Source organism: Oncorhynchus keta, chromosome 29 (genome assembly GCF_023373465.1).
Source record: "Oncorhynchus keta strain PuntledgeMale-10-30-2019 chromosome 29, Oket_V2, whole genome shotgun sequence".
Lineage (NCBI taxonomy): Eukaryota > Metazoa > Chordata > Actinopteri > Salmoniformes > Salmonidae > Oncorhynchus > Oncorhynchus keta.
Window position 1 is genome coordinate 29,916,459 of NC_068449.1, and position 143,330 is coordinate 30,059,788.

Here is a 143,330-nt window from a genome sequence, read left to right on the forward strand (position 1 = left end):
TTAAGATCCATATTGTTACTCCCCGGTGAAGCCAGTAAAACATTAATTGCATTAGATAAGATCAATAAACGACTCTTAATACAATAAACGGTTCACTCAGACTGTAAAAAACACTTACTTCACTGATGGGCCTTTTTGTATACATAATTTCATGCTAGGTTGCTGCTAACGTTAACTACATTCATTGCCAATGCACTATTTGTTCCAACAGTTGTGAAAGGACTATTACAAAATCCATAAGAACAGTTCCGTTGTTATGTATCACCACTTCATCCAGGCTTAATCATATCAACAATGCTATCATTTTGTAAACTAGAATAGCATACATGGACATTTGCTTACATGCGTTGCTATGGTTACACAGTACCACATGCTGTCAGGAGTTCAGAGCGGTCTGTCTCGAGATAGACCAAAAAAGTACATTTTCTACACTATTAATTGCGACACTTACATTACCAGTCAAAAGTTTGGACACTCATTCAAGGGTTTTTCTTTATTTTTACTATTTTCTACATTGTAGAATAATAGTGAAGACATCACAACTATTTTAGATTCTTCAAAGTAGTCACCCTTTGCCTTGATGCCACTTTGTACACTCTTGGCATTATCTCAACCAGTTTCATGAGGAATGATTTTCCAACAGTCTTGAAGGAGTTCCCACATATGCTGAGCACTTGATGGCTGCTTTTCCTTCACTCTGTTGTCCAACTCATCCCAAACCATCTCAATTGGGTTGAGGTCAGGTGATCTGATACAGCACAATCACTCTCCTTCTTGGTCAAATAGCCAATTGCACAGCCTGGAGGTGTGTTTTGAAAAACAAATGATTGTCCCACTAAGCGCAAACCAGATGGAATGGCGTATCGCTGCAGAATGCTGTGGTAGTTATGTTGGTTAAATGTGCCTTGAATTCTAAATAAATCACCAACAATGTCCAGCAAAGCAACCCCACACGATCTCACCTCCTCCTCCATGCTTCACAGTGGGAACCACACATGCTAAGATCATCCGTTCACCTACTCTGCATCTCACAAAGACATGGCGGTTGAAACCACAAATCTCAAATTTGGAATCATCAGACTAAAGGACAGATTTCAACTGGTCTAATTGCTCGTGTTTCTTGGCCCAAACAAGTCTCTTCTTATTATTGCCGTCCTTTAGTAGTGGTTTCTTTGCAGCATATTCGACCATGAAGGCCTGATTCAGACAATCTCCTCTGAACAGTGTGTATTTGTATTTATTTTTTACTTTTACCCATTTTTCTCTGAAATGTTGTGGTATCAAATTGGTAGTTACAGTCTTGTCTCATCGATCCACTCCCATACGGACTCGGAAGAGGCATGCATCCTCTGAAACACAACCCAGCCAAACCGCATTGCTTCTTGACACAATGCTGCTTAACCCAGTAGCCAAACACCCCAATGTGTCTGAGAAAACACTGTACACCTGGCCCAACTGTGTCAGCGTGCATTGTGCCCGGCCCACCACAGGAGTCACTACAAGAATATTCCTGCTGGCCAAACCCTCCCCTAACCCAGACAATGCTGGGCCAATAATTGACAATTATTGTGCGCCATCCCACGGGTCTCCTGGTCGCGGCTGGCTGCGACGGAGCCTGGACTGGAAATCCCTCGTGGCACAGCTAGCACTGTGATGCAGTGCCTTAGACCACTGCACCACTCAGGAGGCCCTCCCCTCAACAGTTGATGTTGAGATGTGTCTGTTACTTGAACTCTGTAAAGCATTTATTTGGGCTGCAATCTGAGGTGCAGTTAACTCTAATTAACTTATCCTCTGCAGCAGAGGTAGAGTTGAAGTCAGAAGTTTACATACACTTAGGTTGGAGTCATTAAAACTCATTTTTCAACCACTCCACACATTTATTGTTAACAAACTATAGTTTTGGCAAGTCGGTTAGGACATCTACTTTGTGCACGACACAAGTAATGTTTCCAACAATTGTTCTCAGACAGATCATTTAATTTAGAATTCACTGTATCACAATCGTGGGTCAGAAGTTTACATACACTAAGTTGACTGTGCCTTTAAACAGCTTGGAAAATTCCAGAAAATTATGTCATGGCTTTAGAAGCTTCTGATAGGCTAATTGACATCATTTGAGTCAATTGGAGGTGTACCTGTGGATGTATTTCAAGGCCTACCTTCAAACCTCTTTGCTTGACATCATGGGAAAATCAAAAAAAAATTGTAGACCTCCACAAGTCTGGTTCATCCTTGGGAGCAATTTCCAAACGCCGGAAGGTACCACATTCATCTGTACAAACAATAGTACGCAAGTATAAACACCGTGGGACTACGCAGCCGTCATGCCGCTCAGGAAGGAGACGTGTTCTGTCTCCTTCCTTGGTATATTAAGTGTATTTTATGTCATTGTTTTTTACAAGGTTGAGTTTCCTTGGAAACTCCCATCCATACATTATTCCTGCAGCAACGCTTGTTGTTAAGTGTTTCTATTACAAAGTCAGGTAAGACATTTTCTCTTGAAAATGAATATACTGCATTTCTTATACTTAGTGTGTGTGTGTGTGTGTGTTTCTGCGTGCACACTCATTAGTGTAACAAGAGAGTCTCCCATCCCCCTTGTTGTTTACACACAGTTAGCAAGAGACAGACCATTCTTGTTGTTCCTCAAAAAGTACTCCATGTCCCGGGAGTTTCCTACCACGTCTAGTCCACCCAGTCATGTGTCTCAATAGAATCTCTCAAGAGAACATTCCATACAAGGCCTCTCATAATAGGAGATAAAAAACGTGATGGCCTCCCGTACCTAGACCTTTAAAGTCAGATTTAACAGTCTTGTGTCACAGGGAAGTAAACATGACTTATTTCCTTTATTGCAAATCAGGTATTTTTCTGCCACCTTCCTTGTCAAATGATTAGTTGTTTTGTTATACTGGTTATGGTTCAACCATAGTCAAACAGACAGACTCAAAAGCACCATTTATAACTGGTTGTGTCTTTTGTCCTGATCTTGTCGACATTCTGATTGTGCCCACGTTTTTAGACGGGGGTAGACAATCAAAAGGAACATTGTGATCTCATTGTTTAAATGTTCAACTTTCACACCTCCCGAGGTACAGTAGTCAGACGCTCATTGTGTCTGGATATCTTACAAGTGTAGACAGAACTGAACAGAGAATATTTCATCATTATTCGGTTCTCTAAAATCATTGACAGGTGGCACCATTGATTGATAACATAAATGCGTCTTACAATAAATAGGATTTAGAAAGAATAGTTATGAAATAATTTGCATAAAGGAATGAACCAGGAAACCGGGTCACAATGCAGACCCAGTAGATAAGACACATTTTAATACCATATGTAGACACATTTCTGGAAATGTGGGCACAATCAGAATGTAAGAGTAGATCAGGACCCATGTTAGCACCAGGTATACACAGGGCTAGAATGTCAACAAATGGTTCTTCTTCTTTTCTTCCCCCAGTTCAGTTGGGTCCTATCAGAGGTATAAGTCATGTTTTGTCAGTCTATGAAGTCAGATGAACAGTGGTTACCACTAGAGTGCGTATGTTCCTGCCAGTGTGGTCTGGTAACATGGAGATAGTTGCTGTGTTTCTGTTGCTTTGAAGAGAAATGTACCTTGATATGTGTGACTGTGTTTCATCCCCTGTGTTATACAAATAGGAAGATCCCTAGAATACCCTGTGTTGTTCAGAACCGCACAATTTGAACAGTAAAGTAAATTGGCACCCAGGATAAATAAGCAAACACAGGACTTTCCCTTAGAACTGCATTACAATTAGGAAATATTATACACTGCTCAAAAAAAAATAAAGGGAACACTAAAATAACATATCCTAGATCTGAATGAATGAAATATTCTTATTAAATACTTTTTTCTTTACATAGTTGAATGTGCTGACAACAAAATCACACAAATGATCAATGGAAATCAAATGTATCAACCCATGGAGGTCTGGATTTGGAGTCCCACTCAAAATTATAGTGGAAAACCACACTACAGGCTGATCCAACTTTGATGTAATGTCCTTAAAACAAGTAAAAATGAGGCTCAGTAGTGTGTGTGGCCTCCACGTGCCTGTATGACCTCCCTACAACGCCTGGGCATGCTTCTGATGAGGTGGCGGATGGTCTCCTGAGGGATCTCCTCCCAGACCTGGACTAAAGCATCCGCCAACTCCTGGACAGTCTGTGGTGCAACGTGGTGTTGGTGGATGGCGCGAGACATGATGTCCCAGATGTGCTCAATTGGATTCAGGTCTGGGGAACGGGCGGGCCAGTCCATAGCATCAATGCCTTCCTCTTGCAGGAACTGCTGACACACTCCAGCCACATGAGGTCTTGCATTAGGAGGAATCCAGGGCCAACCGCACCAGCATATGGTCTCACAAGGGGTCTGAGGATCTCATCTCGGTACCTAATGGCAGTTAGGCTACCTTTGGGCTGTGCGGCCCCCCCAAAGAAATGCCACCCCACACCATGACTGACCCACCGCCAAACCGTTCATGCTGGAGGATGTTGCAGGCAGCAGAACGTTCTCCACGGTGTCTCCAGACTCTGTCACATCAGTCACGTGCTCAGTGTGAACGTGCTTTCATCTGTGAAGAGCACAGGGCGCCAATGGCGAATTTGCCAATCTTGGTGTTCTCTGGCAAATGTCAAACGTCCGGCACGGTGTTGGGCTGTAAGCACAACCCCCACCTGTGGACATCGGGCCCTCATACCACCCTCATGGAGTCTGTTTCTGACCGTTTGAGCAGACACATGCACATTTGTGGCCTGCTGGAGGTCATTTTGCAGGGCTCCTCCTGCTCATCCTTGCACAAAGGCAGAGGTAGTGGTCCTGCTGCTGGGTTGTTGCCCTCCACGTCTCCTGATGTACTGGCCTGTCTCCTGGTAGCGCCTCCATGCTCTGGACACTACGCTGACAGACACAGCAAAGCTTCTGCCACAGCTCGCATTGATGTTCCATCCTGGATGAGCTGCACTACCTGAGCCACTTGTGTGGGTTGTAGACTCCGTCTCATGCTACCACTAGAGTGAAAGCACCGCCAGCATTCAAAAGTTACCAAAACATCAGCCAGGAAGCATAGGAACTGAGAAGTGGTCGGTCTGTGGTCACCACCTGCAGAACCACTCCTTTATTGGGGGTGTCTTGCTAATTGCCTATAATTTCCACCTGTTGTCTATTCCATTTGCACAACAGCATGTGAAATGTATTGTCAATCAGTGTTGCTTCCTAAGTGGACAGTTTGATTTCACAGAAGTGTGATTGACTTGGAGTTACATTGTGTTGTTTAAGTGTTCCCTTTATTTTTGAACTATATATATATATATATATATATATATCTCATTGCAAAGGGACAAAATATTTAAAAATAAAAACATTTTGATAGGTCTACTCAGCCAGTAGGCTACTAGCCGAATAGATCATAGCCTATAATCTTCATGCACAAAATCACATTTTGTATTCTTGACACAATTTATTTTCATGAGTGAATGTATATGTTTTGTTTTTCACTTAGGCTATTCTTTGCTTTTATGTAGGATTATGCAAAAATATCCAATCCCCTTTGCAGTGTTCTACCATAAACCTAATCTGTTGGCCACAAGTATGAAAATGCAGAATTGAAATATGTGGGGCCCAAATTTCCCCATGGAGACCGTTTGGAGTCCTGCGTACCCGCCTGGAAATCCCCCACCCTGTGTTGACTCCTCCCCCTCCGGCACTACTGATAATTTAACGCTGGTGTATGTCAAGATCCGAATTACTACCAGCACTGCAGCCAGTGTCAACAATGGACCTTCATCGAGCTAGTATCCTCAACCACATGGATTATAACACTGATGCTCGACATTCTAAGGATAGGAAAGTGCAATCTATCAACGAAGAGCGGCTGGACAGCGGCCTTGACTCTCTCAAAGACGAGGAATATGAAGTTGTCGCCAGTGAGCTCGAGTGTCTTCGTGTGGATTGTTCCTCACCGCAGAGAGACGAATGCGGCAATGAACCCTGGAAGGAACACGTTTTAGAGGACGGAGACACGTATGTTGAGATACTTTAATCAAATCAATACATTCAAGTTTTGTTTCGAGTTAAATCGACTTATTTCTCGGTTACATAATAAGCTCATTTTTGTAGTCGACTAATTATAGCGCAATTATGGTTGTCTTCCTGTGTGCAAAAGTTGCATTTGCAATGTAAACAATGCACAAGGAAGGTATTGGGGAGAGTGATTATGGCCATTGTGGGCTTTACGTAAACAAACCTTTCAGAACGGAATGTACTATGGCTGGGGGTCAAAGTAGGCGGCGCTCACACTCCGCTGGTCTGGAAAGTCCCGGGCCTCGTGCCAGAAACCAGATACGCTGCAACGTGCGCCAGTGCCTCAAGCCACCACTAGTAGAAATAGCTTGAGGGAAAGGTGTGACGACTGAAGTGCTGCCTGTTTTTCATTCTACGTTTTAACCTTATGTCGTATTCATGAATCATGTTCACTTATTTTTGAGTAGTCTGAGCAGTTAATAATTCCCCCTTTTATTCTAATCAGGCTTCTCCACCTTGCCATTATCCATGAAGCCAAGGACTGTGCAAGGAAGTTGATAGAGCTGTCCTGCAATGAGCCTTTCCTCAATCAACAGAACTACCAGAGACAGGTACATACAGTTAACCTGCACAAGTACAGTAAATGCTTAGATAGAATACATGGTGTGTGTATGAGAGGGAATGAAGTAGATGCACAAATACAATAAAAGGTGTGTGTGCGAGAGATCGAGAGTGGGGCAGCGAGAGACTCGTACTTCCAGTTCCTAACCATACCCGTCCTGCTCCCCTATACAGACTCCGCTCCATCTGGCTGTGATCACAGAGCAGGCTGAGATAGTGGAGCGTCTGCTGAGGGCTGGCTGTGACCCAATGCTAGTGGACGACAGTGGCAATACAGCCCTCCACATCGCCTGTAGGAAGGGCTCTCTCACCTGCTTCAGTGTCCTCACCCAGACCCAGGGCTGCTCTACCCAGCTCCCAGCCATCATGGCCACACCAAACTACAGTGGTAAGATACTGAAAAACAGTTTATTTTCTGTTACTTATTTCAGCTTGTGGGGAACCTGTGGCCATTACTGGAACTAAACGATTACACAAATGTTTAACAACAATGTTACTGTAGTAATTACACAGGTATAAGATCAACTTAATGTAAAGTATTATTACCCTGTTCTCTGACCATTGGTCTTTCTCTGTTTCAGGTCAGAACTGTTTGCATCTGGTCTCTATCCATGGCTTCCTCTCACTTGTGGAGAGCCTTGTTGCTCTCGGAGCTGACATCGATGCACAGGTGGGCTATGCAGCAAGTTAGCCTTTTTTCAACCCCACCCTCACAATAGTCCATTTGATTATGTCATTCACATTTCCTAAAAAAGCACCCAAATGCTGTGCATTTCCCATTAACTTATTTGGCACTTGTTTGGCATTCCAGGAGCAGTGTAATGGCCGCAGCCCTCTCCACCTGGCTGTGGACCTACAGAACCTGGACTTGGTACGGCTCCTGGTCAGTAACGGGGCTAACGTCAACAGCCTGACCTATGGAGGTCACACGCCGTACCACTTGACCTACGGTCGCCAGAACGCCGCCATCCAAAGGGAACTGTATGAGCTGACGGCTCAGGAGTTGAGAGAACTGCCAGACAGTGAGTCTGAAGACAGTGAGGAAGAGGGGCAGTCTGATGAGGAAGAGGTGAGTGTGACTGAACTGATGTATGTGGACTGTAGGTAGGTGTGTGTGAGGCATCTCTACTGTGTGTGATTGCTTATGCAGCGTAGGGTTTTTCCATGTTCTCTGTTGAAACGGCTGTGAAAACGGTTCAGCATATCTAACTGTACGTCATGAGTGAACCTAGCAGATTGGATGTTTTAGATTAGTCATAAACTTTGGCTCTAATCCACCTTCTTTCCTTTCGCAGGTAACATGTTGGTATGATGACATTCAATGGAATATGCACAAGTAGGAAGTCGACCAAAGAACCTGTAGAGAACAGTAGTACAGACCGGGAGAAGCTCTGCTGCCCACAGGCTCTAGCTATGGTACAGTGGCATGCCCAGCAGTGGTACCAACCTCAGAGGTTGAGGATGGCAGAAGGCTGGGGTACACCCTAGGACTGACATAGTGATGATGGACAGTGTGAACCAATGAGAAGATGCCAATAAATAATGGTCTTTATGGCTCTCTGGTAGATACTCATTATCACAAAGCTTACATCCAACCAACGATGTAATAGCATCAGCATGTATTATATTGTAAATGGCTGTGAATACAAATACATATTTTTTTTTATAACTGTAAATGTATAAAGTTTGACATTACTGTAAATGTTATCCATTGCGTGTGGAAAGGTAAAGCAAACCACAAACTCCAGTAAATTAAAACATGACATTTAACTTCGCCTTGATTTCTGGTGTTTTTCCATCAGTGTGGGAGATAGTGATGAAAAAAAAATAGCTTTTTTATTTTTCCAGTACTTGAAAGTGCAGGCAACATGCCCAATGGACTATTTAGAATGTGACCATCTCTGAGACTGAATTATTTAATTATGTTAAATATATCAAACAGATCCTGAAAGGTCAGTGTTCAAGACACACATTATTATGAAGATATAATGGCAAACCACAAATGCCTGAACAGAATAAGGGACTGAAGTGTAAGGATGCTGGTGATCAGGCTTCAGAATGAGTCGCAGGCAGGAAGAGCCATAACATATATATCCATAGACTTGTAGAGGTCTGTATCTATATTATTATTATAGCGGAGTAAAATGGAATTTCCTGTAAGGGAAGGGCCAAGATGGGCAGCGTTGAAAATTCCGCTGGGGAGTCATAGTTCCCAGACATGGTATTCCAGACATGAGGAACTTAACGGAATTCCTCTCTTACAATTAGTCAGAAGGGATACTCCAATGTAATTATGGTCACGTGATGAGGAAGATACAGCATAACTAACTGCGTGCTAGAAATCTGATACTAGTGCCAGTGTGGTTGTACAAGCTAAAATTCTCACGGGATTCTACCATAGAGCTACTAGTGTTGATACTACAAAGATGAGTCATTTTGCCCCCGTCGTTCTACTTTTCAGTGGTATATTCTCAAAGAAACCTCTGCAAGTAAAGGCAAATGATTTAGTCATAGCATACTCCCTCAAAGCCCTAAGTGAGCAGGAAACACAGAGGGGCAGTCAGGCAATTCAGAAAAGCGCCCCAATGGGGGTTAAGAGGGACTTGTATGACTCAGCATGACATGGAGAAATGACAAAGCCTTCGGATGGAAAATCCGGACTGTCTTCATGAAGGGGAATATACAGTATTCAGACCCCTTCCACTTTTTCAACATTGTTGTTACAGCCTAAAATGTTTAAAATGTTTTCCCTCAATCTACACACAATACTCCATAATGACAAAGAGAGAACAAGTTTTTAGAAATGTTTGCAAATGTATTAAAAATAAAATACCTTCTTTACTTTATTTCCCCTTTATTTAACCAGTTAGGCCAGTTGAGAACAACCACAACCTGGCCAAGATAAAGCAAAGCAGTGCGACAGAGTTCCACATGGGATAAACAAATGTACAGTTAAAAACACAATAGAAAAATCTATATACAGTGGGTGCGGTGCAAATGTAGTACGATTAGGGGGGTAAGGCAATAAATAGGCCATAGTGGCAAAATAATTACATTTTAGCAATTAAACGCTGTGTGATAGATGTGCAAGTATAGATACTGGGGTGCAAAGGAGCAAAAAAAATAATAATATGAGGATGAGGTAGTTGGGTGGGCTATTAACAGATGGGCTGTGTGCAGGTGCAATGATCAGTAAGCTGCTCTGACAGCTGATGCTTAAAGTTAGTGAGGGAGATATAAGACTCAAGCTTCAGTGATTTTTGCAATTTGTTCCAGTCATTGGCAGCAGAGAACTGGAAGGAAAGGCGGCCAAACGAGGAGTTGGCTTTGGGGATGACCAGTGAAATATACCTGCTGGAGGGCGTGCTACGGGTGGGTGCTGCTATGGTTAACAGTGAGCTGAGATAAGGCGGGGCTTTATTTAGCAAAGACTTATAGATGACCTGGAGCCAGTGGGTTTGGCGATGAATATGAAGCGAGGGCCAGCCAACGAGAGCATACAGGTCACAGTGGTGGGTGGTATATGGGGCTTTGGTGACAAAACGGATGACACCGTGATAGACTACATTCAATTTGCTGAGTAGAGTGCTGGAGGCTATTTTGTAAATTACATCACCGAAGTTAAGGATCGGTAGGATAGTCAGTTTTACGAGGGTATGTTTGGCAACGTGAGTGAAAGAGGCTTTGTTGAGAAATACGAAGCTGATTCTAGATGTAATTTTGGATAGGAGATGCTTAATGTGAGTCTGGAAGGAGAGTTTACAGTCTAACCAGACACCTAGGTATTTGTAGTTGTCCACATATTCTAAGTCAGAACCATCCAGAGTAGTGATGCTAGATGGGCGGACGGGGTCGGGCAGCGATCGGTTGAAGAACATGCATTAAGTTTTACTTGCATTTAAGAGCAGTTGGAGGCCACGGAAGGAGTGTTGTATGGCATTGAAGCTCGTCTGGAGTTTTGTTAACAGTGTCCAAAGAAGGGCCAGAAGTATACAGAATGGTGTCGTCTGCGTAGAGGTGGATCAGAGAATCCCCAGAAGCAAGAGTGACATCATTGATGTCTACAGAGAAAAGATATTGAGCTCAGGTGCATCCTTATTCCATTGATTATCCTTGAGATGTTTCTACAACTTGATTGGAGTCCACCTGTGGTAAATCCAATTGATTGGAGATGATTAAGAAAGGCATACACCTGTCTACATAAGATCCTAGAGTTGACCGTGCATGTCTGAGCAAAATCCAAGCCATGAGGTCAAACGAATTGTCCGTAGAGCTCAGAGACAGGATTGCATCGAGGCACAGATCTGGGGAAGGGTACCAAAAATGTCTGCAGCATTGAAGGTCCCCAATAACAGAGTGGCCTCCATCATTCTTAAATGGAAGAAGTTTGGAACCACCAAGACTCTTTCTAGAGCTGGCTGCCCAGCCAAACTGAGCAATCGGGGGAGAAGAGCCTTAGTCAGGGAGGTGACCAGGAACCCAATGGTCACTGTGACAGTCTCAATGTCCTTGAGTGGCCCAGCCCAAACCCGGACTTGAACCCAATCGAACATCTTTGGAGAGACCCATCCAACCTGACAGAGCTTGATCTGCAGAGAAGAATGGGAGAAACTCCCAAAATACAGGTGTGCTAAACTTGTAGCATCACACCCAATAAGACTCAAGGCTGTAATCGCTGCAACAAAGTACTGATTAAAGGGTCTGAATACATACAGAAATGTGATATTGTAGTTGGTTTTCTTAATACATTTGCAAAAAATTCTAAACCTGTTTTTGATATTGTCATTATGGGGTATTGTGTGTAGATTGAGGGGGGCTATTGAATACATTTTAGAATAAGGCTGTAACGTAACAAAATGTGGAAAGAGTAGAGTTCTGAATACTTTCCGAATACACTGTATCTTACATTAGTTATCTTTTGTTGGTCTTTCGTGCCAGCCTTCAGCTACCCTCAACGCATCCCATCTATATCTGAAGACCATCCAGTCACATCCTTCAGCTACCCTCAATCCCTCCCATCTACAGTTGAAGTCGGAGATTTACATACACTTAGGTTGGAGTCATTAAAACTAGTTTTTTCAACCACTCCACACATTTTAGTTTTGGCAAGTCGGTTAGGACATCTACTTTGTGCATGACACATTTTCCCAACAATTCTTTGCAGATTATTTCACTTATAATTAACTGTATCACAATTCCAGTGGGTCAGAAGTTTACATACAGTAAGTTGACTGTGTCTTTATACAGCTTGGAAAATTTTAAAAAATGATGTCATGGCTTTAGAAGCTTCTGATAGGCTAATTGACATAATTTGAGTCAATTGGAGGTGTACCTGTGGATGTATTGCAATGTCTACATTCAAATTCGGTGCCTCTTTGCTTGACATCATGGGAAAATCAAAAGAAATCAGCCAAGACCTCAGAAAAAAATAATTGTAGACCTCCACAAGTCTGGTTCATCCTTGGGAGCAATTTCTAAACGCCTGAAGGTACCACGTTCATCTGTACAAACAATAGTACGCAACTATAAACACCATGGGACCATGCGGCCATCATACCAATCAGGAAGGAGGCGCGTTCTGTCTCCGAGAGATGAACGTACTTTGGTGCGAAAAGTGAAAATCAATCGCAGAACAATAGCAAAGGACATTGTGAAGATGCTGGGAGAAACGGGTACAAAATTATTTATATCCACAGTAAAACGAGTCCTATATCGACATAACCTGAAAGGCCACTCAGCAAGGAAGAAGCCACTGCTCCAAAACCGCCATAAAAAAAAATCAAGATTACGGTTTGCAACTGCACATGGGGACAAAGATCGTGCTTTTTGGAGAAATGTCCTTTGGTCTGATGAAACAAAAATATAACTGTTTGGCCATAATGACCATCGTTATGTTTGGAGGAAAAAGGGGGAGGCTTGCAACTCAAAGAACCTCATACCAAACGTGAAGCACGGGGGTGGCAGCATCATGTTGTGGGGGTGCTTTGCTGCAGGAGGGACTGGTGCACTTCACAAAATAGATGGCATCATGAGGTAGGAAAATGATGTGGATATATTGAAGCAACATCTCAAGACATCAGTCAGGAAGTTAAAGCTTGGTTGCAAATGGGTCTTCCAAATGGACAATTACCCCAAGCATACTTCCAAAGTTGTGGCAAAATGGCTTAAGGCCAACAAAGTCAAGGTATTGGAGTGGCCATCACAAAGCCCTGACCTCAATCCTATAGAAAATTTGTGGGCAGAACTGAAAAAGCTTGTGCTGGCAAGGAGGCCTAGAAAACTGACTCAGTTACACCAGCTCTGTCAGGAGGAATGGGCCAAAATTCACCCAACTTATTGTGGGAAGCTTGTGGAAGTTTCCACAAAATGTTTGACCCAAGTTAAACAATTTAAAGGCAATGTTACCAAATACTAATTGAGTGTATGTAAACTTCTGACCCACTGGGAATGTGATGAAAGAAATAAAAGCTGAAATAAATCACTCTCTCAACTATTATTCTAACATTTCACATTCTTAAAATAAAGTGGTGATCCTAACTGACCTAAGATAATTTTTACTCTGATTAAATGTCAGGAACTGTGAAAACCAAATGCATTTAAACTCAGTTTAAGGTGTATGTTAACTTCCGACTTCAACAGTATATACGAATAGATTGCATTTGGATTACTGAAAGTGTTATTTGGGTTAACTGGACTCGTTCTGACATTTGATTTATTATTTGTGTCCTTGTTTGACATTTTTGCTGTACTGATAGGAGCTAGTAGCAATCAATTAATTATAATATTCTTGTGTTGTTGCATCACTAATGTATTGAGCTGGTGAGTATCTCTCATGCTTAATACTAGTGGCCCACAATTTATTCCAGAAGAGCTGAAACCACTTGTGTCGGTTAGTAAGTTTAATTGAACCTTTATTTAACTAGGCAAGTCAGATAAGAACAAATTCTTATTTACAATGACGGCCTGCCCTGGCCAAACCCGACGCTGAGCCAATTGTATCGAACCAGGGTCAGTAGTGAAGCCTCTAGCACTGAGATGCAGTGCCTTAGACAGCTGTGTCACTCTGGAGTATAAGTAAGTAACAGAGGAGTTTCAGAGATTTCTATAGTCAGCATTAGGCTTTGGATATATGCACCATATCTATATGGGAAAATAAACTATATGGGAAAATAATCTCAAAAACATGTACTGAACAGCGTAAATGTACAGCAAGTCAGAGCTTTTGTTCTGAAGATCTGTGGTAGTGCTCATTTCTCTAGGGTAGTCTCCCCTCTAGTTTGGAACACAAGGAAACACTCAATCTCACTCTGACTGGGACACAAGGTGGACATCAATTTCAGTCTCTGTCAGGATCCTGCAAAGATATATATATATAACTCAGCAAAAAAATAAACTTCTTCTCACTGTCAACTGTGTTTATTTTCAGCAAACTGAACATGTGTAAATATTTGTTTGAACATAAGTTTCAACAACAGACACAAACTGAACAAGTTCCACAGACGTGACTAACAGCAATTTAATAATATGTCACTGAACAAAGGGGGGGGGGTCAAAAGTAACAGTCAGTATCTGGTGTGGCCACCAGCTGCATTAAGTACTGAAGACTGTCTTGCAGGAAATCAAGCAGTATGGCTGGTAGCATCGTCATGCAGAAGGGTAATGTCAGGATGAGCCTGCAGGAAGGGAGGAGGATGTCTTCCCCGTAACACACAACTTTTCTTAAATATATACAGTACCAGTCAAAAGTTTGGACACACCTACTCATTCAAGGGTTTTACTTTATTTCTACTATTTTCTACATTATTGAAAAATAGTGAAGGAATCAAAACTATGAAATAACACAAATGGAATCATGTAGTAAACAAAAATAAGTGTTTAAACAAATCAAAATATATTTTATATTTTACTTTTTTCAAAGTAGCCACCCTTTGCCTGAACGACAGTCCATCATTACTTTAAGACATGAAGGTCAGTCAATACGGAACATTTCAAGAACTTTGAAAGTTTCTTCAAGCGCAGTCGCAAAAACCATCAAGCGCTATGATGAAACTGTCTCTCATGAGGACCACCACAGGAAAGGAAGACCCAGAGTTACCTCTGCTGCAGAGGAAAAGTTCATTAGAGTTACCAGCCTCAGAAATTTCAGCCCAAATAAATGCTTCACCGAGTTCACCGACACCAATAAAAAGACACTTGCCAAGAAACACGAGCAACGGACATTAGACCGGTGGAAATCTGTCCAAATGTGAGATTTTTGGTTTCATCTGCTGTGCCTTTGTGAGATTTAGATTAGGTATATGGTTGATTTTCGCATATGTAGTTCCCACCATGAAGCATGGAGGAGGTGTGATGGTGCTTTGCTGGTGACACTGTCAGTGATTTATTTAGAATTCAAGAGACACAACCAGCATGTATACCACAGAACTCTGCAGCAAAACACCATCCCATCTGGTTTGCACTTAGTAGAACAATAATTTATTTCTCAACAGTACAATGACCCAACACACCTTCAGGTTGTGTAAGGGTTATATGACCAAGGAGAGTGATGGAGTGCTGCATCAGATGAACTGTCCTCCACAATCATCTGACCTCAACCCAATTGAGATGGTTTGGGATGAGTTGGACCCCAGAATTAAGGAAAAGCAGCCAACAAGTGCTCAGGATGTGAGGACTCCTTTAAGACTGTTTTTAAAGCATTCCAGGTGAAGCTGGTTGAGAGAATGCCAAGAGTGTGCGGCGCTGTCAACAAGGCAAAGGGTGACTACTTTGAAGAATCTAAAATATATTTAGATTTGTTTAACAATTACAATTAACAATTACTACATGATTCCATAGTTTTGATGTCTTATTATTCTACAATGTAGAAAATAGTAAAAATAAAGAAAAACCCTGGAATGAGTGGGTGTGTCCAAACTTCTGACATGTACTGTATATCTTGAAACTTCTCAGCTACACTGGTGTTTTTTTTTGACAATTGTGTAACACTTACAGAAACCAAGAGGTCTCATCTCAGCATTCTGTGTGTACACCTGAGAGATGTAAGCCATCCTCTTACACAGCATATCCACTGGGATCTCATAACCGTACAACTTGCAGTTGGCTGCCTCGTAACGAGCCCTCTGGACTTGGGACTTGCTGTCAGCTGAACTCAAATGAATCGGTCACGATTACAGTCATTATTACATACATTAACTAATGCCTTTCATAAGGTTCATATTTAGTGTGTAGTGGATATTTCAACATTAACATGTTTCTTACCCGTCATTCCAAAATGACACAGCCAATGTTTTCTGTGATTCTGAATAAGTGTGTGACTGTGGATGGTATCAACAAGCTTGTCCTATGGGAGAGATTGAAGAGTACATCTGATGACTGCATATAACATCACATAGGCATATTGATAACTGAGTACTGAAAGAGTCATAAAGGGTGTTCTTACTGGAATTCTGTGTGATGACAACTGCACAGTCTTGCCCTCTGATAGCTACTATGGTAAGGCCACCTTGGTTGATAGCCTTGAATGCATATTCTGGGAAAATAAACAGAACAGGGGAAAATTATGCATCACTCCAGACTTTTGTTAAGGTGAGAGATCAACAGCTTCAAAGCTGTCACTGCATGTCATGATGAAGGCTATTCACCACATTGACGGGCTCAGACCATGAACGCATCTGTGCCAAGACACTCAACAAATGACAACTCATTACTGGATAGCTAGTTGCTACTAAGTTAGCCTCCCATGGCCATGGTGTAACGGTCTACTTCTGTCAAATAACTTGACAGGAATTGCTAGTTGTAAAAGTTAGCTTACTATAGTAACTGTTTCAAAAACAGCATGAAGGCTGGCAGATTTGAATGTGATCAGCTTGCAAAGTTAGCTAGGTTTATCCATTCACTGACATTGTAAAGCAGCTAGTTAAGCTTTAATATGTTTTAACTGAGCTAACGTTAGCTATGGCCAGGTTAGATAACATTAACGTTAGCTACCTACTATAGTTGGCTACAATAATGACTGGGCAAGTTGGTATTTTAATTTCTTCATAACTATCCCATACTAACCGACTTTGTTAGTCTGCTCTCCGGAGAGAAGATGGTAATATATCGGTCAAATCCTGCACTCGACCCTCGGGACATTGTGTTGGCAAAGAAGTAAATTTGTATAAAAGTTGTAAACTGAAAAAAGAACTGTCTGAGGAAAAAAAACATGCAAGATAATGACCCCGGAATTGGTTTAAGGAACAGTAGTTGATGTCCGGGTCAATCCAACAAACGTTGTTTTAAGACACCTCTTGGTTTACTGAATGCATTTTGAAAAAAAAATATTCGAGGACTACAAGAAAAGTACAAAGCTTTTTTTCAGTCTTTTATTCTTTTTCACATGCTATAGTTTCATTGACGAACACTGTATTGACAGGTCTGTGAAGATCAACCAGTTCTAAGTGGGTCCTTATTTTGCCTTGGTGAGACACAGCCACTTCTGTGGAACTTCATAAGTGCATCTCTGTGCCCCATTCTCATCATAGGGGATGTGCCAGGAGCCTCCATTTGTCTGGACAATGGTGTCATAACTTAATATCCTCTGGAAAAAATGTACAGAACACAAGAATTGTAATAAACATACACAGGCCATATTTAAAAAAAAATCAATATGCCTTTTAGGTCCTCATGTAGACAACAGATACTATGCATTGATGTGTAATAAATAAGCAAGCTCTATCTCCCTGTTACTCTCACCTGGAATCGTACTCTCTTTCCCGGGGTGTAGCTGCTCAGCACCAGCTGGTGGCCTCTCTGCCACTTGAAGAAGAGGCGTCGGGTGGCACCGTCTGGCAGGCAGGCCTTGTGGTCCCTCATCAGGTCCCGGCTAACAAAGTTGCAGTGGTTCCCAGAGTGCAGTGTGGCATACAGCAGGAAAGGGTCATCCTCAGAACTGACAAACAACCAGAGGTGTCAACATCCAAACAAACCCAAAGAATACACATTGGTTACTTTACCCAATGTATTGCACAAAAACATATATTTTCCTTTAGTTATTCTCAATGAGATAAAGTCTCTTTTGCAAGAGTGACCTGTACTCTTATAATATGGATATGAATGATCTACCAGAAAGCTATGGTTTGAAAGACACATAGGGCTGAACTCACATGTTGTCAGTGAAGAAGCAGTGGGCCTTCTGCTGGACCAAGCTCATGTCATGTCTGTCCCAGCTGCGTGAGGGCCGCTGCATATGCTTCCTCCCCAGGACCAGGATGACCAGGCCCTGGCGCTCAAGCTCCGACACCACCTCCAGGAGCTGCATAGAAACACCAACACGATTAGTCATCATCACATACAGTGCATTCGGAAAGTATTCAGATGCCTTGACTTTATCCACATTTTGTTACGTTACAGCCTTTTTCTAAAATGAATTAAATATATTTTTTCCCCCCTCATCAATCTACACACAATACTCCATAATGACAAATTGAAAACAGGTTTTTAGACATTTTTCAAAAATGTATTAAAACTAAAATATAGAAATACCTTACTTACATAAGTATTCAGACCCTTTGCGATTACACTTGAAAAATAGCTCAGGTGCATCCTGTTTCCATCGATCATCCTTGAGGATGTTTCTACACCTTAATTTGAGTCCACCTGTGGTAAATTCAATTGATAGGACATGAAAAGGCACACATATATAAGGTCCCACAGTTGACAGTGTGTCAGAGCAGAAACCAAGCCATGAGGTCGAAGGAAATGTCCGTAGGGCTCCGAGACAGGATTGTGTCGAGGCACAGATCTGGGGAAGGGTACCAAAACATTACTGCAGGTCCCCAAGAACACAGTGGCCTCCATCATTCTTAAATGGAAGAAGTTTGGAACCAACAAGACTCTTCCTAGAGCTGGCCGCACAGCCAAATGGAGCAATCGGGGGAGAAATCCCTTGGTCAGGAAGGTGACCAAGAACCTGATTGTCACTCTGACAGAGTTCTATAATTCCTCTGTGGAGATGGGAGAACCTTCCAGAAGGATAACCATTTCTGCAGCACTCCACCAATCAGGCCTTCATGGTAGAGTGGCCAGACGGAAGCCACTCCTCAGTAAAAGGCACATGACAACCCGCTTGGAGTTTGGCAAAAGGCACCTAAAGACTCTCAAGACCATGAGAAACAAGTTTCTCTGGACTGATGAAACCAAGATGGCCTGAAACCTGGCACCATCCCTACAGTGGTGGTGGCAGCATCATAATGTGGGGATGTTTTTCAGTGGCAAGGACTGGGAGACCTGTCAAGATTGAGGCAAAGATGAACGGAGCAAAGGACAGAGAGATCCTTGATGAAAACCTGCTCCAGAGCGCTCAGGACCTCAGACTGGGGTAAGGTTCACCTTCCAAAAAAGAAAATGATCCTAAGCACACAGAGAAGACAACACAGGAGTGGCTTCGGGACTAGTCTCTGAAAGTCCTTGAGTGGCCCAGCCAGATCCCGGACTTGAACCCAATCGAACATCTCTGGAGAGACCTGAAAATAGCTGTGCAACAATGCTCCCCATCCAACCTGACAGAGCTTGAGAGGATCTGCAGAGAAGGGGAGAAACTCCCCAACTGTGTGTGCCAAGCTTGTAGTGTCATACCCAAGAAGACTCAAGGCTGTAATCACTGCCAAAGGTGCTTCAACAAAGTACTGAGTAAAGGGTCTGAATACTTAAGTAAATGTGTTATTTTATATAAATTTGCTCCAATTTCTTAACACTTTTTGCTTTGTCATTATGGAATATTGTGTGTAGATTGATGAGGGACAAAAACAATTTAATCCATTTTAGAATAAGGCTATAACGTAAGAAAATGTGGGGGAAAAAATCAAGGTGTCTGAATACTTTCCGAAGGCACTGTATATGGCGTCATATGGGTGAGCAGTTTGAAGCCTTCAACGTTATGAACAGAGTTCCCCATGGTGGCAGTGGGGTTATGGTATGGGAAGGCATAAGCTACGGACAACGAACACAATTGCATTTTATCGATGTCAATTTGAATTCAAAGATACCACAACAAGATCCTGAGGCCCATTGTCGTGCCATTCATCCGGCCCCACCAACTCATGTTTCAGCATGATAATGCACAGCCACATGTCGCAAGGATCTGTAAACAATTCCTGTAAGCTGAAAATGTCTCAGTTCTTCCATGGCCTGCATATGGGATGCTTTTGATCGACGTGTACGACAGCGTGTTCCAGTTCCCGACAATATCCAGCAACATCGTACAGCCATTAAAAGGGAAAGGGTGATACCTAGCCAGTTGTACAACTGAATGCCTTCAAATGAAATGTGTCTTCTGCATTTAACACAACCCCTCTGAATCTGAGAGGTGCGGGGTCTGCCTTAATCGACATCCACACCAGATATTGACAGGTTTCTGATCCACGCCCGTGACAGCCGTGCCACGAGCCACACAATAAAACCCCCTGCCTAACAAATATCCCTTTCATTTTATGTCCTCATTTTGCACTATATACTGTATATGGCGATACATATAATATATTATATACAGTGGGGCAAAAAAGTATTTAGTCAGCCACCAATTGTGCAAGTTCTCCCACTTAAAAAGATAAGAGAGGCCTGTCATTTTCATCATAGGTACACCATGACAGACAAAATGAGAAAAAAAAATCCAGAAAATCACATTGTAGGATTTTTTATGAACTTATTTGCAAATTATGGTGGAAAATAATGATTTGGTCACCTTCAAACAAGCAAGATTTCTGGGTCTCACAGACCTGTAACTTCTTCTTTAAGAGGCTCCTCTGTCCTCCACTCGTTACCTGTCTTAATGGCACCTGTTTGTACTTGTTATTAGTATAAAAGACACCTGTCCACAACCTCAAACAGTCACACTCCAAACTCCACTATGGCCAAGACCAAAGAGCTGTCAAAGGACACCAGAAACAAAATTGTAGACCTGCACCAGACTGGGTAGACTGAATCTGCAATAGGTAAGCAGCTTGATTTGAAGAAATCAACTGTGGGAGCACCCCAGTATCTCTACCTGCACATTCATCTTCTGCTGATCTACCATTCCAATGTTTAATTGCTATATTGTAATTACTTCGCCACCATGGCCTATTTATTTCCTTAACTTACCCCATTTGCACTCACTGTATATATACTTTTTGTTTTATTTTGTTCTACTGTATTATTGACTGTATGTTTTGTTTATTCCATCTGTATTTGTATGTGTCGAATTGCTACGCTTTCTCTTGGGCCAGGTCGCACAGCGATGCGGTAGAGAGCTCGATTTGGCCTTTGCGTGCCTACCGAGGCTCCGCAATTGCGTCACACCATCCACACGGTCTCCGACCACATTTTTGGATCAAACATAAATAGGCTTTTACAGCCTCATGTCTGCAGCATGGGATGCCGCGGTGTTCTGGTAAAGGAGGCCCAAACGGAATCTCAGGCTTAAAATAGGGTTCCGGTGGGGCGTTGGGAAATGACAACACTCTGTTCAGTTTAAAATAGTGAAGTACAGTTATACATTGATATCGTGTACTGTTATTGTTAAAATAATTATTGTATTTAAAAACATGATCTAAACGTTATATCATTCTTGTTATAATGTAAACTTGATGGTTTGCAGACTCCCCTTGGACCAGGGAATGGAACTGGCCACTCTCCTTATAGTCTGCCTTCAGGTAGTTGATTTTTGGTTTGTGTACGTTCTGTTCGTGTACGTTCTGTTCCTGCACGTTGGATCAAAGTTATTTTTTAAGTTAAGACTGTATAGGACAGTCCGTTTTTCATTTCAAATAACGTATCCCTTTGTATATTTTAAAGCACTTTGGTTTATTTCCTTGACATAATTTGTATTTTCTAAGTTTTGAGAAATAAAACCTTTGTCAGTGGTGTGTATTAATGGATGCCAGGGAAGCCATGCTTCCCTAAAAAATGTGCCAATAAAAAATGAAAATAAAAATGTATCTCTATGTATTTCATAATTTTTCTTCAATTCGCAAGAGGCTTAATGTATCTCACCGGAGAAAGCATCCGAGCGAGCCAAACAGTGCCCCACTGTCTCTGTGTAGGCCATCTATCTGATGCGGTCTGGTCCAACTTAGTATAACCTTGTTGCTCCCAGTAGCATTGAATGGGATGCAAGGGAAGCCAGTGAGCATTTGTCCTCCCTTGTTAAAAAAAAGTATAAAAAATGATCAAATCAGCATTGAGCTAAACTGAGCGAGCTCAACTGTGAATGGTCCTGGCACACCAAAAAAAGTGACAAGGGAAGCCAGCTTGGATTTTGGCGTCACTCCTATCAAATCGCATTGAGAGCATACGCCATTGAAATAAACCATTTTAATTGTTGCATCATGTTGTGTTGTTGTCCTCCGGTGACCAGCTAGCTAGCTAAAATTGGCCCTTTCCTAAATTAGCCATGGATGTTGATAGGGATTTGGACTTGTGATTTTACTTAATTCTCCAAACTGGCCAATGATTATAACTGCTATTCTGATCCAGCCATTAATTCATACATTGTTGTGCCCCTGGCCTGAGAGGATGGAAGTTCAATATGTAGCTAGATGTAGAAGGCTAATGTTAACTAGCTAACATTGCCCATGAATCTAAGTTAGGCTAGCGAGCAAGCATTTTAACCAGGTAGCCTAGGACAACAAAAATAAAAGTGTGTACCTAATGACCGTTTCGTCAACGTTAAAATACACACACACACACACATGTTCACACACAGAAATCAGAACCATGGGCAGCCACATCATATTTAGCTTACGTTGATTGGACTAAATTGTTTTTGGTACCTTTTAGTTATTACTGTATTAGATGAAGCAGAGGTGATTTGATGATGTTGAAATGTTGAAGTTGAAATGGAGCTGGAATAGTGGAGGCAGCTCCTGTTTTCTTTGAGACTTGAGGTAACTCTCTGTGGTTCTAAATCAATAGTTGTTTAGTGGTCCAAAAATGTCGGAAACATTAACTTGCTTGACCAAGCTGTAGGTCATGTAACGGTCTGTTACATGCAATATGCTTTGAGGACTAAACCAGACAGAGGTTGCTTTCCGGTTTTGTGACAAAATAAAAGGTATGGTTGAATTTATTCTGCCACTGTGTCTTCTTATTGTCTGCCTTTAGGCATATTAATTAACAGGTTATAGAGCAAACAACGCAATTATCACAACACATATGTTATAATATGCTATTTTTTCTGGCTTCCCCAGTGAATTTACCCACACACCGCTACTGACCCTAATATTGTTTGCACCCTAATAAGTTGTCTCTCGTTGCCTGCTTGGTCATCCCGGACAGCCCTTACATTTTTTTAAGGTATCTGTGGCCAATGATGCATATCTGTATTCGCAGTTCATGTGAAATACTGATTTCCTTATATGAACTGTACCTCAGTAAAATCTTTGAAATTGTTGCATGTTGCATTTATATTTTTGTTCAGTATAATAATAGTTTCACACACATGCAAAAACTCTGACTATGTCCGTTTGTATGTCTGTCTGATGTGGTTGAGAATGCAGACGAGTGGGTTGGGGAGATGTGACCTTTAGCTGATAACTAGGACAGAAGTCAGCACCACAAATACACAAATACTGATTTTAGTCATATTACAATGGAAGAGAAATCCCCTCAATAAGGCATCAGAGTCTGTATGTGTGCTGAAACAAAGCTACATGTGCTGCATTTATAGAAATACAGAACTGCTGTATTTGAAAGCTGGGAGCAGGTTATTCATATCTACTCTAGGCAGTAAGTGCCAAGAGGCCACAGTCCCCCCTGCTCCTCACTAATGCTCAGCTCACCTGTCAGAGAAACAAGAGGCTAAACAGCTGTGGGGAGGCGGAGGGATTATTCACACTGTGTGTGTGTTTGTGTATGCATGGCAGACTGCTGGCCAGACTGTGGTGACTAAGGGTTCTGCTTACAGAGCACAGATATAATACTCTGTGGGTTTCTTCGGCTATGAGCCCATGGTTAAATAAATATACACAGCACTAAAAATATACCCATCTTTCCCACATGAAAAAGTGTTGTCATTTATTAACAGCCTCCCATAGCCCCATGCAGCCGTGACAAAGCCATCTCCTCTGTGTCTCAAGTGGGAGAAGCACATGGGTAACTTATGTGGGCTGGCATTACAACTTATTCATTTCATTGGAATTCAAGACGGATATTTGGCTCTTTCCGAGGGGTCTATACATGCTGGCGTGGCTGTGCACTATATCATCCCCTAGTAGCAACCGGGTAGAGGGTGCAGACATACCGTACATCCTGTCCAGAATGACTTAATTGTACTGAGTTACAAATACAAGATAGGCACCCTTTATATTCCGTTACTAGGAATTCGTAATATTGACAGTGATTCCAGCCTTAGTCATCAGTGGGGGAAAAAGTCATTTTCTCCCACTGATTCAACCCAAGTCTGAGACGTTCGAGAGTATTTGCTTTCATGATGATGACTGATGCCCGACCACTCAAGTGGTAAAAAAGTTCAGATTTAGGAAACATCCCCTGCATTGGAATATTGCTTTTGATTGATGCTGACTGTGGTTTGGTTAGTGTGGAAGACTGAGTAAAGACGAACAGTGAGTCAGTATGAACCTAAACACACTGAAATGGAAGTGGTAACACCAGCTGTGCATTTGCACTATGTTCTAATAGCTACTGTATATAGGTTGCAGTCTAATTGCACTGCAGAAGGCACATCACTAGTAGTGCTGGGAAATTGCCAGTGACCTTACGATATTATCACTTTACTTACGCGCCGATACGATATGTATTGGGATTCTCACAATGCTATATAAACTCAGCAAAAACCGAAACGCCCTCTCACTGTCAACTGCGTTAATTTTCAGCAAACTTAACATGTGTAAATATTTGTATGAACATAAGATTCAACAACTGAGTCATAAACTGAACAAGTTCCACAGACATGTGACTGACATAAATTGAATAATGTGTCCCTGAACAAAGGGGGGGTCAAATTCAAAAGTAACAGTCAGTATCTGGTGTGGCCACCAGCTGCATTAAGTATTGCAGTGCATCTCCTCCTCATGGACTGCACCAGATTTGTCAGTTCTTGCTGTGAGATGTTACCCCACTCTTCCACCAAGGCACTGGCAAGTTCCTGGGCATTTCTTGGGGGAATGGCCCTAACCCTCACCCTCCGATCCAACAGGTCCCAGATGTGCACAATGTGATTGAGATCCGGGCTCTTTGCTGGCCATGGCAGAACACTGACATTCCTGTCTTGCAGGAAATCACACACAGAACGAGCAGTATGGCTGGTGGCATTGTCATGCTGGAGGGTCATGTCAAGAAGAGCCTGCAAGAAGGGTACCACATGAGGGAGGAGGATGTGTTCCCTGTAACACACAGCGTTGAGATTGCCTACAATGACAACAAGCTCAGTCCGATGATGCTGTGACACACCGCCCCAGACCATGACGGACCTTCACCTCCAAATTGATCCCGCTCCAGAGTACAGGCCTCGATGTAACGCTCATTCCTCAGACGATAAAAGCAAATCCGACCATCATCCCTGGTGAGACAAAACCGCGACTCATCAGTGAATATAACTTTTTGCCAGTCCTGTCTGGTCCAGCGACGGTGGGTTTGTGCCCATAGGCGACGTTGTTGCCATTGATGTCTGGTGAGGACCTGCCTTACAATAGGCCTACAAGCCCTCAGTCCAGCCTCTCTCAGCCTATTGCGGACAGTCTGAGCACTGATGGAGGGATTATGTGTTCCTGATGTAACTCGGGCAGTTGTTGTTGCCATCCAGTACCTGTCCTGCAGGTGTGATGTTTGGATGTACCGATCCTGTGCAGGTGTTGTTACACGTGGTCTGCCACTGCAAGGACGATCAGCTGTTCGTCCTATCTCCCTGTAGCGCTTAGGCGTCTCAGAGTATGGACATTAAAATGTATTGCCCTGGCCATATCTGCAGTCCTCATGCCTCCTTGAAGCATGCCTAAGGCACGTTCACGCAGATGAGCAGGGACCCTGGGCATCTTTCTTTTGGTGTTTTTCAGAGTCAGTAGAAAGGCCTCTTTAGTGTCCATAACTCTGACCTTAATTGCCTACCGTCTGTAAGCTGTAAGTGTCTTGACGACTGTTCCACAGGTGCATGTTCATTCATTGTTTATGGTTCACTGAACAAGCACGGGAAACGGTGTTTAAACCCTTCACAATGAAGATCTGTGAAGTTATTTGGATTTTTACGAATTGTCTTTGAAAGACAGGGTCCTGAAAAAGGGACGTTTTTTTCTTCTTCTGAGACATATATATATATATATATACAGTATATCACAAAAGTGAGTACAATACACCCCTCACATTTTTTTTTTAAATATTTGAGTATATCTTTTCATGTGACAACACTGATGAAATGACACTTTTCTACAACGTAAAGTAGTGAGTGTACAGATTGTATAACAGCATAAATTTGCTGTCCCCTCAAAATAACTCAACACACAGCCATTAATGTCTAATCCGCTGGAAACAGAAGTGAGTACACCCCTAAGTGAAAATGTCCAAATTGGGCCCAATTAGCCATTTTCCCTCCCCGGTGTCATGTGACTCGTTAGTGTTTACAAGGTCTCAGGTGTGAATGGGGAGCAGGTGTGTGGACAGGTTCCACTCAGAACAGGCCTCGCCATGGTCGACCAAAGAAGTTGAGTGCACGTGCTCAGCGTCATATCCAGAGGTTGTCTTTGGGAAATAGACGTATGAGTGCTGCCAGCATTGCTGCAGAGGTTGAAGGGGTGGGGGGGTCAGCCTGTCAGTGCTCAGACCATACGCCGTACACTGCATCAAATTGGTCTGCATGGCTGTCGTCCCAGAAGGAAGCCTCTTCTAAGGATAATGCACAAGAAAGCCCACAAACAGTTTGCTGAAGACGAGCAGACTAAGGACATGGATTACTGGAACCATGTCCTGTGGTCTGATGAGACCAAGATAAACTTATTTGGTTCAGATGGTGTCAAGCGTGTGTGGCGGCAACCAGGTGAGGAGTACAAAGACAAGTGTGTCTTGCCTACAGTCAAGCATGGTGGTGGGAGTGGTCTGGGGCTGCATGAGTGCTGCCGGCACTGGGGAGCTACAGTTCATTGAGGGAACCATGAATGCCAACATGTACTGTGACATACTGAAGCAGAGCATGATCCCCTCCCTTCGGAGACTGGGCCGCAGGGCAGTATTCCAACATGATAACGACCCCAAACACACCCCCATGACGACCACTGTCTTGCTAAAGAAGCTGAGGGTAAAGGTGATGGACTGGCCAAGCATGTCTCCAGACGTAAACCCTATTGAGCATCTGTGGGGCATCCTCAAACGGAAGGTGGAGGAGTGCAAGGTCTCTAACATCCACCAGCTCCATGATGTCGTCATGGAGGAGTGGAAGAGGACTCCAGTGGCAATCTGTGAAGCTGTGGTGAACTCCATGCCCAAGTGGGTTAAGGCAGTGCTGGACATGATGGTGGCCACACAAAATATTGACACTTTGGGCCCAATTTGAACATTTTCACTTTTGTTGCCAGCGGTTTATACATGAATGGCTGTCTGTTGAGTTATTTTGAGGGGACAGCAAATGTACACTGTTATACAAGCTGTACACTCACTACTTTACATTGTAGCAAAGTGTCATTTATTCAGTGCTGTCACATGAAAAGATATACTCAAATATTTACAAAAATGTGAGGGGTGTACTCACTTTTGTGATATACTGTGTGTGTGTATGTAGATAGATATATAGATAGATAGATAGATAGATAGTGATTCGGGACAGTGATTATGTTGTGATTTAATGTTCAAAACATATTGCTCACCATATGTCTGCTGCAGAGGGACAATAGAGAGCCATGATAAACGGAATTTTGATCAGTCAATAAAATGAAAGTGCTGAAAACTGAGGACGGCTCACCTCTCACAGTTCTGGGCGACTTTAACCTCCCCACGTCTACCTTTGACTCATTCCTCTCTGCCTCCTTCTTTCCACTCCTCTCCTCTTTTGACCTCACCCTCTCACCTTCCCCCCCTACTCACAAGGCAGGCAATACGCTTGACCTCATCTTTACTAGATGCTGTTCTTCCACTAACCTCATTGCAACTCCCCTCCAAGTCTCCGACCACTACCTTGTATCCTTTTCCCTCTCGCTCTCATCCAACACTTTCCACACTGCCCCTACTCGGATGGTATCGCGCCGTCCCAACCTTCGCTCTCTCTCCCCCGCTACTCTCTCCTCTTCCATCCTATCATCTCTTCCCTCTGCTCAAACCTTCTCCAACCTATCTCCTGATTCTGCCTCCTCAACCCTCCTCTCCTCCCTTTCTGCATCCTTTGACTCTCTATGTCCCCTATCCTCCAGGCCGGCTCGGTCCTCCCCTTCCGCTCCGTGGCTCGACGACTCATTGCGAGCTCACAGAACAGGGCTCCGGGCAGCCGAGCGGAAATGGAGGAAAACTCGCCTCCCTGCGGACCTGGCATCCTTTCACTCCCTCCTCTCTACATTTTCCTCCTCTGTCTCTGCTGCTAAAGCCACTTTCTACCACTCTAAATTCCAAGCATCTGCCTCTAACCCTAGGAAGCTCTTTGCCACCTTCTCCTCCCTCCTGAATCCTCCTCCCTCCTGAATCCTCCCCCCCCCCCCCTCCCTCTCTGCAGATGACTTCGTCAACCATTTTGAAAAGAAGGTCGACGACATCCGATCCTCGTTTGCTAAGTCAAACGACACCGCTGGTTCTGCTCACACTGCCCTACCCTGTGCTCTGACCTCTTTCTCCCCTCTCTCTCCAGATGAAATCTTGCGTCTTGTGACGGCCGGCCGCCCAACAACCTGCCCGCTTGACCCTATCCCCTCCTCTCTTCTCCAGACCGAGCGAGAGAAAGAGAGGGCCGAGCGAGAGAGAGAGAGGGCCGAGCGAGAGGGCCGAGAGAGAGGGCCGAGAGAGGTGGGTGGGGGCTATATGAGCTTTAGTCAAAACCAGACACAAATCAGCCATAGTGGAGGTCAGTGAATGTTCTAATTGTGGTCTGCAACAAACACAATCAAACAGTATACATGTCCTCACCAATTTGCCAGAAGGCCTCTGACAATAAATACCTTTCAACATCACACACTGGTGTCCACCACAAACCTAGCGACTAGACACCACAAACATGGCAGACTAAATTCCACTCCATGGGGACTTCCTTCACCATTGAACGGAGTTTGGTCCACTACAACAAACCCAGCTTCCGGCATTTGATTGCGCCACTAAATCTCTCGAACGCTCTTAAAACAAGTGTGTTGTAATTGAATGAACGCTGGAATTAAATATCAACAAAGAAATGCCTCAAGACACCTTTAAGCCATCTCTGTGGCAGTGGAAGTTTAACTTTTCAGGACACAAATGTGTCCAAAAGATATTAGCATATTGAAAGTACATGTTTGAAAAGGCAGAGTTGCATATCATCAGGGTTGGGGAGTAACGGATGACATGTAGTCCGTTACATGGAAGTGATTACAAAAAAACGAACGGTCATCCATTTCCAGCAAAAATATTGTAATCTGGTTACAGACACTTTTGAAAAACTAGATTACTTTAATGATTACTTTTAAATTCAGAAAGGATGTTTGCGGAAAACAAAATCTTTGACACTTCTCTCCAGATGAAATCTCGCGTCTTGTGACGGCCGGCCACCCAACAACCTGCCCGCTTGACCCTATCCCCTCCTCTCTTCTCCAGACCATTTCCGGAGACCTTCTCCCTTACCTCACCTCGCTCATCAACTCATCCCTGACCGCTGGCTACGTCCCTTCCGTCTTCAAGAGAGCGAGAGTTGCACCCCTTCTGAAAAAACCTACACTCGATCCCTCCGATGTCATCAACTACAGACCAGTATCCCTTCATTCTTTTCTCTCCAAAACTCTTGAACGTGCCGTCCTTGGCCAGCTCTCCCGCTATCTCTCTCAGAATGACCTTCTTGATCCAAATCAGTCAGGTTTCAAGACTAGTCATTCAACTGAGACTGCTCTTCTCTGTATCACGGAGGCGCTCCGCACTGCTAAAGCTAACTCTCTCTCCTCTGCTCTCATCCTTCTAGACCTATTGGCTGCCTTCGATACTGTGAACCATCAGATCCTCCTCTCCACCCTCTCCGAGTTGGGCATCTCCGGCGCGGCCCACGCTTGGTTGCGTCCTACCTGACAGGTCGCTCCTACCAGGTGGCGTGGCGAGAATCTGTCTCCTCACCACGCGCTCTCACCACTGGTGTCCCCCAGGGCTCTGTTCTAGGCCCTCTCCTATTCTCGCTATACACCAAGTCACTTGGCTCTGTCATAACCTCACATGGTCTCTCCTATCATTGCTATGCAGACGACACACAATTAATGTTCTCCTTTCCCCCTTCTGATGACCAGGTGGCGAATCGCATCTCTGCATGTCTGGCAGACATATCAGTGTGGATGACGGATCACCACCTCAAGCTGAACCTCGGCAAGACGGAGCTGCTCTTCCTCCCGGGGAAGGACTGCCCGTTCCATGATCTCGCCATCACGGTTGACAACTCCATTGTGTCCTCCTCCGAGAGCGCTAAGAACCTTGGCGTGATCCTGGACAACACCCTGTCGTTCTCAACTAACATCAAGGCGGTGGCCCGTTCCTGTAGGTTCATGCTCTACAACATCCGCAGAGTACGACCCTGCCTCACACAGGAAGCGGCGCAGGTCCTAATCCAGGCACTTGTCATCTCCCGTCTGGATTACTGCAACTCACTGTTGGCTGGGCTCCTGCCTGTGCCATTAAACCCCTACAACTCATCCAGAACGCCGCAGCCCGTCTGGTGTTCAACCTTCCCAAGTTCTCTCCACGTCACCCCGCTCCTCCGCTCTCTCCACTGGCTTCCAGTTGAAGCTCGCATCCGCTACAAGACCATGGTGCTTGCCTACGGAGCTGTGAGGGGAACGGCACCTCAGTACCTCCAGGCTCTGATCAGGCCCTACACCCAAACAAGGGCACTGCGTTCATCCACCTCTGGCCTGCTCGCCTCCCTACCACTGAGGAAGTACAGTTCCCGCTCAGCCCAGTCAAAACTGTTCGCTGCTCTGGCCCCCAATGGTGGAACAAACTCCCCACGACGCCAGGACAGCGGAGTCAATCACCACCTTCCGGAGACACCTGAAACCCCACCTCTTTAAGGAATACCTAGGATAGGATAAAGTAATCCTTCTCACCCCCCTTAAAAGATTTAGATGCACTATTGTAAAGTGGCTGTTCCACTGGATGTCATAAGGTGAATGCACCAATTTGTAAGTCGCTCTGGATAAGAGCGTCTGCTAAATGACTTAAATGTAAATGTAAATGAAAACGAATTGGCTCCTTATTTAAAAAGAAGAAAATAAGCTATGAAGGAAAAATACTGGAGTTTTGGTGCAGATACAGCCAACTTCCGCTAAAATGATATTGAGATATTGTCAGAACAGTACAATATATCATCAAAAAGAATATCCCCGTCGGCCTCCCGAGTGTCGCAGTGGTCTAAGGCACTGCATCGCAGTTGCTGGCTGTGCCACTAGAGATCCTGGTTCGAGTCCAGGCTCTGTCGGAGCAGGCCACGACCGGGAGACCCATGGAGCGGCACACAATTGGCCCAGCGTCGTCTGGGAGGGTTTGACTGGGAGAGATGTCCTTGTACCACCGCGCTCTAGCGACTCCTGCGGCGAGCCAGGCGCATGCACGCTGACACGGTCGCCGGGATTACGGTGTTTCCTCCGACACATTGGTGTGGCTGGCTTAAGCGGGCATTTTGTCAAGAAGCAGTGCGGCTGGGTTGGGTCGTGTTTCAGCAATCAGACAAGACTAACTACCAACTGGATACCACAGAATTGGGGAGAAAAAGGGGTAAAAATAAATAAAATATTATCCCAAAACGTAACTATCGTCCCCCCCATCACTAATCAATAGCACAACACCACATCCTTAAATGTCAGATCAATGGTGCCAACTCAGAACATTTCATAACATTGTTGTTCTGGACTCACATTCGCAGAGAACTCACCGTCTGAGACTGGTTCCCTTTGATGCCAATGTTGGCCACATTGAGTCCATCTATGACCACGTCAAAGGCCGGCTTCCGCTTGACAAAGTTCTTGAAGCTCTCCAGCTCCTAGGAGAGGGAGAAACACTTGGTTACCCAAGCTTCAGGTTTACATATGTGGTTAAATGTTTTATGCTTCCATTTGAAATGTTTGTGCATGTCAAGTCCCTATTATATTTAATATTTTTTAAATGAAATGTCTCACAGCTATCAGATGATCCATGAGGGGGTGGGAAATTCACATACTAATTCACACACAAAAAAAACTTGAAAGTCTTGAGCACCAGCTGGTCTGTACAGAACAAGGAGGAACTTCAGTAGCAGGGCAAGATAAATCAAATATGGCATGGTCAATATTTACTTAACTCGACAGCCAGGACTTCCCTCTCGCTCTTGTTTTTCTTTCATTGTTTCCGTTTCAATGGGAACCTGGACTGGCCTCAGATATAAATCTGGCAATACACAGTACAGCGCAGAATTTCTGGATAGGCCACATGTCAACCCAGGCCACACCTCCACCTGTCTGTCTGTCTGTCTGTCTGTCTATCATGTACATTCTACACTGCATGTATGCATAGGTCTCTCATGTTGCTGTCACTGCTGCTTAGTACATAGGAAATAGAGATCCACTGACACATGAACGTTATGAGTGGAAATACTTTTTTTAGATTGTGACATACATGGTCAGTCTTGTTGCATTCTCAGGAAACATGGTGTATATATATTAGCATCTATTTGTGATGAAAGAAATGGAAGAAAAACAGATTGCGACATACATAAAAATATATTTTTTAAATTCATTTCATCACATATAGATGCTAATATATTCACCATGTTTCCTGAGAATGCAACAAGACAGACCAACTACAGCCTACAAACCAACACATAATGTGGTATAAGTGTCCATTATCCAATACTGTAGCCCATGGAACAGGCCAGTACTTTCACTTCTTTGTCTCTGCTAGCAAAGAGCCTGAAAAATCCCCTGACACAACCCCAATACAATACTAAAGTCCACCGGAACAACAGTAAAGTACTGTATACCCCTGAGAAAAATAATACAAAAAAAAACTGTAGCAAATTTAGCTAAAGCTTTTGACTTTGTAAGCAACAGCATCACAATGAGACATCTATATGGGACGGAAAGAGGAATAATATTTGGGGAATCCCTGTGGTGCAGAAGGGAGAACGAGTTCTGCAACTAAAGGACATTAAGTATTGAAGAGACATTCAGGCCCTGTTTCAGGCCATAGACATTCTAATACATCATTAGGCCTCTGGGATAAAGGCAGGATGTTAACATCTCGTTAACCAATAGTCTGGGGAAGAGCTTACTTTCCCCTTTACTTCACCTCTACCTTATTAACACAGCTTGTTGTGTTGCTATCTGCTCCCCTGCAGCACTAGCAGTTGTCATGGCAAGTTGGGACTGGAAGAACTGGGAATTCCCAGAGGTTGTAAGGTCACGTGACTTGTGCTGAGATGTTGTTTTTGATGGAGTCAGAGACAATGGATCTCCACTCTAGTTCCATTGTGGAGGGAATGGGTTTAGCTGAGCATAGCATGGCAACCACCCAGTTACACTTGATAGGAGGCACCTTTGCATCTCTCCAGAGTTTCTCCCTGGTAGAGAGAGAATATTTCATATTTGATGGCTCTTCTTCATTGTTCTTGCATAACTGAGTTTTCCACATGGAAAAAGGAGACAATGCTGAGAAACAATTTTATCAACTGCTCATCTGCAATACTGTCTGGAACCAATAAAATGTCTAAATCACCAAGGAACCTACACTACCATTCAAAAGTTTGGGGTCACTTAGAAATGTCCTTGTTTTTGAAAGAAAACTATTTTTTTGTATATTAAAACAACATCAAATTGATCAGAAATACAGTGTAGACATTGTTGATGTTGTAAATGACTATTGTAGCTGGAAACGGCTGATTTTTAATGGAATATCTACATAGGCGTACAAAGGCCCATTATCAGCAACCATTACTCCTGTGTTCCAATGGCACATTGTGTTAGCTAATCCAAGTTTATCATTTTAAAAGGCTAATTGATCATTAGAAAACCCTTTTGCAATTATTTTAGCACAGCTGAAAACTGGCATTATTTAGACTAGTTGAGTATCTAGAGCATCAGCATTTGTGGGCCAGAAACAAAGACGTTCCTTCTGAACCTCATCAGTCTATTCTTGTTCTGAGATATTAAGGCTATTCCATGCGAGAAATTGCCAAGAAACTGAAGATCTCGTACAATGCTGTGTACTACTCCCTTCACAGAACAGTGCAAACGGGCTCTAACCAGAATAGAAAGGGGCCCTGGTGCACAACTGAGCAAGAGGACAAGTACGAGTTCGAGACGCTCGAGCGCGATGAGCCAAACCCTCCCCTAACCCGGACGACGCGGGGCCAATTGTGCGCCGCCCTATGGGGCTCCCGGTCACGGGATCCAACCCCAGGCTGTAGTGTCGCCTCAGTACTGTGACTTCACAGACATGTTCAATCTCTCCTTGTCCTAGTCTGTAATCTCAACATGCTTCAAACTGATCACCATTGTCCCAGTTCCCAAGAATTCCAAGGTAACCTGCCTAAAATACTGTAATCATCCTGGCACTCACATCTGTAATTATGAAGTGCTTTGAAAGGCTGGTCATGACACACATCAACACCATCATCCCAGACACCATGGACCCAGTCCAATTCGCATACCACCCCAATAGATTGACAGATGACGCAAAATGTCAATTCACACTGCCCTCTCCCACCTGGACAAGAGGGGAAAAAACTATGTGAGAATGTTGTTCAGACGACAGCTCAGCGTTTAACACCATAGTCCCCTCCAAACCCATCACCAAGTTGGGGACCTTGGGACTGAACACCTTCCTCGGCAACTGGACTGCCTAACGGGCCGGCCCAAGGTGGTGAGAGTAGGCAACAACACTTCTGCCACGCTGACTCTCAACATGGGGGGCCCTCAGGGGTGTGTGCTTAGTCCACTCCTGTACTCCCTGTTCACCCAAGACTGTGTGGCCACGCACAACTACAACATCATCAAATTCGCTGGCAACACAGCGGTGGTCGGCCTGATCACCGATGTCGATTAGACAGCCTACAGGGAGGTCAGAGACATAGCAGTGTGGTGCCAGGACACCAACCTCTCCCTCAACACTAGTAAGACCAAGGAGAACAGGACTACAGGAGAAAGAGGGGAGAGCACGCCCCCATCCACATCGATCGGGCTGTAGTGGAGCAGGTCGTGAGCTTCACGTTCCTTGGCCTCCACATCATTAAGGACATAACATGGCCCACTCACACCTGCACAGTAAGGTGACCACATGTCCCAGATTGTGCAGGACAGTCTTACATTTTCGTCCTTGGTCCCGTGTCCCACAATCATGTCCCACATTTAATCAACAAATTCAAACACTACTAATTTAGAAAAAAAAGGTTAAGGGGGGTCACACAGACAGACTACATTGTCCAGCAAAATCATCCTGTTGTCCCGCATTTGGGTATTTTAAATGTGGTCAGCTTCTACCCCATGCCATAAGACTGTTAAATAGTTAATCAAATGGTTACCCGGACTATCTGCCCGGACCCTACTGTCTCTATGCAAACTCACAAGACTATATATATATACACACTATATACACACACTACACTGACACTTTCATACAAAATGCAAACACATACACTACATAAGCACACAAACAGACACAAAACAAAACACACAAACATACACATACAAGAGTTCAATCTTGGTTTCATCAGACCAGAGAATCTTGTTTTTCATGGTCTGAGAGTCCTTTAGGTGCCTTTTGGCAAACTCCAAGCAGGCTGTCATGTTCCTTTTACTGAGGAGAGGCTTCAGGCTGGCCACTCTATCAAAAAGGCCTGATTGGTGGAGTGCTGCAGAGATGATTGTCCTTCTGGAAGGTTCTTGGGGACCTTCAATGCTGCAGAAATGTTTAGGTACCCTTCCCCAGATCTGTTCCTCAACGCAAACCTGTCTCAAGAGATCTAAGGACAATTCCTTCGATCTCATGGCTTGGTTTTTGCTCTGACATGCACTGTTTTAAAAACCTGTTTTCGCTTTGTCATTATGTGGTATTGCGTGTAGATTGATGAGGAAAAATGGTATTTAATCAATTTTAGAATAAGGTTGTAACGTAACAAAATGTGGAAAAGGGGAATTCTGAATACTTCCGAATGCAATGTATCTATCTGAAATACCTCATACAAGCAATAATTTCATGGTAAATTCTATACTCGTTGTATGTAGCACGTGACCACTAACATTTGCATTGATATCTTAATAGCATTAGGCTATACAGTGACATTCCACGTAACTGTATTCAATCCAACCTCCCAAAACAAAAATTGTAGATAAAAATACATGTGGCTGTTCCACCGGTCTGTCATCTCCCTCTAGTCTAAAGCGCGAGGAACAGGTTGTTATGTTATGTTCTATGGCTGGTTCTAGATTCTAAAACCCTGCAAGCCAGGATGTTCCCTGTCAACCTGCTGCAAAATGTTGACCTTTATATCCTGGATAGTTACAGAACAACAATAATATCTTACTTCTCAGTGCAAGACTATGTTATGCTTATTATAGGAATTCACCTCTGAAAGTATTAATTGGGACAGACAGAGAAATAGGCTAATATAAAACAGTGCTGCACCACAAACAAAACATAACAAGTGGGTTCTAATTTTTAACTTGAATCATAGACAAAATAATTTAATTAAAAGATGGTACCGTTGCTTTTCTATTTATTCTAAATGCATTTTTCTTGCACTCTTTCATGTGATAGACTATACAATGAAGTTGAACCTTGCAAAGAAAACACCAATGCTGCATAGGAGCAAAGCTCCAGCCCCAGGACTGAGGGCGTTAGTTTCGGCGCACGCACACACAAACGCACATATACACACACAGGGACTTTCCAGGGTCACTCATGTGAGAGCCTGTTGAGGGTTGAAATGTGAAACTCTTTTGTGCAGCTTATATGACTTCAGCAGGCCAAAAAAATGTCCAAGCTATGCCCAGATATAAACAAAACTAATGTTACCTAAAGCAACAAAGAGGGATTACAGCTCAGAACACGGACTTAATGTATTACAGTTCATCCTGACATGCAATCGAGTAATCAAAAGAAAATTGAATTTCCCCAAAAAACTGCCATGAAATAGCCTATCACTTTATTATACAATATACACTGAGTGTACAAAACATTAGGAACACCTGCCCTTTCCATGACGTACTGACCAGGTGAATCCAGAGGAAAGCTATATGATCCCTTATTGAAGTCACTTGTTAAATCCACTTCAATCAGTGTAGATGAAGGGGGGAGACAGATTAAAGAAGGATTTTTAAGCCTTGAGACATGGATTGTGTATGTGTTCCATTCAGATGGTGAATGGACAAGACAAAAGATTTAAGAGTCTTTGAACGGGGTATGGTAGTAGGTGCCAGGTGCTGCTGGGTTTTTCACACTCAACAGTTTCCTGTCTGCATCAAGAATGGTCCACTATCCAAAGGGATATCCAGCCAACTTGACAACAACTGTGGGAAGTATTAGAGTCAACATGGGCCAGCATCCCTGTGGAACACTTGACACCTTGTAGAGTCCATGACCCCACAAAGTAAATCTGTTCTGAGGGCAAAAGGGGGTGCAACTCAATATTAGGAAGGTGTTCCTAATGCTTTGTACATCTGTACAAAAATTATATTTCCCATGAAACAGTCTCTATAAAGGATAGTTCCCATTGCGCTAACACTAGCGAGCATTGGCTTGTGAAACTACCTCTAACTTCCTTCCTACTCGACAGAGACACAAAACATTAATCCACAAGTTTATTTGACTCTGGGAAAGTAGATACAGGGCCACATTGCCAAAATCCCAAAGTATCCCTTTAAGCCAAAACAGATTTAACACAGTAGTTCTCAGTGGTGGAAAAAGTACCCAATTGTCATACTTGAGCAAAAGTAAAGATATCTCAATAGAAAATGACTCAAGTAGAAGTGAGTCACCCAGTACAATACTACTTGAGGAAAAGTCTAAAAGTACTGCACAACAACAACACTTTCTGTGGCAAACAGAAGCAGAAGGATCTCTGCATCCCATTTAATGAGTGCAACAGAGGCGGTTTGGTGATCCATGCATGTGATGAGCAACCTTGCCTGAAACCGGTATCAGCTTGACTGATGCGCTTTCTAACCCAGGTATCCTCTGTGCCCGACAATGCAACTTTTCAGGTCTCAGACAAGTTACTCATCACACAAACATGGTCACTGATCTGCCTGTGTTACACTTCAACCCCTTTTGACCTACTCTTTGAAGAGACCCATCCAAGCCACAGGACCAATGCCTAAGCTTTAGCTCAACAGGCTAACACAGTCAGAAACATGTTAACCTTATAATGACTACCCTTGCCGGAGACTTAAAACGTACACGTCTAACACAAGCTAACACATGTCAAACTAACACGTCTTCAGGTCTCAGGCAAGGTTCTCATCACATAAGCATGGATCACCAAACCACGCTCTTTTGATGAGTAACCTTGCTGGATCTAGTGTAGCAGATAGGGAGCTGTGAAACTCACTCCTCACTCTGCGCAATTAAAGAAGGCCTCTCCATATGAGCTGAATCACGGGGAAGCAGTACTCGCTACGCAGTCAACACCTTTACAATGGTGCCACTGGACTTGGATCAACAGATGCGCTGGTTCAACAACTGGGGTCGCTGTGGAGTGAGTTTAGGGGGTGAATGTAGCAGATCGGGATCTGTGAAACACACTCATAGGCCTGAAGTGTCGCCACCTTGTGCAGTTGAAGAAGGCCTTTTTAAATATCTTGGTTGGTTGGAACACTTCAGGAGGGCGGTCAAGTATGTTTGCAAGGCAGACGTCCTGTGTTCGAGTCTCAGTATGAGCTGAAATCAGGGGGATGCGGTACTCGTTAGGCAAGCAATGTGTCATCCTTTACATTAAACTCATGAACGGATGCCTATAGGGTTTAGCTAAGTGGGCTAACACACAGAGCAGGGTAATATGGGTATAAATCCATATTGTGATAAACTGCCTCAATTGATGCAATAACGATTAAATAGAACAATATGTTCGTAACAATGTGCAACTGTTTTGTTTGTTATTATCCTTTAAACTACTACTACTACTAGTTTGATGGTTGTGGCCATCAATTGTCCCATTAAGAATCAGCCATATCAGCAAACGTATTTAATTTCAAACTTTACATTTCTATGGTATGGGCTACTTACCGTAATGAACGATATCAGCTAAATGCATGCAATAAGTGAAAGATATGGACGGTGTCCCAGCTCTACTAACAAAGTCTTGTGACATGCAAGAGCCCTGGTTCAAACCCAGTCAGTCACAAGAACCAGATTAAATAGGGAGTGGAACAGCTATCCTTAGAAGGGCTATGACAGGGCTATTCAACTATATTCTACTGTGGGCCAAATTGTTGACACTCCTAACACGGCCTGTGATCATCATAGCAGGAAACAGAAGGCACGTCCACGTTCCAGAAAGTCTTTACTTTCAGGAATGGGGTTATAATAGCTTAGAGACAAATTCACAGCAACGCACAGTATTATACAGAGCCAAGATCGCATGAAACTCCCTTCCATCTCCAATTACTCAAGCAAACACTTTTCTTTTTTTTAACAACATCTCATGGAACGGCAGGGACTGTGAGGGGACACACACTCACACACAAACAAGTACATGCACACACACACGTTTTTGTTGTTGTTGTATTGTTGTGGTTGTATTGTTTGTATATAGCTGTATTTTACATTTATGTGACTGTTCTTTGTTACTTGTCATGTTTCCTGTTTTTTGTGTACCCCAGGAAGAATAGCTGCTGCCTCTGCAAAAGCTAATGGGGATTCAAATAAACAAATACTTGTATGTTTCCTACCATGCATCTGAAGAGTTCTTATTGATGAAACATAAATGACCACATATAGGACAATGACAAATGGAGGTAAACTAGTTACAGTACACTTATTTTGACCTGAGAAGAGCCTACAAGCAGCTATCTTGATGATAGCTGCTTGTAGGCTCTTCTCAGGTCAAAATAAGTGTACTGTAACTAGTTTACAATGAGGTGAAACGAGTCTTCACCAGTAAAGGGTCAAATGTATTTTGTCACTTACATATTGACCAGCCTTTACCAATGTTTGAAATGTGTGGTTGTGCTGACTGACTCTAAGAGCGGGCTCAGTGCCGATGCAGAGAGAGAGACGGGGAGATACATGTTCTGCAACTGGAAATCCCCATCATCTCATCTAATTGTGGGACAGGCCTGATCCCTTGGAGGACGACTTGCTATTTTAAGCAGTAGACCCCCAAGCTCATACAACTGGCCCTCATGCAGCAAAATATCTTGTTTAATTCAGGAGATAAACCCCTAAACAACAGCAAACCCTAAGAGTAAAGCAAGATCAGCCCTGAACAACACTGAATCATGAAACACTGCATTTAATGGCTGAAAAGTTTGACCAATACTTAAAAAATCTAGCCCCAAAACATCCAGAACCAAAATAATAGTTAAATCCAAAATAAAACTTTGCCATAGGTTTTTCATATTTCTTGTGCAATTCACAATGTGTGCATGTGGAGAAACCTGCAGTGCTTGTCGTTGAATTCACATGTGCAGATTTAGTTTGATACGACACTAGCACTGTCTAGTGGCCATTGTACGCAACTATTTTCTGCTGTCGAACTACACAACTTCACAAATATAAACGCAACATGTAAAGTGTCGGTCCCATGTTTCATGAGCTGAAATAGAAGATCCCAGAAATGTTCCATAAGCACAAAAAGCTTATTTATCTCAAATTTTGTTCACAAATTTGTTAACATCCCTGTTATTGAGCATTTCTCATTTGCCAAGATAAGCCACCCACCTGACAAGTGTGCAGTGGTGGAAAAAGTACCAAATTGTCATACTTGAGTAAAAGTAAAGATACCTTAATAGAAAATGACTCAAGTAAAAGTGAAAAAGTCACCCAGTAAAATACTACTCGAGTAAAAGTCTAAAAGTATCTGGTTTTAAATATACTTAAATAACAGAAGTAAATGATATTGCAAAAATATACGAAAAATATACTAAAGTAAACATACAAGTGTAAATCCTTTCAAATTCCTTAAATTAAGGAAACCAGACTGCACAATTTTCTAGTTTTTAAAATGTATGGATAGACAGGGGCACACTCCAACAGTCGAACATAATTTACAAACAAAGCAGTCCTCCAGATCAGAGGCAGTATGGATGACTAGGGATGTTCTCTTGATAAGTGTGTGAATTTCACCATTTTCCTGTGCTGCAAAGCATTCAAAATGTAACAAGTACTTTTGGGTGTCAGGGAAAATGTATGGCGTAAAAAGTACATAATTTTGTTTCGGAATGTAGTGAAGTAAAATTCGTCAAAAATATGAATAGTGAAGTCAAATACAGATATCCCAGAAAACTACTTAAGTATTACTTTAAAGTATTTTTACTTAAGTACTTTACACCACTGCAAGTGTGGCATATCAAGAAGCTCATTAAATGGCACAATCATTACACAGGTGTATCTTGTGCTGGGGACAATAAAAGGCCACTCTAAAATGTGCAGTTTTGCCACACAACACAATGCCACATATGTCTCAAGTTTTGAGGGAGCGTGAAATTGGCATGCTGACTGCAGGAATGTCCACCTGAGCTGTTGCCAGATAACTGATTGTTAATTTCTCTACCATAAGCCGCCTCCAACATAATTTTAGAGAATTTGGCAGTATGTCCAACTGGCTTCACAACCGCAGACGGTGTGTATGGTATCGTGTGGGCAAGCGGTTTGCTGATGTCAAAGTTGTGTCAGCAGAGTGTCCATGGTGGTGGTGGGGTTATGGTATGGGCAGATATGAACTACGGACAACGAATACAATTGCATTTTATCGATGGCAATTTGAATTCAGAGATACCGTGACGAGATCCTGAGGCCCATTATCATGCCATTCATTCGCAGCCATCACCTCATGTTTCAGCATGATAATGCTGAATAGTTTCAATAGTTTCGCACAGCCATTGAGGAGGAGTGGGACAACATTCCACAGGCCACAATCAACAGCCTGATCAACTCTATGTGAAGAGATATATTGCACTGCATGAGGCAAATGGAGGTCACACCAGATCCTGACTGGTTATCTGATCCACACCCTCACCTTTTTTTAAGGTAGCTGTGACCAACAGATGCATATCTGTATTCCCAGTCAAATCCATAGATTCGGGCCAAATGTATTTATTTCAATTGACTGATTTCCTTATATGAACTGTAACTCAGTAAAATCTTTGAAATTGCTGCATGTTGCGTATATATTACAACCAACTGTACTCAAAAGGATTGGCTGACCAATTACATAAAGCTGACCTGTAGTGTAGACAATTTGCATAATGTGTGTGGACACTATCAATGCAGAGATAGAGGACAAGAGGGAGACAAACTAAGAAAAAGAGGTTCCCAAACCTCTGGAGTGGTCTTATTGAAGACGTCTCTGCCTTGGATCACGTCCTCCATCACCCTGTCTTTGAGCTGGGCGTACTCCTCCCGACTCAGCTGGATGGACTCCAGCTCTGCCTGGCAGCTCCGACACACTCCCCTGGTTAAAAAGGCAAAGGTAACAGGGTCAGAGGTTAATAAAGAATTTCAATTTTCCAGCCATCTAGGTTTCGAATAGAAGTAGAAGAATTATAGAAGAAGTAGTGTATGAAGTGCTGATTCAAACTCTGAATTCATTAGGTCTAATGGTTTAATGAAGAAAATGAAAATAATGTTTATGTTGTTACCTGGGGTCTACGGTGGACCAGCTTCCAATCCACTTCTGTTCTGGAAGACTGGCAGGAGAAGATATCATAATCAAACCAAAATAGGCACAGCCCATGCTTTGTCCCAATAACATTGTGTGATTGTAGGGGTATTCAGTAACCTATATTCAGGACTTACCTCTCAAACCAAGCTTTGATATCTTTAGCCAGAGTCTCCTCGGGATAGATTTGGTTGTCCCTCATATGGAGCAGGATGGATTGCAGCCCGTCCTCGTGGCCCTGATGAGAGAGACCACACTGGAACAGGGCCTGCCATGTCTCCTGGTTGGGAATGAGGCCCTTCTCCATCAGCTCAGCATACAGGGCCCAGGCAGTGTCACCATCACCATGCAGCACCGCCCCAGCGATGGTATCGCCGTAGTTACGCGGTGATGGCGTGATGGCCCTCTTGATGTTCTCCAGGATGGTCAGCGCCTCCTTCCAGCGTTCTGTCCTGCTGAAGCCCTTTATGAAAAGGCTGGAGGCTCCAGTGTCTAATGTCCTGAACCGGCTCCTCATGATATCATACATGTCAAACACCTCAGAGTGATGGCCGCTGCCGACACACAGGGTGAGGTACCGCAGTAGCAGCTCGTAAGACAGTGTACCGGTATCCATGGCAACATAGGCCAGCAGGGACTTGGCCACGTTGATGTCTGTCCCATCGGCAAGCATTGATGACATCATCCGGACGTCAAAGCGATCAGGATTCGGTGAAGTCAATTTTAGGCTCTTCCATTCTGAGGCAGTGAGAGGGTGGTCTGGGGGTTTCACTCTCTTGTTCTTTCTGGGGAAGTCTGGTTCCTCCTCAGCCCTCTTCTTTTGGTATTCAGCAGTTCTCTTGGCTGTCCCAGAAGCAAACACTGACTTGGGAAAAGGGAGCCTCTCTCTGATATTGAATTCTCTCTGTCTGTCCTCTTTCCTGTTGTTACCTGCATGTCTACTCCCTCCTTTAGTGCATAAAAGCCTGGAACTAACTGATAGCTTGCTAATCACATTATTCAGGGGAGTAAAGCCAGCTGGATTAAAGAGTGGGCTAATGTATTTCAGACATATTCTTGTTTTTAATATCAGGAGGGAGCTCATAGTTAGTAACAATATACTACACCTGTACACTGTCAGATGTGATGTCTCATGTCTGTGTTAAACAAAAAAAACAGTCAAGTGAAGTCAGGGATACTTTAAGAAATTAGGTTCAAACTAATTAGCTAGCTAGAGACTTTAATTGACATTGCCTATAAACAAACAACCAGCATGCCAGTTTTATTCTTTTGATAAGGAGTCGGGAGACCCAATATCTACATGCACTTGTTTTGGATGATAATTTGGCTAAATAAATGTAGCTAAATAACACTTTACGGAGTATTCACCTGCAGAAGAAGGCATGTCTGTGATCAGAAAGTCGCATTTGATGACGCCACAATCGTGAGACATTGGAGTTCAGAGGTCACGTCGAAGCCGACCAATCCCAAGCGAGCTACGATTGTTTAGACATTTTAGACGCTGGAGTTATCATAACTTTGGTTAGCTAGTTTTCATGTTATTACGAATAAACAGAAGTAAAATGTCAAACGATAAGGTAGTGCACTGGAAAGAGCTTTTGAAAAGAGGATTGGCATCCTCCATTAATGGTTTGCTGCATCCATATATTGGTTTTGTTTATTTAACTAGCTAGCTAGGCAAATTTCATAGAAACCTGAATATCTAGTTAACGTTACTTATTTATGTTTGAGTAAGAAGTAGCTATCCAGCTAGATAACTAACTACCGGTAGCCACACTAGCCAACTACCCACGTATTTCAATGATTGAACATTCACACAGCCTTATAAAGTTCTGTTCACATGAGAGGACTGAGGAAAAGAAAGTAGACGAGACAATACTTTTCACAGAGTAAGAAGCACAGAGAACTACAAGAACATTCCACTCTTCTACTACAGAGCAAGCAATTGCATTTTCTGACAATTTTATTTTATTTTACCTTTATTTAACCTTTATTTAACCAGGCAAGTCAGTTAAGAACACATTCTTATTTTCAATGACAGCCTGGGAACAGTGGATTAACTGTCTGTTCAGGGGCAGAACGACAGAACCTAACATTTGAACTCAACCATTTTTAACAGCTTCATAGCCTACAATAATTATGATATTATTCACGTGTGTCAACGGATCCACTTTTGTATCATTAGCCTGCTTCTGTTTGACTTTTTTGAGGGGCTGAAAGGATCATGTTTAATGAAGTATTTTATCTTGTGATCCATATGTCTTCCTGCAGAGGATGAAGTTCTGCAGAAACTGTGAGAGGAGTCCAGAGCCATATTTCAGAGCTTGGAGCTTCTCAACAAATGAGGAGTTACAGGTGAGACTAACATCTGGCAGAATCAAACAAATGTTATTAAAATAGAACGCTTTACAAGCACTGGAAAAGTGCATAAGTCTATTCAAGTAATCAAACCTAATTATTTTACCTAAATCTTCTTTCTGTTATAGATCATGTGGTTTCTGCTCGACAAACACCAAGTGTCACCCATGACAGGAGAGGAGGCAATGATAAGCTATGACTGTTGTCTGAAGTTTGAAGACAAAGCAGGAGTAAAGTGCAAGTGAGTACTCTGCATATTAGTCATTTTGGTGCCACAAAGTTGTGTTAATCTTGAGCAGAATTACCTCTGTGTACATTCACATTAGCCCAAAAGCATGTTTTTAGCTGGTGTTAAAAGGCAACATGAATACCGTGATGAGACATGGTGTATTTGTAAGCTAGGTGTTTATTCAACATGATGTAAAGGCTGTTGAGTATCATTTCATTCTTAAACAGAAGATGTAGTTCATAGGCCTTTCGCTCTGCCACTCTGCTTCAAAATAATTAACTACAACTAAAGGGAATTCAACAGCTTTTACTTCACGTTGCAGAGCGTTTAGAGCAGGCCTGGGCAATTCCAGTCCTTGGGGGCCTGATTGGTGTCACACTTTTCCCCCCATCCCTAGCAAACACAGCTAGGGCTGAGTCTCCATGACATGGCCGGACAGGGATACCTCTGCGAGTCTGTAAGCACTCTCACTACTACTATACTTTCAGACCAAAAGCTTGTGTTGGTGGCTCCTTACTGAAATAGGGATATCCCTTCCCTCCTTACTTTCTCATGATTCCAATTGAGGTTGCCCATTTGCGCCTTTCAGAGTTGTGAAAGATGATATGTACTATGACCTTGAAGCAGGAACCACCCTCTTGTGAAGCATCTCTGGTTACAGTAATGTTTTTCTTCACTGTGACATCATGTTTTTCTCAGTGACCCTTTTACCTTTTGGATAACCTTTCTGTATTGCTGTCTTTTCCAGCAAAGAGACAAATGTTACAACTTTTTGGGTGTAAATTGTCCAAGTAGCCCCAGATTCGTGCACCTCCATCACTTGGTTGCGTAGTTGCCATTGTTATCAACATTTTACAGACACTGCAGCCATGTTGATGCCCAAAAGTAGAATGGGAGCTAATGAATATTTGCCTAGATTACATTAGTGATTTAGAAATAAGATGAGATGACATTGCTAAAGTAGAAAAAAACTTTGTCACCATCATCATGTTGTTAAATTTACTTTAGACAGATGGCAATGTTGTCATTAACTAGCAAAGTTCCTCAAAAATAGCTTGCAATGCTAACGGTAGTGCGCTAAAAATGCAGTGGTCTCCCCGCAATCCTAGCTAGCTAGCTAACGTTATACTGCAAATAAAGTCAATCTGGCGACATCAAAATGATGACCAAAGGTTTTCCTAGTAATAATTTGCCTTCTTTTAGAAATGTAATTGTGTTTTCAAAGTTTAGTAATGCATTAGACCAAATCTTCATCATCGCCCATTGAGGATGCATTGAGTAGAATGTTCAGTTGGCCATCAGTCCTAAAACAAATGTTCAAAATGATATTGTGACAATGTGCAACCCATAAATAGGTTGAACACCAGGCTGTTTGGAATTTAGGTTGGATTGAGTTGGTATGTGTGTTGTCTTGTTATGTGACAGGAAGTGGAGAACTACATGTGTGATCCCCACACTCCCTAAGCTGGATGGCCTGGAGACGTCCTTCTATTCTTTCTGTGTCTGCACCGCTGTCCGCAAGTTCTTCTTCTTCCTGGATTCTTTACGGACTGGTTAGTTAACGATAACTAACCAGAAACACTAGTTAAATGTGCAGACTTATACATGTATAAGAGACGCTGAGGTTTTGAATTCCTATCTGTAAGATTCCGATGATTGATCTTCATGCCTACAACTTGTTTACCTGTGCCCACTCTTAAAAACAAACATCTTGCTCCATTTATTTATGTTAATTTCCAGGGGAAATTAAGATTCAAGACATCTTGGCCTGCAGTTTTTTTGGATGTTCTACTTAAGCTGAGAGATGAGGAGCTTTCCAAGGTGAGCCAGGAATCCAACTGGTTCTCTGCACCCTCTGCTCTTCAAGTTTATTGTAAGCAGCAGCTATTTGATTTCAACATTTTGCCTAATAGACATCGGACTAATCTGAAGCCGGTAATACCTGAATGTTAAAATAAAAAAAGGTACTCTACATGTCTTTGTTCTGTCTTGGTAAGATGGTCGATCCTCTGTTTCCTCTTGCAGGTCAATACCTGAATTTGGACAAGGACCACAACGGCATGCTCAGTAAGGAGGAGCTGTCTCGCTACGGCACTGGCACTCTGACCAGCGTCTTTCTGGACTGCATGTACCTGGAGTGCCTTATCTACGACGGAGAAATTGTAAAAACCTTATCTGCTTGGTGTCTTCCCTTGGGAGTTTTTTTTGTTAACCTACCGCTGACTTTTTTAAAGGACATTCTACTCAAATTCATGACTAGAATTCCTTTGAAACTCATCTCAAAATTGAGGACAGTTTAATTTTATGTCTTGATCTCAATGACATCATAGCCAATTCTATATTAACTCCAAAAAGGTTTTTGCTAGCGTAACATTACTGTATTTTAGCTAACAATTATTACATACAGTACATCTACTAATAGGGTTGGCTACACTTCCAGGATTACAAGCTAGCTAGCGAGTTACCTTGGAGATTTCTGACAATCATGAGAATCTGAGGAAGATGTGTAACTTGTCACTCTTACCTTAAAATTATTATTTATTTTTATACATGTTTTGGAGTGGTGGCAACGATATAGCAGCCGCTGCTAAATGAATATAGGGGAAACACTGGACCTGATTTAATACTAAATCTGGTCTTGACTTTGTGTGTATCTCTCCCAGGAATATAAGACGTACGTGGACTTTGTTCTGGCTCTGGATAACAGGAAGAAGCCTGCAGCGCTGCAGTACATCTTCAAGCTGCTGGACATGGGGAACAATGGCTACCTCAATGTCTTCGCTCTCAATTACTTCTTCAGGGTGAGATGGACACATGCCACATTGGACCAGAGATAATAGAAGTCAATGGAGACGGCAGACAGCGGGACCTTGCTATCCTGCTCACTGTATGAAAAGTGTTGTCATCTATTATGTAAAACATAAAAAAATCCACCAGGCCATTCAGGAGTTGATGAAAATCCATGGGCAGGAGACGATATTCTTCCAGGATGTCAAGGTAAATAGACTTTGCCCCCTGTTACCATATTCACCATGGATGAAGTAACTGAAGTGTACTACTGGTTACTGTAAAATCAGCTGGAAGTATCTGGAAATAAGTCTCATCCAGAAATGTTGGGGAGGGATTAGGTGGTGGTTGTCAAGGATTTGTATGGAGTTAACCATAAGCCATGGTGCTCAGTAGGTGTTCAGTGCTGCTGCTTTTCTTTCCCCAAGATCTAATCTGAGTTTGCTGATATAATATTTAATGCTAGCTAGGTTTCCCTCCAATTGGTGACAGATTTTCATGTCGAATATACAAAAATGTGCATAAAGAAAATGTTTATTTTCCTACCAGTGGTGTGTTTCCACCAAACAGACTTCAGTGCATGAGAGAGTACACAAAATGTACTTTTTGTGTAAATTTTCATGTACTGAATACAAATCTAAAGTTCAATGTGTTTCCATCGCACTTTCAACTCTACCAAGAGTTTTGTTACAGAAATTGTAGGAAATGTGCCTTCTCTGGTCTTGGAACATGCGGCTCTAGCCAAAAGCTCGCAGACACAGTGTCGGTAGGCTGTGTGTGTCGGCATTTTTAATGCTGCGGGAGGAAGCACATGGTCATTCAGACAACTTTGGGATGAGGATATTTTTTTGGTCCTGCAAATTATTTGGAAACTGTCTGCTTTGTAGGCATTATCCTGCCTATTGTATTAAAAGCACCTCTTTGCGGCATTATTCACACACAGAATTTGCCGCTTAAATTTCAGTAGCCTACCTCTCCTCTCCCAGTTGGGTGTGTGAGATCAAGAGTGCCTGGTACGTGTGGTCTAAATAGAGTACCCCAGTATGAGTCATAATACCCATAAAACCTAGCGGTCAAACAGGGAAATGGTTCCAATTGTTTTTCCATCATTCATTTTCCCATAGGGGATTTTAGAAATGATTGAAATAAGGGCTGTGTTTCATGTCGTGACGTTTTGATAACTGTAAATCTCTCTAGGACAAGGTGACTTTTATCAATATATTCACCTGTATTTACCCCCCCCAACAATGAAATGCTAGTGTGGCTATCATTTACATTTACATTAAGAACTACAAATTCCATGATGATCTGGATGAGACTGCCGAATAGAGGCAAAAGTAAGAATCTCTGGATTAACTATCTAATGCTAGTTTAATGTAGTAATGAATAAATTGTCAAAATTTCTTTGAAATTTACAATTCTGTGAACTGTCTTGTGCAAGTTTAAAATTGACACTACCTATTAGCAAAGGTGCCAGCTTGAGATAACATACTGGAGCTTGCAGGGATTTGTGGTCTTGCATGATGTCCACTTTGATGCTAATTAGTATTTTCAAATCTGAGATTAAATAGAACCGAATATATTATATTGAGAGAGTTACACGGTTATCAAAACTTCACACCAGAGTTAGCCTACACAAAACACAGCCCTTAATTTAAGTCTTTCTAAAATACCCAATGGGAAAAGTGAATGGTGGAAAAATGATTGGAAACATTTCTCTGTTTGACCGCAAGGTTTTATGGGTATTATGACACCTCCACCGTGGGGCTCTATGAAATAAGTAAATTCACTTAAATATGAATAGGTTATAGTTCAGTGTCTGTAAATGAATATTGATAATGGAAAGAAGTGGAGGGCGCTCAACTAACTTGAGTCGAGCTGCAATCAAAACAATTGGTCGCTATTGAAAAGGTCAACACAGTTATTGGCTACCATGGTGAGCGAGCATTGCACCTTTTTTATTTTCAATAAATATTGATTACCCATTTAATTGTCTTTGCATGCAAATTGTCCTCCTAAAAGGTAGGCTATATCCCATATGCAAAACAACTGTTGCTCAAAAGAAAGATCAAGTGTTCACTCTCATCATTCTTGCTGCTTCAAGTTCAGTAGATAGGTGTAAGATCAGGTGCGTGTGTGGTTTAAAATAGTAGGCTAGCCTATGCATGGGCGGAGAAGCATGGGGCAGTTATTTTTCCAAGGAAATTAACTTCTTAAATATGAATAGGCTATAGTTTACAACATTGCCTAGAAATACACATTGGTCACCCATATTTGTTTGTCTGAAAATCGTCTCACTCTTAAAAAGCAGGCTATCAAACGTAGCTCAAGAGAAAGTGCAAGTGTCTGCTCTCGCTCCAAACTCTGCTCTCTTCAAACTACATCTAGCCTATTGGCTGATATAGCCCATTAATGCCAGATGTCCACCAGATACATATGCATTTTGTTTTGCCGAATGTCTAGGCCGCATTTTCCATACTGAGACACGTGCTTCGGTTTTCAAGTAGCTAAAAGCTAGCTACACTGAACAAAAATATAAACGCAACTTTAAACGATTTTACAGAGGTTACAGTTCATATAAAGAAGTCAGTTAATTGACTTAAATTCATTAAGCTCTAATCTATGGATTTCACATGACTGGGCAGGGGCACAGCCATGGGTAGGCCTGGGAAGGCATAGACCCACCCACTTGGGCCAATTAGAATGAGATTTTTGCCACAAAAGGGCATTATTGCAGACAGAAATACTCACAATTACCACGGTTCGGTTCGGGACCAGTTCTTGCGGTAGTGGGTGGGAGTTGGACAGCAAGCAAGTGATCAGTCTCGTGCAGACCTCTACATCAAGGTCATCACTGTTCACTATCACCACCCTGTGAAGTTTGTATGAATTTACTCCCATTACTGTGGATGAAAATGTAGCTAGGTTTCCATCCATTTGGCGACAGATTTTCATGCAAATGGCCTATTCTACATCCGCATAAAAACAATATGTGCATTTTCCTACCAGAAGCTATCCAATTGGTGACAGATTTTCATGCAAATATTGTTTTTAAATGAGCATAAAAACAATATGCACATTTTCCCACCTGAGTTTCCATCAAATTGACATGTTGCAGATAAAAGACAGTGTGTGATGACAGTGCACATAAAAAATAATTTTGGGGTTAAATTCCCAGGTATCAAATAGAAAATACAAGTAAAATGGGTTTCCATCGCATTTAACTCAACTGATGGTTTTGTCAACAACATAAAATTGCGTTGTATAGCGAATGTGCCCACTCTGGTCTTGGCACGTGGGCTCTAGCCAACAGCTCAGATACAGTGCAGGTAGCCTAATACATGATGATATTATTATGGACAAAAATATTTGCATTTTTCAAACAGCAGCCAAGCATCGATGATCACCAGAATAAGACTCACAATATTTGAAAGGAGCATCACATCTCTTCGCCATGCACTTTCACCACCCTGTGAAGTTCATCATTTTTTAAATGCTGATATTGATGCTCATTTCCAATAAATATCGAGGGTCATGGTCTGGTGACATGATGATTGATGCTTGACTGCTGTTTGACAAATATAAATAATCTCGCTCTTATCCATAATAGTCTCATGTAGACGAGCCTACCAGCACAGTTTCTGCGAGCTGTTGGCTAGAGTGCAAGTGTCAAGATGAGAGTAGTCATATTTGCTTGTTTGTGACAACTATCGATAGAGCTGAAAATGCGATGGAAACACATTTTACTTTAGTTTTTTATTCGGTACATGAAAACTTAAGCAAAAAAAAAAAAAAAAAAAAAATTTTGTTTGCACTACATCATCACACACACGTTTTATCTTCAAGTCAGTTTGGTGAAAACACCACTGGTGAAAATGTGCATATTCTCTTTATGCTGATTTTAGAATATTCCCATGAAAATCTCTAGCTAATTGGATGGAAAGATGGCTACTGATGTGTCATGCAATTAAATCTTATGGTTCCCTGACAACCTTTTACAGACCCAACCTGCATTCTCATTTGTACTCGTTGGGTTTTGAATGTTTTTAATAATGATTTGAATAATTAATTCAATAATAAGTCATTTTAAAACAATTTGCAATGTTGTGCCTTCAGGATGATATCTTTGACATGGTGAAGCCAAAGGATCCGTGCAGGATCTAGTGAACAGCAGTCAATGAGAGACACAAAAACCAGCATCCTCATTGATTTCAATGGCTTCTGGACTTTTGAAAACAGAAAAGTTCTGGTTGCTAATGACAGCGACAACGCTGACCTTGAAAATACACAAATCTTCTGTCAAACTGGGAAGGACTGCAAGACCAACATTAAAAGGATATACAATGCACTCGGAAAGTATTCCTACCCCTTGCTTTTTCCACGTTTTGTTACGTTACAGCCTTATTCTAAAATGTATTAAACAAACATGTTTCATCGATCTACAACACAATACCCCATAATTAAAAAGCAAAAACATTTTTTTAGACATTTTAGAAAATGTATTAAAAATAAAATAAGTATTCAGACCCTTTCCTATTTGACTCGAAATTGAGCTCAGGTGCATCCTGTTTCTATTGATCATCCTTGAGCTGTTTCTACTACTTGATTAGAGTCCACCTGTGGTAAATTCAATTGATTGGACATGATTTGGAAAGACACACACCTGTCTATGTTCTACAGTCTAAGTTCTACAGTGGACCATGTATGTCAGAGCAAAAACCAAGCCACGAGGTCAAAGGAATTGTCCATAGAGCTCCGAGACAGGATTGTGCCGAGGCACAGATCTGAGGAAGGGTACATTTCTACAGCATTGAAGCTCCCCAAGAACACGTTGCCCTCCAACATTCTTAAGTGGAAGAAGTTTGGAACCACCAACTCTTCCTAGAGCAGGCCGCCCGGCCAAACTGAGCAATGGGGGAGAAGGGCCTTGGTCAGGGAGGTGATCAAGAACCCAATGGCCACACTGACAGAGCTTCAGAGATCCTCTGTGGAGATGGGAGAACCAGAAGGACAACCATCGCTGCAGCACTCAACCAATCTGGCCTTTATGGTAGAGTGGCCAGATGGAAGCCACTCCTCAGTAAAAGGCACATGGCCGCTAGCATTGAGTTTGCCAAAAGGCACCAAGATTGAACTCTTTGGCCTGAATGTCACATCTGGAGGAAACCTGGCACAATCCCTATGGTGAAGTGTGGTGGCAGCATCATGCTGTGGGCAAGTTTTTCAGCTGCAGGGAATGGGAGACTAATCAGGATCGAGGGAAAGCTGAACGGAGCAAAGTATAGAGCTCCTTAATGAAAATCTGCTCCAGAGCACTCAGGACCTCTGACTGAGGCGAAGGTTCACCTTCCAACAGGACAACGACCCTAAGCACACAGCCGAGTCAATGTAGGAGGGGCTTTGGGACAAGTCTCTGAATGTTCTTGAGTGGCCCAGCCAGAGCCCGATCTAACATCTCTGGAGAGACCTGAAAATAGTTGTGCAGCGATGCTCCCCATCCAACCTGTCAGAGCTTGAGAGGATCTGCAGAGAAAAATGGGAGGAACTCCCCAAATAAGGGTGTGCTAAGCTTGTAGCGTCATACCCAAGAAGACTTGACTGCAATCGCTGCCAAAGGTGTTTTAACAAAGTACTGAGTAAAGTTGTTTTTGTGTTTTTTTCATTTGATACATTTGTAAACATTTCTAAATATCTGTTTTTGCTTTGTTATTATGGGGTATTGTGTGTAGATTGAGGAATGCAATTTTTTTTTTTTATAATAATCCATTTCAGAATAAGGTAACGTAAAAAAAAAAAAGTGGGAAAGTCAAGGGGCCTGAATACTTCCCAACTGTACTGTATGTTAGTTGATTCTTGACACACACTCCTGTGGACTTGGCAAGACAGTTAAATGTTTAATGTACAGTTCATATAGAAAATACTATATTTTACTCAAATTATTATAAAAAGTTTTCAAATGAAACCGGTTTCCATTAATAAATTAGAACATTTGTTTTTCAGTATGTTGGACTCTTAAGATTTTCTTTCCTTGTGTGTACATAGTACAGTAGAGTGGGAAAATAAAGTTTAGCATCTGTCTTAAAAGTGTCTCTTGGCATTTCAAACTCTTTGGGCAATTTTACACACGGTAAAAAGTAGTTATCTTGACAATACTGCGTTCCAAAAGAGAGTAGCCAATTTTAACATGTTTGGCTTTACAATAGGCATCCCTCTCAAGCCCTGTACACTGAGAAGGGACAATAGCAGATAAGGTCAGCTCTAGCAGAGATAGTGAGCTCCAAAAGTATTGGAACAGTGACACGTTTTTGTTTTGGCTATGTACTCCAGCACTTTTGATGCAGACTGTCAGCTTTAATTTGAAGGTATTTTCATCCATATGACCAGTTTAGAAATGACAGCACTTTTTGTAGATGGTCTCCCCCCCCATTTTAGGGGCCCAAAATTGTCAAAAGTTTTTTTGTCCCATATTCTTAGCACACAATGATTACATCAAGCGTATGACTCTACAAACTCGTTGGAGTCATTTGCTGTTTTGTGTGTGTTTCACTGTATCATTTAAAATTCAAAGTGCTGGAGTAGAGCCAAAACAACAAATGGTCACTGTCCCAATACCTTTGGAGCTCACTGTATTTCTAAATATATAGCCCTGGACAACAGTAATGTCTAAAGTCTTTGCACAGATGCCAATGAGCAACGTGTGAAGTTATTACATTAAAGGCCTGGGGACATATTCTAACAGTAACATGTTTGTGGGCATCCTGAAATGAAAATAGATTTTCATGGTTGGCCATGAATATAAATAATTTTCCATTCAAATAAATCTGTACTATTCCATAACATTGTGCACATCTGGAATGGTTTTAGAAAAAGGTAACTTATCTTGCTGAAAATAACTTACTGTATAACAATGTTATTATGTACCTAAAAAAATAAATCAAAGAGATTTCTTAAACCTGGAAATAGCTAACCAGCATCAGATATCATCCGTGTGCTCATTCATTGTCACTGACAGCAATGTTCATTGCACACAAAAGTTCATGCATATTTACAACGCAGCAACTAAAAAAATATATATATTATTATTTTTTACATTTGTGACTTACATAGAACATGATCATTTAGGCAAAGATAAGAAAACTACACTATAGAAAAAAAATGTTGAGGATACATCAAATCAATATGATAAAAATAAGAATTCTATGTTATAGCAACAAAAAAAGGCTGAGGAGGCTACATCGTGAAATGAGAAAAATGGAAACACCTATTTAATTGAACTGTTAGGTGGGGATGGGGGCAGGACATCGGTTGGCATCAGGTGTGGGATCTTGATCCAGCTCGAAGCTGACGTTGACAAAGGAGGCTTTGCCCTCCGGCTGCTCCATGGCTGGCTGCTGGATCTCCTGGTTGTGCTCTTCTTCAAAATGACGTTCTGCCTCCTCAGACAGCCGGTTCTCCTCCTCCTCCTCATCCTCCTGTCAGTCACATCATGAATGAGAAGCAAGAATATTACAAACTACATCATGGAGTAGTAACAAAGTAGTAGTAATGAAGCATTCCAAGGTCTGTAAATAGATGCTTTCCACAAAGACAAGACAACAACTTACCTCCTTTTTCATTCTGTAGTACTCGTCAATAGCATACTGGTACTTGGGTGAGGTAATTCCGAACAATGAGGCCATTCTCTCCCCAAGATAGTCACAAACTGAAAGTAAAAAGCACAAGGCACAGTATTACTAACACACAGAATATTCAATACATTATCTTTAGAGTGTAGTATACAAAATCCCACATTTACCTGAAATAGTGGAGGTTGCCACTCTCCACATGTAAAACCAAAAGTATGGACCCCAATTCAACTTGGACTGTATCAAAAACATGACACAATAAGAAAACAAAGTTAACAAAATGTGGGAATTATTAATTATATTCAAGTGCATGTCATGGAGTAAAGTCCAGAGAAACCAACCGGGTCAGCTGAGGTCTTAACAGAGATGGAAACTTGCACTTCCTCATCTTCATCTGTGCTGTATTCCTCCATGGTTTCGCCACTGGCAAAGTAAATCGTTCTACGGGGCACCTTCTGCTTTTTCATCCGCATGTCTCCCAGCTCCACACTCTCAAACTCCTTCACCATATTGGAGCTCTGTCAATCATAACAACAGTTCATTCTCCAGACGTGTTTGGTTACATACAGCTGGTAGAAACATACTTTTACTATCATAATTTAACTATTAGAAAGAATAGCAGCTACATTATGGTTGTTGACATTTGTCACACATTTGAATGAAAACATTCCAACGCAGCATGTTTATTCAAGCAGTTTCTGTGAGTGTTTAATTCGTACCGCAGCAAACGACAGAGTGCTCGTGGTTGTTACTATGGTAGCTAGCTACGCATGTCGTATAAATGTACAATTGTGAACGAATTCCTGTTCGAGACAGCTTGCTACTAGCTAGATAGCTACTAGCCAGCTGCTGAGGCTAACGTTACAGTACAATGAAGTAGCTAGCTAGCTAAAATAAAACACACACACACAATCGTTTTTTTGTTGGCTAAGCTCACGAGAACAGGTATAACATTTGAATAATCACACCTTTTCAGTGTCCATAGCTTGCCCCAAAGAGATGATGACATTAGAGAGATACAGCGACGCCGTTTTTATGCCGCGTTCAAATCAACTCGGTAGTGTCCTACTTCCAACATCAGAGACATCAAGACAACTGAACTAGGAAAAAAATGTAACTCCGACTGGAAAACATGTTGAACGGTAATCCAACTCTAAATTCACATGTGGACTCGGGCCTCTTCCTTGAGCTCCCACTTTCCGACCTGAAGATCACAGATGTCATGATATATCCTCGTTTTTTTTTTTTCGAGATCCCAGTTATTTTGAACGCACCATTATTAGCTCAGAGATCACACTTCACTGCTTCTCTTTGAACGCACCATTATTAGCTCAGAGATCACACTTCACTGCCTCTCTCCTCTGCGGGGCTATCAGGAGTTGCCACAAAATCAGAAGGCTCGCCTATTCGACCAATCAGAATAGAGAATGTGATGACGCATTTGCGGGCTCAGACAGATCACGGTAATTCAAGGGTTTTTAAACTTTGTTAGCCTGGGGCCCAAATGAGAAATTCGGTGTTTTCCTGTGACTCAAGCTTAGTTATGTATAGCTGCATTTTTTCCTATTTGCCTAAAAAATGCAATATAGACAAAAACAAATATACTTTCATGTTTATTTCCCCCCATTAAAAACACGTATCTAGGTTGAAACTGTTGCTGTTAAAATACAATAAATAATTTCATTCTGAACTGGAATAAACAGATTGATCACATCCCACAGATGTATAACAGAACACACACACAGGCTTTTTGATCGTGCATCCCTAAGTAACAGCACAGATGGAAAAATTCTGGCCTACTGTACATCTTACTGTATAAATTATTGTTGATAGAAAGTCTAGGTTGGAACTGTTGCTGTTAAAATACATATTTTTTTATTCTGAACTGAACTGGGTTGATCACATCACACAGATGTAGACCAGAAAACACACAATCCTAATGAGAGGTGTGTGGCTGGTTGAAGTTTTCAACAAGCAGGTCTATTCTGGGCTCAGTTTTTGATAGTGCAACACTGAGGTCATGCTCAGCATTTCTGTACTTGAGAACCCTGACTTGCATAGGTATGTGGTGCCAAACTGGATAAGAACATCTACTGCTTTCTCAGTCAAGCAGGAGACTGCTACCTGCTGCAGATGAGCAACCCAGAAATGTGTGAGTATTTGCCTCAAAAAGCATATTGCTCCAATCAGTTTATTCCAGTTCAGAATAAAAACGTATTACTTGTATTTTAACAGCAACAGTTCCAATCTAGACTTGTTTCCAATAATTATTTCTACAGTAAAATTTTACAGTATTCCTAATTTAAAAAAAAAATCTTCATCTGTACCGTTTCTTTGGGTTGCACTATCAGTCGCTAGTTAGCTTGCTTTGGCTAACGTTAGCTATTAGCTGTGTAAAGTTACAAGGCCAGGAGATAGTACTCCCTTATTTCTGCATATCATCACCTGTTATAAAATGACAACAATGCCTTGCTAGCTTACTTTCCACTTTCGAAGCACTGTTTCCTGAAGCATTCTGCCCTGTTCTGAAAGAAGTCACTGGGTTTACAGTCGTGTCGTTTTATTAACTTGTTCGTTATGAGACTCATTTCTAAGCACTTCCCCACACAAAATCCACCATGCGGGTCAAGTGACGGGCACTAACTACACCTGGGATTCTTGTCGCAAAGGATTCCTTTCGCAAGGTTTACCTCAATTTCCATTTACAACTGATAGAGGAATTCTAAATTCCTGTATGTTTTATAGCCAAAACCAAATTCGCACTCGTTTCTAATTCATTAATGAGGTGTAAATTCATTAATTATGCATGAAGTAGATCGAGACCAGTCTTAAAAGCCAGGTAAGAGCGTTTAATTCCAGAGAGTACTAACCACATACACAGATTTCCACAGGTTATAAACTGAAAATGACATAATCAGTTTCCCACGATAGCCCGTTTTTTTTAGGTCCGGAGATGCTTTCTACTCCCCTTATAAACCAGACATTCCAATCTGTCTAAAAGATATACTTTTCTCCCACTAATGGAACATAACCCAAACATTCTTATCTGGAACATAACCCAAACATTCTTATTTTGTCTGAAAAGCTATATCATCTCTTCCCCTTAAACTTCCCAAGAGGCACAGACAATTAATTCATTCTGCTTACATTTTCAGTAACAGCTTAACCAAGAACTCATACTTTTCATACCATAACATAATAGTATTAGAATAAATGGTTCTAATCAATAATGTATACATAATTAATCATTTCAACTATAATTTCCTCTATCACAACCTAGAGATAACTCCCTTAAAACAGGTGCCCTACCCCTACTCCAGTGTTTGAAGCATGATACTTCGGGTGACTCGATTCTTGTGAGGCCCACTGCCCTGTTCCTAAGACATAATCAGGGACAAGCCCACGCCTGGTCACAACACCATGATTCCTGCCTCGACTTGATTGGTTATTTTTTCCCATTCCATCAGTTTACAGATAAGACATTTTTGGATGCAACCAAATATGTGTATATGGCATTCAATCAAATACCCCTGAATGTGATGAAGGTATCTGCTATCGGATATTGTTCTTGAAAATAAATTCCTTTTACATTTCTACAGCATTGGCTGTGCTAGTTAGGTCAATAATATGGTATCCTGCACTATAACGGTAAAGAGAGTGTGCAAAGAGAAAACGAGGTGGTCTTGTCGTTGGCAGAGAATTCAATAAAATGTCCCCTTATGTTGGGGACTCAACTGCAGTAAAAGTTCCCCCCCTTGCGCACTTGAGAGGTATGGCAAAAATAAGTAATTGGGCCAAACCACTACTGCAAATGGTTTGATAAAATAACTATATTTGCAGATGACAATTAAATGAACAACATATTCTACAGAAAATGAAAGTATATCAAACATATGAATATATAAGTTAAACATAAATTATGATCAAACATAAGAATATGTAACTTAAACATAAATGATGTCGGCCTGTTTTCAAAAAGTGGAACGTTGCGGAGGATTGTTTTCATCCCCACGTAGTCATAAGTGGTATGATCCAATAGTATTGAACGCAAATCTGCTGGATGTTTAGTTTTACCGAGAGCGAGTACCGGAACTGGACTGTTGTCGCACAATCTTACAACGGTTATATGTACACTTTCTGTCCGCGATTAATACAGTAGCTTAGTGGTCTGCGCCATGGCTTTGTACGGGTGTGTCGGAGCCATGGCTTTACCTAGCGAGCTTATCGTCCATATATTTTCATTCTTGTCCGATCGTGACAAGCTTCGGGCCTCGTCCGTGTGCTCTCGCTGGAGGGAGTGTCTGTTTTACCCATCGCTTTGGACGGAGCTGAAGTTGCGTGTCGGAGGTGGTGCAAACTGGGGAGGTTCTGGCTCCGAACAGACCCCAAGATTAGAATTTCTCATGAGGAAGTTTGGCGCCTTCGTGCGCGAGCTACATCTCGAGGTTGCCCCTGTGGACGGATATCTAAGCCCACTGAGCGGAGTTGAGGGCAGGATAGAACCTGTAGAACGCGACCCTCAATTGCTTGATCGCTGGAAAGACGCAAGGATCACCTATTTGGAACAGGTGTTGTGTGTGCTCAGATGTATTCGAAACAACAGGTAGTTGGATAGTTACTACAATTATTCAATACTTGTTTAAAGTAAATGGAGTCAGCAATTCCATTACGTGTCAATTTGAGTGTTTGTTGGGTCGTAGTCGGCTAACGTGAAGTAGCTAGCCTAGCTATAAACAAACTATCATTACGTAATCGGGTCATGTCGTTACTCTACCGATTTCTGCTTAACGTTATACTGCTTGTGTGGTTTACAGTCTGTTTTAGCTACAATCTAACTACTTGGAGAAGGCATGTCAGTTAGAAATCTGTTTTTATGCTTGTTGCGCAAAGAATGTTGCAAGGAGTTTTTTTTAAATGACATTTGAACAACATTGCAGCAGTGGTGGTCATGCCCAGGGAAACTAGCTAGGCTCAACCATTGAGGTCAACAATGACATTGGCAGCATGCTGTCATTCAGGTTTGGATGGGCTTCTTTCTAAATGTAATCCGTAACTAGTTACCTGTCCAAAATAGTAATATAGTAACTTATGGCTTGCCCAAACTCTAACGTTAACTGATTACATTAAGTTACTTTTAGATTACTTCCCCTTAAGAGGCATAAGAAGAATGCAAAAATGTATGTTACCAATTGAACGATATCTATTGCAGGATAAATCAATGTTAAAGTTTACTTAGCTGGCCTTATATGGATGCTACATTTTACTTTATGGGTTGGTTATGTTTTCTACTACATATAATAATAATACGATGAAATTATATCTTTACATTAGTAACCGAAGTCTATCAGAATTCCAGTCATTCCAATAAATGCTATACTACGTGATCTTCAAGAATAGGACTTGGAGGTATAGATTAGCCAAATTGTTTTACTTGAGCATAACCCCAAAACTAAGGATTTATTAGCCATCCCTATTGTTGTTTATGATTTTGTTGTCATGAAATGTAGCCACTCTCAGATTAATAGACAAAGCTATTGATGCAAGGACTGACCATCCATGATATAAAATTTGTTTTATCCAGTGTTTGTTTACATTTCCAATCTTTACAAACATTGGTGAAAAACAAGCTTATATTTTGGGTTCTCATGGAGTGTGACAGATGAACTAAGCTCATGATGCATTTAAATTATATTCTTCAATAATCAATGGATATACACTACTGGTAAAAAGTTGTAACACCTACTCATTCAATGTTTTTTATTTTTACTATGTTCTATATTGTAGAATAATAGTGAAGACCTCTAAACTATGAAATAACACATATGGAATCATGTAGTAACCAAAAGTGTTAAACAAATCAAAATATATTTGAGATTCTTCAAAGCAGCCACCCTTAGCCTTGATGACAGCTTTGCATACTCTTGGCATTCTCTCAACCAGCTTCACCTGGAATGCTTTTACAACAGTCTTTAAGGAGTTCCCACATGTGCTGAGAACTTGTTGGCTGATTTTCCTTCACTCTGCGGTCCGACTCATCCCAAACCATCTCAATTTGGTTGAGGTTGGGGGATTGTGGAAGCCAGGTCATCTGATGCAGCACTAAATCACTCTCCTCCTTGAGCCTCCTATTTAGCCCTTACACAGCCTGGAGGTATGTTGGGTCATTGTCCTGTTGAAAAACAAATGATAGTCCCACTAAGCCAAAACCAGATGGGATGGCGTATCGCTACAGAATGCTGTGGTATCCATGCTGGTTAAGTGTGCCTTGAATTCTACATAAAACATTGACAGTATCACCAGCAAGCACCCCCACACCATCACACCACTTCCTCCATGCTTTACATTGGGAAATACACATGCAGAGATCTGTTCAACCACACTGCATCTCACAAAGACACGGCAGTTAGAACCAACAATATCCAATTTGGACTTCAGAGCAAAGGACAAATTTCCACCAGTCTAATGTCCATTGCGTGTGTTTCTTGGCCCAAACAAGTCTCTTCTTAGTCAGGATGCTCTTGATGGTGCAGCTGTAGAACCATTATAGTGCTGGATGGTTTTTGCGACTGCACTTGAAGAAACTTTCAAAGTTCCTGAAATGTTCCGTATTGACAGACCTTCATGTCTTAAATTAATGATGGACTGTCGTTTCGCTCTGCTTATTTGAGCTGTTCTTGCCATAATATGGACTTGGTCTTTTACCAAATAGGGCTATCTTCTGTATAACCCCCCCATACTGTGTCACAACGCATTAAGAAGGAAAGAAATTCCACAAATGAACTTTTAAGAAGGCACACCTGTTAATTGAAATGCAGTCCAGGTTGACTTCCTCATGAAGTTGTTTGAGAGAATGCAAAGCTGTCAAGGTAAAGGGTGACAACTTCGAATAATCTCAAATATAAAATATATTTTGATTTGGTTAACACTCTCCTGGTTTCTACTAGGGATGCACGATATATTGGTAAGCATATCGGAATCGGGCCGACATTAGCTAAAAAATGCCAACATCGGCATTGGCCTGATGTCTAGTTTAACGCCGATGTGCAAAACCGATGTCAAAGCTGACGTGCATACCTATATAACATAGGTGGATGACGTAATGACGCCACGAACAATACAGCGTTACATGTGCAACACAGCATTCCTAACCTAGCCCACAATGTCTGTGTGGATTTATTTTGAAGTTTCAAAGGAAGATAACAGAAAGGCCATATGCAACGTTTGTGCTGCTATTATTTCCCGAGGACGGGAGAAAGTGAAATCGTTCAATACCACAAACCTAATTAGTCATTTGAAAGTGCATCACCCCGAAACATTAAGCAGTTACTTAGAACAAAAGTAGGGGAAAAAAACTAAGCACACACTTCCAACAACTAAACAAGTTCAAGTCCAGCAGTCATTTGAAAGAGTAAGAACATTTCAGCGAGACAACTCAAATCAAAATCCATTAACGCCAAGATGCTGGAATTCATTGCCCTTGACAATCAACCGTTCTCTGTCGTAGATGATGTTTGCATTCGCCGACTGGTCGAGCACTTCGAGCCCCAGTGCACACTACCAAGTAGGCGCTATTTTTCAGATGTTGCCCTACTGGAGTTAGTTTTGTTGAAACGCACATCCATGAGCTACTTGCTATGGGCATCACTGCTATTAGCTTCACGACTGACAGTTGGACCAGCTATGTTAGCCCCATGAGCGCGCTTAGTCTGACAGCACAGTGGGTCGACAAGGATTTCGTATTGAGGAAAGCTGTATTGCATGCTCAAGAATATGCTGGTTCTCATACCGCTGCTGCCATTTCAATGGCATTTGAGAACATGTTTGAAACTTGGAAACATGAACACACTCCTAGCGCCATTTGAACAACTGACTCAAGACATAAGCTCATCAACTGCATCTGCAGCAGACGTGATACCCTCTGTCATGGCATTGAAATGCCTGCTCAACAAAACTGCCAACACAGACCGTGGGGTTAAAACTTGCAAAAGTACTCTACTAGAGGCTGTGAACAAGCTCTTCGGTGGCAGTCTCTCTGAGCCTCTTTACTGTGTCACACCCTGCTCGATGCTAGGTACAAGGACCGCCACCTCGATGCAGACAAGAAACAGGGTTTACGTGAAATGTTAGACACAGCTGGACAAGATGGAAACGGACGTGGTGACAGTGCGCACCGAGAAAGAGAGGCCACGGACAGACGGAGTTGAAACTTCACTGCTTGACATGTATGATGAAATCCTGGAGAATAAAACGACTGAACAAATTAACAACGAAATGGCCCAGCAATAAATGAAATAAATAGGTTTAGATTAGAGGTCAACCGACTATGGTTTTTCAGCGCCGATCCCGATTATTGGAGGACCAAAAAAGCTGATACCGATTACATCAATAAAATCAATTTAGCCAATTAATGAAACTTATTTTATTATTATTATTTTTTTTTTTCATATAAGTGTGGTGCAGGTATTTACAACTGCGCGAACGTTGAAAAGCATGCATTTGGTTTTACTAAAAGCGTTTAAGAGATTAACAGTTGGAGGTCACACGGAAGAAAATTAAATTAAATATAAACAGTATGTGGGATTGTATGGCATTGAAGCTCGTTTGGAGTTTAGATAGCACAGTGTCCAAGGAAGGGCCAGAAATGTATACAGAATGGTGTGTCTGCGTAGAGGTGGATCAGGACCTGAATGGGTCTGGCCAAATATGTAGCGCAGCAAGAGCAACATCATTGATATATACAGAGAAAAGAGTCGGCCTGAGAATTGAACCCTGTGGCACCCCCATAGAGACTGCCAGAGGACCGGACAACATGCCATCCGATTTGACACACTGAACTCTGTCTGCAAAGTAGTTGGTTAACCAGGCAAGGCAGTCATTAGAAAAACCGAGGCTACTGAGTCTGCCGATTAAAAATATGGTGATTGACAGAGTTGCAAGCCTTGGCCAGGTCGATGAAGACGGCTGCACAGTACTGTCTTTTATCGATGGCGGTTATGATAGTGTTGGAGAAGAAAGTAAAAGTGCAATATGTGCTATGTGCTATGTAAGAAACCAGCAACACAACAACAACAACCACCATCGAAGCAGCGTTACCCATGCAGAGCAAGGGGAACAACTACTAGAAGGCTCAGAGCGAGTGACGTTTGAAACACTATTAGCGCGCGCTAACAAGCTAGCCATTTGACTTCGGTTACAACAGCCTCATCTCGGGAGTTGATAGGCTTTGAAGTCATAAACAGCTCAATACTTGACGCACAACGAAGAGCTGCTGGCAAAACTCACGAAAGTGCTGTTTGAATTAATGTTTACGCGCCTGCTTACATTTACATTACATTTAAGTCATTTAGCAGACGCTCTTATCCAGAGCGACTTACAAATTGGTGCATTCACCTTATGACATCCAGTGGAACAGCCACTTTACAATAGTGCATCTAAATCTTTTTAGGGGGTGAGAAGGATTGCTTTATCCTATCCTAGGTATTCCTTAAAGAAGTGGGGTTTCAGGTGTCTCCGGAAGGTGGTGATTGACTCCGCTGTCCTGGCGTCGTGAGGGAGTTTGTTCCACCATTGGGGAGCCAGAGCAGCGAACAGTTTTGACTGGGCTGAGCGGGAACTGTACTTCCTCAGTGGTAGGGAGGCGAGCAGGCCAGAGGTGGATGAACGCAGTGCCCTTGTTTGGGTGTAGGGCCTGATCAGAGCCTGGAGGTACTGAGGTGCCGTTCCCCTCACAGCTCCGTAGGCAAGCACCATGGTCTTGTAGCGGATGCGAGCTTCAACTGGAAGCCAGTGGAGAGAGCAGAGGAGCGGGGTGACGTGAGAGAACTTGGGAAGGTTGAACACCAGACGGGCTGCGGCGTTCTGGATGAGTTGTAGGGGTTTAATGGCACAGGCAGGGAGCCCAGCCAACAGCGAGTTGCAATAATCCAGACGGGAGATGACAAGTGCCTGGATTAGGACCTGCGCCGCTTTCTGTGTGAGGCAGGGTCGTACTCTGCGGATGTTGTAGAGCATGAACCTACAGGAACGGGCCACCGCCTTGATGTTAGTTGAGAACGACAGGGTGTTGTCCAGGATCACGCCAAGGTTCTTAGCGCTCTGGGAGGAGGACACAATGGAGTTGTCAACCGTGATGGCGAGATCATGGAACGGGCAGTCCTTCCCCGGGAGGAAGAGCAGCTCCGTCTTGCCGAGGTTCAGCTTGAGGTGGTGATCCGTCATCCACACTGATATGTCTGCCAGACATGCAGAGATGCGATTCGCCACCTGGTCATCAGAAGGGGGAAAGGAGAAGATTAATTGTGTGTCGTCTGCATAGCAATGATAGGAGAGACCATGTGAGGTTATGACAGAGCCAAGTGACTTGGTGTATAGCGAGAATAGGAGAGGGCCTAGAACAGAGCCCCGGGGAGAGCGCGTGGTGAGGAGACAGATTCTCGCCACGCCACCTGGTAGGAGCGACCTGTCAGGTAAGACGCAATCCAAGCGTGGGCCGCGCCGGAGATGCCCAACTCGGAGAGGGTGGAGAGGAGGATCTGATGGTTCACAGTATCGAAGGCAGCCGATAGGTCTAGAAGGATGAGAGCAGAGGAGAGAGAGTTAGCTTTAGCAGTGCGGAGCGCCTCCGTGATACAGAGAAGAGCAGTCTCAGTTCAATGACTAGTCTTGAAACCTGACTGATTTGGATCAAGAAGGTCATTCTGAGAGAGATAGCGGGAGAGCTGGCCAAGGACGGCACGTTCAAGAGTTTTGGAGAGAAAAGAAAGAAGGGATACTGGTCTGTAGTTGATGACATCGGAGGGATCGAGTGTAGGTTTTTTCAGAAGGGGTGCAACTCTCGCTCTCTTGAAGACGGAAGGGACGTAGCCAGCGGTCAGGGATGAGTTGATGAGCGAGGTGAGGTAAGGGAGAAGGTCTCCGGAAATGGTCTGGAGAAGAGAGGAGGGGATAGGGTCAAGCGGGCAGGTTGTTGGGTGGCCGGCCGTCACAAGACGCAGATTTCATCTGGAGAGAGAAGTGTCAAAGATTTTGTTTTCCCGCAAACATCCTTTCTGAATTTAAAAGTAATCATTAAAGTAATCTAGTTTTTCAAAAGTGTCTGTAACCAGATTACAATATTTTTGCTGGAAATGGATGACCGTTCGTTTTTTTGTAATCACTTCCATGTAACGGACTACATGTCATCCGTTACTCCCCAACCCTGGTGATATGCAACTCTGCCTTTTCAAGCATTTCAATATGCTAATATCTTTTGGACACATTTGTGTGCTGAAAAGTTAAACTTCCACTGCCACAGTGATGGCTTAAAGGTGTCTTGAGGCATTTCTTTGTTGATATTTAATTCCAGCGTTCATTCAATTACAACACACTTGTTTTAAGAGCGTTCGAGAGATTTAGTGGCCCAATCAAATGCCGGAAGCTGGGTTTGTTGTAGTGGACCAAACTCCGTTCAATGGTGAAGGAAGTCCCCATGGAGTGGAATTTAGTCTGCCATGTTTGTGGTGTCTAGTCGCTAGGTTTGTGGTGGACACCAGTGTGTGATGTTGAAAGGTATTTATTGTCAGAGGCCTTCTGGCAAATTGGTGAGGACATGTATACTGTTTGATTGTGTTTGTTGCAGACCACAATTAGAACATTCACTGACCTCCACTATGGCTGATTTGTGTCTGGTTTTGACTAAAGCTCATATAGCCCCCACCCACCTCTCTCGGCCCTCTCTCTCGGCCCTCTCGCTCGGCCCTCTCGCTCGGCCCTCTCGCTCGGCCCTCTCGCTCGGCCCTCTCTCTCTCTCGCTCGGCCCTCTCTCTCTCTCGCTCGGCCCTCTCTCTCTCGCTCGGCCCTCTCTCTCTCTCGCTCGGCCCTCTCTTTCTCTCGCTCGGCCCTCTCTCTCTCTCGCTCGGCCCTCTCTCTCTCTCTCTTCTCTCTCGGCTCTCTCTCTCTCTCTCTCTTTCGGCTCTCTCTCTCTCTCTTGGCTCTCTCTCTCTCTCTCTCGCTCTCTCTCTCTCTCTCTCGGCTCTCTCTCTCTTTCGGCTCTCTCTCTCTCTCTCCGCTCTCTCTCTCTCTCTCTCCTCTCTCTCTCGGCCCTCTCTTCTCTCTCTCTCTCTCTCGGCTCTCTCTCTCTCTCGGCTCTCCTCTCTCTCTCGGCCCTCTCTCTCTCTCTCTCTCTCGGCTCTCCTCTCTCTCTCGGCCCTCTCTCTCTGCCCTCTCTTTCGGCCCTCTCTCTCTCTCGGCCCTCACTCTCTCTCTCGGCCCCCTCTCAGAAATCTCCAGAAGCTGAGTCTGTATGGGGATACCTGCATTCTTCAGGATGAGGGCATTCTGGACAGTGCCCATCTACAGCAGGTTGACCCAGGAGGCAAGAAAATCAAAGAGTGAGTAGCTTTTAGGCAAGGCTACATCTTGCCCAGGGTGACAAAAGGGCATACAGCAGGACTCTACACTTACTTTTCTTACAAGGAACATGTCTAAATTGAAAAATGTCGTCACGCATAAAGACATTTTAGGGACACAATGAAAATTATTTGAATTAATAAAGCTAGGATCCTGATTTTTCTTCGAGGTCGCACAGCAAAATACTTAGGTGCACAATCATTCAAAATCACAGTACAAACAGTTCCCTTAAGGTAAAGCACCTTTAGTAAATCCGCTTTCTCTGTGAGAACTTCCCATGTCTGGAATGCACTGCCATCAGACACACATAACTGCACCACATATCACACTTTCACAAAATGCATGAAGACATGGCTAAATGTCAATCAGATTTGTGAACATAATCCCTTGCTGTGTATTGCCGCTTTCCATGTTGTCTGTAGCTTGTGAGGTGTGGAAACACTTAGTTGCTTTTATGAATTTTGTCTTGCCGCTTTTTGTTCTATGTTGCTCTGTCTGTATGCTATGTCTTGCTTGTACTATGGTGTACTGCGTGTGCTCACTGCTCAATGATTGTCTATATTGTAATTGTTTTTAATAACCTGCCCAGGGACTGCAGTTGAAAATTAGCCGGCTGGCTTAAACCGGCACTTTTACTGAAACGTTGATTAATGTGCACTGTCCCTGTAAAAGTAAAATACACTCAAACTGTCCTCTGTTGAAATTCTGCCTCATATAATTACATAGAACACAAATAGGTAATTTACTGCCCATACAGTTTTTAAAAAATCTATTCATTGTTAGTGAGTAGGTCTTTATTTGCAGAAATGGAACAGAGAAAAAATGTCTAAAGTTTTCAAACTTTCTTTCTGTGTTTTCCTCTGGGCCGGGGTAGGATCCAACAGCTGTTACTGGAGGTTCTGTCTAACAGCAGGAAGATAAAGTGGCTGTCCTCCGCCTTCATGCTGGGCGTGGTGACCCCATGCTCCCTGGCCTCTCTGTCCAACCCCAGCGCAGGCTCCCTGGAGCACCTCGGCTTGCTGGACAACCAGCTGCCTTGCCTGGTCTCACCTGTGGAGCTGGAGCGGCTGGTCCACCTGCGTTCCCTGGCCCTCGACTTCTGTGACTTCACCTCTGAGTTGAGCCACCTACTGGCTGGAGGAGACCGTGCTCCTCTACACCGCCTCTCCCTGATGCTCAACGGCGCTGCTCTGGAGGCTAAGCCACTCGATGGCACCGCCAGTGAGGACGACTGGAAGGCCATGGTCCAACGCAGTGCTAACCTGCGGGTTTACGTGATGGCACTGGATGTGTGCAGCCAGGACCTGCTGAGGGTGCTAAAACCAAGCCTGCCCCTGGAGAGAATCCACCTGGACAGCTACTCCACCTTGGTCACAGACGGAACCCTGGAGCTCATTGCCCAGCAGTACAACAAGACCCTGAGCCACTTTGTCCTGATGAGGGATGACACCGGCTTCCCTGACCTTGGCATCAACCGAAACGAGGACCCACTGGTCCTACTGGCCTGGCGCTGTGTACACCTCTCTGTATTGGTCATCCACGGTGAGCCTGGCCCAGATGTTAGCATTACATAGCTCACCACTCTTTTAGTGTAGCCTAACATTTGAATGGCAATGATTGATTTCCAGTGGCATGGGTTCTACAAGATGTTCTGATAGAAATATTTATTACTGGTTATTTCTGGGAGTACTGTTATGTGGGGAGTACTGTTATGTGCTATGAGACTCGAAATTGAGCTCCGCTTTCAACTGTGGGACCTTTTATATAAACAGGTGTATGACAAAGGGTCTGAATACTTACGTAAATAAGGTATTTCGTTGTTGTTTTTTTTGGTGGGGGGACATTTCAAAGAACCTGTTTTCGCTTTGTCTTTTTGGGGTATTGTGAGTAGATTCCCGAGAAAATGTTTTTATTTAATATATTTTAGAATACGACTAACGTAACGGGGGATAAAGTCAAGGGCACTGTAAATAGGCTACTGCATGAATCAATCATTTATTAAGTCATGTCATCACAGTCATTCATGATTTGAAATGCAATCAAGCATTTAAGTTAAGAATTTTCAATTGAGTCTCTGGTCCATTTATCATTTATTTTGTGTAGTTTACATTGTTCCAAATGGTCAGAGAAATGATATTGAAATCTAACAGCACCTGTTTGGCACACATAATATGCACGCAGCACTTGCTCCTTACCTCATTTTTCTTGATCTTTAGTATTTTCCACAAGTAGTCAAATTTATTCCACACATCTGACTTCCCCTTTACCAGTAAGCAACAAGTAAACATTATCCCGTTTCGAGTTTACTTGTCAGTAATCTGCATCCAATTTGCTATTAGGGTGTTCAGAGTTTCTAACCAATTTATTGATGTTATGATATGCTGTAGGTAAGGCCGTATTGGTTACGTAGAGAGAGCAAGGGTTGAGGGAATAAGGAATATTTTTCCTAATCAAATTAGGGATTTCGGTAACACAATTTTTCAGTCACAAATGACAAATTATGTTGCAGCTTCTGCAACACGGACAGCGCGATACACACTGTTGATGTTCTGTGGTGTCGAGGCAGCAGTGAGGAGAGCGAGACAACGGGAACCAGTCAGTCACTCGCTGTCTTTTTTATTTGAATACACCGTGCAGCATGTCTGAGCCAGGTCCGGTACAATCAAATCAATTGCGGTCAAACTCCCTCTAGTCCTTTTGTCTTTTAATTATTTCAACAAATGGTTTGCTTAAAGCATCCGACAAGCTCAGTGCATATAGCATGCATTGATATGATTAAAACTCATAGGATCTGTCAGTATATGGAAAAATACATTTTTTTAAACTAACCTATTGATTGGTTGAAAGAACAGTATCTTGGTCGACTAATACATTTTAGGGAACAGCCCTAATGTCTGGTGTGTGTGTGTGTGTGTGTTGTAGAGGTCATATTGGCAGCATGTTGATATGTATAGCACAAATGAAATGGAGTTGTTTTACATTCAGTATCCAGTATGTTCTTTCTACAGTGGCGTTCAATGTGATTCTCCTCTGTCTGAACACCACAGGCTACACTGTGTGGTCCCACAACCTGGTGGCCATTTCCCGTCTGCGTGGCTCCAGCCTCAAGGTCCTGGCTGTGTCCGAGGAGAGCATTGACTTCGACCCGGACCAGAGGGTCTTCATGGAGGGTGACCCCGTCCACAACCTGGTGAAGGAGGTGTCGCTGGGCCTGGGGCGTGTCTGGCACCCTTCTCTGGACTCCAACCTGGTCCTCAGCGAGCCCACCCAGCACTTCCACAGGGAGATGCAGAGCTTCAGCTTGGGCATGTAGGCTAGTGCTGCAGCCGCCAGACCGGGCAGCCATCTGGGTCGTGTTCATTAGACATCAAACAAAAGAAAACCAGACCTAAACAGGAGGGACCCCACTTCACCAATAAGCAATGCAAATGTTCTGTTACTAAACGTTTTCCATTGAATGACCTAATGAACACAACCCTGGTCTGGTCTTGCCTGCTGCACATGCTCAGTGTTTGTCTTGGGACCTATAAGGTGATTAGAGGATCATCTCATTTACATACTTTGTCTTTTATGTTTATTTTCTTCTCTGTAGCATCCTTTGTGACGTGTTTATCAGTATTAGCTCTATATATTTATCTATCTATATATATCCTGCTTATGATTAGGAGAGTATAGTCAAATAATTGTTTAGTAGCTAAATGAGAGGTTGGTGTTGCAAGGGGGCTTTTCTACACAGCTAGCTTAGTTAGTTGTATTGCAAGTTTTATTTTTTGCTTTGTGTTTTGTCTATCAGTTAATCCACATTGGCTTTTTGCAATGATGGAATCCTGTGTACTTGTTTGTGCACATTTTTTTAAACGGGAGATTAGTCTAGTAGTCTTCCGGCAGAGGGAGGGACCGTGCTGCTGGAGTGTGTGGTTAGGGCCCCCCACTCAGCCCAGCAAGATCCTGTCTGCTCTTTACTTTTGTGTTTTGGAGATGATATTGTTGCTATGTTACGGGACTAAGATCCTGCTGGTTCTTCTCAACCCAGAGGTGGGATATGATAGGTTTCCACACTGACACTGAGTTTCCTACGTTCTGCTGCAGTGCTTAAGTCAGGGGTTAGCGTTGCGAGTCGTACGCTGCAGTTTGCTCTCAGAAGAATCCTGTCTCAGGTGGGCAAAACATGATTCTATAGTCTGTCAGTCTAATGCAGTTTTCTTCACATTTGCCTTGGAAAAGCCCTTGTTTTCTAGTATCAGTAGTTTTTGCCATCCAATCTGCCCCTTTTTTACCATGGGGTAAACAAACTTAGTCGTACATTTGTTTTAAGATTAAGGTGTTTAAAGAATGGCAAAAAGCTACTCCTTGCACATGTTTCTCTTGTTCACAGCTATGTTCGCTGACTCCAGGGCCACAGTGTTTCACCAGCTGAACATTGGATGGAGGGAAGCATTTGCTTGCTTGTTCCAAATCTCAGGATTTTTTTTCACTTTCAGTAAATTTGTCCATTTGAAGGCTTTCTTTTAATAAAAGCTTTCTGTTGATCTGCGGGCCAGTGTGCGTGGTGGTGTGACTGAATACTGGATACTAATACTGTGGAAAGAGCTCTTCCAACACTACGCGGTTTTATTTTTCTAGACGCGCCTTCTCGTGTCCTCTTAACTTTTAAAAAGGTTAACATCCTCGATGTGCGTCAAATACTTTTAATGGTGTTTTCTATCGTGTATTTGACGTTTTAGAGCTCAGAGTAGTAGAGGGAATCTGAGGTTGATTGCTCAGTGGTAGAATGTAAATATGAAGCTAACAACCTTAATGTGTAAAGTTGTCTGCTATCCAGAATTCCCCTTATATATCTTTTTTTGTTGCTTGTAAAGCTTCGGGAGCCAGTCTTGACTGATAACGCAGTAGTGTGTGGGGCTTGGAATAGGTGACCTGTGGTTGTTTTGTGCTGCTGAGATGTTGGCGCATTCCGGAAAAGAGGAGTGTAGGTTTCTCTTGATCTTGTGTGATTTGTGAAGCTGTCGGTCGGCTATTACTTTTTGTTGTGTTCCTCCGTGCCCATAACTTTCGTTGGTACTACCAAAGCCAGCCATTTTAGTCAAGGAAGAGAAACGCAGTATGCAGAGTTCTGTATATTGAGGAAAAAATATGTTTGCTTAGAAACAGCTGGCATCGGATGGCAAGGTGTGTGTGTGTGTGTGTGATCCATGATTCAAACAATGTAACGATCAGCCTATGGGATCCACTACTAACCTGTTTAGTTGTGGCAGTAAGATATGAGCCTGCATGCAAGGTTCCACTTGGGTTAAACTTAGTCTATTGACGGTTGATGCATGAGAAGTGATAAAGGAATATTGAAATGATATACATGTTAACAGAGGGATTCTTACGTTTTTTTGTTTGTTTTTAGTACCACACCAAAGAGGATGTAGATAATATTCTATATTTGGAGTTAACTTGTTTGTGCTGAACAGGGGTAGTGTAAGACCTTTTTAGAGGATGACAAATGCCAGTCAATTGTTACAATGTGTAAAACATCCTGATGCTGTGCCTAAATCCAGTGTAGCTTTCGCTCAGTTTTTTTTTGTGTGTGTTCGTTTCTAGTTCACCATTCATTGTCTAGTACAGCATTTGACTACCGTTAAAGCATATTTTATTTCCGCATTGTTTTTTTTTAATGGTGTGTGTGTGTGTGTGTGTGTGTGTGTGTGTGTATAAAGTTTCTGAAGTGCATACATCAAAGAATTAGCTGTATGGTGTGCTTGAAGCAAAGCATGGGGTACCTCTTTCTCAACAGTGAGCAGGAAACTGCCTTTTTCAGGGTTACTCTCAGTTGAGGAGAGGTGTTCCATGCCTAAAAAATAAATGATGAAAGTTAGGAAGACTCTTTTTTCCAACAAGTCACTGGATTAAACAAAACGGTCTGTCAGCGTGTCTGCATCAGCTGCCAAAGATAACTGTGTGAAACGACCCTTATGAAGTGCCCACGTGCTGGCATAGGGAAGGGCCAATGGCTGATCAGCCAAAATGTACTACTATGACTGCTCCTCCACAAATACTACTAGAAATATACCTACTGAATATGGGGTGAAGATGGACCACGTGGTGCACAGCTGTGCTGTGGCTTGATCAACAACAGAGCTCTCGCTCACCAGTTTCATTGTGAAAAGTGAATGTCATTTAAGTATAGATAAAATCAAGTTTTGTTGATTCTTTCAGCCCTGTATGCTGCTATCAGACGTGTAAGGAACATTCCACTGGGGAGTTAAAAACCAACAGATTTAAAAAAAAATTTTTTTAGGGTCAATTGGAGTAAATTAGAGTAAATGATGCAAAATTGGTATTTTGCTGTGTGAAGTCCTATAGAAGTGGTTGTGTAGCCCAGTCTCACTCTGCATGTTAACAGGCATAGCAGTGGAGGTATTTTCTTTTCTTTTTATACTCTGGAGAAACACACCATTTGGGTTATTACAGCTTACAAATAAATTGGTTCCCTTTTTTTTCTCTTTACATTTTTTATGCTATCACAATCCACATCTCTTGTTGAAAAGGAGGAACCTATATAGCGACAGTGAGCTGCTTGAGGGCAGGTCCATCTGAGAGTTAACTGTTACCTGTAGAACCTCATTGTGCTGCAGAAGCTACAGCTAAATGACCTCATACCAGCCTTATTATGAGCGTAAACGCTTGACGTCAAGAGACCTGAGTGAGGAGAATTCTGTTTTGTTTTATTCCATTATTAAAAACCTGCACCACTATCATACCACAAGTTCACTGTTATGGGGGTCAGGAGGGAGGTGAGCTTAAACATGTCACATCTCTTAACGGCTGGCTTGCGTTACAGCCAAGTCAAACGCATATAATCCAGTGGCTTTTATCTTTCTGTCACTTACAAATGGAAATAACAATGTGTTTTAAGATCTTGATTCTTTGGAAGCCAAACTCTGTTTCAAAGGCTACTGTGGGTTACAGACATGGTCTCTATGAGACTGGTCAGCAGGCCCCAGTTTTAAGTGGTATGAATGTTGTGCATTTGTTTAAAATCAGGATATTTTATTGCAAAATAAGTCATGCATTACAAGAGGCCACCATGGGGCACTAGCAGTGCGAACACCTCGGCTGTGTCCTTATAAGCTTTCGGGAAAGAAAATAACTGCGTATTTGTATATATCAATACATAATGTATACTCTTATGCAACATATGTCTGGGTTCTATTTATGAACATTTGTAAGCTTTAAGATGGTTTTACCATTTTTGATAAATGTTGAAATATTTGGACAGGTGTGTTCTGTCAACTTTGTCTCAAGTGAGCGCATAGCATTGGATATGTACAGTACATCTGCAAATGGGAACTCCACTGGTGCTGGTGTGACAATGGCAAGTGTAGAGAATTTTGATTTGAAAAAGTGATGCAAGATTAAAGGAAAAAGCCTAAGTGACATTGTGTAAACCAGCTGAATGTTGATGGTTCTTTTTAAACCAGTGAATAAAAGCATTCAACACAAACATGGTCTTTGTTATTCATGGAGGCTTAATTTGAATTACAATAATCCTGTGCTGATCCTAGTTTATGGCAGTGCTTTACCTTTGGTGTAATTTTACTTCCCATTAACCCGGTGTACAGTTGAAGTCGGAGGTTTACATACACGTAGGTTGGAGTCGTTAACTCTTTATTTTTTTACCACTCCACAAATGAACTATAGTTTCGGCAATTCGGTTAGGACATCAACTTTGCATGACAAGTAATTTTCCCAAATATTGTTTGACATTTCACTTATAATTCACTGTATCACAATTCTAGTGGGTCTGAAGTTTACATACACTAAGTTGACTGTGCCTTTAAACAGCTTGGAAATGTTCAGAAAATTGTCATGGCTTTAGAAGCTTCTGATAAATGTCAATTGGAGGTGTAGCCGTGGCTGTAGTTCAAGGTCTACCTTCAAACTCAGTGCCTCTGCTTGACATCATGGGATCATCAAAAGAAATCAGCCAAGATTGTAGATCTCCACAAGTCTGGTTCATCTTTGGGAGCAATTTCTAAACGCCTGAAGGTACCACGTTCAGCATGCATGTATAAACACCACGGTACCACAGCTGTCATACCGCTCAGGGAGGAAACGCGTTCTGTCCCCTAGAGATGAACGTACTTTGGTGCGAAAAGTGCAAATCAATCCCAGAACAACAGCAAAGGACCATGTGAAGATACTGGAAGAAACCGCTACAAAAGTGTCTATATCGACATAACCTGAAAGGCCGCTCAGCAAGGAAGAAGCCACGGTTCCAAAACCACCATTAAAAAAGCCAGACTATGGATTGAAACCGCACATGGGGACAAATATACTTTTTGGAGAAATGTCCTCTGGTCTGATGAAACAAAAATAGAACTGTTTGGCCATAATGACCATCGTTATGTTTGGAGGAAAAAGGGGGAGGCTTGCAACCCGATAAACACCATCCCAACTGTGAAGCACGGGGTTGGTAGCATGTTGTGGGGGTGTTTTGCTGCAGGAGGGACTGGTGCACTTCAAAATAGATGGCATCATGAGAAAGGAAAATTATGTGGATATATTGAAAAAAAAACATCCCAAGACATCAGTCAGGAAGTTGGTCGCAAATGGGTCTTCAAATGGACAATGACCCCAAGCATACTTCCAAAGTTCTGGCAAAATGGCTTAAGGACAAAGTCAAGGTATTGGGGTGGCCATCAAAGCCCTGACCTCAATCCCATAGAAGATTTGTGGGCAGACCTGAAAAAGCTTGTGTGAGCAAGGAGGCCGACAAACCTGACTCAGTCACACCAACTCTGTCAGGAGGAATGGGACAAAATTCACCCAACTTATTGTGGGAAGCTTGTGGAAGGTTACCTGAAACATTTGACCCAAGTTAAACAATTGAAAGGCAATGCTACCAAATACTAATTGAGTGTATGTAAACTGACCCACAGGGTCAGAAATAAAAGCCTAAATAAATCTCTATTCTGACATTTCACATTCTTAAAATAAAGTGGTGATCCTAATTGACCTAAGACAGGGAATCTTTTACCAGGAATTGTGAAAAACTGAGTTTAAATGTATTTGGCCAAGGTGGATGTAAACTTCAACTACATGTCAGAGCTAGACATTGTGTCATGGCACAGCTGATACGAGGTCCTTTTCAGGTCATGTAAGGGTTAGTTCTACCTGAAGAAGACCAATATGGCATGCCATTTGTAAAGATGACTTGAGCAGAAAAGTGAGCTGCCATTCATTTATTCTATAATTTGTGATTCCATCCTTATCCCCTAAATCATTTGATCTATGAAAATGTAAGACAACTAAACACTTGAGCATAATTTATTAGACTTTCACAATATCTCATATTCCCTCAAGGCTAACACTACTGTAATTTCTTGACATTTAATGATCAAACTATGGACGGTCAAGAACTCCCAGCGAAAAAGTAATGAACATCTTTCAGGTCAATTGACAGAAAATGTGAATGGACTAAGGGTGGTATACACACACTTCCCTTCTCACAATATATACACATGGCAAGAATGCAAGGGAGAAATTAGGGGCTTATTTCAAAGTAAAATGAAAAAGGCTTTGACATTGCAAGAAAACACAGCCTTCTCAAATTTGCCCAAGTCACAACTCAGAAAAAGGCAGTCTCACAGGCAGTTCACCATCAGCAGATTCACATAACTATGGAACTTCTTCAAAAAGACACTGCATTCAACACATAGCAACAGTGATCACTCAGTAGTTCCAGTTCATGGTGGTATTGTATTCTCTCAACAGTCCTAATAAGCCACTAATCAATTTGTGTGTGTGTGCGAGACAGTGGGGAAACAATTCCACTGTCGGCCTCTAAAAAAGGGAAAGACAGTCAAATGACAATTGGTTACACTTCATGAAACAATCCTTTAAGCATACCCTAAGTCGCTCACTACCAGCACAACAGGAAGTGAAGTGCCACACAGGAAGCAGGCGGAGAGAGAGTTTCTCCCTCATAGGGAGGAGGAGAGATGGCTCAGATGACATCGTGTGGAGAAGGGGACTGGTCAGGAGGCTGTTCGCTGTCTGGTGGGGAGGGCCTTGGAGGGGGTCCAGGGGGAAAACTGTCTGGGTGGGGCCTCATGGGAGCGTAGCCCATATGCAGCAGAGGTGGAAATCGCCCAAACATTCCCGGGGGAGGTGGTCCTCGCACTTCAGAGGAAAACAAGGGGGAAAGCTTTACGTATAGTCAGTCTAACAGTATACATGCAGAGTCATTAAACCTGCAAGATGTAGTGAATGTGGTATAAAATTACATTCCTCATCTCCCACCCATAGCTTGTTAATAGAACCAAATTACATAAAAACCTTCAGTTATAAATGCATTATAAGTACAAAGCACATATGAGCCTTTAATATGTAAGGGATACAGAGAATAATACTTACTGCCCATGGGTGGCCCTGCTGGACCTCGTGGGGGGAAGAAGTCTGGGGGTCCGTAAGGGCCTGGGGGGCCTCTGCGTGCAAAGTAAGGGTCCATGGGGGGGAGGGGACCCATACCAGGGGGTCCTAAGGGAGGAGGCCCCATCCTCAGATCTCCAGGTGCTGACATGTGGGACTGCGGAAACATTTTAAATATAGATGTAGGATCTTAATTTGATCCCCCTTTTGCAGGAACAATTACAGGGGAAAAAAAAATATACTAATAATTTTACTTTGTCAGGGTCTGAATAGTCAAATAAAAGGGCAATTTCAAAATGTGGTAGAATGTGTAGAATTGCAGAAAATCTGTGAAACTGCTCATTTTTCTCTCCACCCTATGGCAAATAAGTAGAATAGCAGCAAAGCGCTGTTTTTCTCTTTTGGGGGGCCAGCTCTGACTGAATGTGTGGGTTTAAATGTGGGTACGTAGACCCATGAGCCACTGCGGCCATGATGGCAAACTCAGATTTTTTGTAATCCCACACCCCTGTCAAAGTTAACCATCCCTGTAGTAGAACATTTTATGATCCCCAATGGGAAATTGGTTTTACAGCAAAATATGCACCTATGGACAGAGAGACAGTACATGAATGAGCCAATGTATTGTTAATATAAGGGTTAGAATACTTACATCCCTTTCATTTTCACCAGGGCCCATGCTGTTTTCCATAAATGTTGAGTCTGCAAGAACACAAAGAGAAAAAAAACACAGTAAGAACCTAGCTATATCCACTTCAGTCTTTGGTGGGTTTATTTCATTCCAGCCTTAAGAACTTGATGAAAACAGGGTTCATTCATGCTCTTTAATGCTATCAGCTCAACTCTGTCAAAACAAGGGAGTTTCCACATTGGACACAGTGTTCTGATTAATATGTATTGCTTGAAAAAGTAATGCATGACATTTTATGGATTACTTTGTGTGGAAAGTAACGTGTTATTACTTTGAGTTACTTTCATGAAAGAAACAAAATCTCAAACTCAGTTTGTTTGACTGTCAGAGGGAGCCGCGCACGCTCTACCAAAGACAGGCTACTTACTAACTCAAGTTTGATCACAATTTTCTCCTTTCATCTATGGCGCTGCTTTCCTGTGATAGTCTACAAAAGCTGTGCTATCATATGGGCTGCTTACACACTGCATTCAGAAAGTATTCAGACCCCTTGACTTTTTCCACATTGTTACCTTAGTATTATTCTAAAAAATATATATTTTTCCCTTATCTACACACAATAACAAAGCAAAAAACAGTTTTTTAGAAATGCTTGTCAAAACTAAAGATCTTGTGGAAATGTGATATTTCAGTATTTTTCAGACTCTTTACTCTACTTTGTTGAGGCACCTTCCGCAGCGATTACAGCCTCCAGTCTTCTTGGGTATGATGCTACAAGCTTTGCAAACCTATATTTGGAGTTTCTCCCCTTCTCTGCAGATCCTCTCAAGCTCTGTCAGGTTGGATGGGGAGTGTCGCTACACAGCTATTTTCAGGTCTCTCCAGAGATGCTTGATCGGGTTCAAGTCTGGGCTCTGGCTCAAGGACATTTAGAGACTTGTACCGAAGCCACTCCTGCAATGTCTTGGCTGTGTGCGTAGGGTCGTTGTCCTCTCTAAGCAAGGCCCTTCTCCCTCGATTGTGCAGTTTAGCCGGGCGACCAGTTCTAGGAAGAGTCTTGTTGGTTACAAACTTATTCTATTTAAGAATGATGCCACTATGTTCTTGGGGAACTTCAATGCTGCAGACATTTTTTGGTACCCTTCCCCAGATCTGTTACCGTTCTTGAGCTCTCTTCCTTGGACCTCATGGATTGGTTTTTGCTCCGACATGCACTGTCAACTGTGGGACCTTAAATAGACAGGTGTGTGCCTTTCCAAATCATGTCCAATCAATTTAATTTACCACAGGTGGACTCCAATGAAATTGTAGAAACATCTCAAGGATGATCAATGTAAACAGGATGCACCTGAGCTCAATTTCGAGTCTCAGTTCTGTTTTTGTGTATTTAAATTAGCAAACATTTCTAAAAAAAAAATGTTTTTCACTTTGTCATTATGGGGTATTGTGTGTAGATTGATGAGGATGTTTTTTAAAATTGAATACATTTTACAATAATGCTGTAATGTAAAATGTGGGAAAACAGGTCTGAACACTTTCCAAATGCACTGTACACTAAGAAAATCTGTACAGATATCTGGCCATCTTTTCATTCAAAATCTCTCTCTCGAGCCCCCAGTTCTGGTTATAGATTGCACGTAATACGGACCCTAGAGATGTATAGAGGGCACACTTGCCACTAGATGGGAAAGCCCTTTACGGGCTTTTGCTATCAAAGAAGCGATCAATGGCTCGCTCAAGAATCAAATGAGGAAACAAGTCGAGATCGGATCATGGAAACGCGTCCAGTAGGGATATGAATCTGAAAGTAACGCACACGTTAGTTGACAAAGAATGTTATAATATCACCCAATTTTAAAAATGTACTCCGTTACTCATAAAAGTAATCTGATTACGTAATGAGTTACCCAACACTGGGCAAAATATCCTGCTCATTCTATAGGTAACATTATAATATTCTTCAGAGGTATACTAATCATGTACACTCCTCCTAATTCAGTGTGCTGCTGACAAAGGAGCTTGGTCTGAATCACGTCAGCATTAAAAAGATACTGTCCTGAAATGTATGTCATCACTTCAGTTACATACTCCAAGCACTAAACATCCTTTTGAAGTTTATTTGACAGAGTGGCTATGGTGCAGAGATACAGTATCAATCACTAAAACGAATTATACGGCGCTGTAATACAGAGAGAGAAAAGGTCAAAAAGGAGGGTTCTCACCAGATTGATCTCCAGGGTGGGGCCCAAAGCTGTGGGGCTCAGCAGGACCAGGGCCTCTGGGTGGGGGAGGGCCCATAGGCCCAAGGGGAAAGGCTCCAGGCAGGGGTCTCCTGTAGGGAAGGCCTGGGTCTGGATACATATACCCTTTATGAGCAGAGCGAGAGCGAGAGAGAGAGAGAGCACCGTTTCAGCAGCCTTATTCAGACCAGCTGCACTGAGGATGGGGATCAGAGCAGAAATGTCCAAATCAAAACAACCAGTGTGCTGTCCAAAGGGAACTGGAGCCAAAAGCAGGTCAAAAAAACTAACAAAAACAAGCATAAAAATCATGATGCATTTACTTAGTACACAGAACAGTGACAGTAGTAGAATGGGTATGATGGAATTGTCATTGACGAACCAAAAATACAGTGATGCCACATGCTAATCGCTCCCCCATGATAACTGAACTAAATGGTTAAAAAGATCTTAGCTCCAGGGCCTCCTGAGTGGCGCAGTGGTCTAAGACGCTGCATCGTAGTGCTAGCTGTGCCACTAGAGATCCTGGTTCGAGTTGACACAAACCAGTGGCAGCTCAGGCTCGGACTCCTCAATACATTAGTGAGGTTGGGCGATTAGGCCTGGCTCGCAATTGGCGTTCCAATTCATCCCAAAGGTGTTCGATGGGGTTGAGGTCAGGGCTCTGTGCAGGCCAGTCAATTTCTTCCACACCGATCTCGACAAACCATTTCTGTAAGGATCTCGCTTTGTGCACAGGGGCATTGTCATGCTGAAACAGGAAAGGGCCTTTCCCAAACTGTTGCCACAAAGTTGGAAGCACAGAATCGTCTACAATGTCATTGTATGCTGTAGCGTTAAGATTACCCTTCACTTGAACTAAGGGGCCTAGCCCAAACCATGAAAAACAGTCTCAGACCATTATTCCTCCACCAAACTTTACAGTTGGCACTACGCAGTCGGGCAGGTAGCGTTGTAAAAAAAAAAAAAACTTTTCATGAAGCTCCTGACAAACAGTTCTTGTGCTGAAGTTGCTTCCAGAGGCTGTTTGGAAATAGGTAGAGTGTTGCAACAGAGGACAGACAGTTTTTATGCACTACAGCACTTGGCGGTCCCATTTTGTGAGCTTGTCTGGCCTACCACTTCACGGCTGACCCATGGTTGCTCCTAGACGTTTCCACTTCACAATAACACCACTTACAGTTGAGCGGGGCAGCTCTAGCAGGGCAGAAATTTGACAAACTGACTTGTTGGAAAGGCGGCCACATTGAAAGTCATTGAGCTCCTCAGCAAGGCTGTGTGCTTAATTTTATACACCTGTCAGCAAAGGGTGTGGCTGAAATAGCTGAATCCACTCATTTGAAGGGGTGTCCACATACTTTTGTATATATAGAGTAGTCATACACTCACTGACCACGACTAGGTCTGCACCTCACAGACTGATAACAACAGTGATTTGAAACAAGAAAGAGTATCTCAAACCTCTCACAGGGCTGGCTGACCACAACAGTAACCAACTGAGGGGAATTGTTTAGCTGTGAAATAATCTGACAGTCGATTAACAAATATAACTCACTCTCACCCTATAACTAATTATATTTTTCTACAACACAAAAGAAAGTACGGACATCTTTACATAGCAAAAGATGGTAAATCATACTGACGTAAATAAATAACGAACACACACCCTTTAGGGCTGATACTGAATGAGTATTTTTCACACACAATATAGTAGGCTAGAAGATTAGAATAACTTCTGTCTGTAGTGATTGGAGGGGCTGCTGAGATCATAAGGGGGGATAGCAGGTGGTCATCACTGTACCTGGAGGGGGTATAGGTGGGCCCCTGCGATCCCTCTCCCAGGTGGGAGATAGCGAGCCACTGTCAGAGTGAGGACCACCACTCCGATCAGAGTCCACCCCACCGGTGGGATCTACTAGGCCTCGGGATACTGGTTATGAGAGAGAGCAGACATGTGGGAGTGGTAGGTGAGCAAGAAAGAGAGAGAGACAGCATAATGTCAATGAGTTCATGAAGCAAGGATGACAAGACCAGAATAATACATCATGTGCCAAGACAATGCTCCCTCTGTAGGTGATACAGCTGCATATCATTCCCCATTTTGCTGGTGCATGCTCACCACCAAGGCAATTTAGACTATAAAGATAAGCATCTCTGTAACAGATGCATCAACCTTCAAGCAAATTAAGATTCAGCATGTGTTTGTATCAGGTGATTAAGAACAGACTTCAGCATTGCTTTACTCAATTTAATTGACAGGGATTAAATACTAATCCAAACTGAATTAAATAATCTATTTATCCTGCTTTCTTAATGGCATTTTCACCATGTCATGGCACATCAGTTGGTACTAAATAGAAAACGTAAATAGAATCCTAATTATAAACTCATGACATGCCAACGATTAGAACATGATACTCTGCAATGCTTCAAGGACACACGCCTCAAGCCATGTACATTTGGCTGCGGTGCAGTGCCACATGTTGCACTGAAGAGGGGGTTTGGACTGGAGAAGTCACCTCTGCCTCCCGGTGCCATGGGAGGGAAGTTTGGAGAGAGGTGTGGCGGGCCATCCATCAGGGTGGGCGGAGACAGGAAGGTTCTGTTCTCGGAGGCAGGGTGACCCAGGGGGGAGGGGCCATATGGTGACCTTTCACCTGCAGGTCAGGGAGAGACAGAAAGTTCAAATATCAGAATAATGACCAATTCAACACCTAGTCCCTATTACACGATAGGCACTCCTGTAGATCTGAGAGGATTGGATGGATATACTGTAAGTAGTTCTGTTAATAATAACTTCATCTTGACTTTCGGATTGTCACCTTATTGCTTTCACCTATCTAATCGTCTCAATGTAGGGAATAGGAGCTAGGGGGCGAGTTATGATTCAGCGGAGGATATGATTATAGTTAGAGTGATAGGAGGGTTATTGTAGACTCACCTCTGAATGGAGGTCTGCCCATGTTGTCCAGAGCATAGGGGTCTTTCTCCACCAGATCTAGCTTGAATTGAGTATCAGTCAATCTGCATGGAGACACACCACAAGCTGGAGAATACGTTCCACACTGCAGGGAAATACTATTTTGTAGCAACACGTGACAACACTGGTGTCTGGTGAAACTGACTGTTTTCTTTAGTACTTACTTTTGCCTGAGGTGTGAATTCTCTCTTTTAATGTCAGCCAGGTCACGGTCAGCAGCTCGTGCTGCTAGCTACAATGCAGACAATAGAGATTACAGATGAGTCGCCAAACTGAGAAAATCCTATTTAACTTCTTCGAGATAGGGGGCGCTCTTTTCATTTTTGGATAAAAAACGTTCCCGTTTTAAACAAGATATTTTGTCACGAAAAGATGCTCGACTATGCATGTAATTGACAGCTTTGGAAAGAAAAAAAACTCTGAAGTTTCTAAAACTGCAAAGATATTATCTGTGATTCTGTCATTTCCCCAAGGTGTCTGCAGCATTGTGACGTATTTGTAGGCATATCATTGGAAGATTGACCATAAGAGACTACATTTACCAGGTGTCCGCCCGGTGTCCTGCGTCGAAATTATTGCGTAATCTCCAGGTCCATGCGGGTTCCATTTCTTCAGAGGAGAAACCAAACTGCCACGAATGATTTATCATCGATAGATATGTGAAAAACACCTTGAGGATTGATTATAAACAACGTTTGCCATGTTTCTGTCAATATTATGGAGTTAATTTGGAAAAAAGTTTGCGTTGTAATGACTTAATTTTCGGGTTTTTTCTTACCTAAACGCGACGAACAAAACGGAGCGATTTGTCCTTCACAAATAATCTTTTTGGAAAAACTTGACATTTGCTATCTAACTGAGAGTCTCCTCATTGAAAACATCTGAAGTTCTTCAAAGGTAAATTATTTTATTTGAATGCTTTTCTTGTTTTTGTGAAAATGTTGCATGCTGAATGCCAGACTTAATGCTATGCTAGGCTATCAATACTCTTACACAAATGCTTGTTTAGCTATGGTTCAAAAGCATATTTTGAAAATCTGAGATGACAGTGTTGTTAACAAAAGGCTAAGCTTGAGAGCTAATATATTTATTTCATTTCATTTGCGATTTTCATTAATAGTTAACGTTGCGTTATGGTAATGAGCTTGAGGCTATAAATAGGATCCCGGATACGGGATTGCTCGTCGCAACAGGTTAAGCACCGATCCCACATGTGTCTTTCTGCTGCTCATCAAGAAAAATTTGATGTGGGTCTTGGGGGTGTGGCTTGATGTGGGTGTGTCATGTTTGCAGATCGTACCATGGTAGTTACTGTTGTTTGTCCCTCAAAATAGTCAGAATTGATCTAAGGTCTTAGCTAGATGTAAAATTGTGTGACTAAGGTGTTAGATGCAGTATTTCTCAAGTAAAAAAAGACATGTATGTGGGTGTGTTATGTTCATATATATTGTACCCTGGCAAGTTACTGTTGTTTGTCCCTCTTGAGACACCGTGGCAACAACATAGCCACTATCACTTTCTAAAAATGGTCAGAATTGATCTAAGGAGGTCTTAGTCACACAATTTTACACCTAGCTAAGGTGTTTGGTGCAGTATTTCTCAAGTGTACAGAGTCAGCTGCTGCTGGCTGCACTCATGACTGATTTCGGAGAACATGTCTACAACATCATCAGCAAGCTGTCAAAAAATCTTGAATAAAGCAAAAGCTTCACGCTGTTTACCAGTGCCCAAACATCACTAGCTAGCTAAGTTCCATGTAGTAGTAGCTAGCAGGCAGGCCACGTTAGCTAATCAGCTTATCAAGTCACTGGCGAGTGGCGACGTGTGCGCTTCGGTGCAGTTTAAAAAAAAACATTTTTTTACAATCCATTATCAAAGTTTGCATCTTTCTTGCAGTGTTTGGGCAAGTTTGTCTCACTGCCTGGAGGTTCTGCGATTGGATAGAGCGCAATCAGAGCAGATTTTTGGCGTTACAGTCTCGTGTTAGTGGGCATGGTTGCAATCCAAACCCAGCCCTTATGTAAATTGTGATGACATCAGTTACACAAATCTCACAAAACTCAGTTTAGGAATATACGGACCTTATGACCAAAATGATCCTACTTACACTTTAGTCAATTTTGGCACTGGAATAAACATTTCTAATATCGATGCCACATAGGCTGTTTTCAACCAGAAATGCATTCAGTTGCTCTTTAACATGACTATGAGCTGAGAGGTGTGCGCCATAGTGTGTGTATGTATGTTACTACTATGTACTTACCCAGTTATTGTGTGCCTTCTTTTCCTGGGAGGTTATCTGAAAAATGGAGGGAGAATGACATTTGTTATTGGTCATACATCAGATAATTGCATGTGGTTTATGTTTTCCCGCCTCTTATGACAGACTGTCAGATCTCCCACCTGGATCTTGTAGGCCTGGTTGGTCTTCTCCAGCTCATCCTCCAGGTCTTGTGCTCTTTGCCTTTGTGTGGAAACAAAACAGCACCTTGATGCAAGCACTCGCAATACAAAACGCCCTGTGAAAAATGTTGGACATGTGCAACTCTATGTTTCACAAAATTAATTGGATGTATTCGATTGACAGCAAGTGTACTGGAAGTATACCTTTAAATTTCAGGCCTGTATGAAAACACCGTAAACAAGAGATTTGCAGGGTAGGTTTGGAGACAGGTGATATCTGGAGTCAGGGATGGTTTGTTTGTGTGTGTGTGTATGTCCAGTAGCCAACCTGTAGCTGCTGAGCTCCTCCACGGCCAGGCTGATACTCCTGTCAGCCTTGGTCAGCTTTTCCTCCTTCTGCAGACGCTCCCTCTCCTCCACCGTCAGCATCCTGACACCAGGGAGAACACCCATTATATGCATACCACAGAGTGGAACAGCCATGATCAGACAAACATTACCAGGCCTTGTGTGGTCCAGTGCATCTCAGTTGTTAGAGCAAGGCACTTGCAATGCCACAGATAGTGGGTTCGATGCCCATTGGGGACACCCTTACATAAAAAATGTATGCACGCATGACTAAGTTGCTTAGCGTAAGTGTCTGCTAAATTACATATAGTATTATATTACCAGGTATGCAGCAGTTCAATAGTCCCACATATTGAATATAGTTATTATGAAGTGGAACCAAACTTTCATAAATCAGCCATTATAAATGCTTATAAATCCTTCATAAATGTTTTTTTTGTTTGTTATGATCAGCCTGTATAAAATTACATAATGTTCATGGATGAAGCTGTGCATTTGGGTCAGCCTTAGAGTGGCTCCTGTACAGTACCTGTGTAGTTTGAGCTCATTCTCCTGGTACATCTCCGTCATGATCTGCAGTTTCTGTTGTAGTTTCTGCACCTGGCCCGTGTACTTCTCACTCTCGGTCTGCAGAGAGTCCTTCTCATTCTCAAGTTTCTTAATCCCCTCTGCAACCCAAGAATCAACCTGGTGTTAAAAACTAGACATGGTTTTTCGTTAAAGGTCAGAAGTTTACAGCAGTATAGGCCGGTTTATAGGCCGGTTTCCCGGACACTGAGGCATGTCCTTTTTAGTCCAGGAGGACAAAAGGCTATTGTAATATGGCGTCTGGATGTCAAACCAACCCTTTGTGTCTGTTGAATCAAATGAACAAATGAAGCTCAATTCAATATAAACCTACAGTCATTTTATGTACATTATAAAATTAACTTTGTTATATTCTTGTTTTGTTCTCCGCAGTGAAAAGTTACTATTGAACAGCATAATACTCTGCTTACCTTGGAGATCCTCCATGGCCTTGACTTCATCTGCTAGCTTGGCAAACACCCTGTCCTTGTCTTCATCCACCGACTTCAAGTCTGCATTCATCTGAAAAAATAAAAAACAAATCTCATTTCCCATCTATTGCTGACAAGAGTTTTGTTTGTAAAACAGAATTTTATTTAAGTGAAGACATACCTTGGCTGCATGAATGAGTTGCTGTATTCTTTGTCGTTGATGGTTATCTGTGTATACAAAAACAAAAATGTTAAATCTGGGAAGACACAGATATCCCACTTCCTCAATATCCTGACACAAAATGTTTTTTTTTTAAAAATCCCATCCGATGATCTTGCATAATAATACGAAGAAATGGTGAGGGAAAGCCAGTTGATCATACCTACTGGCGGTTATAGTCTTATCTACCGAAACCTCACCTGGCCCCTCTCTATTTTCCACCCCTCGTGCCCCATTTCTCTCCTCTCCGTTGGCTCCGTCCTCCAGCACTGAGTCCCAGTCCTTTATCTTCAACAGGCAGTCTGTCAGGGACTAATGGAGAGAGAGAGAGAGAGAGAGTGAGAGTGAGAGAAAGAGCGAGAGAAAGTGTGAGAAGGCTTTACCATTTAAATAACTATAGTTTTTCCCCCAAGGAAACTTATTTTGTTGAGTGATACAACAAAACACAGTATATACCATTTAAAATAATCGAGGATTACCATTATGACCATAGCCTCAAATTAGTTGACACCCTAAGTGGCGCAGCCTAACTAATTGTTAGTTGACACTAGGGCTGTGGCAGTCACACAATGTCATCAGCCGGTGATTGTCAAGCAAATAAACTGTCGGTCTCACGGTAATTGACCGTTACTTAATGTTTTTATATTATCTCCTGGCTTCCACACATTTTTTTATTTAACTAGGCAAGTCAGTTAAGAACAAATTCTTATTTACAATGACAGCCTAGGAACAGTGGGTTAACTGCCTTGCTCAAGGGCAGAACGACATATTTTTACCTTGTCAGCTCGGAGATTCGATCTAGCAACCTTTCGGTTACTCGTCCAACACTCTAACCAATAGGCTACCTGCCGCCTACAAGCCATTTTAAAAAGTCTAATAAATCCATGTAATATAGCCTACACCTTCACAATAAATCCATTATTTTAGACAGGTCTAAAGAAGCATGATATGAAGAACATGTAGTCTATTTCAGAACAAAATAATAGAACTCAGATGTCCTTATGTTAGGTCCTGATGTGGCTGTGCCAAATGGCTGTGGGCTACACTAGTTAATTTAACAGACAAGATTTGCTTATAATTCCCTGGCCTTATTTTATATTATAGTACAAAGAATACAAATGAACAATACTGAACAAATATAAATATTTTCTCCAAACAATTTGAGTGAGTGCACACGAGGCTATTCTGTGTTGAGCGGTTAACAAAGAAATAGGTACTCCTATATGCTTAATTTAGAGTTATTAATGTAACTTAAGTTCTACAAATGTTGGGCTATATGTTTTGATTTTTTATACATTGTAAGGCTACATGATGAGACGAATGATGATTTGAATGAAGTCTCTGTTTGTTTTGCGCAAGGCTGTACACACAAATAGTCTCATTCACAAATTTGACAAGCACTTGATAATTCCTCAAATTTCATGGCGGCAACCCCTTTGCGGCCGTAACGCGCCCCCTAAAAAATCCATGCCTTTTGCGGCCAGAGTGCTGCATTGAGCCCTTCTCCCGGTGTGTGCTGTGCAATCCGAAGAGTCTCTCACTCACACTGCTTTTCATCACGTGATCTTTTTTTGTTGTTTTGAGATCGGTCTTCCTCACAGGCTACAAGTTAAGGCAGAAACATCAGGGACGCAACTGTGCCCTTATCCAATTCAGAGGTGCATATTGAAGATATTTTGTCAGTCAACAAGATGTGGTGGCCTAACAAACAACAAAAGCACTAGCCTATGTCAATCTACTATCCCCCACAGTACAAAAGTCGACCTATTCTACTCTGTGCAAGAAATAAATATTCCAAACAGTCTGGGACAGTTGTGGGATGTGATCGATCCCAAATGATGCAAACGTTTTTTATGCAATGTGGCTGACGCAACAGACGTTTAGCTTAAAAATGTTGATAAACTATTAGGCTATTTCTTCACATTATAAGCACAGCAATGCGCACATGGTTAAGTGCTATAGGCCCGAATGTTTCAAAACACCATTATCAAAAAGGACCTTAAATGCAATTATGCATGTAATGCTTTTATTATAAAGGGGCTTTTTATGGTGAAAATGAGCTTCCCCAATCTTGAAACTCACTCGCTGCTTATATATATGCCAGTTAGGGTCTACACCCCTTGTAAAGCTGATCAATGTGCTTAATTTTAAGAAGTTATTTGGCCACTTTAGTTGTGATACAAACCATATAGACCTATGGGCTAGGCTACATGTGGTGTGCGACTATGATTCGAACAAGTCGCAAAAAAAAGGCATCGTTTCTTATGATGGGCATCATTCACAAATTATAATATATCATTCACAAGTGATAGGCTAATATTGTCACCGATCAGACTATTCTTTGATTTAATCTGGTATTTACATATACTAAATAATATATGTGTGACATTTGTTTTGATTTCGAATGGACCATTATCATGCACCTGCAAACAGAGGATGCTTTTCCCTGTGGTTTATTTTCATGCCAGCCAGGTAGGCTCTACTCCTGTTGTAAATATAAGCAATGTGCTTAATATTAGGAAAGTTGAGAAATAACTATAAAAAGCTGATGGAATCCTCCTCTTACGGCCATCACTCGGTTTTCTCCCGCAATTGCCTATAGAAATGTTGCGCAACATGAGCTCCTATGAAGTGTTTACATTGATGTCAGAGTGATTAGAGGGACAACAGAGAACTGATTATCAGGTAGTAAACAAGTTTGGTAGGCTACTAATGACCAGCAGCAACCCTTGGAGAAGCTTAATTACCGTGACTAAACAGTCATCTGGAATTTGACTGCCTTCATGACTGCCGGTGTGGCGGTAATACGGTCAACGCAACAGTCCTAGTTGACACCCTCAGTAATATTCAAAGTGTGTGGTGATTGCTTTTTCCCAGTACAGGGAAGAATATGCAAATGTTTGTTATAGGCACACATTTAGCTGCATGTGGTTTTTGCCAGTGCAGTAATATGAATGCAAACCTTGATGCTCTCGTCTTTGGTGGCAGCATCCTGCACCATTCCAGTGTAGGAGCTCTCACACATCCTCATCTCCTCCTCCAGTTCACTCATCCGTTCCCCCCAGTCCTCTGCTTCCTGGACCAGCTGTGGGAAGAGGGGGAGAGGGTGAGGACCCCACCAGAGTATAGGACACTTTCTGCTTTCTCTTCAGCACAACCCATGCAGGTTCTTTGTATAAACGGCAACCAGGCCTGATATGGAACTGGAGTATAAAACACAATAAGTGACAGAGCCATACATACAGATATCAATGGCTCTGATTCGTTGGCACTGTATAGCTGTAAATGGACATCTTATATGTCAGGTTACATACCTGTGCATTTTTCTCCTGGAGCAAGGCCTTCTCTTCTTTTGCTGCCTCCAGATTATTCTGATTCCTCTCACTGTTCATGTCATATATTTTTAGGGTTGTCTGTGCCTGAAAAGAGCAAAATGTGTTACATCTATCCTGGCTCTAAGTGTGTGGACATTTTTTTTTATTTTACCTTTATTTAACTAGGCAAGTCAGTTAAGAACAAATTCTTATGTTCATTGACGGCCTAGGAACAGTGGGTTAACTGTCTTGTTCAGGTGTAGAACGACAGATTTACCTAGTCAGCTCGGGGATTCGATCTTGCAACCTTTCGGTTACTAGTCCAACACTAAGCTCTAACCACTAGGCTACCTGCCGCCCCGACATAATTAACATGCAGAACAGGAAGGAATTACCATTAACGTGTTGTTCATGATATATAACACTGTAATGCGGACCAGTCAGCGTCATACTTTACCTGTTCTGTCTGGGACTTGAGGTCCCTGGTTTCTTCTTCTACAGTTTTCAGGGTTTCCTGCATATCTGCAATCTGTAAAATCACACAAATCACCACATCTCAAAAATAAATGAACTATGAAATATGAGAGCAAAGAGTGAAACTGAAAAAATAAAAGATGTAACGCATAAACATCAAAACACAGGAAAAGGTGAAGAATGTCCAGTCCGAAGTCAAACTCACCGTCTCCTCCTGCTGCAACCTCCTCGCTCTCTGGATATGTAGGTCCTCCTTTAACCTTTTTATATCATCTCCAAGCTGTGTATTTGACTGTTTCAGCCTCTGGAACATCACCTGAAGAGGAGACCATTATAGGTTTACTCGGACTTGAAAGTCACACGCATACCAAGTCCTTTTATACCATTTGCCAGTGTATTTAGAGGTGAAATATGAGAATCTTTATTCAGTATTGAGAACAATTATACTGTGTAATTTCTGTGTCTTACCTCCAGATTCTCCCTCTCTGCGGCGTGAGCCAAAACGCCACTATTCCGCAGGGCAGATTCCAGTTTTTCATACTAAAAAAGGTACATAAATAAACATAAACAAACAGTAGCAAAGGCATTCATAACACACAGATCTATACAAAACATGTAATTTCCGAGGGCATTGCATTGAATAGTTTGCGAATCCAGTCAGTCAGAAACACACACACACACTGCAATCTTTGACATAGGACTCACTTTTTGTTGAACCTCACTCAAAGTCTTAAGTACTTTGCACTTTTCATCTAATAGTTGAGCCACCTTCAGGCCCATCCGCCTCTCTTTGCCAGAATATAGTCTGCTCTTTATCTGGAAACAAGATCAATTTTGTGAGCTTGGTCACTCCCCGATCAAAAGAAAGAATGCTGTTGTTCATCTCTATACTTGCATGCTGGTATAAATATCAGACAGTCAACTTACACATTGGTAGAACCTGCAGGTGAACAATAGGAGGGTGCCCAACCCAAGTAACGTAGTGATGATGACAGCTTCCCATGGAAGTCCATACAGGTCAGGACCTGGCCTTACGTCATCAGGAAGGGATGACACAACCTGGGTAGAAAATCAGACAAATTGCTTACAATCAAAAGACTTGCTATAGTATTTTTATTCAGGTTTCAGGCCCTGGATTGTGGGTACATAACAGTCAAAATGCAAACGTCCAACTTCCTCTAAACACAGACACACAGCTAGTTGTTGTGAGTGATTGAAAAGTAAAGTGATTGCAACAAGGAGCCACAACAAGCTCGCATTTAACACCATTGTCTACTCCAAGTTCGTCACCAAGCTTAGGACTCTGGGTCTGAACACCTCCCTCTGCAACTGGATCCTGGACTTCCAGACGGGCCAACCCCAGGTGGTGAGGGTTGGCAACATTACCTCGGTCACGCTGACCCTCAACACAGGGTTGTGTGCTTAGTCCCCTCCTGTACTCGCTGTTCAACCACAAATGAGTGGCCACGCACAACTCCAATACAATCATCAAGTTCGCTGACAACACAACGAGTCATCCTACAGGGAGGCGATCAGTGACCTGGCAGTGTGGCGCCAAAACAACAACCTATCCCTCAACGTCAGTAAGACCAAGGAGCCGATCGTCAGGAGGAGTGAGCATGCCCCCATCCACATCGACGCAGTGGAGCAGTTTGAGAGCTTCAAGTTCCTTGGGGTCCAAATCACGAAAGACTTAATATGGTCCAAACACACGCACACAGTCATGAAGAAGCTGCGATAGCATGGGCCCTCAAAAAGGGAGTATTGAGAGTATTTTGACTGGCTGCATCACTGCCTGGTATGGCAAAAGTACTGCCCTCAATCACATGGCGATAAAGAGGGTGGTGAGGACAGCCCAGTACTTCACTGGGGCAGAGCTCCCTGGCATCCAGGACATTTATATCAGGCAGTGTGGTAGGAAGGCCCGGACAATCGTTGAAGACTCCAACCTCCCTAGCCATAGACTATTCACTCTGCTTCTGCACAGCAAGTGATACTGGTGCATTAAGTCTGGCACCAACAGCCTCTTGAACAGCTTCTATCCCCAAGCAATAAGACTGATAAATAGCTACTACTCTGTTTATCTTATATCCGGATGCCTAGAAACCTTTCCCATATACATATCTACCATCACTCAAGTATCTCTGCACATTGTAAATACGGTATTGTAACTGACCCTGTACATAGTATGCTTACTTACTTATTGTGTTGGTCATATTTATTGGGTGTTTATTTGTATATATATATTTTTATATTACATTGTTATTGATTATTGCATTGTTGGGTTTTGAGTTTGCAATAACTGTATTTCACTATACTTGTGTATGTGACATTAAACTTCAAACGTGAAACTTACTAGGCAGCTATCTCGCTACTTTGGGTGTTTTAACACTTGGTCAATTTCAGTACATTTTTGTGAACTCAGTGCGGTTGGCTTATTTTTCAGTTTTGAGAACGGTTTGCATGAATTCTGCGGTCCGGTTCACTTTTTTTTTTAGGGCAATGTGAACAGGAAGTTTCCCAGGTTCGCTTGTCAGTATACCCGCACCACACACACTATTTTTGAATTTCCGCGCATCCTTGACAATCCTTAATCAATATCTAAAAACAACACGCTTTCCCCCCGCGAATCTGCACATCATCTTCTCTCTTTTGTAGCACCAATGCGAGGGTTTATGGTAGGGGGACATGTGTTGCAGTAGTCTAGTGTGTGGTACAGGAATAATTACAAGCGAACCTGGGGAGTTTTGTGTTCACAATACCCTAAAAAGGGAACCGTACCTCTCAAGAGGATATCGGTTCGCTTCGGGGGCTCTTCGCTTAAATGATTAAGCGAACCGCAATGAGTTCACACAAATTAACTGAAAGGGACAAAGTCAAGTGTGAACACACTTGCATTAGGATGCAACAGATAGCTAACGTTAGTTAGCTGGCTAAATGAGCTAACATGTCATTAGTTTACGTTACGATATCTTACCAGGAAACAGTGTTCTCGTGGACAACAAGACAAAACACTAGCTAGCTAGTTAACTAAACAATGTAGATAAGCCATATTTGACAGTCCTACACAATGAATCATTGAATTCACAGAAATGACAAAGTTGGGTAACGCTAGCTACACCATTTGATGTTTTTAGCATTGACTAGTCCAAGCTAGCCATCTAGCATGCTAACTGGATTTGACACTCACATCTCTCACTTTCTCCACGGCTAGAGTGTAATAGGTCCTTGCTGTCATTTTAAAATCAGCCAATTGGGTAGCAACTGCCTCACCACTTGTTTGATCTTCCATTTGTCGAATATTTCATTGAAATACTATTTCCATGATTCTATTAACATTGACAAAACAAATGCCCAGCTGTCATCTTGAAGTATCGTTGGCAACATGAAACGAGAGAGTTGGGACACGTATGACGCTCCAACGTGCGCAGGTTGATGCTATTTTATGGACCCAGAACTCACTCAAACGACTCACTTTCGTTTATATTGTACTAAAACGAATATTGGTTGATTTGTATAATTCTACCCCTACACAATAATGTGTTTATTTGACTTTTCACTCAAAAGGAGTATTGGTAAACGTTTCAGCGCCCCACTTCCTGCTTTAATGTTGAGTTGGTATATTCTCAACGTCACCAATTGTAGAACTATCTATGCTATCTTGCATCATTGGTTGTGGAGAGATGTACTGTTTGGATTCTTTACATACAATAGAAATAAGCGGAATCATTTTTATGTAATTAATTTCATTATTCTTTTGGCCAAATTTCATATACACAAATGTAAATTTACAAACAGAAAACCACATTTTCGTATCCTACAAAAATAAATTGAACTGTATTTTAAGACGGTTAAATGCTCTACTAACAAAAAAGCTGTTAGAATTGTAAGTATATGCATGTCCCTTAAGGTCCTTGTGTAATTGTAATGTGATATTGTACCCCTAGCTCGATTGTCCATTGTTTGTAATCTATGTATGCTTGTGTTCCCTCATGTGTTTTATGTATTGATTTGTTGTTAATAAAAAATAAAAAATAAAAATAAAAAAATCTTGCATCATTGGGACACCCCTAACGTTGCCATTTAAAATGGTTAAAATTAGAGTTGGGTTAGAGTAGAGGTTAATGTTAGGGTTAAAATTTAGTTTAGGGACGTCCAAAGGATTCCAAATAGCCCAAAATCTGTCCACGAAGTGAGGAATTTTTGTATGGAGGTCAATCAGTGTCTAATTTGGTGAATAACAAAATCGAATTGCTAATTTGCTATGTGAGTCTTATTTGATTGACTATACCTTTCGTAATGGTTAGTTTGTTATAAATGCACTGTTATACGTGAATGCACTGTTATAAGTGAAGGCACGTGGCATTTCGTCATCTTTGGAAAAAAAGACTATATCACAGTTGTCGGTGTTGTCATAGAGATAGAGGACCCATCAAATAAAATGTTATTGGTCATACACATTTTGCAGATGTTATTGTAGGTGCTTATGATGGATAAAATCAGTTTACCTCGTCGGTTATACAATTCTGCATTTAACCCAACCTTTGAATCAGAGAGGTGCCGGGGCTGCCTTGATATACATCCACATCATCACCCGGGGTACTGTGGGTTAACTGCCTTGCTCAGGGGCAGAATGTCAGATTTTTACCTTGTCAGCTCGGGGATTCGATCTAGCAACCTTTCGGTTACTGGCCCAACACTCCCATTGAGGGTTCCACCATTTTAAAGTAGTCAACTGAATGGGGATTCCTGTGAATTGGGAGCAATTAGCCAATGAAGAAGAAGAACATTGAATACTTTCAAATGGAGATAGCCTCAATGGCGCTGCCCATGCTGTCACAGATGCTATAGTGGCACAGATAAAAGATGAGTCCTCTATCTCTATAGACTTTTGTTCACATGCATATCTACCTTATCATTGGCTAAAATGGTCCCACCTGATCTCGCCTACTTCCATCTTTGAGGACATGTTTTTCCATTGTTAGAGCGGGTCACTTTACAATCTTGTCAATATAATAGACAATCCTTGCCTACACTCAAACTGATGAAACCTGGATGAAACAAATGCAAATTGTAGTACTCTACAAAATGTTTTGAAAACAGCACATATTCAACCTCTATACCCATTCTCAAATAATCTATAAACATGGAATAAGTGACCTTTCCCTCCAGCTGAGACCAACTGTTACTAAAGTCCCTCTGCTGTCAGCTGCCCTGCCCTTTCAGAGTAGGCCCAGAAGTTGTTGTTGGTTGGGAGTTTACCTTTCAGCTAACTTCTCAGTGCATGTCCAAAACACTATCTCTCACTCACCTGGTCAACATCCTGAACATCCATCTCTATTCTCTATTTAAAATGCTCATGCTATTGCACTACCACAGTCCAGTGAATAGCCTAGTCACCAAAGCCAACTCCTCAAAGTGTTGGATGATGACTGTGATGGATGATTTATTGCATACCAGAGAAACATACCAGAGGTTTTAAAGGACCAGCTTCTTCGGCTATCGGGTCAATTAATAGTGTAATGGGCTGTTATGTCTAATTCAAATGCCACAACCAAAGTTCCCTCTTGGAAGAATTAAGCTATTCTATTATAATGATGACAAAGAGGGGACATTCATATTGACACATGCATTGTGCAGTCCAATCCTTTTAAATTAGATCTCATTACATCTCAATAGATGACACAGGGGTATATTTAAAGCAGTCATTTAAGCATTCTTACCTGTACAGTGAGCCATTTCAGAAGCACCTTAACCATCAGCATATGAGCAATAGTATCATCAGTGACTTGACGTGCAGAAGTCGAAAGATATTCCACCCCTGCTTATCTTTAACTCCCTCCCTGGTTTGCCCATCCATCTGCCAGTCTGAATGCCCCCCTCAGTAGATATATTTTCTTTTCAGGTTGGTTAGGTCTTCGTTTTCCTTACGAGTAAAACAATCATCATTGATGCAGTTTGTCTTGTCTGTATCTGCAGGAGAACATGTTGTATTATGACACCAATTCATTCTTAAAACATGAAGACATTGTCAATAAATGGTGGTCAGATTTAGAACATTTCTAACAATGACCGAATTGCAAAAACGTTGACAAAATATGCTAACCTTTCCAATATTGACATGCAAGAGACATGCAAACATTGGTAGGAATCTTTTTGTTATGTTTGACAGGAGTATTTCTAGTTTTGTAGTGACACACGTTTTGTGGATTTGTCTTCATCCTCCAGAGTTTTTGTCCAATCCATGTAATACTGCAGGAACCTCTCAAAGCCTGATATCATAGCAAGGTCCTTATCACCATCTTGGCCCTCATTCAAAGTCTCTGAGCGTCTTAGGTTGTAGTCAAGCCACATTAGTATGTGCTTCCCAAACAAAAGTCCAACAAAGTAGTTCTCATCTGCACTTAGGTGCTTTTGGATATTCTTGTATTCTTTCAAAAATGTTGTCGCTCTGTCAGAGTCCTCTACTGAAGGTGACTGAGACTGTGGTTCTGGTTCATGGAGGTCCAAGTCAGGAATAACAGGTAGGGGTTCTTGTTATTCTTCTTCTCATCCCTTTAGTTCTGATAATTCTTGATAATTAGAACAACAACTATCTGAAAGGAAATTCTCACCTGAATACAATGTATCATGGTCTACTGTTCTCTCTGACAGAGTAATGACATCATCAGCTTCATCAGTGGGGGAAAGCTGATTGACTGAACGTAAATCATCATAAGCTAATTCGCCCATCATCGGTTTCGCTATCCTGTTGGCCTAATTCCTGTGCTCTCTCCTTCTCAAGACTGATCTTATTATGCAATCCTTTGGTCCTTTTTGAAAGTATTTCCTTGCTACTGACTCTTAGATGTGATTACTGTCAGTATCTGATTCCTGTTTTCTTGTGGCAGATTTTTGTCCTCAATTGCTTTCGTCTGGTCATTCATCATCCTGGATCTATCCTTCAGGATGTTTTCCTCGTCACTGTCTTTTTTTAGTTTCATTGACTTCCCGTGGTCATGAATGAAATCTTCCATTGAAAAGTTTTCTGTATCTGCCTCCTCAAGGATTGCTGTCTGTCTTTCTTAATTTCCTGTTACTGTCTCAGGGGGAACTAGCTCTGAGCTATCAGGATAACTTTTGATTTTAGCATCATATCTGGAACGGCTGTGTTTCATCATTCTCAAAGACATTGTCTCGCTCAACTTCAACTATTTTCCCTGGTTCTATCCACTCTGTCTCAGTAACTTCAATATTTGAACCCTCTTCCAACTATCTCAGATGCTTTGCCCACTATATTACATTCCCTACCATCATTGACTTTATCAGATTAAAGTTTGTTACATGTAGTGTCATCATTTAGTATAGTTGAGTCTAACGTTGGGTCATGGGTTATGTTTATCAACCCTACTGTATCTATGGGATCAGCCTCGTGCCACTCCTTGGAATGATCAGAGGAGATAAATTCTTCTTGATCAACAACTTACATTACATTGGATTTACTTCCCTCATAGTTTAGAAGAGAACAAGTCTTTCAGAGAAACTGAATCTTTGTTGATTTCTTCAACATGAACATTCTTATCTGGTGCCTTGAATGTATTCTCATTCTAGTCCTTACTTATCCACCTCCTCACTTGAGGTAATCAAATGATGTCCTTCCTGTCCTGAGACATTTTCAGTGACATGTTCAGCTAGGGATAGATTCAGAATAGATTCAGCTATATCAGCATTATGCAGATAGGGGTCAGGTGTCTGTGCGATTTCCTCCAGCATTGAAGCATCATCAGTAGCTGGCGTGTTTGTCTGATTATCACTGTCCTCTTCTGCCAGGCACTGAGACACTAGAATACTATCCTCTCCTGTCTGATTGGATGAGACCACTTTAATGCCTGTAGTGTCAATGTCCTCCACGTCAGCATGCATTACAGATGTGTCCTTTGATACATCAGGTAGCTCCTCTGTTAATATTTCTGATTTTGTCTGAATAAGAGTAAAATCAGATAGATTTGAAGTCCCTGAGCCTTGTAAAACGTTCCGACCAACTGAATGATCAGGCTCACCATCATCTAGGCTATTTTCAGAGATCAGCAGCAGGACTCTCTTGATGGTGATTAGAGACATCTTCATCACTTGAATGCATAAGCCCATTGAGGAGCACAGTTGATTTTCACACATCCTCATTGTCCAACACAAATTGGTTTGGCTCTACATCTCCACGAGAACTGAAAGGTTCATTAGTGGTGGTGACATCATCTAACTCTAATCTACCTGCAGAGTTATGCTCATCATTTTCACTGATCTCAGCGATAGCTGTATCAACTTCAAGATTCAGTATGCCAGTTGTGTTCTTTAATTGAGGGTCGTGGGACAATTAAATATTCTTGCTAGTGTCAAGAGCTTTTTGAATGCCTCCTGTATTTCATTAGCACTCTGAACCTTACCTACAGTGGAGAGAACAAGTATTTGATGCACTGCCGATTTTGCAGGTTTTCCCACTTACAAAGCATGTAGAGGTCTGTCATTTTTATCATAGGTACACTTCAACTGTGAGAGACAGAATCTAAAACAAAAATCCAGAAAATCACATTGTATGATTTTTAAGTAATTAATTAGCATTTTATTGCATGACATAAGTATTTGATACATCAGAAAAGCTGAACTTAATATTTGGTACAGAAACCTTTGTTTGCAATTACAGAGATCATACGTTTCCTGTAGTTCTTGACCAGGTTTGCACACACTGCAGCAGGGATTTTGGCCCACTCCTCCATACAGACCTTCTCCAGATCCTTCAGGTTTCGGGGCTGTCGCTTGGCAATACGGACTTTCAGCTCCCTCCAAAGATGTTCTATTGGGTTCAGGTCTGGAGACTAGGTCTGGCTAGGCCACTCCAGGACCTTGAGATGCTTCTTACGGAGCCACTCCTTAGTTGACCTGGCTGTGTGTTTCTGGTCGTTGTCATGCTGGAAGACCCAGCCACGACCCATCTTCAATGCTCTTACTGAGGGAAGGAGGTTGTTGGCCAAGATCTCGTGATACATGGCCCCATCCATCCTCCCAGCAATACGGTGCAGTCGTCCTGTCCCCTTTGCAGAAAAGCATCCCCGAAGAATGATGTTTCCACCTACATGCTTCACGGTTGGGATGGTGTTCTTGGGGTTGTACTCATCCTTCTTCCTCCTCCAAACACAGCGAGTGGAGTTTAGACCAAAAAGCTAAATTTTTGTCTCATCAGACCACATGACCTTCTCCCATTCCTCCTCTGGATCATCCAGATGGCTATTGGCAAACTTCAGACGGGCCTGGACATGCGCTGGCTTGAGCAGGGGGACCTTGCGTGTGCTGCAGGATTTTAATACATGGCGGCGTAGTGTGTTACTAATGGTCTTCTTTGAGACTGTGGTCCCAGCTCTCTTCAGGTAATTGACCAGGTCCTGCCGTGTAGTTCTGGGCTGATCCCTGACCTTCCTCATGATCATTGATGCCCCAAGAGGTGAGATCTTGCATGGAGCCCCAGACCAGGGGTGATTGACCGCCATCTTGAACTTCTTCCATTTTCTAATAATTGCACCAACAGTTGTTGCCTTCTCACCAAGCTGCTTGCCTATTGTCCTGTAGCCCATCCCAGCCTTGTGCAGGTCTACAATTTTATCCCTTATGTCCTTACACAGCTCTCTGGTCTTGGCCATTGTGGAGCGGTTGGAGTCTGTTTGATTGAGTGTGTGGACAGGTGTCTTTTATACAGGTAACGAGTTCAAACAGGTGCAGTTAATACAGGTAATGAGTGGAGAACAGGAAGTCTTCTTAAAGAAAAACTAACTTACTGGTTGGTAGGTGATCAAATACTTATGTCATGCAATAAAATGCTAATTAATTACTTAAAAATCATACAATGTGATTTTCTGGATTTTTGTTTTAGATTCCGTCTCTCACAGTTGAAGTGTACGTACCTATGATAAAAATTACAGACCTCTACATGCTTTGTAAGTTGGAAAACCTGCAAAATCGGCAGTGTATCAAATACTTGTTCTCCCCACTGTATATCTAATGGAGGGGGATGTGGAGCCTCATTGCTGTCATTACCATCATTTTGGGATAGCCATCCGAGGAGCAGCGGAGCTCTCTATTGGCATCTGCGGTTTTATATCTGTTACCTCATCAATTTGAGCATTTTTATAATCGGTATCTGCCTGAAACAGTGATGCCAGAGTGTCAAACATGGATGAGAACACAGACTGAGACTTCTGACTGAAGGCTGATATCTTTATACTCTTTATCCTTGTCTATAACTATATCCTCCTCCTCTTCATTATCCTGTTCCCCATAAAGGCCTGCAATATTGTTATAGATTCTGCCATACCACCCTGCATCTTCCTCTTTTCTAAATTCACCACCATTTCTTCCTGACGGTCTTTTTGACCGTCGTCATAATCCCCAACAGGTTTTGAGGGGTGTGTGTCTGTTCTCTCTGTCTCCTTACCAGTGTCATCATCTCTGTGGTGCTCTGTTTATTTTATTTGCTCCACTGTAGCATCATGATGAGACTGACTTAAGTCAAGGTCCTGTGGGTCTGTTATATCATTTCATCTGGATCAATGTTTTCCTCTCTGCCTGCTGCTGGTACTCTCTCTTCAACTTTATCCTGATAAGACTGACAAAATATAAGACATCTCTATTGCCAATATTCAACCAGGAGTTAGAAGTTGGGGGTTGCTCTTCCACTTCCTTTCCTCTGGAGCTTACTCATCAAAACCGAAGGCACTAGTCAGTCCATCTCCAAACCAGATGGACATTTCGGTCTGCTTTGTCTCTTCCTCCAATTGGTTCCCATCAATGTCCAAAGCACGTTTCCTTCTCTTGAAAGACTGTTCTGGGTTGTCATCTTTGGGATCATCAGGGCTTTTTCACCACCTAAACCAAGCAATCCAGTTACTGTAGAGTCAATCCACTGAGACCCACCTTGTTTGCTAGGTGCAGGTTTGGTATCCATGGAAAAGTCTTCCATTCTGACCTGATTGGCATCTTTGTTCTTGTTTCATCACTGCTCTGTGACGAATGTTTGGACACAAAGACATCTTTGGAAGTTTTAGATTCTGGAGCATTATTGGTGGTGATCTCTTGAAATTCTGAACCGATATAGACTTCATTGTCCCACTCACTGGAGTCATTATCAATTAATGTGCCATACTCATCAATGCAGAAGAAGTCATGTTTCTGGAAGGAACAGAAGAAGAGCTTTAACAGAATGTCTTTAATAGAAAGGTTTAAAGCACCGATTATTCACCCTTTAATTTACATACTTTCAGTACACATATACAGGCCCAAAATGGAAATGCATAGAGCACTGCAAAGATTACCTGTGTGGCTACTTCTTTCTCTGTGATTTGCATACATTTCCTAAATTTTCACAGCATATTTTAGAAAATACCAATATCGTCTATCAATCTGAAATACAGTTTAGCGCACAAACATTATTGCATATTTCACATTCAACAAAATGTAATTGATCGTAATTTTAGTTGTATTGTGGTACTTTTCTGTAAAAATATGGGTTGTAAATGAAAAACGCTTACACTTCCTGTACATAGATCATCTCCTTTACCACTGAGTTTGTGGTAAAAAAATATCACATCCCCCTATTTAGAAGTTAAGGAATCTACAGTCCTCTTCCCAATGCTCTAGTGACCCTGACCCGACTCAGAAAGCCTATGAAAAGTCACATAAGGTCATCAGACGACAGACAACACCATTCTGTATACTTCTGGCCCCTCTCTGGACACTGTGTTAACTAACCTCCAGACGAGCTTCAATGCCATACAACTCTCCTTCTGTGGCCTCCAACTGCTCTTAAATGCAAATAAAACTAAATACATGCTATTCAACCGATCACTGCCCGCACCTGCACGCCCGTCCAGCATCACTGCTCTGGATGGTTCTGACTTAGAATACGTGGACAACTACAAATACCTAGGTGTCTGGTTAGACTGTAAACTCTCCTTACAGACTCACATTAAGCATCTCCAATCCAAAATGAAATCTAGAATCGGCTTCCTATATCTCAACAAAGCATCCTTCACTCATGCTGCCAAACATACCCTCGTAAAACTGACCATCCTACCGATCCTCGACTTCGGTGATGTCATCTATAAAATAGCCTCCAACACTACTCAACAAACTGGATGCAGTCTATCACAGTGCCATCCGTTTTGTCACCAAAGCCCCATACACTACCCAACATTGCGACCTGTACTCTCTCGTTGGTTGGCCCTCGCTTCATACTCGTTGCAAAACCCAGGGGCGACGGGTTATCTACAAGTCTCTGCTAGGTAAAGCCCCGCCTTATCTCAGATCACTGGTCACCATAGCAGCACCCACTCGTAGCACGTGCTCCAGCAGGTATATCTCACTGGTCACCCCCAAACCCAATTCCTCCTTTGTTCGTCTTTCCTTCCAGTTCTCTGTTGCCAATGACTGGAACGAACTGAAAAAATCTCTGAAGCTGGAGACTCATATCTCCCTCACTACCTTTATTAAGCGCCAGCTGTCAGAGCAGCTCACAGATCACTGCAACTGTACATAGCCCATCTGTAAACAGCCCATCTATCTACCTACCTCATCCCTATAGTGTATTTATTTATTTATCTTGCTCCTTTGCACCCAAGTATCTCTACTTGCCCTTTCATCTTCTGCACATCTACCATTCCAGTGTTTAATTGCTATATTGTAATTATTTCTCCACCATGGCCTATTTCTTGCCTTAACTCCCTTATCTTACCTCATTTGCACTCACTGTATATTGACTTTTTATTTTCTTTTGTTCTACTGTATTAGTGACTGTTTTGTTTATTCCATGTGTAACTCTGTGTTGTTGTATGTGTCGAATTGCTATGCTTTATCTTGGCCAGGTCGCAGTTGCAAATGAGAACTTGTTCTCAACTTGCCTACCTGGTTAAATAAAGGTTAAATAAAAATAAATAAATAAAAAATCATAGGAATTTTTACTTTACAGGAAAGGATAGAAAACATGTATTTGTTATATGAGATACATATTTCTTTCTTCTCTTGTTGTGTACAGTCGTGGCCAAAAGTTTTTGAGAATGACACAAATATACATTTTCACAAAGTCTGCTGCCTCCGTTTGTATGATGTCAATTTGCATATACTCCAGAATGTTATGAAGAGTGATCAGATGAATTGCAATTAATTGCATAGTCCGTCTTTGCCATGCAAATGAACTGAATCCCCCCAAAATATTTCCACTGCATTTCAGCCCTGCCACAAAAGGACCAGCTGACATCATGTCAGTGATTCTCTCGTTAACACAGGTGTGAGTGTTGACGAGGACAAGGCTGAAGATCACTCTGTCATGCTGATTGAGTTTGAATAACAGACTGGAAGATTCAAAAGGAAAGTGGTGCTTGGAATCATTGTTATTCCTTTGTCAACCATGGTTACCTGCAAGGAAACACGTGCCGTCATCACTGCTTTACACAAAAAGGGCTAAACAGGCAAGGATATTGCTGCCAGTAAGAATGCCTCTAAATCAACCATTTATCGGATTATCAAGTACTTCAAGGAGAGCGGTTCAATTGTTGTGAAGAAGGCTTCAGAGCGCCCAAGAAAGGCCAGCAAGCGCCAGGACCGTCTCCTAAAGTTGATTCAGCTGCGGGATCGGGGAAGCACCAGTACAGAGCTTGCTCATGAATGGCAGCAGGGAGGTGTGAGTGCATCTGCATGCACAGTGAGGCAAAGAATTTTGGAGGATGGCCTGGTGTCAAGGAGGGCAGCAAAGAAGCCACTTCTCTCCAGGAAAAAACATCAGGGACAGACTGATATTCTGCAAAAGGTACAGAGATTGGACTGCTGAGGACTGGGGTAAAGTCATTTTCTCTGATGAATCCCCTTTCCGATTGTTTGGGGCATCCAGAAAACAGCTTGTCCGGAGAAGACAAGGTGAGCGCTACAATCAGTCCTTTGTTCTGCCAACAGTAAAGCATCCTGAGACCATTCATGTGTGGGGTTGCTTCTCAGCCAAGGGAGTGGGCTCACTCACAATTTTGCCTAAGAAAATAGACATGAATAAAGATTGGTACCAGCACATCCTCCGAGAGCAACGTCTCCCAATCATCCAGGAACAGTTTGGTGACGAACAATGCCTTTTCCTGAATGATGGAGCACCTTGCCATAAGGTAAAAGTGATAGCTAAGTCAGTCGAGGAACAAAACATTGATATTTTGTGTCCATGGCCAGGAAATTCCCCAGACCTTAATCCCATGGAGATCTTGTGGACAAACAGAAACCCACAAATTCTGACAAACTCCACTGCATTGATTATGCAAGAATGGGCTGCCATTAGTCCGGTTGTGGCCCAGAAGTTAATTGACAGCATGCGAGGTCTTGAAAAAGAAGGGTCAACACTGCAAATATTGACTCTTTGCATCAACGTCATGTAATTGTCAATAAAAGCCTTTGACACTTATGAAATGCTTGAAATTATACTTCAGTATTCCATAGTAACATCTGACAAAAATATCTAAGACACTGAAGCAGCAAACTTTGTGAAAATTTATATTTGTGTCATTCTCAAAACTTTTGGCCATGGCTGCACTTACTTTCATAATCCCCAAGTTAGAGTTGGAAAAATGCAAATAGTAAATGTCCAAAGGTATATCGTTGAAATAGCCATATTTATGTTGGAAAGTCCAGTAATGTAAAACCTGACTAAAGCAGTCCTTGAGATGAACAGCCAGGTTGCATTGAATTCCATAGTGTCAAATTGACAGTGCCTTCAAGCTGTTGATGTCACATCTCAACAAGTATAGACGTTTCAATAGCTAAATGAGGGATTCAAGATACAATGTAACTGAGGGGTAATGATTAATTTGTAACAAGATACCAATTTAATTGTATTGTAGCGACCCGCACAGACAGCTGTGTGTTATGTGGTTGTGTTGTACTGACCAGTACCCGGTGTTCGCGGGGTCCGACATGTCAATCAACCTGCTATCTGCCAATCACGGGAATGCCTGGAATGTTCTGATGCCGGGCATCCTGGTGGTTGGCGGAGTGGCGTGGAGGGGGATTGGGCAGGGGGGTGGAGCATTGGAAGTTAAGACCAGGTTCAGCCTTTGTTCTCTCTCTCTTACGTCTGGGCTTCACAAGAGAAGGTCACGATTGGCTTGTGGGTTATCTGTCACCTATTTGGCGTGTGCTACGGCCCAAACAGTAGCCTGTGTAAAGTTGGTTTAATAAACCGTCAATTCGCAAACTCAAGCCTCTGTCTGGACAATTGTTCATTTATGATCTAGTCAGGTCATTACAGTATTAAGAGCTGATCATTAAGAAACACAAACAACCAATGATTTTATAACTATCTCCCTTCAAGTGATTTAAACTATTCGTATAGTCATTATGGCGTAGTAGATTTTGTTAGAAACAAATATGTGGAACATTCTATTTTCGACTTTGACCTGTGGAACTTAGAATGCAAAATACAGGTGCAGCATCTTCTTTAAATCTCCATGACAACGGGCGCGTTCTATATGCGTCATGATTGATTCGAAAGTCGAACAAGATGGCGACAACGTTTGTTTTGATGTGAGACTTGTGTCGTTATCCAACATAACAACCTTTATAAAGTGGTATTTTAAGAAGTACAATAGTAAGTGCAACGGTCATTGGTTAATTTAACATTGTATCAGTCTGACACTGACCATAAGGTTTGCAGCATCATCATGAAATCTGACGCGGAGGAACTAATGCCAAGGCTTCTGCCTGTGGAAACATGCGGCATTGAAACGGGGGAAGACGTCAATCTTAACGAGCCTCCAAGAAATCCCCAGGAATATTTGAGGCAGGTTCAGTAAGTCCCTCAGCTCTGTCTTTTGATATTTTTTTCACGCATATGATCAGGAAACACGCATTCACGTAAGTAAAAACAACACTGCCTTTCTCATTTTCAGATTAGAGGCGTCTCTCTGTCCAGATGTTGTGGTGGCTAAGATTGATCCAAAGAAATTGAGAAAGAAACAGACAGTGAATGTGTCGGTAAGTTTCACCACACTGACACAAATTAAATGTAGCCTACGGTCTTGATTTTTCCCAGCCAACGCAGATATTTTTTGGGCTCCCGGGGGGCACTGCGGTCTAAGGCACTGCATCTCAGTGCTAGAGCCGTCACTACATACACGCTGATTCGAATCCAGGCTGTGTCCCATAGGGAGGGACACAATTGCCCCAGCACCGTTCAGGTTTGGCCGGTGTAGGACATCATTGTAAATAAGAATTTGTTCTTATCTGACTTGCCTAATAAAATAAGTAAATAAAACATGTATAAAGGGGAGAGAGTGTGAGAGAGTCTGTCTGTATAATTTCCTCTCAAATCTTCTATTTGGTAGCTCATGGGTTGCCAAGCTGCTCCACAAGGATTTTCACCAAGTTTAAAATGGCAGCGAGAGCAAGTCACCAACTTCTCAGAAATAAGACGGGTAACCATAGATTTGACTACCCTTTAGAGTTGTTTGTTGCTTTGTTTTGAAGTGACTTATTCTGATAATGTTTTACTACTTGCAGAGTATCAGTAAGCACAGACTACACTGGAGTGGTCAAGCTTTAGATGACAATGTGTTAATGGTAAGTATGAGGATGATTTTTGTTGTTGTTGGAAAAGTGAATTGTAAAATACAGCAACCTTACAGTACGTGTTATGTATCTAGCCAAAACAGGATGCAGAGGAACAATGGAAAAAGTTCTGCCTGGGTGAAAATGTTTATCTGAACTCTCCTCCAACTGACCATGTTACTGAAGATCCAGGCCTTGATTATGTGAAGGTAACTGTATATAGACCACAGAGGAAATATTTAAGTGATGCATCTTGCAGGATTTCTGTGTAAAAATGGACATGAATCATGTTTGACATTTACCCACCTGTTTCACCAGGTTGGTTTCCCACCTTTCCTTAGCATAGTGAGCAGGTTAAATCAGGTGAATGTTTTCGCAGCATTGGCATGATACTTACTACACTAATTTCTCATCAATTGATGCTTTCTTTCATTACCTAAATGACAATACTTGTTTGACACTCTAAATTATTATTCCCTTCTAGGCCACAGTCTCTGCAGTTTTGGAGTACTTGATAAACTGGTTTGAAGAGAGAGAGTTTGTCCCACAGTTAGTGAGTTCAGTTTCTTTAATATTATCAATACAGAGTTTGTGCCTTTTTTAATGCTTTCGTGGCTAATATGTGCTCAACTTCTCTAGGGAAGATGGCAGTATGCACTGCTGGCTTGCCTTGAGAAACCTCTCCTCCCTGAAGCACATTCTCTAATAAGACAGCTGGCCAGACGGAGTTCTGAAGTGCGGACCAATCTGGTAGGGTGATATAGTGCCTTGTATTAATGTTGAGATGAAAGGTTGCAAACCAACTTCCTTATGGAGAATTAAAATGTAACTACATTAATGTTAGATGCTCAAATGTTTGCATGATAATATTTGATAATGATGAACAGAGTATATTATAGTAATTATTTTGTTTCTTTCTTTCCCATTACAGGAACACCAAGAAGATGAAAGGTTGTCTCCTCTCAACTTGATGATCTGCCTTGTTGCTAGGTAAGTTTATTTGACTTCACAAACTCATAGCCAGGAAATAGTGTCATTTGATTGCTCATGTTTAAATTTTCTTTTTTTTTTACATAGGTACTTTGATCAAAACGACTTGGCCGATAAGGAGGACTAAACGGGTTGATGAAATCCACGATCAGGCTGGAACTCATCACCCCATGAGCTGAAGCTCTATGAACCCATCACCATGCTCCAATGAGTCTTATGGAGAACATTTGACCCAATAGATTTGGCATTTAGCAAACACTCTTATCCAGAGTGACTTACAGAAGCAATTAGGGTAAAGTACCTTACTTAAGGGCACATAAGCATATTTTTAACTTAGTCTGCTCAGCATTCAAACCAGCGACTTTTGGTTACTGGTCCAATGCTCTTAACTGCTAGGCTACCTGGTGCAATTAGACAGTTTATTTGTTTCTATTACAGTTTGTGTTCAGTTTATGCTATTGCTGGAGTTAAATAAAAAGTTTGCTTTCACAATTGTTGTGGCTTGTGTAACAGTACAGCTTCCTTCCCTCGCCCCAATCTGGGCTTGAACCAGGGACCCTCTGCACACATCAACAGTCACCCTCGAAGCATCGTTACCTAGCAAGGCAAGGGGAACCACTACTTCAAGGTCTCAAAGAGAGTGATGTCACCGATTGAAACGCACCACCGCTAACTAGCTAGCCATTTCACATCGGTTACACTCACCTCCCTTTTCCACAGCAACCAGTGATTCGGGTCAACAGCATCAATGTAACAGTATAGCTTCCGTCCCTCTCCTCGCCCCAACCTGGGCTCGAACCAGGGACCCTCTGCACACATCAACCACAGTCACTAACGGGGCCCTTGCAGAGCAAGGGGAACCACTACTTCAAGGTCTCAGAGTGAGTGAAATCACCGATTAAAACGCTAATAGCTGGCACCACCGCTAACTAGCTAGCCATTTCACATCGGTTACACTTGCATCTCTACAAGCCCACCACTGCTCTGTGCCATCAAGGAAAACTGCCATAAAGACATTGCACATCCTTTTATTCTGAATTAGTGTTTTAGTGACTGTTACCATATATTTTAGGCTCCACTGTTCTGTATCTCTAGGACCAAAACAACCAAATTATTTGTCATTATCAAAATCATTCATTCATCAACAAACTAATGGACGTTGTTGACTGGAAAAAGCTTACAATTTATGGCCGTGTGCGTTTAGATTACGAAGTTGTCGATTGGGCTGTTGAGTTGTCAATCAAGATAGTGAAACGCGCTTATCACCCAGTGATGCTTTGCGACGAGCGACCAACACTTAGCTGGCGTGCCCGCGAGGAAAGGCAGTTACTGTAGCTAAGATGGCGGTGGCAGTGGGATCTTTGCAAGCCCAGCTTGAGAAAGCGAAAGAGAGTTTGAAAAATGTAGACGATAATATTCGTAAATTAACTGGTCGGGATCCTAATGAATTGAGGTATGACAAAAAGGCATTTTAAAACTTAAATTGTAATAACCCTTTCAGCATTCGTTCGTCCTCTAGCTAACTATGCTGAATAGCTAGCAACAAATGCCAATCCCACGATAAAAATGGCATCTCCCATTCTCGTGCATAACCAGCTAGCCGCTTGGTTGCGTGCCTGTGCTGACGAATGGAATCGGCCGTGTGCTACTTGGCTAGCTAGCTGCAATTACAAATACTTGTGCAATTACTATAGTTTGGTAACTATCGTTACTGTTTTTTACTTCTCTAACGTTATGTCCATATATTGTTCAACTGGTAAAGTTAGCAAGTTGGCTAGCTACTCTGTTGTTGCTCGCTAGTGTCCTTTGGCTGGCTAGTTTCGATTCAGTTTAATTTCCAGACTAGTCAGAGTAACTAACGTTACTTGAAGTAACAGTAGTTAGCTATGCCACATTGATTTATTTATCGTTTTTATTCTATACCTCCAACCCTGCCCCCTATGTAACGTTGGCTACGTTTTTCTAAAAACAATGATAGTTACAGCTAGCTCTGGTCATCTATGTTAAATGTAACGTTATGTAATTTCTCTGCTTTCCTTACAGACCCGGCCAAGTTAGACGGCCAACCATCCCAGGTGTTGGAGGAGGTAGGGGGCGAGGAATCAACTTGTTGAGGTAAAACATATTTAATATTTAGGCTTTATCTCCAACAGTATGTGTGATGTTTGTAATTCATTGAGCTTTATTTTGTATTTGTCTGCAGGCGTGGACTCTCCGACATCAGCGGTGGACCAGGAGGACCCCCAGTGAAACAGAGGGATATTGAAGGGGCCCTCCTGAGGTAAGAGTAATCTGTAGATCTAGCCCATTTCCAGATGTAGTGGAGATGAGTCCATAGTCATGGAAAGTAGGGGTGTTACAACACCCCCTGGAAAAAATCGTAATAAAAATGTATATAAAAACAATACTCAATGGGCCTTCTTGTATTAGGAATCCAGGCTGTAGGGAGTCCCATAGAGCGGTGCACAATTGACCCAGCATTGTCCGGTTTTGGCATTTATTCTTAATAAGAATTTGTTCTTATTACTGACTTGCCTAGTTAAATAAAGGTTACATTTAAAAAGTAGTTGTTAGTGTTATTATTAATAATAACTGACTGATATAGCAGTCTGCAGTGCAGGGATTTTTCTTTGACAAATGTAATGCTAGTGCGCTGGGCCTTTACTACTGCTGTATTAGTGGATCGATACAGCCATCTGCAGCGTGTGGGAAAATGTTTTTAAATTTTGTTTTATAAATTAGACAAATTTAAAACATTGCGTTGTCAGAACATGTAAATATCCTCTATAAATCACACTGGGTATGCAGGGAGGTTGGTTCAAGTTGTCTTTCAATTGCATAATCTCCTTACTCTGCCTGTCCACTCTGTCTTGAGCTTGCTCTCTCGGTTGCAACAATTGATCAACTGGTACTGGCTCGCAGTGTGTTAGAATGTTTTAGGGATTAATCCAGCAAAATAAAATTGACAGATCTCATACATGTCCTCTAAAGAGATTAAGAATTTTGAAGATGAAGTCATTTTTGCTTCCCTCATTTTCGAATGCCTGGTTGAGTAGTTAACAAAAAGATTCTAAAACCAGTGCAGATCTGCTAGTTACCATACACAGAATGGATGCACAGACAAGTGAAACTAACAGACACTGAGGATATTGACAAGGCAGATAGCCAGAGAGAGACTTATCTTGTGCAAGAACCCAACTTTCACTTAGTCGGCTGTCATTCCTTGTTGCATGATTATTGCAGTCACTATGGTGTCAATTAATTGGCGGTGGGCACTCCTAAAAAGGTATTGCCCTACACCTGGTGGCATTCAAATGGGTTTTTATTTGATGTGGCCTGTTAATCACACTTGTGTTGCTCGTGTCTTTGTTGTATAGGCTGGCCGGTGACCAGAGAGGGAGGAGAGATTCACGCCATGACAGCGACGCTGAAGATGATGACGATGTCAAAAAGGTAGACCATCATTATACACACTGTCTGACTCTTTTACCTTGATGTTTTAAAAAATCCAACTCTCCACTTGCCTTTGTCCAAACACAGCCAGTGTTGCAGTCATCAGTAGTAGCTACCTCCAAGGAGCGTACACGTCGAGACCTGATCCAGGATCAGACCATGGATGAGAGGGGAAAACAAAGGTAACATGTCATTGTACATGCTTAGGGAAATAATGGTCTTTAGTTAGTGTATCTCCAAGAAATCATGTAAACGTTATTCTTTGTTTTGTCCTTTTTCCCTATAGGAATCGACGCATGTTTGGCCTGTTGATGGGAACATTACAGAAATTCAAGCAGGAATCTAATGTGGCAACGGATAGGGTAGGAATATTGTTTACTCTTAACACTGGTGAACTAGTACTCTAATACAGTAAATGCATGAAAGTCACCTTACAGAATAAGTCTTCGAGCTAGCTTGGTGAAAATTATTCCAGCTGTTAGGATATAGTTTGGAATATTTGCTTAATGGGGAAATGGTATGTGTGAATTTATATATATTTTTGATCTATCTCTTCTCAGCAAAAGAAACGCATTGAGATTGAACAAAAATTGGAAATTCAAGCTGAACAAGAGCGCAAAAAAGTAGAGGGCGAAAGACGAGAGCTCTTTGAGGAGAGGCGTGCCAAGCAGACAGAGCTGAGACTGTTGGAACAGAAAGTGGAGCTTGCTCAGTTGGTAAAGACTTTTCTTGAAGCTTGAAAGCAATATTCAACCTCATTGGTTGTGCTGGTGCCAAAAAATAAAATCTTTTCATCTGTAATAACATTGCACAAACGTGAAATGAAACCTTTGTGTGTGTGACAGTTTTCCCCATATGTAAATGGGACGGTTGAATGCTCATTAACTTTTTTGTATTCTAGCAAGAGGAGTGGAATGTGCACAACACAAAAATTGTCAAGTACATCCGCACAAAGACCAAGCCACCCATCTTCTTTCTGCCTGGGAGGATGTGCTCAGCCACTCAGAAGCTCTTAGATGAGTCTCAGAAAAAAATGAATGGTAAGCAATTGTGCAATTAGCCAAATTATTCTGCCCTCCAACAAGTAGCCATAATACACTTCCTATCCTTGGTGTGGATTGTGGTGTCACTGAATATAAAAAATAAATAAAAAAAATCCCTGTTTTCAGTTATGTTTGAGGAGAGACGCGAGGCATTTGCTGAACATCTGAATAAGATGGAGGCTCGGCCTCGGCGCCAGTCTCAGAGGGACACCGCTCTGGGTAAGGACCTGAAGAAAGAAGATCGAGAGGAGGGTAAGCCCACGGGTCAGGTAGTCAAAGTGACAGGTAACAGGTTTGATGTGGAGATGGAGGAGGAAGATGAGGCAACAATAGAGGAGGAAGAGGGGGGTGAGGGTGTAAAACATAAGGAGGACAGAAAGAAAAAGCCAGTAGAGAAAGTCGGGGAGCAGGAGTCTAAGAAGGGGGGGACTAAAGCAGATGAGATGGAGGAGGCTGAGGAAGACAGTCAAGACACTAGAATAGTGGAGTTTAGAGATGTGGGGGAGCAGATGGAGGGTACTGCACTAGTGAGGGAGGCTGAAGGGCAGGCCAGGGATGGGGATCAGAAGATTGAGGATAGTCCAGTGGAGGTAGGTAATGAGAAAGGAGTCGAAGAGCAGCAACCGGTTAAGGCAGAAAAGGAGCCCCTTCACGGTCAGGACCTCACAGCTGTGTCAGACGGCCAGGAGAAGAGCATTGATATGCAACCAAACGAAGATGAAGAGCCACGTACAGAAGTGGCCACACCCCTGCTCTCAGAGTGCAACCCTCGTGTGGAAGTCTCTGATGTAACATCTATGGCTCCTGAGGTTCAGATCCCCCTACTGGAGACTGGAACGGATCCAGAGCCGCTCACAACCGAGCAGAGCCAAGAGGCTGATCAAGGTGCCATAAAGCAGACCATTAATGCCCAGCCTGCCCAGGCCCAGGATGATGCTGCGGCTCCCAAGGAGCTGGCGCCCCCGAGCAAGGAAGCCAGCAGGGGACGTAAGAAGTCAAAGGACAAAAAGGGAGGTGGTGGTGGTAGAAGCAGCAGTAGCTCATCTAGCAGCTCCTCCGGCTCCTCGTCCAGTGGGAGCTCTGGCTCCTCCTCTAGTGGCTCCTCCAGCAGGAGCAGCTCCTCCAGTGGCAGCTCCTCCAGCTCTTCTAGCAGGAGCCGCAGCCGAGGGAGGAAGGACAAGAAACGTAGGAGGAGGCCATCCGAGAGGGACAGGGAGAGAAAGAAGGCAGTAGTTGAGAGGAGCCACAAGTCATCCAAGGGCAGTGGTCGTGAATCCAAAGGTTCCAAAGATAAGGGCTCCAAGTCTGACAGGAAGAGGACCACCTCTGAAGGCAGCCGGTCAGGGAAGAGGTCCTCTCGCGGCGACAGGGATCGCAAGTCAGATAGGAAGGAAAAGAGGCGTTAAAGTTGAGTGAGTTCTGCTGTCATGTCATGCTTAGTTTTGTTTCTACTTTTGATAAATACATTTTCGTAACTGAAAGGTTGTGGATTTCCTTAAATGCAATTCACCAGAAGAGGGACGCTATAAACTGCCTCAGTGTATTTTCTTCGAATAATGTGGGTTTTTAATCATCACGCTTTTTCTCTAGTCACCAGTCAGTTTTGACATGGTCTTTGCTGCTCTGGTTTCTGGACTTCTTTTACCTCGATTTTTATTTTATTAGACTTTTCTATTGTCTGCTTTTACTGTAATTGATGCATCAAGTTTACATTTTCTCTCCCATAAATGTCTTTACTTGTTCAAAAGCATAGGAGCAATGAGAATAGGGTGGGTTGCATACTGGGTGTATTCTCAGAATCCAGTGTTGGTGGTAATTGTGCATTTTCAGTTGTATAATGTTGAACACTTGTAACTTACAGCTTTTTGATCCATATAAAGCCAGTCTGACCATGTACAATGTCTAGCTATGCATTGTTGAAGACACTTGTTTTGGAAAGTGATGTTAATATTTTTTTTGTCCAAATGAAACCTAAGCATATTGAATAAAAAAAAAAGAACCTGATTACTTGACTTGTCTGAAATGGTTCCATGTCAATGCTCCAAGATATTTTTGTACAGTCTGTTTCATTAAATGCCACATGCAAATTAGGATGATGAACTCCTGACTCCATGTATTTCGGAGTGTCGCTTTAGGATGTTTTTAGATGAATAACTGATGAAACATGTTTCATAGAATTCATGGATAGACCCTGACCGACCAGGACTTTATTTTTTACAGTGATATATGGGGGATGGTGTTCCAGACATTCAATCTGTAATGTCATTCATTGCCATAGTTCCAGCCTTCATACCGCTTTCTGCCAAGTGACTTGATGGAACGTAGTCCTATTTGAACATGCAGGCAAAGAGCAATGTGTTTCTCAAATGCTATTGCTAGTTATATTACTTAGATAAAGCGATTTGAATGAGTCCAGTACTAAATGGACAGTTTTAAGTTTGTAGATGACTGATCACCCTCTTCATAACTGGCATATAAATGGAAATATTAAAACAAGGTTATTGGGTAGTGTGACTGCATACAAATGTAGTTAAACTGTACGAATCACACTGGATGCAAAGGCATTAACAATGTCTCTGAAATGTAAATTCCCAGAAAGTTGAGACGTTTAGATTTTATAGATGTTTTGTGCCGTCAGTCCTTCGTTCTAGTTATACCAGAGACACAATACTTGTGAAGTCCACTTGGTGTCAGTAGTGCCTCAGTGAGTTTCTGTTGCTGACTCACTGGCTGCGTTTACACAGGTAGCCCAATTCAGATTTCTTTCCACTAATTGATCTTTGGAACAATAGGATCGGCTCATGCCAATAACTGGGCAAAAGATCAGAATTGTGATCCCTGTGTAAATGCAGCCATTGAGTACTCGTGGACAAACTGAATGCTGAACTGAATGGTTATTAAAAATAAAAAAACTAACCTTTATTTAACTAGGCAAGTCTGCTCAGAACAAATTCTTATTTACAATGACGGCCTACCTAGGCCAATTGTGCACCGCCCTATGGGACTACCAATCACGACCGTATGTGATACAGCCTGGAATCAAACCAGGAACTGTAGTGACTCTTCTTTCAGTGCCTTAGACCGCTGTGCCACACAGCCGTCCACATAATCAATTGCAATGTTGTTCGTTATCTTTTAACTGTATAGAATATTTACTTTTGATTTGGGGTCAGTGCAAGGATAAAGGTTGTTTACTAGGCCTGCTAGTGGATAGTGAGGTCCAGCTGTGTCCCCAAGATCTCCCCCTGAATCGCTGTAGCCAGGCAGATGTTTCCCCTAACCCTTTGCTCTGAGTTGTTCTTGTTGAAACCATATACTGTGTTGCCATGTATGTAATACAATATATCGAAACAAGACTCCTTAAGTCCATATTGCAAATGTACGGTCCCTTACTAGACGTCCGAAATCGTTTGTAAAATTCGCGGACGGCGTCGGGCCGAGCGGCAGGGCCGGACCTACCAGGAAGTCATCAAATGAACGTTGTCGGACATTCGGTTTCCGTTTACAAAAATAATAAGATTTATGTCATTTTTCCCATGTCCCGGAAATTCCCACAAGAGGGCATAAGCAATCATATGGCTATTGCTACAAAACATCACGATTCACGACGGGGCCTTATCTCGAAAACTGAAAATATTTAGAAGCCGAAACTCGGTGAGCGTAGGGGCGGCATAATGGGCAGTTGGCCCCGAACAAGATGGCGTCTAGGCCTCAACGGTTTTTGAGTTATGGCCATTTATCTGGGATTAAAGGTCCAAAATGAAAATAGAGAAATTATTTTTCCACTTCACGTCAAAGTCAAGGAGCCTCCGGTGTCAATAAAAAAAAGAACCAGCCATTTATCTATCGTCATTTAAGAGAAATCGTACAACGACACCTTGGTGATGTTCACGGATAGGTGTTTTTTTTTTTTCAACGGTTACAGATCCAGTTGCAGGTTGTTCTTACGAATCTTTTTAAAGTGTGCTGCGGAGCTCTGCGAGATTTCTGTGATTTTCTATGATTTTCTGAAATAACACACACTCACTAAACCCTCCGTAAATAACTCAGTTCTTAACGTAAAGACTTAAAACTCGGGATTCTGTAAAGGCATACCCCAATCATGATATGAGTTTATTTATAGCTTCCTGTGCCAACCGGAAGTGCCTTTAATGGTGTCACAGTGGCAGTTTCCATGGGTTAAAAAGGTCAGATCTTTTCAAAACTTCATATGTGTGACTAGGTAACCCTCATGAACTGTAAATCAGTCATTTCTCCCAGCAGATGTCAAAGAAAAGCTCTCACACGCACACACAGCAAGGATGGAGTGAAAAAGTGTGGTTCTTAAAGACACAGAGAGCAGGCAATGGCATAAACATAATGTCTAGGCCGTGCCGAGTTCAACGAGATATCCCGCTTGACCGTAGCTCGCTCGGTCTGAGCGCAGCGACCATTAGAAAAGTAGGCCCAAAATGAAGCCTGCCCCACAACGTCATTTGCTTTTGGGTGACAGTGAGAGAACAATTAGGTTAGGGTGAGAAGCACAATTCGACCTCAGGTATGTTCCTAAGGTCCTTCCGATCCGTGCAAGCCTAACGTTGACAGTGTGGCATTAACCCTTAATAGTTAAAAGATGGTGTTTACTTCAAAAGTTTGCATTGATTTCTCTCCCCATAGGAATACATTGCCTTTACCCCTAAATTCAACCTGAAGTCTATATGGGTTATGAATGCCGTATGAACCTGTCTTTGGTAACAGTCCATCAGGCCAGTATGAGGTCTACCTGTGTTGATTCTAAGCTTCCTGGACCAACCGGAAGTGGTTAAAATCACCCTAAAAGTGTTTTTCCATTACCTGCCTGCAGTTTGATAGACATAGTGCATTCAACCCTGTGTAAATCAGTCAATTCTTAACGTAAGGACTTAAAACTCAGGATTCTGTAAAAGCATAGCCCAGTGAGGATATGTGTTGACTTATAGCTTCCTGTGACAACCGGAAGTGCCTTAATTGGTGTCTCAGGGGCTGTTTCGAGGGGTTAAAAAAGTCAGATCTGTCCAAAACTTCATATGTGTGATTAGGCAACCCCCATGAACTGTAAATCAGTCATTTTTCCCATAAAATTTCAAAGGAAAACTAAATCACACAGACACACAACTTGGAAGGAGGGACGTATTGGGGTTTGTAGAGACAGACAGTGCCTCCAATAGTTAGCTTTGTTCGAGCTAAAAGAACCGTCAGACCTAGAGTTCCGAAACTTTAGAAACCTGTTCTAGACCTCGGGTCGATAGTGCGTGGTGAGTTAGGTGGCTCTAGAAGGTTCTCGGACCGAGAAATAGCCTCGTACATTTGCAATGATTTCAATTCATTTTGACCATTACGAAAATGGCGACATTTAGAGAAGTCTCAGAGACACAAGACTAGGTGCATTGGAACCGGCTCGGCCCATAGAGACGGACCCCAACGTTTCGGTCCGATAGCTCATTCAAGGACCCCATAGCAAGGCATGGAAAAAAGTGGATTTTCAGCACCAATTAGGGTTTTACTCGGGCACCGAAGGACCTATCGAGCCGAAACTCGGGATTCGGGGTCGCCTCACATAGGCCTTCACATAATGTCTGACCTGGACCCGCAGCTAGAACGTAACTATGTGTTTTACGTTTTTATTATGTTTTAAACTAATGGCGCTGTGAATTATGGGCCTGCTCTGACATATGTGATAGTTGGCTTCTAAATGAGTTGGAAAAAGTGGGTTTGGTGTCAATTGGTATCAGTTTGGTGTCAGAATGACATCTAATTGACTGGTGGACACTGACTTGCTAGTTGACTTTTGTACATTAGCAATATGTTTAAACGGAGAGGGACCATCACCAAAATGGCATTCTGAAATCAACACAAAAAATGGCATCACCATAGTCTCCAGGCTGTGCAGAGTTCAACGAGACGCCCCGCTTGACCGTAGCTCGCTCTGAGTGCAGCGACCTTGAAAAAAAAAGAAGGCGCAAAGGAAGGCTGGCCCTCAATGTCATTTGCTTTTGGGTGACAGTGAGAGAACCGTTAGGGTGAGAAGCACAATTCGACCTCAGGTACGTTCCTAAGGTCCTTCCGATCCGTGCAAGCCTAACCTTGACCGTGTGGCATTAACCCTTAATAGTTAAAAGAAGGTGTTTACTTCAAAGAGTTTGCATTGACTTCTCTCCCCATAGGAATACATTGCCTTTACCCCTAAATTCAACCTGAAGTCTATATGGGTTATGAATGCCGTATGAACCTGTCTTTGGTAACAGTCCATCAGGCCAGTATAAGGTCTACCTGTGTTGATTCTAGGCTTCCTGGACCAACCGGAAGTGGTTAAAATCACCCTAAAAGTGTTTTTCCATTACCTGCCTGCAGTTTGATAGACATAGTGCATTCAACCCTGTGTAAATCAGTCAATTCTTAACGTAAGGACTTAAAACTCAGGATTCTGTAAGTTTCTATGTCAATCAAGACATGGGTTTACTTATAGCTTCCTGTGCCAACCGGAAGTGCCTTAATTGGTGTCTCAGGGGCTGTTTCGAGGGGTTAAAAAAGTCAGATCTGTCCAAAACTTCATATGTGTGATTAGGCAACCCCCATGAACTGTAAATCAGTCATTTTTCCCATAAAATTTCAAAGGAAAACTAAATCACACAGACACACAACTTGGAAGGAGGGACGTATTGGGGGTTGTAGAGACAGACAGTGCCTCCAATAGTTAGCTTCGTTCGAGCTAAAAAGAACCGTCAGACCTAGAGTTCCGAAACTTTAGAAACCTGTTCTAGACCTCGGGTCGATAGTGCGTGGTGAGTTAGGTGGCTCTAGAAGGTTCTCGGACCGAGAAATAGCCTCGTACATTTGCAATGATTTCAATTCATTTTGACCATTACGAAAATGGCGACATTTAGAAAAGTCTCAGAGACACAAGACTAGGTGCATTGGAACCGGCTCGGCCCATAGAGACGGACCCCAACGTTTCGGTCCGATAGCTCATTCAAGGACCCCATAGCAAGGCATGGAAAAAAGTGGATTTTCAGCACCAATTAGGGTTTTACTCGGGCACCGAAGGACCTATCGAGCCGAAACTCGGGATTCGGGGTCGCCTCACATAGGCCTTCACATAATGTCTGACCTGGACCCGCAGCTAGAACGTAACTATGTGTTTTACGTTTTATTATGTTTTAAACTAAAGGCGCTGTGAATTATGGGCCTGCTCTGACATATATGATAGTTGGCTTCTAAATGAGTTGGAAAAAGTGGGTTTGGTGTCAATTGGTATCAGTTTGGTGTCAAAATGACATCTAATTGACTGATGGACACTGACTTGCTAGTTGACTTTTGTACATTAGCAATATGTTTAAACGGAGAGGGACCATCACCAAAAGTGACATTCTGAAATCAACCCTAACGAGCCATGGAGATGAACCAGAATCACTGCCCAGCTATCCCGAGTTCATCGGGCCAGTCAATTTCACATTCCTGCAGGATTTTTATAGCATGACAAATTCGTGATGGTACCTGCCCATTGAACCATATTGCAAATGCACAGTGACTTTGCAAAAGTGAGAAAACATAAACAAATGGACATGATGAAATCAACACAACGAGTGATGGAAATGTACAACTATCACTGCTCAGCCATCCTGTGTTCATCAGACCAGTCAATTTTGCATTTTTGAGCATGTCAAATTTCATATGGTAAATGCACATTGAAACATATTGCAAATGCGCGCGCACTTGCAATATGATTCTATAGTGTAAAAACATCACCTAATGGACATGATGAAATCAACACAACGAGTGATGGAAATGTACAACTATCACTGCTCAGCCATCCTGTGTTCATCAGACCAGTCAATTTTGCATTTTTGAGCATGTCAAATTTCATATGGTAAATGCACATTGAAACATATTGCAAATGCGCGCGCACTTGCAATATGATTCTATAGTGTAAAAACATCACCTAATGGACATGATGAAATCAACACAACGAGTGATGGAAATGTACAACTATCACTGCTCGGCCATCCTGTGTCCATCAGACCAGTCAATTTAGCATTTTTGAGCATGTCAAATTTCATATGGTAAATGCACATTGAAACATATTGCAAATGCGCGCGCACTTGCAATATGATTCTATAGTGTAAAAACATCACCTAATGGACATGATGAAATCAACACAACGAGTGATGGAAATGTACAACTATCACTGCCCGGCCATCCTGTGTTCCCATAGCGAGCATTAATATCAGAATGACCGGTAAATGCATTTACAACCATATTTTTATTTTTGGGTTACCAGTTGCACAACAATGCACGTGCATTTGCAATATGATTCTATAGTGAAAAACATCACCTAATGGACATGATGAAATCAACACAACGAGTGATGGAAATGTACAACTATCACTGCTCGGCCATCCTGTGTCCATCAGACCAGTCAATTTTGCATTTTTGAGCATGTCAAATTTCATATGGTAAATGCACATTGAAACATATTGCAAATGCGCGCGCACTTGCAATATGATTCTATAGTGTAAAAACATCACCTAATGGACATGATGAAATCAACACAACGAGTGATGGAAATGTACAACTATCACTGCTCGGCCATCCTGTGTCCATCAGACCAGTCAATTTTGCATTTTTGAGCATGTCAAATTTCATATGGTAAATGCACATTGAAACATATTGCAAATGCGCGCGCACTTGCAATATGATTCTATAGTGTAAAAACATCACCTAATGGACATGATGAAATCAACACAACGAGTGATGGAAATGTACAACTATCACTGCCCGGCCATCCTGTGTTCCCATAGCGAGCATTAATATCAGAATGACCGGTAAATGCATTTACAACCATATTTTAATTTTTGGGTTACCAGTTGCACAACAATGCACGTGCATTTGCAATATGATTCTATAGTGAAAAACATCACCTAATGGACATGATGAAATCAACACAACAAGTGATGGAAATGTACAACTATCACTGCTCGGCCATCCTGTGTTCATCAGACCAGTCAATTTCACATTCCTGCAGGATTTTTATAGCATGACAAATTCGTGATGGTACCTGCCCATTGAACCATATTGCAAATGCACAGTGACTTTGCAAAAGTGAGAAAACATAAACAAATGGACATGATGAAATCAACACAACAGGTGATGGAAATGTACAACTATCACTGCTCAGCCATCCTGTGTTCATCAGACCAGTCAATTTTGCATTTTTGAGCATGTCAAATTTCATATGGTAAATGCACATTGAAACATATTGCAAATGCGCGTGCACTTGCAATATGATTCTATAGTGAAAAAACATCACCTAATGGACATGATGAAATCAACACAACGAGTGATGGAAATGTACAACTATCACTGCTCGGCCATCCTGTGTCCATCAGACCAGTCAATTTTGCATTTTTGAGCATGTCAAATTTCATATGGTAAATGCACATTGAAACATATTGCAAATGCGCGCGCACTTGCAATATGATTCTATAGTGTAAAAACATCACCTAATGGACATGATGAAATCAACACAACGAGTGATGGAAATGTACAACTATCACTGCCCGGCCATCCTGTGTTCCCATAGCGAGCATTAATATCAGAATGACCGGTAAATGCATTTACAACCATATTTTTATTTTTGGGTTACCAGTTGCACAACAATGCACGTGCATTTGCAATATGATTCTATAGTGTAAAAACATCACCTAACGGAGATGATGAAATCAACACAACGAGTGATGGAAATGTACAACTATCACTGCTCGGCCATCCTGTGTTCATCAGACCAGTCAATTTTGCATTTTTGAGCAAGGTCAAATTTCATATGGTAAATGCACATTGAAACATATTGCAAATGCACGTGCACTTGCAATATGATTATATAGTGAAAAAACATCACAAAATGGACATGATGAAGTCAACACAACGAGTGATGGAAAGGAACAACTATCACTGCCCGGCCATCCCGAGTTCATCAGGCCAGTCAATTTTGCATTTCTGCAGGATTTTTGAGCATGTCAAATTTCTTACGTCATTTGGCCCACAAAAAATCCTTATGCGCATGTAAAAAAAAAAAAAAAATTATGATAATAAAATTGGACAAAAGTATATTCATACAGTTCTTACACATGTGTAATTGACAAAAAATCGAAAGAATTTCGAAAAACGGTCCAGAAAGCACTTTATGGGTGTGTGAAGTTTTTACAAAATTTTGACATTTTTGACTTTTGACTTTGACTTCCTATGAAATCATATTGGAATTGGACAAAACATATTCCTTATGCGCATATAAAATTTTTAAAAAAAAATTATGATAATAAAATTGGACAAAAGTATATTCATACAGTTCTTACACATGTGTAATTGACAAAAAAAATCGAAAGAATTTCGAAAAACGGTCCAGAAAGCACTTTTTTAAGGGGTGATAAGTTTTTGAAAAAAGTTCATTTTTTCAAAATTTTACTTTTGGACATTAATTTGGGTTACATCTCAATATGAAAAACCCCGGTGGAGCGCATTTGCCCCCTGTTGAATTTTTTAAAGTGTTACAACTGGCAATTACCATATGGCATTTGCAATACACTTTGCATGAATCAACGCCGAATTGGGTGGTATTGGCCAATGTGTATATGGTTTGTCCGATGCCAATGACATGCCATTCATTTTTGTCCAATACAGGGGGGTATTCCCTTACACCGCTTAGTGCCTTCAAAAGTATTTGCACCCATTTACTTTATCCACATGTTGTTGTGTTATAGCCTGAATTTAACATGGATTAATTTACAATACCTTATAATGTCAAAGTTGACCATGTTAGACTTTTAGACTTTTTTAAAAATTAAAAGCTAAAATGTCTTGAGTCAAAAAGTATTCAACCCAATCGTTATGGCAAGCCTAAATAAGTTCAGGAGTAAAAATGGGATTAAGTCACGTAGGTCTAATAATAGTGTTCAACATGATTTCTGAATGACTACCTCATCTCTGTACCCCTATATACAATGATCTGTAAGGTCACTCATTTGAGCAGTGAATTTCAACCACAGAGTCAACCACAAAGACCAGGGAGGTTTTCCAATGACTCGCAAAGAAGGGTGCCTATTGGTAGATGGGTAAAAAAAAATAAAAACACACATTGAATATCCCTTTTAGCATGGTGAAGTTATTAATTACACTTTCGATGGTGTATCAATACACCCAGTCACTACAAACATACATGCGTCCTTCCTAACTAATTTGCCAGCGAGGAAGGAAACCGCTCAGGGATTTCAACATGAGGCAAATGGTGACTTTAAAACAGTTACAGAGTTTAATGGCTTTGATAGGAGACAACTGAGGATGAATCAACAACATTGTAGTTACTCCACAACACAAACCTAATTGACAGAATAAAGGAGGAAGCCTGCACAGAATAAAAATATTTCAAAGCATGCATCCTGTTTGCAATAAGGCACTAAATTAAAACAGAAAAAAATGTGGGCAAGAAATGAACTCTATGTACTGAATACAATGTGTTATGTTTGGTGTAAATCCAATGCATCACTGTACGGCTCTTCATATTTTTAAGCATAGTGGTGGCTGCATCATGTTATGGGTATGCTCGTCACCGTCAAGGACTAGGGGGAGTTTTTTAGGATACAAATAAACGGAATGGAGCTAAGCACAGGCAAATCCTATAGGAAAACCGTGTTCAGTCTGCTTTCCAACAGACACTGGGAGACAAATTCACCTTCAGCAGGACATTAACCTAAAATATACACAAGTTGCTTACCAAGACGACATTGAATGTTCCTGATTGGCCTAGACACAGTTTCGACTTAAATCGTCTTGAGAATCTATAGCAATACTTGAAAATGGCTGTCCAGCAATGATCAACAACCGACTTGATAGAGCTTGAATAATGTAAAAAAAATAATAATATGCAAATATGGTATAATCCAGGTGTGTAAAGCTGTAAAGGTGTGTAGATATTTACCCAGAAAGACTAATCTGTAATTGCTGCCGATTCTAACATGTATTGGTGTCTCAGGTGTGTGAATACTTATGTAAATGATATATTTCTATATTTCATTTTCAAGCAATTTGCAAAACTTTCTAAAAACATGTTTTCACTTGGTCATTATGGGGTATTGTGTTTAGATGGTTGAGAAAAAAAAGACATGTAATCCATTTTGAATTCAACAAAATGTGGAATAAATCAAGGCTATGAATACTTTCTGAAGGCACTGTAAATAAATTTGATTTAATTTAATTTGTACGTATGCCTTCTGGAGTCCAATGGACAGCTATTCTTGGGATGGAGTCTGCACTCATTCTCAGGACCTGTCCAATCCAGCAGGGTATCTTGAGTATGGCATCCATGGCTTCCTGCTTTGTTTGTCTTAGGAGGTTGGTGTTTGATATTGTGTTTGGCCAGAAGATGTGCATGATTCTCTGGAGAAGACCGGGGGTGTGTAAGGGACAAAAGTGAGTAGTCAGCTGTTCTTTCTCCCGGCGCATTAGCGTCCTGCGTCTGATGAGGCCGGATAATGCAGCCCTTCTATTGATCCTTATCCTCCCTCCCTCCACCCAACAGCCAACTGACTGATCCACCGGAAGAAAACTGCTGGATAAACAGTACCAGACCGGGGTTCAAATACTATTTGAGCTTGCCTTGCACAATGGAACCAATAGAATAGTGTTAAAACTGAACCCTGGCACTCCAGGCTGGCGTGAGAAAACGGTCAAAGTATTTGAAAGATCTTCAGGTCTCAATATTTCAGAAGTGAAGTAAGTGGAGTAAGGGAGTGCTGGGTAGGGGAGGGACTGAGTGACCAGTCTGATAAACAGATGTGGAATAATAGGCTAGTGACAAGGCAAAAAAGAGTACTGTAGTTCCAGTAGGTAACTACATAGCAAAATAGTAATGAAGTACAGAAAACAATACCTAGATTGGAATTAAGTTCAACTACAATGAAGCTACTGCAAAATGTAGTTAAATTACTAGTTAAACTACATGCAGTTCACTTCTCCCCAACACTGGTAAACACAGAGATACATAGTTTTGATGTCTTCACTATTATTCTATAATGTAGAAATAGTAAAAATAAAGAAAAACCCTTGAATGAGTAGGTGCGTCTAAACTTTTGACTGGTAATGTAAATTGCCCAGGTTTTTTATTTTTATTATGTCATTCTGTCTTTAAAATGGTTTCATATGGCTCTTGTTATAACTAGGACTATGAGCACTGCCATGCCTCTGTTATGTTTGATTAGCTGAAGCCAACTACCTTTTCAATGTGTTAATGTTTTTCATGAAACAAGGACATAAGACTTGTGTTTTGACAGGCAGTCCAATTCTGTTAATTCTTTCACTAATTGGGTTTTTGACTAATCAGATCAGCTCTGAAAAAAATCTGATGTGATTGGTCAAAATACCAATTTGTGGAAACAATATCAGAATTGGTCTGCCTGTGTAAAGGTAGCCATAGTAGCATAACCAAGTTGTAGGAAAGGAACCTTTAATACAACAGACAGCCACTATAGCAGGTCTAACTTTCCCCCTCTGAAGGTTGATTCAAAGTCTTTGAGGTGACCCGGACCTGTGTGTCCTAACAGGGTGAGGAGACAAAGTAGCCAGTTGTGGTTGTAGTTCTGGGGCCTTACCCAGTTGAACAGCTAACTGGTCATTCTGGGCAAGATGCAGCGACAAGGGCAGTATCCTTCCTGTATGACTGGAATGGTATTCTGGACTGCCCAATCTCCATAGACAAACATTGGCGGTAGAATGACTTTACTGAAGAGCTCAATGACTTTTAACGTGGCACAGTCATAGGATACCACCTTTCCAACAAGTCAGTTAGTCAAATTTCTGCCCTGCTAAAGCTGCCCCGGGCAACTGTAAGTGCTGTTATTGTGAAGTGGAAACGTCTAGGCTCAGCCGCAAAGTGGTAGGCCACATACAGAATGGGACTGCCGAGTGCTGAAGCACGTAGCGCGTAAAAAATAGTCTGTCCTCAGTTCCAACACACACTACCGAGTTCCAAACTCCCTCTGGAAGCAACATCAGCACAAGAACTGTTCGTCGGGAGCTGAAATGGGTTTTCATGGCCGAGCAGCTGCACAAGCCTAAGATCACCATGTGCAATGACAAGCATCGGCTGGAGTGGTGTAAAGCTCGCCGCCATTGGACTAGTAGTAGAAACATATTCTCTGCAGTGATGAATCACGCTTCACCATCTGGCTATCCGACGGATGAATCTGGGTTTGGCGGACGCCAGGAAAATGCTACCTTCCCGAATGCATAGTACCAACTGTAAAATTTGGTGGAGGAGGAATAATGGTCTAGGGCCATATTTCATGGTTCGGGTTAGGCCCCTTAGTTTAAGTGAAGGGAAATTTTAACACTAAATCATACAATGACATTCTAGACGATTCTGTGCTTCCAACTGTGTGGCAACAACATAACAATGCCCCCGTGCACAAAGCGAGGTCCATACAGAAATGGTTTGTCGAGATCGGTTTGGAAGGACTTGAGAATCCTTGAAGCACAGAATCCTGACCTCAACCGCATCAAACACCTTTGGGATGAATTGGAACGTGACTGCGAGCCAGGCCTAATCGCCCAACATCAGCGCCTGACCTCACTAATGTTCTTGTGGCTGAATGGAAGCAAGTACCCGCAGCAATGTTCCAACATCTTGTAGAAAGCCTTCCCAGAAGAGTGGAGGCTGTTATAGCAGCAAAGGTGGGACCAACTCACTATTAATACCCATGATTTTGGAATGAGATCTTCGACGAGCAGGTCTCCACATACTTTTGGTCAGATGGCATTTTGGCTGTTGAATGGCCTCCTGATATGTGGAAGTTCCATGATGTCTCTGTCTTTATTAACTGAATGTTTTTCCTGGTTTTCTCCTGTTGGGTATGGAAAGTGTTGCATACAAAACACAAGTGTTAAAAATACGGCTACAGTCTAACACGGCTACAGTGAAACACTGAAAATGCAAAAGGCATAAACCTACTTATGGGATATTCATAGTAGTGTTTTGTGTTGAGCACATCAGTGTGTTGTTGGTTGGTAGACAGATGTATTCATATGATACGTGTGTGTGTCATTTTGATGCATAAAAAAACATTTTGGAATGAGAACAGTTTTGAATGCAGTGTTTTCTTTTGCTAGAGATTTGTAGAGTTTTTTGCTTTTTGTGTTTAGAGTTTTGGGAAAATGAGCCAAAGATTCAGCAAATGTGTGTAAACAATTGTGGAAAACTGTAAACCACCATATATATAATGGTATTGTGGCAGCCATAATGTATTTGGAGTCAAATGTGGGCGGAGCCACCTTACGTAATTGCAAGAGGCTAAACATATAACATCCACAGAGGAACCTTTTACTGAAAAAAACGACAATTTTCACTGTTTCAGCCCACTTGTTTTCCTTAGAACAGATTAGATTACAATACCCACAAAATCAAAAAACGTGTAACTGTATGTATTTTTGGCATACAGGACCATGCAGCACTGAATGAGAGCAAGTTGTCTATTAATCAGCTACCAAAAAGCCAAGCTTATTTTCATAAATATTCATACTTTATATTTCCACCTATTGTATCTCTGTGTTTACAGGTCTATATTTCCAAGATGCATTAAGATATCCTAATGCTGTTTATTTGTGCATGTAGTGCAGACAACTGACTACTTGTATTCCACATTAGCAATATCAGAGCTTGCAACATTGGGTTACACAAGCTTATGTCCCCCACAACCAGGCATTCACTTTTTGAGTTTAGAGCGTGTCACAATATCTATCAATTTAACCACGTTTTCGGGTAAAACATTTTTTTCACAACCATCCATTTCATAAATCGCAGACATTACAGATGTAAAATTACATGGTTGTTCATCTCAAAAACTAAAGCCCTTTTTGAGGATTGTCCACAAGCCTATAAGGGACAGTTCTTGGAGAGCTGCCCATCAGGACAGTTAAGGTGCTGGGGTGTAGGGGGAGGCAGGGTAGGGGGGGTACTATGGTAGAGAGGGGCAGTGTGAGTGACCAGCCTGATAAACAGGAGTGGGTTATGAAAAACTTTATGTATTTGGTTCCTGGTCTTCCTACAGAATCAGGTAATTGCCAAAAAGTTCAAGTGACTGTGTGAAAGAGGCAAGCTATTGGAGAAATGACGTCAACAATAATTTGAGGGTTTAATAATAAGTTACGATACTTCTCTTCTTGGCCCTTCATCATATACAGCGGAACTGAATGATCTAATCCTCCTGACACTTGCATTTAGGTGTTCTTTGAGCTCTAGTACTTTCTCAGTGGTCAGCTGTTTTGAGAGTAGTCTGATTTTCAGATCAATAGTGAGATTTTTCCCTTCAAGCTTCAAAGCCAAGGGTGGGTGGGGGTAGAGCTGGGCTTAATGAGACCACAGGGCTCTTTAGAAGCTGCTGTGTGTCCCCTAAAGCCAGCTCAAACTAGCTGGAACACACTAGGGGTGTGTTCCAAAATGCATACTTGTGTTCTATCTAGACTAGAGCGTTTAGCGAGTCTGGAAGTAAACTGTCATTTTTCAAGGGCGATTCCAAACATAAGAACGCGAAAAGGAAAGTACTAAGTGTGACGGAGTTGGAGACAAGTGGGAGTGGAGTTGCTGTGTGGGAGTGAATGATGGTCAAAGATAAAAGTTTTTAATATTTTTTTTTTAAAAGTCAAAATAAAACATCATAAAAAGTACATTTGAATGACACTGAGGGGCAGTGTTTTTACAACCAATGCCGGTTTGCCTGTGGCTGATGCCGTGCAGGTGTTTGTACACATGCATATACACACACTCTCATTCAAATAAACACATACAAGAACACACACATATATGTAATTGTGCCAGACATGCACACAAACATATACAGTTGGCATTGCTGTTATGATTTTAGTTGTCCTTGATATTCTTTGTTTTAAATGTATTATTATTATTATTTAAAAAAAATTGCATTGTTGTTTTGCTGTTTTCTTCTGTCTTTTCCTTTTTTCTCAGTAGTTGGTTGAGGGGCAGCTTTTGTGAACTGAGGGGGGATCTTGGAAGGTTCGTGTTCACGTTTTTTGGCCTGGTGGTAGATCTGTCACCGTGCCCTTGAGCAGGGCACTGACCCAGGATGCTTCTGTGTGTCGCTCTGAATGGGAATCTGTTAGGATGACTGGTATGATGTAGTTTTTGAGCGGCTTCACTGCAAGTATATGTTTCGGATATTCAATAAAAAATATATATTTAAAAAAAAAAAAGTGTGATGGATATTTTATACATGTGCTTTTCTTATAACTCATTTTGTGTTCTATTCATGTGCTGTTCTAATAACCATTTTCTGTGTTCATGCAAGTGACTGACTGTACGAATCCTCACTATCAGTAGCTGCAATTTGGCAGTACGCCCAGACCTTGTTTTGAGAACGAAATATATCTCAATTTCAAGGTCTCAGCTTAGAGAGAAGAAGCCTCGTGAGGTATTGGTCTGTCACATGTTATGAACCGGTATTGGTCAATCACACGAATGAAACAAAACGGTAATGATTAATTAATATATACTTTTTTCTTTTTCCTTTTTTAAACACCACAAACTCATGTTCGGGAAAAGAAAAAGGTGAAACTAATCTACGCCTGTTCTGATAAAAACCTTAGGGCATTTAGCCTCAGGGGATGCCTTGCTTGACCACACCCTCCTTCCTTGCTCCTGGTCTGCCCTGCCTCTTCCACCAATCCATTTGTTTTTTATGGACAGAAAAGAGAAGCTCTGAGCTGTCCAATCAGGTCCATTGTTTACTGAGGTGGCCCAAGGAGAACTCCTGATTGACATGTGTACTATGGTGCATTGAGTTGGTTGCAACCTTACCAGTGCGCTGACAATAAACAATGATTGATTTAAGATTGACTTGAGTGTCCCTGTTTAAGAATTTCCACAACATAAGTATACCGGAAGTTCTATTAGCATACTTGGGAGGTCTGGAAAATGAAGCACACATGGGAGCATACTTTTTCGTTCCCTTCGCCAGAGAAGCTATCCCATAACACTTTGCGACACAGCAAAAAAACAAAAAAAATCCTCCCCACTTGGGAGAAAATGTAAGGAATAAATAACTTTGTTAAATGTAAGTATTATATTTATTTACCAATCCATTTTTGTTTTTACAAATGATTTCATACGAATTTTGAATTCAGATGTTAAGTCACCGCTGTTTAGCAGCCCGCTAGCCAAGCTAAGTTAATCATCAAATTTATTTATATAGCCCTTCGTACATCAGCTTATATCTCAAAGTGCTGTACAGAAACCCAGCCTAAAACCCCAAACAGCAAGCAATGCAGGTGTAGAAGCACGGTGGCTAGGAAAAACTCCCTAGAAAGGCCAAAACCTAGGAAGAAACCTAGAGAGGAACCAGGCTATGTGGGGTGGCCAGTCCTCTTCTGGCTGTGCCGGGTGGAGATTATAACAGAACATGGCCAAGATGTTCAAATGTTCATAAATGACCAGCATGGTCGAATAATAATAAGGCAGAACAGTTGAAACTGGAGCAGCAGCACGGCCAGGTGGACTGGGGACAGCAAGGAGTCATCATGTCAGGTAGTCCTGGGGCATGGTCCTAGGGCTCAGGTCCTCCGAGAGAGAGAAAGAAAGAGAGAAGGAGAGAATTAGAGAATGCACACTTTGATTCACACAGGACACCGAATAGGACAGGAGAAGTACTCCAGATATAACAAACTGACCCTAGCCCCCCGACGCTGGTTCTGCTCACACTGCCCTACCCGGTGCTCTGACCTCTTTCTCCCCTCTCTCTCCAGATGAAATCTCGCGTCTTGTGACGGCCGGCCGCCCAACAACCTGCCCGCTCGACCCTATCCCCTCCTCTCTTCTCCAGACTATTTCCGGAGACCTTCTCCCTTACCTCACCTCGCTCATCAACTCATCCCTGACCGCTGGCTACGTCCCTTCCGTCTTCAAGAGAGCGAGAGTTGCACCCCTTCTGAAAAAACCTACACTCGATCCCTCCGATGTCAACAACTACAGACCAGTATCCCTTCTTTCTTTTCTCTCCAAAACTCTTGAACGTGCCGTCCTTGGCCAGCTCTCCCGCTATCTCTCTCAGAATGACCTTCTTGATCCAAATCAGTCAGGTTTCAAGACTAGTCATTCAACTGAGACTGCTCTTCTCTGTATCACGGAGGCGCTCCGCACCGCTAAAGCTAACTCTCTCTCCTCTGCTCTCATCCTTCTAGACCTATCGGCTGCCTTCGATACTGTGAACCATCAGATCCTCCTCTCCACCCTCTCCGAGTTGGGCATCTCCGGCGCGGCCCACGCTTGGATTGCGTCCTACCTGACAGGTCGCTCCTACCAGGTGGCGTGGCGAGAATCTGTCTCCTCACCACGCGCTCTCACCACTGGTGTCCCCCAGGGCTCTGTTCTAGGCCCTCTCCTATTCTCGCTATACACCAAGTCACTTGGCTCTGTCATGGTCTCTGTCACATGGTCTCTCCTATCATTGCTATGCAGACGACACACAATTAATCTTCTCCTTTCCTCCTTCTGATGACCAGGTGGTGAATCGCATCTCTGCATGTCTGGCAGACATATCAGTGTGGATGACGGATCACCACCTCAAGCTGAACCTCGGCAAGACGGAGCTGCTCTTCCTCCCGGGGAAGGACTGCCCGTTCCATGATCTCGCCATCACGGTTGACAACTCCATTGTGTCCTCCTCCCAGAGCGCTAAGAACCTTGGCGTGATCCTGGACAACACCCTGTCGTTCTCAACTAACATCAAGGCGGTGGCCCGTTCCTGTAGGTTCATGCTCTACAACATCCGCAGAGTACGACCCTGCCTCACACAGGAAGCGGCGCAGGTCCTAATCCAGGCACTTGTCATCTCCCGTCTGGATTACTGCAACTCGCTGTCGGCTGGGCTCCCTGCCTGTGCCATTAAACCCCTACAACTCATCCAGAACGCCGCAGCCCGTCTGGTGTTCAACCTTCCCAAGTTCTCTCACGTCACCCCGCTCCTCCGCTCTCTCCACTGGCTTCCAGTTGAAGCTCGCATCCGCTACAAGACCATGGTGCTTGCCTACGGAGCTGTGAGGGGAACGGCACCTCAGTACCTCCAGGCTCTGATCAGGCCCTACACCCAAACAAGGGCACTGCGTTCATCCACCTCTGGCCTGCTCGCCTCCCTACCACTGAGGAAGTACAGTTCCCGCTCAGCCCAGTCAAAACTGTTCGCTGCTCTGGCTCCCCAATGGTGGAACACACTCCCTCACGACGCCAGGACAGCAGAGTCAATCACCACCTTCCGGAGACACCTGAAACCCCACCTCTTTAAGGAATACCTAGGATAGGATAAAGTAATCCTTCTCACCCCCCCCCCTTAAAATATTTAGATGCACTATTGTAAAGTGGCTGTTCCACTGGATGTCATAAGGTGAATGCACCAATTTGTAAGTCGCTCTGGATAAGAGCGTCTGCTAAATGACTTAAATGTAAATGTATTGTAATGACACAAACTACTGCAGCATAAATACTGGAGGCTGAGACAGGAGGGGACAGGAGACACTGTGGCCCCATCCGAGGACACCCCCGGACAGGGCCAAACAGGAAGGATATAACCCCACCCACTTTGCCAAAGCACAGCCCCCACACCACTAGAGGGATATCTTCAACCACCAACTTACCATCCTGAGACAAGGCTGAGTATAGCCCACAAAGATCTCCGCCATGGCACAACTCAATGGGGGGCGCCAACCCAGACAGGATGACCACATCAGTGAATCAACCCACTCAGGTGACGTACCCCTTCCAGGGACGGCATGAGAGAGCCCCAGCAAGCCAGTGACTCAGCCCCTGTAATAGGGTTAGAGGCAGAGAATCCCAGTGGAAAGAGGGGAACCGGCCAGGCAGAGACAGCAAGGGCGGTTCGATGCTCCAGAGCCTTTCCGTTCACCTTCCCATTCCTGGGCCAGACTACACTCAATCATATGACCCACTGAAGAGATGAGTCTTCAGTAAAGACTTAAAGGTTGAGACCGAGTTTGCGTCTCTGACATGGGTAGGCAGACCGTTCCATAAAAATGGAGCTCTATAGGAGAAAGCCCTGCCTCCAGCTGTTTGCTTACAAATTCTAGGGACAATTAGGAGGCCTGCGTCTTGTGACCGTAGCGTACGTGTAGGTATGTACGGCAGGACCAAATCAGAGAGATAGGTAGGAGCAAGCCCATGTAATGCTTTGTAGGTTAGCAGTAAAACCTTGAAATCAGCCCTTGCTTTGACAGGAAGCCAGTGTAGAGAGGCTAGCACTGGAGTAATATGATCCATTTTTTGGGTTCTAGTCAGGATTCTAGCAGCCGTATTTAACACTAACTGAAGTTTATTTAGTGCTTTATCCGAGTAGCCGGAAAGTAGAGCATTGCAGTAGTCTAACCTAGAAGTGAAAAAGCATGGATTAATTTTTCTGCATCATTTTTGGACATAAAGTTTCTGATTTTTGCAATGTTACATAGATGGAAAAAAGCTGTCCTTGAAATGGTCTTGATATGTTCTTCAAAAGAGAGATCAGGGTCCAGAGTAACGCCGAGGTCCTTCACAGTTTTATTTGAGACGACTGTACAACCATTAAGATTAATTGTCAGATTCAACAGAAGATCTCTTTGTTTCTTGGAACCTAGAACAAGCATCTCTGTTTTGTCTGAGTTTAAAAGTAGAAAGTTTGCAGCCATCCACTTCCTTATGTCTGAAACACATGCTTCTAGCAAGGGCAATTTTGGGGCTTCACCATGTTTCATTGAAATGTACAGCTGTGTGAAAGTTAACATTATGTTTTTGAATAACATCCCAAAGAGGTAAAATATATAGTGAAAACAATAGTGGTCCTAAAACGGAACCTTGAGGAACACCGAAATTTACAGTTGGTAGAGCATGGCGCTTGTAACGCCAGGGTAGTGGGTTCGATTCCCGGGACCACCCATACGTAGAATGTATGCACACATGACTGTAAGTCGCTTTGGATAAAAGCGTCTGCTAAATGGCATATATTATTATTATTGTTATATATTATTTGTCAGAGGACAAACCATTCACAGAGACAAACTGATATCTTTCCGACAGATAAGATCTAAACCAGGCCAGAACTTGTCCGTCTAGACCAATTTGGGTTTCCAATCTCAAGGTTTCCAGTGTCAAGAGATATAGTACTAAAACACTTGAGCGTCTCTCTTGATCCTAGGTCCTGGGAGAGTTGTGCAGACTCAGGACAACTGAGCTTTGAAGGAATATGCAGATTTAAAGAGGAGTCCGTAATTTGCTTTCTAATAATCATAATCTTTTCCTCAAAGAAGTTCATGAATTTATCACTGCTAAAGTGAAAGTCATCCTCTCTTGGGGAATGCTGCCCTTTTAGTTAGCTTTGCGACAGTATCAAAAAGACATTTCAGGTTGTTCTTATTTTCCTCAATTAAGTTAGAAAAATAGAATGATCGAGCAGCAGTAAGGGCTCTTCGGTACTGCACGGTACTGTCTTTCCAAGCTAGTCGGAAGACTTCCAGTTTGGTGTGGCGCCATTTCCGTTCCAATTTTCTGGAAGCTTGCTTCAGAGCTCGGGTATTTTCTGTGTACCAGGGAGCTAGTTTCTTATGAGAAATGTTTTTAGTTTATAGGGGTGCAACTGCATCTAGGGTATTGCGCAAGGTTAAATTGAGTTCCTCAGTTAGGTGGTTAACTGATTTTTGTCCTCTGGCGTCCTTGGGTAGACAGAGGGAATCTGGAAGGACATCAAGGAATCTTTGTGTTGTCTGTGAATGTATAGCACGACTTTTGATGTTCCTTGGTTGGGATCTGAGCAGATTATTTGTTGCAATTGCAAACGTAATAAAATGGTGGTTCGATAGTCCAGGATTATGAGGAAAAACATTAAGATCCACAACATTTATTCCATGGGACAAAACTAGGTCCAGCGTATGACTGTGACAGTGAGTGGGTCCAGAGACATGTTGGACAAAACCCACTGAGTCGATGATGGCTCCGAAAGCCTTTTGGAGTGGGTCTGTGGACTTTTCCATGTGAATATTAAAGTCACCAAAGATTAGAATATTATCTGCTATGACTACAAGGTCCGATAGGAATTCAGGGAACTCAGTGAGGAACGCTGTATATGGCCCAGGAGGCCTGAAACAGTAGCTATAAAAAGTGATTGTTAGCTCGTAGTCGTTAGCTCGTAGTTAGCTCGTAGGACACGATGGCTAGCGAGCAGGAGATTTCGTCTTGGTTATTAGCTAAACAAGCTAATTATAAAATGATCAGTGTCAATTCTGAATACCCGGACATTTTTTAAAATCCTGAATTTGTAAGCCAGCTAATTAAACATGAAGCAAATAGTTTTTATTTTTTTTTTTTTTTTTTTTTTTTTCAGGGACAGATGGCAACTGATGCGTACCTTTCACTCCATGGCAGGACAAAATATTTGTGCCCAACTGGTTTGGAGGCAAGACATTTGAACAACATTTGATTAAAAACATAAGAAATGCAGCTACCTGTGTTCTGTTCAATCTAGGCTTGCTTGCCAGCCAGCCAAGTTATTTGTGCATTCATACATGATCAGTCAATACATGCATGCAGTCTGTTCACCTGACGTTCGCTAACTTTCTTGTTTACTTTCCCCTCCCCTCGTATTTCACCATTGCATATAAAGAAAATGTTTTAAATGATAAAGTAAAAGTAAACCAGTGACAACTTGATCAAGCCTATGAATATGTAAAACTGTTTACAAAATCATTGCACATTGACAAGGTAGTTTTGGTTCTCAGCAACTGGAACCAGCACTGAAATTTGAGCAGCAAGGTTAATTTCTCCTCCTTTGGCATTATGTTCCTGCTCTGTTCTCCTCAGGTTTAAGCACATCCCACCCCATCAGCCAGACAGATGTAAAGAACTTGCAAACCTCTTTCCCGAACTTGAAACCTCACTATGTTAAAAGTAGATCCACACGTTATTCTCTATCATGCAGAATTGTCGGCTCATTGTAACATAAAGCTCATTCTAAAATACAGACGAGGGATTTCTGCCCCAGGGTACTGCACCGTGTGTGCATTTTTATTCCTGCCCAGCAATCATGTTAAATTATTTATTGTCTACAATTTAGACCACAGTAAGTTGAATGGGGTGTTTGTGAAAGGCTGGAACAAAAACCTGTAAACTCCTGTCCTCTGTATAAAAAACCTGTGGCTTTTATGACAAAATGTGCCCTCGTGTACTGAACAAGCTTTTGAATGTTAATCTCCTTGATGTGCCTCACTTGGGGATGCTAAAAGGTTTATTCTATTCGACTGAGCCATTTACTTTATGTTCGTATTATCTTTTATTATTTATTGTTGTTTTTATAGTCGAAGGAACCTGCAAGTAAGCATTTCATTGGACCATGTGTATCCTGTACATAGCACTAATAAAACTTGAAATGTGACTTCTTTTGTACACTGGACTGTGTTGTAAGAATTCATACACAGATACAGGAAAACCAATTAAAGGGTCCATATTGTTTTTAAATGACAAGTGTTGTCTCCCCACGGTTTTGAGGCTTAGGCATCTGGGGACTGCATTTCATTTTTCTAATCCCCTGCAAGGAGTGAAAAGCATGAATAATATTTCAATGGTGTATTAATTTAATTTAATATATATTCCTGTTTGATATGCATGCATAATATGAAATTAGACATGTTCTCCTTTATAATATGCCAGTTTTTATTTTGTATTCAATGCATTTAGGTTACATTAGGATGAAGTAGTCTAGGCTTTCTAATCTAGTAATGCATCATATCACTTGTCAATTAGTTATCAATGCATAAGGTGAATATAAAATCTATCATCAGTGTCATTTAATAATATGCATGGGTGTAAGAGCATGGGTGTTATTTATCACAATGCAAGCCTGCTCATTGAAATAAAACACCAGCAGTCCTAATGCAATGCAATATTAGCTTCACAGTGAAACACCACTATTCTGGCTATTTGTCGTTCTTAAACTCAAAAATGGTTGTTTAGCTTACCCGTGAAACGTCCACAACTGTCACACCCTGATCTGCTTCACCTGTCCATGTGATTGTTTCCACAACCTCCAGGTGTCGCTTATTTCCCCTGGTGTATTTATCCCTGTCTCTCTGTGCCAGTTTGTCTTGTACAGAGGGGCAAAAAAGTATTTAGTCAGCCACCAATTGTGCAAGTTCTCCCACTTAAAAATATGAGAGAGGCCTGTAATTTTCATCAAAGGTACACTTCGACTATGACAGACAAAATGAGAAAAAAAATCCAGAAAATCACATTGTAGGATTTTTAATGAACTTATTAGCAAATTATGGTGGAAAATAAGTATTTGGTCACCTACAAACAAGCAAGATTTCTGGCTCTCACAGACCTGTAACTCATTAATCTGGGGCTCCACGCAAGATCTCACCCCGTGGGGTCAAAATGATCACAAGAACGGTGAGCAAAAATCCCAGAACCACATGGGGGGACCTAGTGAATGACCTGCAGAGAGCTGGGACCAAAGTAACAAAGCCTACCATCAGTAACACACTACGCCGCCAGGGACTCAAATCTTGCAGTGCCAGACATGTCCCCCTGCTTAAGCCAGTACATGTCCAGGCTCGTCTGAAGTTTGTTAGAGAGCATTTGGATGATCCAGAAGAAGATTGGGAGAATGTCATATGGTCAGATGAAACCAAAATATAACTTTTTTGGTAAAAACTCAACTCGTCGTGTTTGGAGGACAAAGAATGCTGAGTTGCATCCAAAGAACACCATACCTACTGTGAAACATGGGGGTGGAAACATGCTTTGGGGCTGTTTTTCTGCAAAGGGAGCAGGACGACTGATCCGTGTAAAGGAATAATATAATAATAATAATAATATATGCCATTTAGCAGACGCTTTTATCCAAAGCGACTTACAGTCATGTACATTCTACGTATGGGTGGTCCCGGGAATTGAACCCACTACCCTGGCGTTACAAGCGCCATGCTCTACCAACTGAGCTACAGAAGGTTTTGTGGGTGATTGTTCTTGTCTTTGTGTTTGTGGCACCAGATAGGACTGGTTTGGTTTTTTCACATTTCTTGTTTTGTAGACTGTTGTACTCTCATTTTTATTAAAGATGCACAAAACTAACCATGCTGCATTTTGGTCCGCCTTTCTTTCCCCAGAAAACCATTACACTAAGATCTGTTATTCGTCATGTGAGTTGAGAGGGGTGTGTCTTGGCTATAAATTATACTAAGAATTGTTTTGTAAGCACTCTCAGAGAATTCATTTATAGACACTGAATTGATCTGAGAGTCACAGGGCTATGGTGAAGCTCATATATAATTAAATATGGACTTTATAATATAACTCTGACTTGTATGTGGTTTGCTCTCTTAATGTTTAGTAATACAGGAAATTACCACGACAGCTGGCATTTAAACATTTTGTTGTATTAAATCAGTCTATATATTGCGCATATAGGCTGTGACTTAGAATGAAATACAAATTAAACTAAATGACTTAGTGCCTTTGAATACATCTTTATAAACACGTTTGGCCAGTCTGGCTTCAGGCTCATGCGATAGTGCCTGGAGACTGTGTTCATTTGTAAATCGGGGGGTCCTGGAAAACATGGTGTGGGGGGTGTTTATCAGGGTGGCTCTGCGGAACCGAAACACATTGAGAGAAGTGTCAAACCCAACTTAGCAGCGCAGCAGACCGCGTAAACAGCCAAGTAGCCTTCTCTCTATGGTGGTAAAATGGACAGCCCTCTCCAAGGTGCTGATTAACTCAAAGCATTTTAGATGTCACTGCAGTATGCCCACACACTTGAGTATAGCTACGGGCTTACACAAGTCAGATTTCTTATAGCCTAATTTTCTAAACAATGTCCAGCAAATCTTGTAGATGTCACTGCAGAACACTGGCCATATGCATATGCACATATACTCAGCTGTGGGCTTTACAGGACCTGAATTTCAAATCATTTAAAACAATGTAGCAGTAGATCAAATATTGGAATATAACTTCAAATAAAATGGGTCAATGTAGGCTAAAGCAGAACACACATGAGAATATATAGGCCTCCTGCCTATGTGACGATATGATGCACATATTCAGATTAACTTAACAGTACAGAAGTTTGTAAAGAAAAAAAATACATTTGTTTTCAAAACCTCCCACAATGACTCCCCTCATGTCAAGTCCATTTAACTCCTGACAGTCAATTTCTTGCTCAAAGCCATGAGCGAGCCTGTGACGTTTAGCCTCCTAAGACTGTTCAGAAGGCTCTGGCTGTACAGTATTTTTTTTACATTTTGAGTGTTAATTGTAACCTGGGTGTCCTCTTTAGCCTGGTCTACAAGGCTCGCTGCCACCACATGCGCCTTGGTTTAGGCATGTTCAAAAACAATTTTTTTTGAGAGCTCTTTATTTTTACGTCAGGGGATGTTACTGTACATTCCGCCCACTCTTTTTCTAGTTGAATCCCTCCAGTTGTTTATAGACCCAAGCTCCCTACCTTTTTGCATGTTATACAGCCCAGCTTTGAATTCTGTATGAGGGGCAAACTTCAATTGCACCTTCTCTGAGCACTTCATCTGTGTATGATACACTGTCCCCCCCAGCTCTCCGTCTCCCTCTCCTGCTGAGTCTGACTCGCTAGTAGGCCTACTAGCTAGTGGAGGTGCCATTGGTGATGCTGAACTGGAAGGATTACATCACCATCAGGAAAAGTTTGCCCCTCTCCTCCGGCACTGACAGTTCTGGCTCGTTCTGTGTTCAATTCACCATCTTTCTCTGTATTTTTGGACTTGAAAAATGTCAAACTCGATTGCCTTTTCTTATCCATTTTTTATTTGGCTTTCCCACGTTTCAAACTCAGTAGGGAGACGACTAGCTTTAGGCTATGTGACGTGATTAGGTAGGGACCTCTTCAATAGCTGAGCACCACTACCAAGATCCTGCTCCGGCTCAAATTAAGCACTGTCTGGAGAGCTGGCCAGCAACAGAGAATATCCTCTTCACACGTGCAGGTCCACTGGGGATGCTAAACACCCTTTCTGTTAAATAAAATATGTTTTTAGTAGGCCTAAAGGTTTAGGCAAAATAACCCAATCAAAACAAATGTCCTTGAATATGGGAATATGCCAGGCCTATTGGGCAGATAATAGAATGAAAATTAATGCTTAAGAGATCTGATTTGTGGTTTATGTGAGCGGACCAAGTAATTGGGCGTCACTCTAAAGCGGGAAGGTGGAATAAACGAGTCAGGAGTAGGTTTTTTCTCTACGGTAGCATACCTCTGTTCCCGATTGCTGAGCTTCCTACTTATGAAGAGAATCGGCTTCTCTGCTTCACCTTTACTCTGAGCTAGTACGGCCCCGAGCCCTGTATCCGAGGCGTTGACCTGCACAACTCTTGTGAGAAGTCCGGAGCCTGTAGAACGGGATCAGAACACAGGCCATCTTTTAGCAATTGAAAGGCCTCTTCTGTCTCGTCTTTCCACTCTACCTGGTTTGGCAGGTTTTTCCTGATGAGGTTTGTGAGGGGGTTGGCAATGGTTGGATATCCCGGGATAAAACGGCGATAATATCCTGTTATCCCTAAGAAGGCCCAAACGTCTCGCTTGGTCCGGGGTCGAGGCCAGTCACGAATTGCCCTGGTCTTCTATGCCTGTGGGTGTATTTTCCCATTCCCCACGGTGTACTCTGCTTCGGACAGGCCCAGGCAGCATTTATTTGGATTGGCTGTCAACCCTGTGGCTTCCAAACTCATGAGCACCGCCCGTAATCGCAGGAGGTGACTATCCCAGTCCTCGCTGTGGATGACCACATCGTCTATGTACGCCGCTGCATACTCTTGATGGGGCCGTAGAATGGCATCCATGAGGCGTTGGAAAGTTGCAGCGGCACCATGCAGTCTGAAGGGCATCCTCACATACTGGAAAAGCCCCTCTGGGGTGGCGAAGGCAGTCTTTGGGCGATCCTCCGGAGCCACCGGCACTTGCCAATATCCCTTCGTCAAATCCAGGGTAGTGATGAACTTGGCCATTCCTAAGCGCTCCAACAGTTCATCCACGCGGGGCATGGGATACGCATCGAATGTAGAGATGGCATTCACGCCCCTAAAGTCGTTGCAGAGTCTCATACTACCATCGGATTTGGGGACCAG

General features: G+C 42.3%; 7 protein-coding genes and 1 pseudogene across 14 annotated transcripts; 5 read left to right on the forward strand and 3 right to left on the reverse strand.

Annotated features, from left to right (window-relative positions):
• Positions 1 to 2,358: 2,358 nt before the first annotated feature.
• Positions 2,359 to 8,448, forward strand: LOC118362691 (NF-kappa-B inhibitor alpha-like). 2 transcript variants are annotated; one of them, XM_052486412.1, is made up of 6 exons: positions 2,359 to 2,486; positions 6,558 to 6,663; positions 6,848 to 7,061; positions 7,255 to 7,343; positions 7,485 to 7,742; positions 7,969 to 8,448. In XM_052486412.1, the coding sequence occupies exons 1-6, from the start codon at positions 2,386 to 2,388 to the stop codon at positions 8,011 to 8,013; spliced, it is 813 nt and encodes a 270-aa protein (XP_052342372.1). In that variant the 5' UTR covers positions 2,359 to 2,385; the 3' UTR covers positions 8,014 to 8,448. The 2 variants fall into 2 exon arrangements, with proteins under 2 accessions (XP_052342372.1, XP_035599133.1); XM_035743240.1 differs by lacking the exon at positions 2,359 to 2,486 and adding an exon at positions 5,733 to 6,052.
• An 8,567-nt stretch (positions 8,449 to 17,015) lies between these two features.
• On the reverse strand, positions 17,016 to 44,419 carry prorp (protein only RNase P catalytic subunit). Of its 2 annotated transcripts, XM_035743241.2 has the most exons (8): positions 43,995 to 44,419; positions 42,764 to 43,762; positions 42,607 to 42,654; positions 42,287 to 42,419; positions 31,710 to 31,817; positions 17,818 to 17,966; positions 17,408 to 17,603; positions 17,016 to 17,252 (listed from the first exon to the last, which is right to left on the reverse strand). In XM_035743241.2, exons 1-8 carry the CDS (start codon positions 44,030 to 44,032, stop codon positions 17,121 to 17,123), a joined length of 1,803 nt encoding a protein of 600 aa, XP_035599134.1. In that variant the 5' UTR covers positions 44,033 to 44,419; the 3' UTR covers positions 17,016 to 17,120. The 2 variants fall into 2 exon arrangements, with proteins under 2 accessions (XP_035599134.1, XP_035599135.1); XM_035743242.2 differs by having other exon boundaries at positions 42,764 to 44,044.
• Positions 44,420 to 44,900: 481 nt separating this feature from the next.
• LOC118362188 (serine/threonine-protein phosphatase 2A regulatory subunit B'' subunit gamma-like) lies at positions 44,901 to 51,810 on the forward strand (annotated as a pseudogene).
• A 2,061-nt stretch (positions 51,811 to 53,871) lies between these two features.
• On the reverse strand, positions 53,872 to 58,263 carry LOC118362694 (protein FAM177A1-like). 4 transcript variants are annotated; one of them, XM_035743243.2, is made up of 5 exons: positions 58,107 to 58,263; positions 55,967 to 56,143; positions 55,796 to 55,862; positions 55,605 to 55,702; positions 53,872 to 55,472 (listed from the first exon to the last, which is right to left on the reverse strand). In XM_035743243.2, exons 1-5 carry the CDS (start codon positions 58,137 to 58,139, stop codon positions 55,278 to 55,280), a joined length of 570 nt encoding a protein of 189 aa, XP_035599136.1. In that variant the 5' UTR covers positions 58,140 to 58,263; the 3' UTR covers positions 53,872 to 55,277. The 4 variants fall into 4 exon arrangements, with proteins under 4 accessions (XP_035599136.1, XP_052342373.1, XP_035599137.1 ...); XM_052486413.1 differs by lacking the exon at positions 58,107 to 58,263 and adding an exon at positions 56,947 to 56,970; XM_035743244.2 differs by lacking the exon at positions 58,107 to 58,263 and adding an exon at positions 56,594 to 56,940.
• Positions 58,264 to 59,673: 1,410 nt separating this feature from the next.
• Positions 59,674 to 75,504, forward strand: LOC118362695 (F-box only protein 33-like). Its single transcript, XM_035743247.2, has 4 exons — positions 59,674 to 60,228; positions 67,883 to 67,993; positions 68,887 to 69,554; positions 71,060 to 75,504. The coding sequence occupies exons 1-4, from the start codon at positions 59,801 to 59,803 to the stop codon at positions 71,323 to 71,325; spliced, it is 1,473 nt and encodes a 490-aa protein (XP_035599140.1). The 5' UTR covers positions 59,674 to 59,800; the 3' UTR covers positions 71,326 to 75,504.
• A 1,726-nt stretch (positions 75,505 to 77,230) lies between these two features.
• LOC118362696 (melanoma inhibitory activity protein 2-like) lies at positions 77,231 to 95,603 on the reverse strand. 2 transcript variants are annotated; one of them, XM_035743248.2, is made up of 23 exons: positions 95,233 to 95,603; positions 92,970 to 93,101; positions 92,748 to 92,858; positions 92,511 to 92,582; positions 92,248 to 92,358; positions 92,026 to 92,097; positions 91,569 to 91,673; positions 91,217 to 91,339; positions 88,455 to 88,566; positions 88,216 to 88,262; positions 88,035 to 88,125; positions 87,566 to 87,704; positions 87,017 to 87,118; positions 86,689 to 86,749; positions 86,549 to 86,584; positions 84,450 to 84,517; positions 84,247 to 84,329; positions 83,825 to 83,962; positions 83,107 to 83,235; positions 81,288 to 81,431; positions 79,087 to 79,136; positions 78,420 to 78,591; positions 77,231 to 78,185 (listed from the first exon to the last, which is right to left on the reverse strand). In XM_035743248.2, the coding sequence occupies exons 1-23, from the start codon at positions 95,332 to 95,334 to the stop codon at positions 78,010 to 78,012; spliced, it is 2,376 nt and encodes a 791-aa protein (XP_035599141.1). In that variant the 5' UTR covers positions 95,335 to 95,603; the 3' UTR covers positions 77,231 to 78,009. The 2 variants fall into 2 exon arrangements, with proteins under 2 accessions (XP_035599141.1, XP_035599142.1); XM_035743249.2 differs by having other exon boundaries at positions 95,316 to 95,601.
• An 11,971-nt stretch (positions 95,604 to 107,574) lies between these two features.
• LOC118362697 (gem-associated protein 2-like) lies at positions 107,575 to 110,123 on the forward strand. 2 transcript variants are annotated; one of them, XM_035743250.2, is made up of 10 exons: positions 107,575 to 107,883; positions 107,984 to 108,068; positions 108,419 to 108,508; positions 108,594 to 108,653; positions 108,737 to 108,850; positions 108,960 to 109,004; positions 109,126 to 109,194; positions 109,281 to 109,391; positions 109,573 to 109,631; positions 109,719 to 110,123. In XM_035743250.2, the coding sequence occupies exons 1-10, from the start codon at positions 107,756 to 107,758 to the stop codon at positions 109,756 to 109,758; spliced, it is 801 nt and encodes a 266-aa protein (XP_035599143.1). In that variant the 5' UTR covers positions 107,575 to 107,755; the 3' UTR covers positions 109,759 to 110,123. The 2 variants fall into 2 exon arrangements, with proteins under 2 accessions (XP_035599143.1, XP_035599144.1); XM_035743251.2 differs by having other exon boundaries at positions 107,575 to 107,874.
• Positions 110,124 to 110,916: 793 nt separating this feature from the next.
• LOC118362698 (pinin-like) lies at positions 110,917 to 116,131 on the forward strand. The gene is made up of 9 exons (XM_035743252.2): positions 110,917 to 111,084; positions 111,675 to 111,746; positions 111,835 to 111,912; positions 113,009 to 113,084; positions 113,172 to 113,266; positions 113,371 to 113,446; positions 113,645 to 113,800; positions 113,986 to 114,124; positions 114,254 to 116,131. The coding sequence occupies exons 1-9, from the start codon at positions 110,972 to 110,974 to the stop codon at positions 115,531 to 115,533; spliced, it is 2,085 nt and encodes a 694-aa protein (XP_035599145.1). The 5' UTR covers positions 110,917 to 110,971; the 3' UTR covers positions 115,534 to 116,131.
• Positions 116,132 to 143,330: the final 27,199 nt, after the last annotated feature.

Bases quoted from the DNA above. Each gene is read 5' to 3' on its own strand.
- LOC118362695 (XM_035743247.2), top strand. From the start codon at position 59,801: ATGGCTTTGTACGGGTGTGTCGGAGCCATGGCTTTACCTAGCGAGCTT. The intron at 67,994-68,886 runs GTGAGTAGCTTT...GGGCCGGGGTAG, and splicing joins GGAGGCAAGAAAATCAAAGA to GATCCAACAGCTGTTACTGG. The intron at 69,555-71,059 runs GTGAGCCTGGCC...TGAACACCACAG, and splicing joins CTCTGTATTGGTCATCCACG to GCTACACTGTGTGGTCCCAC.
- LOC118362694 (XM_035743243.2), bottom strand. From the start codon at position 58,139: ATGCTTCAGGAAACAGTGCTTCGAAAGTGGAAA. The intron at 55,703-55,795 runs GTAAATGTGGGA...TTTTACTTTCAG, and splicing joins GGCAACCTCCACTATTTCAG to TTTGTGACTATCTTGGGGAG. The intron at 55,473-55,604 runs GTAAGTTGTTGT...TGTGACTGACAG, and splicing joins ACTACAGAATGAAAAAGGAG to GAGGATGAGGAGGAGGAGGA.
- LOC118362691 (XM_035743240.1), top strand. From the start codon at position 5,760: ATGTCAAGATCCGAATTACTACCAGCACTGCAGCCAGTGTCAACAATG. The intron at 6,053-6,557 runs GTATGTTGAGAT...TATTCTAATCAG, and splicing joins GTTTTAGAGGACGGAGACAC to GCTTCTCCACCTTGCCATTA. The intron at 7,743-7,968 runs GTGAGTGTGACT...TTCCTTTCGCAG, and splicing joins GGCAGTCTGATGAGGAAGAG to GTAACATGTTGGTATGATGA.
- prorp (XM_035743241.2), bottom strand. From the start codon at position 44,032: ATGCGACTTTCTGATCACAGACATGCCTTCTTCTGCAG. The intron at 42,420-42,606 runs GTAACAACATAA...CTTTTTAACCAG, and splicing joins TGGTCCACCGTAGACCCCAG to GGGAGTGTGTCGGAGCTGCC. The intron at 17,253-17,407 runs GTGAGAGTAACA...CATTTTTTCCAG, and splicing joins GAAAGAGAGTACGATTCCAG to AGGATATTAAGTTATGACAC.
- LOC118362698 (XM_035743252.2), top strand. From the start codon at position 110,972: ATGGCGGTGGCAGTGGGATCTTTGCAAGCCCAGCTTGAGAAAGCGAAA. The intron at 111,085-111,674 runs GTATGACAAAAA...CTTTCCTTACAG, and splicing joins CGGGATCCTAATGAATTGAG to ACCCGGCCAAGTTAGACGGC. The intron at 114,125-114,253 runs GTAAGCAATTGT...CCCTGTTTTCAG, and splicing joins GTCTCAGAAAAAAATGAATG to TTATGTTTGAGGAGAGACGC.
- LOC118362697 (XM_035743250.2), top strand. From the start codon at position 107,756: ATGAAATCTGACGCGGAGGAACTAATGCCAAGGCTTCTGCCTGTGGAA. The intron at 108,069-108,418 runs GTAAGTTTCACC...TCTATTTGGTAG, and splicing joins AACAGACAGTGAATGTGTCG to CTCATGGGTTGCCAAGCTGC. The intron at 108,851-108,959 runs GTAACTGTATAT...CTGTTTCACCAG, and splicing joins CAGGCCTTGATTATGTGAAG to GTTGGTTTCCCACCTTTCCT.
- LOC118362696 (XM_035743248.2), bottom strand. From the start codon at position 95,334: ATGGAAGATCAAACAAGTGGTGAGGCAGTTGCTACCCAATTGGCTGAT. The intron at 87,705-88,034 runs GTAAGCAGAGTA...CTTGGGTTGCAG, and splicing joins GGCCATGGAGGATCTCCAAG to AGGGGATTAAGAAACTTGAG. The intron at 78,592-79,086 runs GTAAGTATTCTA...ATGTTTCCGCAG, and splicing joins CTGGTGAAAATGAAAGGGAT to TCCCACATGTCAGCACCTGG.